We start from the raw sequence: 144179 nt of genomic DNA on the forward strand, positions 1-144179 counted from the left end.
CAGGCCGGAAAAAAGAGCTGGTCACTAAATAATTGGTTAATTCTAGGACTCGTTGAAAGATTGTTGGCGCTCTAAAGCTTAAGGTAGCCGATTAAATGAGCGCATCCAACGACGACTAGTTCTGTCTTATTATGTATGATGTTGTCCATGTACATAGCTGGTAGTTTCTCGTTATATCACCTTGTTTGCTATAATTTTCGCAAATAAACAAACACACACCCACACACACACACACACACACACACACACATACACACACAAACAAGCAAACAAACAAGCAAACTTGGATGAAAAGAACAAACTTGTAATGATGCGTCAAATATGACATGCGCCCTCAACATAAATACATAGAAAGGACGTTTGTTTTTAGTATCAAGCGCATACCTTGGGATTCCAACAGCCGTATTTTAAAAAAAATTGTGAATATCAAAAGTATTTTAATTAATATCGAACGTCAATGAAATAATGTATATATGATGATGCATGTGGTCTGAAAACAATAATGTTGTCAAAACATTTCTGATACGAGAGCACTGATGTAAGAACCTGGGTTTGATTCAAAAGCTTTTCTTTAAATTTAGATCAGCATATTTCATTGGGTTCAAGAGTTCCGCTATATTAAGCCGTTCTACTAGATTTGCCTTGAATTTACGAAGGGGGGGGGGGTATGAAGCATTGAGGCTTTAAAGACCCCACACTGTTCGTAGGTGGTTATTGATACACGCCTTAAAATGACTAATTGATGTAGTAGTAATAACATTTTCGAAAAAAAAGTATATCCAATCTAGATCTGTCTAATTTCAAACTGTGTCCTCTTGCTTTCGAAGTAGATATTTTGAAAAATATAACTGAATCAATGAGGGTATGACCATCTCTATGTACTTCCAACACATCAGCTCTGATCTGTCTGGTTTCTAAAGTTGTCAGTGTCAATGTCCGTAACCTTTCTTCATAATTCAAACTGCGGAATGATTCTGGTGAACGGACGCTGCAAGTGTGCTGTGCCGTGCAATGTGATACGGAGCAAATTTGGGTTTTTGGGCGTGCGACGGTAATTTATCACTGATAGATTTTGCTTGATGATTAAATGAAAAAATAGTAAAACAATATGATGAAATAAAGTAAAACATGCATTTCAAAATCGACATCACTTGGATTGACAACCATTGATATTTGTTTGTTTGTTTGTTTGTTTGTATTTATTTATTTATTTATTTATTTATTTATTTATTTATTTTTGTTTGTTTGTTTGTTTGTTTGTTTGTTTGTTTGTTTGTGATATTGGTTACCAGACCAAGATAGCCGACATTTTTAACGCAGAAAGGAGATAGTATCTCAATCTTGAAATCGTATACATGATTCATGATACATCTTCGAACACAATCTTAGCATATGACATTAACAAACTATTAAAACTTTAAAAGTTGTTTGTTCTGTAGCAATATACAGCACAGCAGCACACTTACATCGATAAATAGTTCTACAGGATGGCTCAAAGTTGCGAACGCATCAATTTTAATTTGTTGTATGTGAATAAATAACTTCAAGAAATAACATTTAGTCAGTATGTGACCTTGAAATTGAAAACACATAATTTGCTTTATTTCATATTGTTTTTACTTTCGTCGTCGTCGTCGTCGTCGTCGTCGTCGTCGTCGTCGTCGTCGTCGTGTTATTGTTGTTGTTGATGTTGATGATGATAAATTGTCAATCAAAAATTTATCAGTGACAAGCTACATACTCTCGCCCAAAACCCCTCCGTACGTATCACAGCACACTTGATCCAGTATATACAATAATACATATAATACAATATTTACTGTCTGGAACTGTGACTCAACAAGCTTAAGTATGGTCTGCGTGCTGAGTGTAGCAGAGTCACATATCAAGCTAGTAAACACGAATACTATTTACATACCATAACATTGGTGACTTAGCGATGTAATATGTCACGCACTGTGGTTGCTATTAAGTGATAAGTCACGTCCTCTTTGGTCAGCTGAAAGCAAATAGAAAGTAAAGTTACTCAGTGAATGACAGTTACTGTATTGTCGCCTTCTCGGCCACGTTTTCGAATCTGTCACAAGAACTTAACAATTTATTAGCAAAAAATGATACACTAGATACAAAATACGCGGCTTACTGCGTTGTCAACAATGAATGTAGAGGTACACATGACAAGATAAGTGATGAACAACGGAAAATCCTGCAAATCAATATTATATACACCCGATGTTGAAGCTGTACTACGTGTACAACTCTGTGGAACTTGCTTGCCACGCATACGTTTAAACAGAAAAACATGTCATAGTTAGTAGAAAGAAGAAAATGATTGGCAGTTAGGTTCTAACGGTGAATCTGATTGGATGCGAGGTAATTGATGAGATGAACCCAAGTGACACGGCAATGACATGTACACATTAACGAATCAAAATAAATATTTATGACACACAACTTAAAGAAACACACACACAAAATCACACACGACACAAAAAAGATATGGTGACTTTACAGAGAAGACGGTGACACTGATTGAATGGTTTTTACTAAACCTGGGACAAACATTACAACTGTGACGATAACAATATGTCGATACGATACGAGTATGTTCATGGACTCAGGGTACGGTTCATACTTAGTAATGGAAATTTCTACTTACAGAGTCAAAGAAATTCTCGGAAGCGACTCCCAAATTTTTCGCTGAAGAGACGTCAGGGGTGTACCACAATGGGCTATGTCACATGTCTCTTACGACACACGTGAAATGAGCTTGAGAGAATGGGAACACTGAGCTGGGATCTCTATACCTGCATGCAATTATTTTTTAATGTACCGACTGGATATCTTACTCTTTTTTTTTTATTCCAGTCCGTTTGTTTTTCTGACATAATGATAATTACCTGTCAATCACTTTCTCCACCTTACAATTTTATGCAAATTACAAGTGACAGGAAACTGTTTTTCACAACAATCCCACGTGCGGTAGTGACTCAAGTGATGGAAATTTCCACAAAAGTTTTGGAAAACAATAATCTGTATACCCTTTCCCATACCTTGTGAGTACAAAAAACTACCGCTTTCCTGAGGACCCTCCCCGTATATGGTAGTCTGTGGGCGTTGTCCCCCCCCCCTTCCCTGGTAATACATATGGCCTCCTTCTACCTGCGTCTGTAAATAAAGTTGTTCTCCTTTATCCAAGATTTTGACGTCACACTTACGTTGTGACTTCTTCAAATGCTCTCCAACTGTTGATGTAATGGTTGACGGCTAATAAGTTCATCAATGCACTTGCATGTACACAACCCCACGTTGTTCCATAGGTTATTTTTAGGTTTGACACGTAGTTGCCTAACGGTGTTATTAGTAATATAGGCTTGTGGAATGTTGGCACGTACGCGATGTATCTTGAAGATCCGTTGAGAGGCCACTGAAGTACGGTATACCAAAGGGGAATTCCTTGTTACCCTGGGTACCGGGTGTCTTTGTCTTTCTTCTTGGGTATGCTGAAGGACCAATTGCAAGGTTTATAACCCTTGGTCCTCAGCACTCTCTTGATATGTCCAATTTCCTTCATTTCGTCTTGTTCTTCCGTGACTAGTGTCTCTGTTCTTTACATTAGTGTTGTCACCGTGTACCACTGATCGTTTGATTTCGGGAAGGGGTGGAGTGTATGACAGCAATTTTTTTTCCCATCACTGTGACAGCAGATTTTTTTTTTTTACTTTTGTCAGTCCTGCATCAAATTATTTTTTCCATATGCAGAAGCAATGCAGTTTGTTTTTATTGTCTGTTACCAATTTTGTAGGACATCACAATTTTTTATTTTTTTGCTTTTGTCTGTTAGAACAATTTTTTGTTCACAAGCCATTATGGGATCAAATTATTTTTTTTTCTCCTTCACCTATAGAACAGGCTATAATACCACGTGCACAGAAAAAGCATTTAGCAAGCAGACACTTCTCAATTTGGGCCACTTTAACATATAGAACATATAGATACAAACACAGATCATATTTATGCACACAGCCAAAAAACAGCACATTTTTTTGTTACCGTGTTGTGTTGACATACGGATATCAAGAAGGCATGTTGTAATTGGCAGTGATCGATAGAGGGCGCTGTTTACCGTCTTATAATCTAGCAGCAGTGGAACTTCATTCTTGCAAACCAGAGCTGTTATTCTTCCGTCGACACTGCGAAATAATTGGCGGTGCACGTCTTGGACGGTGCCGTTAAAGAGGCTGTGGTTTACGACGATATGATATACGATAACTTACTTGTTTCAACAAAACAAGACGGATGCATACTGTTTGTCAATAAACACATTCACTCATCCATGACTGTTTTATCTTTTCATCCATCACTTCATCTGTACACCCATCAAGCTCTGTCCATCCATCCATCCATCTATTCATTCATCCATCCAGTCTTACACCCACCCACCATACAAGAAAGACAAGACCGACATCAAATATACGTCATTGTAATATTTTAATGAGTCTAGGATGGCTTGTTGCTACTTGACCCTGCTGTAGTCACCCCTTTAGGTACAGTACTGTTATTCATTGACCTCTGACCTTAACCCCCCCCCCCCCCAGTCTACTTCAACCTCAGAAGAAAAAAAATTCACCAAGCTATACATAAAATAGTGAAGATTTTACCATCAAAACAAACATATTCAAGGGAAATTAAACAAAATAAAATAAAAATCCCCACCTTAAAAGACAAGAAAAAACTTGTGATGTACTTTTAATTAATTTCAGAAGTCTAACGAATATTTGGTAAATCCTTACCTAGGTGTAGCCTCAAGTAAAAAAAAACAACCAAAAACCCCCCCAAAAAGTTTTTTTATGAATGTGAAAGCAAAATTTTGCTCGTATATGAACGTACAGTCTAGAGTTATATAGAGCATTCTGTCTCTTCGGCATATAGCAGCAATTACTATATATGATCACTGAAAGAAGATAATGTCAGATTCAAAACAAATATAAAAAAAAAAAAACGACAAAAAGAGAAAACACAATTATCAGTCGTTTTACGATATGTTCATATAGTTAAAAGAAAATTCACTTATTTTGCATAATGCAATGAACTGGTAAATAAATACAAATAAATGAAAATATACAATATTTTGAATCCGAGTTCGACTTTTGATTCACAATCCCTGTTTGAAAATCTAAATTTCTATATATTTGACAACTGATTTTTGGTAAGTATTATGTGGGAAGGTTGCTTCCCTAAATATTATAAACAGTTTATTTACATATTATTGTGGTTTTTTTCTCCATCTCTGATTTCATTGGACTTGTAATGTACAAGCACCTGTTGAAACTCTTTTAATATTCAAATGAGAGACTGACTCTTTCTGAATATTTTGAGAGATTTGCTATCTTTGAAGTTTTAAGTTTCCACACAGATGTGCCCATCTTTCTTGAATCCCAACCAGTAATCAAATTTTTAAAAGAATTAATTCAGTGGCAACAAATTTACTTCTATTACTTATTGTGTGTACATCATATGTCATATTTGCATTTGAAGCTGACCAATTATGTTTGATCTTATAGGTCAGTGCAAAGTGAAGCACATACAAGGTTTGATCTGATTGGTTGATCAACAAGAGAATATATATTCATCATCCAAGCCTTGTTTTTTATGTACATCAAATGTAATATGTGTATTTGCGCTTCAGACTTAAAATCATTGCAAATTCTTGTTAGTATCTCAAAGCGTTATAAAAAAATGGCATGACATCCTTCTTCCCCTAAACATGAATAAATGGAGTCCAAATAATTTATGTATTAAACATGGATATAAAAAAAAATTACTTCTTTGTATAACATTTTGAAGGTTAACATTTTAAACTTCATTTTGGCATCATGAGACATCTTGTATGATGCATCATGGGATATTCAAATTAGGTCAAGGTTCAATAGTTAATATATGCATAGATCAATTCTTTCATCGTATTGGGCCTGAACACTGTGTGAAAACTTGAAACGACCGATTCATTTTGTACGAATTCTGAAAGTCTAAAAACTATACAAGGTCTTTGATATAGTACACAGAAAAAATCTGGGGTTTTTATATTAAACCCACGGAAAAACTCACTATACATTCCATGACAACACACAAATGCATTTTTGCTATGTGTGTATTCTAGTAATAATAATAATAATAATAATAATATAATATACATGTTATTTTGTCACGAGTTAAAACATTCATCTTAGATTTGCTATGCACTCTAGTTACATAAACTTTCCTGTGAAAACGAGGACATTTTTTTGAACTGAAATCAATGGCGACTTCTTCCTATAAAACATTGAGTCATCGGGTTCAGAGTTCAAAGTTCACACACTGATTATTTGACTCTTGTTAAGCCTTAACAACTTACAGTTACAACGAAAAAACGTTGTGATGTCAATGGCACCGAAGCACAGCTGATCATGAGGGAAAATAATAAGCCTGTCAATTTGGTAACCATTCATAACAAATGCAGTATTGTTGACATACAGAAAACTGTTCATATTGGCATTACTAGGCAACATCATCACCTCAATAATACCATGAACTTTGAGGTTTAGTTCCATGACTATCTCTTCATGATTATGTAACTTTGCTATATATATATAAAGACTGTTATAACTTTCCTTGAAACTCACACATTTATTTCTATTAACTCTCCACGGTTAGTGTCTACAAGTTATTTGTTAGTTTTTGATCAAATCAAATCATAGAAACACGTTTGTGCTTAGGGTGAGGTTTTTTTTTTTTTTGTTTCTCATCTCCAATGGAATAGTCAGGCGGGTCGGGCGGGCGAAATAAAAAAAAAAAGGGGGGCAAGAAAAAAAAATGTATTTTTTCAGTTCTATTCTCTGTCCTTTCTGTCCTGTTAGTCTCTATACAGCTTCATTTCTCTTCTCTTTATTGAATTCCATGTTACAAGTCTCTTTCCTTCATTTTAGCAAGGTTGACAAGTCTGTAGAACAACTTTGTAAGAAGATGATTAAATACTTATCATCCTGATGGGTGTATATCTGTAGCCGTGAACTATTGTGTGATTTTATCAGGAGTACTAATACATTCGTCCTATTAATCAAAGTGGCATTGCCATCACTAACAATGTTTTCAAGTTATCCAATTTGAACTTTAGTATGTAACTTTTTGAAACACTTACGTGATTGTGATCAGTGTGCGAGATGAATTTTTATTTATTTAAACCATTTCTTCTATGAAACATATTTCTTCAGTGTGAACTAGTCAAAATAATCCACCAGATAACATGTAAACATTTCTAGAACTCAGAACCCCTTTGGGATTTACTGTTTAAAAGTAATTAAAAGTAATAATGTAAACATTGGAATGTCTTCAAAGGTCATACATGTCATGGGTCATGAAACGCTATGGAGTCGGTCATTTCCCTGATAATACAACTGATTTAAAGCTAAAAACTGGTCAAGAAATTAGGAATGCAGTATGACTTTTACCAATTTTAAGCATAATTTTGAAAATGATGGAAATATTCTGAGCTATTATTACATTGCAGCAAAATGTACCGCGTGACAGTATTAATTTTGAGCCCTGTCCCTCATCAAACCTCAACGGCTTCTGCCATGATGAAAGACACATGCTGCTCTGACGTAACAAAGGGGGTGGGGTGGGTGAGAGGGGGGGGGGGGTAGACGGCGGTGTTCTGCCAAGGTTTCCAACAAGTGGGGACATGGGGACACAGGCCCCTTGGTTCCAAAAAGTGGTGTCATTTGACAGGGAGTAGGGTCAATTATTATTGTCTATGAAATATTCATATAAATTATCTCAGACCACTATAGAAATACTGTGGTCTGAGATATTCCATTACGTATAGACCATTACCTAACAACATAAAACAATTCCATTCATAATAACAGTTCTCAGTAAGCTATTTTTTGAAAATTGTGTACTACACATTACACCTTAGAAAAAGAAGGCAATTAAGATTATGTAATTTTAAGTTATATATATATATATATATATATATATATATATATATATATATATATATATATATATATATATATATATATATATATATATGTATGATATATTGTTTAGAAAGATTGGACAGCCAGGTAGTCACAATTTTTAATCTGAATATCAATGAATAGCAGTGCTCAAATTTATAATTCCCTTTTTTCAGACAAGGACAAAGAACAACTTCAAAATAAGTCACAGTGAACATATGATTGAATAAAAACTTTGAGAAATCCTAAACTTGTAACCACTTGTTTCATTTTTAAAATTGTTAGTACACTGCTGTGTTTATCATTCCCTCTTCAAATTCATGACATTTTGAAGAAAAAAATCCCTGACTTTAAATAGTACCAAATGTGAACGAAAACTTACAAATAATAGTCAAACAAACTTTAAAATAATTTTTTTTTATTAATTAACCGTTACTGGCTGTGTATCATGATTTGCTCCTGCTATATCAAATGACAGCATAGTTACGTACCGTAAACTTGCAATGATACGGAAAGCTGACACTAGGTGTCCTTGAAACTCAGAACTTGAATCTTTAACTAAAACTATCAACAAAGTCAAAGTTGGGATGCTTTGTAAATATTACATTAATTTTTTTCTGGTTTGCACAACAAGTTCGTTCTTCATGTCTGACCGGGCGCACATGCATCGGCGGTCTATAGTGGCCCGGCCATGCCAGTGATTACGCATTGATTCAGTGCCCAACATTCACATGTGTCACTAGCACTGTCAACATCATGCAACACGATCCCCTAACACAGCTTTTTCGGAATCAAAATACACTTGTACTCATTTAATTTAACCCATCAACAAATGAAATTCACAACCTGTCCCATAAATTTGGTTCACGAAGGCTTCTGAGCTGTGGCATGGCAGATAGATTTCCGGTAGCAAGTTCAGTGTTTCGCACACGTCAGTGAGTAGGTCAGAGGTCACGACAGTGACAGTAGACAAAACATGTGAGGAGAGACGTCCATTTCGACGTCTCATCTACTCCCTCTAATATTTTAATTTGTAGATCAAGTTTATCAAAGTTGATCTTTTTGTGGCATTTTTTATGTTAACAATAGAACTGCGCGTTGTCACTGTATCTTATATTACTTCTTGTGGGATTCACGTCGAGTCAGAGCCTAGCCTGGTCCGGCCGTGGACTTAGATAATTTTGATGTCTGCCGTAAAATGAATGCGCCAAAGCGACGCAAGGTGGGAAAATTATTGCTTCATTTGTAATTTTAGGGGGCCAATGTCGCAAGGTCGTGGCCTCGGCAGAACTGGCCTAAGACGCCATGGGGAACCTTACAAATTTGCTGTGCTCAGGGGTCGGTCGGAAATAAAAAAACTTTTTTTTTTCTGATGTCGGAGCTGCAAATTAGGGTCGGTCGGGAGATGAGAAACAGAAAAATAAAAAGGGCCGCCCTTATATATAATGACAACATTTTTTTATGCTTGCAGTGCAGGGTAGACAATGCCAAAAACACATAGCAATGATTTGGAAATTAATCTGGTTGCTGTTGTCGTTTAAGTGACTCTATCGAGAACAATCTTGCGGGTTGCGAGTCATTGAGGTAAATCTTTGCTGGAGACCATGCCAAGTCACATGAAGCGTTCATGCAAAAAAACTGTACATGTATGTGCATTCTCTCTCACTCTCTCATCCTTTCACACACACACACACACACACATGCACACACACACAGACACATGGTGATCCCTTTTGCAGCACTGTTGACTTTGTAAAGTATGCAAAAAAAAGCACACATCCATGAGTTGAATGAATAAAAGAAATTACATTTGCAAAAGAATATGCTGTTAATTAAAAATGTGATTTCAAAATTGCTTGTAGTAACGATTCAAAAAAATGAAATGAGAAAAACAAGACAGAATGACAGCATTTATTTATGACCAACTTATTATGCATTGTATAATGTGTTGGTATATGATGGGTGTTTTGAAGTGACAAGCGTTGGCAGTTTACTCGATGTAAATAATTGTCAATAATTGTAGGTTCTAACATGCATACAGACATCCAAGTTTCATGTATTACATGTAAAGATACATATTCCTGCATGAATTTATTCACAGATCGGAACGTAACATTCGCAAGTTTTCAGCGGACCTCTGACTGGTTCGATGTACCTTTCTTCATAATGCCAGTTCTGCTGTATACATCCGAAATGGTAATGGTCCGATGTATGCAACAACAGTTTCAATTTTCACTGAACCAGGTTTTTCTGTGACATGTTAATACATGGATACAAAGTTCTTCTTAACTTGGGAGTCGTGTTTGACTGGAATGATTTGATGACAAGTGAGTGGACTATCTTTGTATTCGTCATTGTTTCTCCTCTTTTTGTCTGCACCTCCTTCTGTTTTGTAAGTTACACATATCCCTAATCCATTTCTTTTGTCGACTCTGACATCACATAGCGATAACTCATGAATTTGTCGGCGTTCTATCGCTGCAATTGTCATCATCATAATTGTCATCACCATTGTCTCCGTTATCCTTGTGGTCCGGAAGTTCCAAATGCTCGGTTCCATCTTGTGGTTCTTCCACATCAAACTGGAATTTATCCTTGGTATCTTTACTGGTGTAACTTGGTGATGGACTAATCGGGATCATGCTCTGGTACCAATCCCGGTTATCTTCCAGTGTATCCAGGATTTCCTGCGCGTCCGGGTATACTAGATCCGCCCATGTCTCCCAAAGTGGATGTACAATAAAATCGATGAATCCAACCTAGAATAAAGACAAAAACATGTAATATATTTGTTAGTATTATTGAATGTTGTTTTTTTCCATAGAACAGAACACTATTTTTAGAGACAGAATGAAATATAAATTTAGAAAAAAGTGATATCTTGACTCCCCTGTTTCAATATCATGCTTCAAACTGCACTCATCATTTGTTTTTGAAATTCATCCGTGTTTGATTGTTCTCACCTGTGACTTCTCCACTGATGCATTTTCTCTGTCCATCATTGGACTGACTATCATTCCACGTGCCCTTTCTTTATCACCTTGACGGAAGAACTCTTCAATGACTCTCTCTGTCCACAGTCTGTACAATTCCAATGGTTTGGTGGGATTACCCAAATCAGCACAGTGTACCATATTCTGAAGAACCTAGCAGTACAGAAACAAAATTTGGATTAGTAGTACAGCGCCCTCTAGTGTCATGGTTTATTTCACTTTTGTTTTTTCTTTGTGTGCCTTCATAATAACATGAAAGTGTATTTTGTTGTGGAGATGTTCAGGTTATGAATAATTAAAATCATTTACCTGTATTCTGTCCGTGTAATTATCTAGGAGTAAGAGCCCTGATCCAGCAACTTTCTTTGTCTCAACCATAGTTTTGAGGTCGGCAAGCAGACTCATATGTTTGGACATATCCGTTGCTAGCACCTGAAATGAACAGATACATGTAGCAGTCAGACAGGATTTCAGTATTTGATACAATTAGATGTTATTCCCCCAATATTTTTCTTTGTTCAGCCAAGGAAAATACGAGTGACCTAAGGGGGTTTTATCACCATGAGTCGCTAGACAAGTAGTGATAACTCTTAGGTCACACATATTTTCCGCCTGAATGAAGAATATTATTGCAGAATAACATAATTAATTATACCAGTGCTAGTAATATTATATCAAAGAAAAATCGGGGAAAGTAATGTCAATTTTGAATGTTTTGACTCATATTTCAAACACAGCAGAACCAGTGATGTAGATACACATTGTCGTGACAAAGACGTGTGCTGTCATGAAATAGAATGACTACAGTATAAATTCTACATTTTCCCGTTCAATTTGGCTCATGCATGGTATAATGAAAGGTGTCATCGATTGGATATTGCTGATTAACAAACCTATTATTGGAAATTACGAAAACCGTACACAAAACTCTCAACACAATATATAAAACAAATACCAATAGTTTCCACAGGAACAAATATCAATATTTCAAACATATTTTATATAAAGCGTGTCTCAACTATGATGATTATGATAATTCATATTCACGGAAAAATACATGATCGTAATCACTTCGAAAGGTTAGCTTCAACTATGGTTTCATTGAGGGCAGTATACACAGTACAAAACATCAATCCATGGATGCAAGTGTGTCCGACAAAGTCTACTTTTTAAAAGTCCAATGTTTCTATCACTGGTACACTTACCATGTCTATCACCATCTTTCGAAGTGTTTTCCTTTGTTTTTTAGTCAGATTCTGAAAGATGTCACAGTTTTCTTCCTGGAGGAGTTTAAACGCTACAGCGAGATGATGGTTTTCAAGCACTGATTCATCATTATACATCACTGCTAATTCACTACCTGTGACAAGACAAACAAACAGAAGACAAGTTCAACATTTACTCATAGTAATAACGTAATAAGGCCAAAATAGGAAAGAGAAGTTTCTGGTCATGGCATTCTGCTCAAAGTGGGGTGGACAAGGCAATTTTTTAATAACTCAGTCTGCTAAGACAGTCATTGATCACGCACCTTGAAGAACTTTGTTTCCTTCACTTCATTTTAGTGTTTATTATACATTCAGTAAAGTTTGGGTAAATATCAATTACTAGTTCTCCTGATATCAAATCATCTCTACCACAATGACAGCAAATGGCAGGAAAAGGTGATGAGGACAAATAGGGAATTTATTTCAACTGGTGATGTGTATTCTAAATCTTTTCTCTCTGCTCCATTTGCCGACACAGTATAAAAAGAAGACTAACGCACTCAGCACTGGTATCCAAGTCACATGTGCGCTGACCAGGAAAAATTTTTTTATTTTATTTTTTTTATTTTATTTTTTTTTTTGGGGGGGGGGGGGCTATTGTAAACTTTCATACAGCATGTTTATTGGTTTTATGTATACTTACCACTTTCTATAAGAAACTGATTGTTCAGTCCAGGATGGTGGACATCATGAATGGCTGATGCAAATAACGCTGCTAATATTTCTAAGTCTGTGAACACATTCTGTAAATTAAGAACAATAATTGTAATGAATTGCTACATCATCAGTATAGACAATCGGTGAACAAATTTATCTAAAATGCACAAAAAGTTAAAGTCAAAACGATTAATGATGTCTCTCCATTGAAACAAAAATTTGTCAGAAATTTTAGCCACTTTTTGAACTCTGAAGACACAGTATCTTGTCGTCTTCACTTCTGTACACATGTATGTTACTGTAAACCTACATATTTTCCACAACTAATTTTTTTTTGCGATTTTACAGTCTTCAGTGAGTTTTTAAACACTAATTTTCACTTAACTACCAGACTGGTACATTGTTTTCATATGCAAGAAGGCATTTTAGTCACTATTTCTTTCTGAATTTTTGTTTTCTTGTGAAATTAGCGAAAATAATTCTTTTAGCGAAAATTTCCAGGTTAAATTTGTATTGCATTTTGTATTGTGGGTGATTTGATATCATTTGGTTTAAAATATGAAGCTTATACAGAATATAATTATACCATTCCCCAAATTATGTTTCATTATGCTGGAAAAATACATCTGGATTCTGTCACTACTCTATCTTAATTGTAATGACAGGACTCTAAACATTACTTGTATTTTCCTTCACCAAACGAAGACACAACTATTTTTCAGGAATTGATTTCTCACCACTAATTTTAACCCCCTCTTATCTGGACTGATTTTGATGACATCACATACCTGAAGTGCTGTAGCTGACAGTAGATGGTGTGTAGAGTGTAAGACGTCTGCTGCATGGATATTATTGTGATATGGTACGTCTTTGACATAGTGATCTTCTAGTGTTAAAAGGTACGTCACTAGTGTATTGGCAGGGATTCTGAATGCCTTCAATATATCCCGTTCCTATCAAAAATGAAATTAAAATTGTATGTAACAAATGGAGTGATGAATTTTTATACAAATTACCAATACTAATCCACGCAAACTACATAGCAGTGTGAAAGGACCAAGACCTCTTTCCCCTACAAAACTGGCTGTAGCAGTGTCAAAGGACACGTTGTGCATTCCCCTTCCCCAAGTGGCCACCACTAGTACCAAAGGCCCCCAATCATACTCTAACTAGCTAGAACAGTTTGCAAGAACACCTACCCCAGCTCTAACTGCCATGGTTATTTCAGTACTTAACAAGACTGGGACTACCAAACTGAGAATAGAGAAGTGTGCAAGGAGCTAAAACATTCTGGTATCACAGCGACTCTGACTATCACTAATCCCATGTTTAGTTGTAACAGTTATCAACTAGTCTGATTTGTGATTTAGTTGCCGTGCAACAGATGTATCACAATGTAGTCATGGATTTTTTATTTCAAATTCAAATCTCACTTGTCATCTACATCTCTTTCATTGGTAGTGGTTTTGAATTATTGCTGAGGTTGTTATACATACTTATATATACTATGTTTGTAATGGTTTCATCCTCAAAACAAGGGGAGGGTAGGATAGGGACAATGGAGGAGATCTCTCCCCCCCCCCCCCCTCAAAAAAAAAAATCACTTTCTGAATTCTGTCTACAAAGCTTCAATCATAATATTGTTATGATATTTCATAAAATGTCTAAAAAGTATATTCTCGAAAGTCCAAAGTTTTGATTTATGAACCATTCATCAGTCTCTTTGCACCTCATAATCAAAGTGTTTTGAGTCACAGCAGTTCTCCAATTCACATATGCATGCTGCATGTCTTTCACTACAAAATCGTACCCAGTAACTAAGAAAGCTCTAGAATTTGTTCCTGAGTATGAATTTACTTTAGTAAGATTTATGACATGTGAACTGCCTGAAATCTAACTTCAACACCATGGTTGGAATTTGGGATGGACAACAGCTGACATAGTAATCATGACAGAACTGTGGTCAAAAAAAAAAGTAAAAAAAAAAAAAGTAAAAAAAAAGTAAAAAACAAAAACAAAACAAAAAAACCCCAACCCATCAGAAGGACTTGCTTATTGGTAACCACTGAACTTTGATAAGGGTAAATTCAATGATCTTGATTTGACTGTCTTCATCCAACTCACCTGAAATATTGTGTATGTAACAGCTGTAAGAGGTCTGTTTACAGTCAATTCATTTATTTTAAACATCTGTAAGCCCCATTTATTAATATTTTCCATTTCCTAAGAAAAAAATGATCAAATTACAATTAGAAAATATGATAATTCTATTTTCTTCGGTTTTGAAACTTATTTAGAAATAAATTCTCAGTGTGTTGTATGTCACTGCTTAAGTAAATACAGTGCAATTTTGGAACAAGGTTGGAACTCTTGAACAGTCAATCACTATCTGGCTTACAAAAAGATTTGCATAAATACCCATAATACTTTTGAAAATTGCACCTGTGAACTATCAATCACTATCTGATTTACATATATTTGCATAAATACCATAATATTTTTTGAAACAGCCAATCACAATCTGGCTCATGATATTTTTTCATATACTACAACTATGACAAGTCTGAGCTATTCAAGCCAGGCTATTCTGAGAAAATGAACTATCTGAGATGATATCCAAATACAAGCTCTAAACATTTTTTTTTTTGTAATTTGACAAACATCGTGGTTCATAATAATAATTTGAAATATCTCAAAGCATGAAATCTCACTTTTTCAAGTGCAGCTTCGTCTTTGACGTCGACTCCAAATCTGGGTACCAGTCCTGTAAAACTGTTGTGATGCCTGAGTTTTTGAATACCTCCTATCTTACTCATTTCACCCGCTTTCCCTAACGCTCGTACTCGCGGTGACTGTAGCAATTCTTTAGGTTCCTTCGCAGGTGATGGGACGTCCATTTCCTGTTGCTTATCTGTATAGGTAGAAAATGGGCAGTTGTAACAAAGTGTACTATAGTGTTACAGCAGTATTTGACTGAGACAGACTTTGAACATTCTGTTGAGCTTGACAATGTCAATACAAGTAACTCTCAGCTATTTATCTTGTAGCAGACTGTGTAAAGGGCTGATTGAAAATTTCACCATGGGGTTGAGGGTATTTGTATACATGTTGCGTATTACTTTTGATAAATTCAAAATATTGTTTCCCTTGACATTCAGTTTTTACGAGTGAATCTTTCAAACATATCCTGTACGGCATGCATTTTGCATTTCTGGCCCTGAGACTGAGGAGTTATCAATCGATGCATCCACTCAGGAGCTAGGAGGCCACTTTCATTTCACAAATTGAGGTTGCACAAATGACCCAGCTTCATCTTTGACTTGGACTCCAACAAATCTGGTTACAAGTTCTGTGAAACTGTTCTGTTGCCTGAGATTATGAATATCGACAATCTTTCTCATTTCATCCACTTTGACTTGATTGCTGTCATAAATTAGATGTAGTTTGTTTGTTTATACAAGGTACAACAACTTACCTAAGAATGTATTGCATATAAAATCTGATACTTGATTGCCTGATCGACTCGTCTCTGAAAAGTGACTCAACTCTCGGTTCAACATGCGCTTAAACTGAAAGAGAAACAAGGAGTGATGTCACATTCAGTTCACCAAAACAAATACATACTGTGCAGCAGTGTGCGCTCTAGAGTCTAAGCCAATTTGATATGCCACTAACACAGCATTTTCTTATGACAAACTAAAATTTGGCATTTTCCCATAAAACACAGCATTTATTATTGTTTTGAACCATAACAAGAAAATATGTCTCTCAACGACTCATAATAGGATACTACACTGCTTTGGAGATTAATAGAAACTGTAGAAATAAAACATTGTACAATATGAAATGTTTACCAGAATTTACATCATCAAAATTGACTTTACCCTTGAATTTTACGGAACCAATATACATTTTGTATGTCCGACAACTCTTATCATATACATGTTACACTGAGAGATTGCATATCATCATCATAATAGCAAAAACTTTAAGATGACAAGAACATCTATTATATATAGGTGCAACTTACTTTGCTAGATGCTAAATCGCTGACTGATCTGTGTGTTTGCATGTTTTCTAATTGTTCCAAGCACCAGTCGAGTTCTTCTAACGTTTCCAAAGCTTTTGTGTAGTTGTCGTCTGTTAATGTGGTAGATGGACTCCGAGTATACTGTTTCTCCCCTGATGCTTTTCTGAAGACGCATCAAAAATATGGTAATATATATGAGTCATTTTTGTTGAATGGTTGCCGTGGAAACTTGACTTTGTGCAGCACTTGTTTGTGACAAGCGATGCTCAATCATAACAAAACATTATCACCCGTGACGCAATTGTCACAAATCATCTCTCTCCTGCGTTTGTATTAATTAGATTGCCAAAGAAACCGAGGTTCAACTTGACCATGTCATTAACACTGGGGGTTTTAAACACTAGCATTGTTCATATAATCGGCTTATCCTACCATGATGATGCAACTTTGACATACGTCACTTGTTTTGTCATTTATGGATAGATAATTATTAGAAGAGGAGCTTGGGGGTTTAATTTGACCTTGTTATTCAAAAATGATGTCGTCAGACATAAGCTGGTATTTCCAAAGAAGGCATCATGACAGGTGATAGGATAGGTTGCTAGGAGAGGAACGGGGGTGGGGGTGGGGGGTTCAAACTTGACGCTGTGATTTAAACATTAACGTCACTTTTGATCTGTTCACTGTCACACAAACATCAAGTTTGAAATACATCATTTATTTTGTGATGTGGAAAGGTTGCATGTAGAGGAGGAACCAGTGCATGCTGATCAAACCTGACGTATTTCAAACACCCACATCACTCGATCTTGATCCGTTCATTTTCAATAAAATATCACGATGATATTTAGTTAAATTTCAAATACGTCTTTCATCTTATGGGTCTTGATTGTACATGTAAGGCTAGGTTGCTTGGAGAAGGGGGGGGGGGTGGGCGGGGGCGGTCAGGGGTCAAATACATTTTGTATCGTGGTCACCAGGTATTTGAAGCATCGTTGTCATGTCATTTTTGATATGCATTTAAATATGTCATTCACCTTTGAAATATACGAAATGGGTATGGTTTGTTTGGAGAGTAACGTGGATGTCAAACTTGACCATGTATTTTAATTATCAATGTCACACGTCACAATTACGCATAACTATGATGCAAATTTTGTCTCACAGCGCTCTCTAATTCGTCATTACCTATTTTCTTAAAGAGCAACATACCTCTCCAAGCAACCTATTCATATAAACACAAGATAAGAGATGTATTTAAATTTGCGTCATAATGATGTTTTGTTGAAAAATGAACAAAAGTAGTTGCCATAGAAACGTACTCTTGACGAGAGATTTGTAATTTCAATGTTACTCTTTCATCTTCCATTTCACAAAAAGCATGGCTATGACAAAATACATTCTGCATTACATTTTGTATAACTGTCATGGTTATGTAGTAATTTACACTCTGGGCTTGGCACTGTGACCTACATATCTGTTACAGGCTTGTCGAGGGGAAGGGAGTGTCTGTGACATTATCAGACAATAGCTGTTATACGCTACATATTGATTTTAGCTATAATGAATGCATTAATAATCAATTTGCCTCTTAATTCCTTCCAGGGACATGTATCACTTATACAGCCTGGTCATTATATTTCATATTAAAACCAGTATCAACAAGGGCCATGTTTGTCATTTTAATACTTTTCAGTTCGATGAAAAAAAAAATATTCAAATAAATACCTTTTGTATACTAAATTGATGAATTTTGCAATAAAAGTTTCAAATGTGACGCCTTGACTGTTAGACAATATAGATTTACTGATTCACTGCAGTGAAAATATTTTTTTAAGTTTCACAATTTTTATATCACTTACTTTGTTGCATTGACTCCAGTAAGGGATACATAATTATTACGAACACTTCTTAAACTTGCTAGAATCTGTGCAAATGGTGTGACAATAATGTCTTCTCCATGTCTGCAAATAAAAAGAGATTTATTAATATCTTGTACTTCTATAGCAAATACTTATATTTGTTGTGTACATGTATAGCCCTACAAACGGAAGAAAACCTAGATATTTTCGACACTCAAAAATATTACAATTTTACAGTCTGCAGCTCGTTCTAAAAAGACTACTTTTTACTAATTACTAGACTAGAATGTAAAAGAGCATTTTAGTCACGAATCATTTTTTTTGCATATTTCTATGTCCAGCAAAATAAGTGAAAATAAGTCAGAATATATTAGATCTTCTTTGAAATATTTTGAGTTTGAATTTGAACTGATTCTGTGTTCTCACGGAACAAGAAAACAGAAAGCAAAGACTCTCCTTGTAATTTCTGTATTCTCCCTGCATAAGGTATTAATAAACAGGGGTACGGCACCCTATTGTAATTTGTATGTTCATTTTCAACAAGCTAACAAGGCCATGGAGTCCTCTCATAGTTTCTGTGTTCTTCTTGAACAAGGTAACAGGAATGCTGAGCATCTTGCGCTTCCTCAATACAATATACCTAATATTTTCTCAGATTCAGCAATGTTTTTTTTATCAAAATTTTAGATTATACTCACGAATCGCTGGCTATGGAGGAATTTCTTGACATAGATTTTGGTGACAAATCAAAATCACTGTCTGATCTGTAAAGGAAGGATTCTCTTCTTTGATTGAAGTTTGCAGATAGAACCAATCCTGATGACGGACTTGCTGCATCCAACGGACTTCGACACGGTGCAGAGCCATTTTCAACATCAAAACTGCAACAAAGCAAAAACGAGAGATACTTTATAAATACTTGTTTTCTAACGATAAACTGCAATGAACAAATAAATGAGAGAGATAAATTGTAAACATTTTTCAAATAATTTACAATTTTTTAAATTTCTTCTGCAAAAAGTACAATCTGTTTATTCAATTTGGTTTAAAACTAAAGCGAAGCAGAAATGAATCGATTCAAAATCCATTGCTCAGTTTTTTCACGAAGACATACATCGGTTTATCTGAATCAATTCAGTTTGACTTGGTTTGAAATCGATTCAGGTAGGGACAAGGCTAATAAGACAGCAACAAGTCTCTCAGGGCTAGTCTGTAATCATGTAAACAATGAATGATGTAATGATTTGGCAAATATTTACGTGCTCTTATCTTTGTTTACTAAACAACTAATGTATGTCATACTTCAGTTTTTGAATATCCTGAATAAATATATGCAGGATTAAATACAACATTTTCCACTTTCATAACATAAGACATCTTGAGAAAACTTTTTACAGAGCACCTCATCTCCAGTTCAAGAAGAAGCAGTCAGTGTACCAACCATGTCATTGAACTATTTAATATCCAGGTTGTACAAATGTTACGCTCTATCAAGCTTATGATTAAAAGTGGTATTTGTTATGTTTCAGTCAATACAATATGTACTCTTCAAGTTCAGATAAAACAACACAAAACAAAAGTAAAAGAAGCATAGACAAATGTTCCAATCCCCTCTATACAAAGATGAGGTCGATCTTATCCTATCATTAAGCTTAGGGGACCACCTTGCCAAGAAAGTAATTTGTACAAAACCTGCATCATACGACCTCTCTACAAAAGTGTAATGAATAATGGCAAACCTGGCTTTAATATAGAAGAGGTCTGCTGTGTACTAGAGCAAGGCATTATGGGAAATTAACAAATGTTAGGAGCTCCACAACTCTAGGAACAATACCAACACAATGCTGTGGTCAGCTATGGGAACAAAAATAAGTTGCACAATACACTGAATTGGTGAAATTTGATTGTTGTGGCTCACCCTAAGCATCAAGAAATACAGCTGAAACCAGCCTCACCTTTGCTCCCCTTTTTAAAGTTGTACTTGAATGCAATAGGCGCCAATATTCACATCATTATATCTACCTAATCAGATTTTACTGCTTCAAATATATTAGGCAGCCACTCATCTCAACTCAAAGCAATAATTTCCTCACTCAACATGCACTGCCAGCCTTGACAGAATAGATTTGTCATTAAAAATTTAATCACTTTAGATTGGAGGAATCAGAACTTACAGAATCTAATTCTTAACCTGATACACATCCAACCTCGCAATATCGAATAAAGACATCACTGGGTATGGAAATGACTGGACTGGTTTGTGTTCACGACTAGCACACGTTATCACGGTGACGAATCCCTTTGTTGTATGCTGACAAAATCATGATAATTCATACAAAATACTAACACAGATTCTGTCATTATTGGACATTTGTCAGTTTACCTTTCAACATAGATTCTTTTATCGAACAGTTGCTATGTGTGTACTTTATCTAAGCTTGAAGGATAACATGTAAAATCTCAACAAACAAGATATGGTTCCTAAGTCTGGGAACCAGAAAACGTCTTGACAACCTAAAGTTACAAAATAGCAAAAAAATGTTGCCTACTGGTAATAATTTTACTTTGTAAGTAAAATTTACACAATCTCAGTAAAACATGATATGGTTAAAGTGAAGTGAACTAGAAAATGTTTTGACAACTTCAACTACAAAATAGCAATAATGGTTGTCTATTGGTATTAATGTTACTGTTGCAGTACATTAGTTACAAAATATGTCTGCCATTTTCAACAGAGCCTATAAAATTACAAAAAATATTATCTGTCCATATCATTTGCAGATTGTTAAAAGTGTAATGTAGTAAATTTTAAATTTCTTATCTATAAAATCCAAATTATTCTTAGTATACAAGAAGATAGCTTTTCTTTCAACAATTTCAGTCTAATTTTTCTGTGGTGTACGGTATGAAGGATATTTTGTTCAATGACTGAAAGACTGACCAACCATTTTGATAATTCTGAAATTTGTACAAAGGCATGACCTTACAAATTGCACAGAAATGATAATCATTAGAAATATCATCACTGCATGGACCTAATTTGCATATGAACTTTGACCTTTCTTTGTGATTCAAATTAACAGTCTGAGAATGATTGACAGTTATATAGATTAGTGACTAGATTCTGACTATTGTCACCACTAATACGTGCTGAAGCTTTGTGTAACCATATCACATTTCATTCTGGATAAAACGAACATATGTATCCTGTACACGGATGCCTATCAATCAAAAAACAGGAATACCAAATAAAAAAGCTGTCGTAATTACACATCTGTTAGCCATAAATGAGATGATTTTATAGTATACAAGTCAATCTTCTATATGTTGTCCAATAATTACACAATTTGAAATTTACGAATTGGGAATGTAATTTGGAGCATAATTTTCCGGCTATTATCCAATATGTTATTGTAGAGAGAATCAATAGACTATTGCACATTTTATATCTCGATTCATAAAAGCATAATAGAACAGCATGTATACCAGGCTAATGTGATTCATGAAATAATATATCGTGGGCAAACTGACCGACATAAAATGTAATCAAAATGGAATCATGAAATGCAAACAGAAAATACAATGTTGTAACAGAGACTCTAGAAATCTGGACTCAAATTACATATATGCAATTATTATTCTAGATGTTGTGTGTATTATATAATTACCAATGTGATCAATTTCAAACAGAATATGAGATACTTCTGAAACCCACATCACTAGCATCATGACACAGAGTCAGTATCCATGGTAACAGCATCCAAGATAAATCAAGGTACAAATTCCAACCCTCCACAGTTTTTTCATGATGCACATTCTTCAAGGATTTTGAACCAAATGATGAGCTTTTCTGATGTTCTACACTTAAATCTTGATTTCGTGGTCAGGTAACCAAATAAACATTACAAAACTTTTCACAAAACTCTGTGATTGGTAAAAGTTGCCTATTACAAACCCCAGTCCTTCAGCTATACAGCAGAACACATTTGACAATGATAATTTGTCAGCAGTTCTGCATCCTGGTGAAACAACAGGACTCTTTCTGGTACACTATACAAGACACCATCATATTCATAATTTTCATAAATATTATCAATTATTAGTTATCATTTTTTGATATGTCAATATGCTGTATGGTGAGTCCTTGCATCTAATATCAGTTTACAATCTCTCTACCCTTCGATTTTTACTTTCACAGGAGCTTTGTACCTATACCCTCCTTACAAGATATACATAATTCAAATGACAAATATGACAACCTCTTATTAGCTGTTCAACAGTTTTAAGAGTACCACATTAAAGTTAAAGCTGTGACCTTTGCGGCCACAACACATCATTGATATTGTTAAATTCAGAACACTCATAAACCTAGTAGTGTTGAATACATAAAGTCATGACATATTATCCCACTCAACACACTACATGTTACTGTTAGCCATGACTGCCAAAATGGCCCTATAGGGACATCTACAAAAGATATATGTTTTGACAAGTGCCCACATAATTGTCAAGTGTGCACAAAGCTTGTCTTTTGAATGGGAACCCAATAAATGAGACATTAAATGTGTCACAAGATCCAATTATAAAACACATCAGTTTGTAATTGATAGTGGTAATATAAAACAGTTGTTGTGAATTATAAAGTCACACCATATACATTATACATATATCAACATCCAACCTCTGCCTGATCTGACCTTTTATTTCACACTTCCCTCATCGATCACATTCATAATATAATTAAAGTTACTATAATATATGTTTAAACTCCGGTATCACGAGTAAACCAAATTAAAAATACTGGTAGTAGTAAAATATATATGAATGAACAAGTATATCAGAAAGGCGCAAACAAAAATAGAACTGCGATGTTTAGAAATCGGTGTACTAATAGCTACAAAGCATACTGAACTCTATAGCCCTATCAATGTTAGACTGTCGACAGTTGTTCGTTCAATTCTACCAGGGTAAATCCTGCATATAAGTTAAGCTGAAGTTTATTTATTTTCTACAGCACCTTTTCTATTCATTAACATTCAAAAGCGCTGTACATACAATAAATTTAAAAGCATGGTAAAACAATCAAACGAATAGAATTAAAAACAACAAACTGGTTACAATAATTACAAGAAAAAAGGGCTAGTGACAACTTAATTTACAGATGATATAGTAACATAAATTTAACATCTGGGATGTATGTACCATACACTGTATAGTAATTAGTAGGAAGGCAATTTTGTTTATTACCTCATTAAGCTAATATTTAAGAAATTAAAATTTGAATAATGCAGCTGATCATGTAAGGATATATAGTTGCTTCTAATTAGTTTCAATGTTATGAAAGCGACATTTAAAAGTATCATAGTCCTAGTAGTATAGGGTACAAAATTAGGATTTGAGGTAACTTAATCAAAGATATAGTTTAGATATTAGGACATAAAGAAAAGAGAGCTAATTGATGGTAAACTTGTACTGTACAGTAGTATTTAGTAATGTTATTATCGTCATCACTGTAATATGAAACTTTGACATTGTTATCACTGTTGTTGTCATTAGCAACATCATCATTATCATTATTGTCATCGTCGTTAGCATCATCCGTGCTGTCGTCATCTTGATCATCATCATCGTCATTGTGGTCGTTATCGTCATCATTATTATAATCATCGTCATCATCATCATCACCACCACCACCATCATCATTGTGTCATCATCATCATCGTTGTCATCATCATCATCATCATCATCATCATCATCATCATCATCATCATCATCATCATCATCATCATTAATGTCATTATAATATTCAACATTTCATATTATCAAATTAATATTAATTTCCCCTGTCAGTTTGAATTTTTAATCACTAGAATGACTGTAATTGGACAATCTGGATAAAGCTAACTGACCAAGCAAACTTTCTTTCTGCACCCTGCCATACCCTAGAAGTATATATACATCAAGGAAAACATTGTGTATTATCTGTAACCTGAGCCTAGTTCAAACCACAGGCCATATATGATGCATTTTTTTTTTTACATATTTAAACATGGCACAATGATGAGGACTTAATTGTCATTTCACTCTTTATAAAGTTCAGTGTTGTTCGCAAGTGATGACTATACATTGTATAGTGCCTGTCACATTTCACTAGTTCCGTGCCAGCGTTTCTACACAGTGACTCAACTTGCTAAATTTGCAAAATGTGAAAAAAAGTTTGTCAAAAGAATTTTTTTTTCAAGAATCACAACAACAAAAACCTGACCTACTTTGTAACTTGCCCTATTTTCTGAGGGCATACTATTAGAAACTATCAATTTATTTATATTTTTGCCAAATTTAAAAAAAAAAAAATATTTCTTAGTATTTGGTATGTAAATCTGTTCGAATTTTTCCAATTTCTGCATTTCGAACTCTCTTCCAATGTTACTTGCAATTTGCATATATATGAAACCATGAATGTATGACCTGTGAATGATTCCGTCCGTCCATCCATCCTCTCAATTACACAGCTTCTAAAATCTCTTAGAAAAATAAAGCGATGACATATGTTGCTGTAACACAGTATCTAGAAACCATAAGAATGGTGTCACCATTCTGGTATCTGTATCTATGCAGTCAGTGAGGAGAACTGCATGTATGTAAACAAATGATATACATAAATTATCAGATATTCTGTGTGCAGGGTGATGATGTCAAATCACTATTAATCATATAGAAGTATAAAAGTGTGTACACCTATCAGTAAACCCAGTCTTTTTAATTACATTTTATCATCATTTTTTTTTTTTTTTTTTTTAGAATATCTAAGGGTTGAGTCTTATTTTAGCAGTTGATCTTGAACTAGTCATCGATAAAACTCTGACACATTGAATGTTGCAAAAAAATGTATACCAGTATAATTACTAGCAGTTGACCTGGTATCCAAAAACAATTGAAATAAAACGTCGATTCCCAGACAGTTGTTTTTGTATTCACCGGGAGGAAATGAAATGTCCTGTACTTAGTACGAATGAAACCAGGAACAACTACCAGGAACAGATCATAAAAATAACTACTTCAACGGTATATATTTATACAGTATATACATGAACCAAAATGGTGTGTCTGTTGATAATAAATAACTTTGCGTGTTATATTTCGGAGTAGAAGTGTTATGTGTGTCAAATCTCACCCTGATCATTTCAACTTTGCTATTTACACATCACATGTGATTTCACAGGGTGCTGACACACAGCATTCCAAAATGACTGCAATGTATACACATATTGTACATAGACACAAAGCTAACAAATATGGGTAACAGCCATGTATAAACATACCGGAATGTTGGCTTCTTCACTTCTGGAATGGGAATACTATATGTTTTCCTCCGAGGAGATGTCATTCTACTAGCCACAAGAGCATGGAATAGTCCATGTAACAATGTTTTTGTATGATGATATGAGTAGGACACGTCAATGTCTGAAGCCCATCATGTCATCGGCTGTGTCAACTGAAGCCCTCTCAACCTTTGTACCAGCCCAACTAGTTTTAGAGTGTATTTAAAATACATATACATATGCATACATGTTGCCGCCTACACAATCTTGTCACATGGTGATCACATGACCCCTACCAAGCCAACACATATTGTGTGCAGTTGTCATGGCAACTGTGAAAATATATACCTCCACTTCAGATATTGATTGGCACATGACAGTGTTCTTGCCTGGGCATGTCCTTTGATGCAGTTACAATGAATTGATGACAGCTTGCTGCAGTTGTAGGGGTGTTGAAAAAACTGACTTTCTGAGGTATGAAGTAATATTTCATTTATTTTTCCAGAAAAAAAGGCACAAATAAATTTTCTGAGGTAGGTATCATTTCTCATCCATCAAATACATTTTTTTTTTTGGCATCAAAATTTCCATGGTTTTTTACTTTGCCATATGAAGCAACAATGAGTATTTGAAGTTTATCACACATCATTATCATAAATGGATTTGTCATCCTATATTCCCACTTCTCAAGTTCAACGACACTGACGCTGGACATGCAATTTGTTGCATTTCATTACACAAAAGCAATTCATCATCCTACCTATATACCTGCTGCTGAAAGCAATTACATTAACATCCAGAAATTGTTGCTTGCCTGGGGCTTGAAATTACACTGTTACAGTTAAATTGTTATTCTGTTACTCTCGCACCATACTGAATGGACTCTCCAACTACATGTACTATTACTAGATATCATTCCCCAATATTTTTTCTTCGTTCTGCCAAGGAAAATATGAGTGACCTATTATAAAGGGGCCCTTGTCACTACGAGCTGTTAGACAAATAGTGAGAACCCTTAGGTCATGAGTATTTTCTGGCTGAATGAAGCAAAATATTGGGGAATAATATAATTATACCATCGTCTGGATATAAAAAAAAAAGAAATCGGGGAAAGTGCGCTATGGCAATTTTGAATGTTTTGACTCATATTTTGAACACAGCAGAACCAATGACGTAGACACACGTTGTCGTGACATAGACGTGCATTGTCGTGATGTAGAATGACTGGAGTATATAATATATTCCATATTTTTAGTTGAACCTGGCTCGTGCATGATGTCATCAAATTGACAAATACCATTTCACCATGACAAGTATAGCAAACTTACAGTAAGGTCGAAATTAATTAATTATTGCTATAGTTTGTGAAATTTGTAAGATGCTACAGGTATAGACTAGAATAATAAAAGACTGGTCTCAGCCAAGACACACATGTAAAATTAGCCTTCAAATAAAATGCAAAAAATTATTATGATTCTGTTCTCTAAAATTCAATGTCTATCTACTACGACCTGAAGGAAAAGTATGGAGCTCAATTAGTCTGGAAATTATGTACGAGGTTTGACATTATTCTATATACATAAATATGATAAAGCTTTACTAGATCTAACTAGAACATTTTTTTTTAAATGACTTACTAATGTAATATTTTACACTCTGAAGAATATTAAACCACCTGTAGGTGAATATATTTGTGTAGCTGTACACATATTGGACAATAAATAACATAACTCTGACTTCTGTGTGGAAGATCAGCTGCACCATAAAATCAGCACCCCCTTCATGAGACATGATTTCAACCTATCGCTATACTACTTACAGATACAATCAACATGTAATTAACATGTATAATATCTAATTAGTAGTACTAATTAGTAATTACTATCTGAACAATTCTAATTAGTATCTGACCAAGTTTCATTCAATGTACTGTTGGTTGGTTGGTTGGTTGTCTCATTGAAAAAATAATACTCCCAGTTATACACTATACAGCTGAGGGCAGTTTTTTAATTGAGTAATTTACATATACAACACATCTATATCATATATACAAACTGATGTACTGGTAGATATCAAAACAAAATCTCATTAGCTTTGCATTAACACGTCAACAAAATGTTAGCCTAATATGTGATCGATGAGGGGGCACACAGTACAGGGATATTCGATTACAATTATGCAGTAGATATCGGTAGTTGTATACAAAACAACCCATGTTTTAGCTATATGAAGCCCAGAGGACTGTGAAAGGGTCTAATTATGTATATAAATTGATGTACTGATTGATATCAAAAAACAAAATCTCAGTATGAAACGTAAGCTTGGTGGCATACTAAACTATATATATATATATGTGTAAACAAGCTTTGCTATTTCTAAATACCTGCTTTAACATAATATTACACTTTACATGTTAAATATTTAAAAGTTTACAATAAAGTTAAGTGACCTCATAATACTGCCATAAACATAAAATTTGCTGTGGTCACAAATTGTTTCAAATTAATTAGGTAATTAATCTGAGGCAAATGATGGCAATTAAAAACTAGTACTTTGTATTATAAATATTGGTTGGTCTCACCTTAGAAAGCTGGACACTGGCAAATGAAGTCTTGGACAAGAATACATACAGCCACAAGTACAAAGACACATACCAGTTTCAAATTCCGTCAGTGCTTTTATGACTCGTGTGAATGTCTATATACTGATGGCGTAAAGTGAGTGTGTTCCTATATATTCTATTCGAGTGTCTGATTAATTGTTTACGACCAGCATCACAAGGCCTTCACTATTCTGACGTCTGACTTGGCGTGATTTCGTTAAACAGATTTCTGCTGCCTTATTTGGTGGCTACTGATGCAATGTACATGCCGTAACCATAGAAACTAATAAACTTTCTCTACATCACTGAAGTCGATGCCAGAATTGGAAGTGTAGGCCTATTTCTCAACCACGATAATGAATCAAATTAAAGATATGGTGAAGCTTTTGCTGGTAAACAAGAGTATCGGGTATTTTGTGATTTTGAATGCATGCTTTTTAATAGTCATTGATTTTTTAGAGGTGACCTTCTAAAATAAGTCTGTTTTCCCCTGGCTGTATCCTTTACATTGAGTGAAAACTTGAGATGGTTTTCAGCGAACTTTTATGGTTGTATATTGTGCTTATGCATATTGCATTACTACAGATTAATAGCTAAGTACCGGAGAAGACCCAGACTACAGAATATTCTCAAAACAAATTCTTCAGAAGAAGTAACTTCACCTACTGTCAATCATGTGAGTCAAAATACATCAAATAAATCCAGCACCAGATATTTGGGTAGAATCAGTGCACTACGGGGACAAATTTCCCTAAAAATCAAAGTACATCAAATTGCTTCAAAATTTGCCAAATGAAAGCTGGTTCCCAGTCCTTTTGAAATAATAAAAGAAATTTGGGGTTTCACAGTCTTGTTTTCAAGAAAATTGTCAATCTTTTATTTTTACAAAGTTAGCACTATGACAGTATTTGGTACCCTGAAAGATCCTATCATTGTTTCCTCTGTAATCATGGGTATAGTGAGTGGTTAGGCGTAAAAACAAAAAATTGTGTGGTTCCGATTACATTCAATTTTAGAATAGGTGGGGTAGGTAGATATTTGAGCAATGCACATTTGCACATGAGCAACAAAATATAAATGTACCAGTCCTGTCAATGTTAGATTAGTCAAGTGCTCTATGTTCAATAATATAATTTCCTTTGTTTTATTTTTTCCTCACACCTTACTTCTGTATTGCTCTTTTGTTGTTGTTGAGATAATTAGAGATAATAAGTTGTATTAAATTATTATTTTTGTATAATGTTTTGTTTTTAAGTTCAAAAGACAGGATTTTTACCAAAGTGTAAAAGTTAGTTGAAAACATGTTGGTAAAAATCTTCCTTCCTTCAGCTGTTCAGTGCCAGCGTGTTGTATTGGTACATGGTACAGAAAGATATAAATTTCAGTTTAACAAAATTTCTCCCATCCATTAATTACTGAAGTTATGAAACCTCCGTAAAAACTTGTCCGTGCTCAGACAGTGTTACCCTTTTTAATTCTCTCTTGATAAAAAAACTCTTTAAAAACACATTTGTGAGGAGTACTTTTGATGCCAATCTGCAGTCACTTGATATAATCATGATAATGGCAGATTAAACAGACAAGTACAAGCTCTGTTTGACCTTACATTGCCAGTTGACCTCTCCAATGTATACACCATGGCTCGCCAAAAAACATGACTGACGATAAACAAAGATTACTGAGTACACTTACTACGCCACTGATGTGAGTGACAACTCATCTTGATAACAATTAACACGAAGGAATTTTGAAGAGTAATATTACTATGACACAAAACTTTACTTTATAAAAATAGTAACCTTTTGTGGCAGCTGAAGTGTGCTGAATACGTGTATCCTCTATACGACACGTGTGTACATATATGGCAAGCTGTCGTGATCTGATACTCAAAGCATCTGTGTCATGCAACATATGCTATGTGGGTTCGCTCTACGCCTACCAGTACCACTCCATAGTGTTCATTTTACTTCTTTTATGTTCAAAGTATAATAGCTAGCAGTTTCAGACCATATTTTTTGAGGGCACAATTATGTTATTCATGACCAGTCTGATATGTTTGTGTCATTATGGCAACATATGCTATGTAGGTGGGTTGATTTTTTTCGCGATAAGCTTTTCCTACTGACCATATTTCATGTACCATTCATTTCACAGGTTTTTTTTGTGTTGGCATGCCTTCAGTTTTTATAACTACATTGTTTGAAAATGTTGTAAATTGATCATTGTATCTGATTTCGGCAACATATGTGAGGACAGTACAATATATTTACTCTGGAATGGTAAATTAGAACTGATTGCGACATTTCAATCCATCCACATTTACCACCATGCAACCATGCTGTTTGAGGTCCATGGTAGAATAGTCTATATCATAGTGTTATCCTTAATCGAATCTCAAAATCTCTCTCTCGAGATGAGGTTAGAGATATGATTCAATACCACATTGTATCCAAACTATAGTGGACGGATCAAAACTTCGCATTCTATTCCAATTTACAAGTCTCTAAGTAACTATATATCGCTTTCCTATTAATTCTTGGAATCATTCAACAAATATATTTTCCAACATATGTTAGATGAGACTCTTTCACCCACTCTATCATTTAGAATTATCGTAATCAAAAGTAATTTTTTTTTTTATCTTGGACATAATTCTTCAGTAAATCAGAGTTTTCAAACAAACCATTAAAATACGGAGTAGCCAAATTGCTGCCATATTTCATTGTATTGGTAACTTATAATACAGGTGAATTTAACAGTGTGGAAATGTACGGTTAACTGAATTTTTTTTTGTTGAAATAGATGATATTTTAATATCTAAATTAACTTTGTGATTGACTGTTACAGTGTTAGCGTGTATGTGATGGACAGTACATGTCCCGACTTAATTCTTTGCTATGAGTTTAGTAGGTAAATGCTGAGTATCCGAAATTTTTAAATGCATGGCTGGTTAAGCCACAGAGGAAGTCATGAATTGCCTGGTACAATGCATGCAATGCTTCATACAATGGACACGTTGCATAATTCATGACTTTTGTAAGGAAAAGCTGCAGACAGCTTTCCGGTCGCTGTTAACCCCTTTTAAAATCATTTCATCATTTGTTTTCTGGAAGGTCACCATAAACACTTTAAGACAGGCCATCAGCAGAGCTGTGGGCCATCACCTAAATCTGTGTTTCTCAGTTTACTTAACTCGCCCAGATTATCATAATTTCAATGTAGAGACTGTGACATGTCACCAGTGGCTTAAGTAGTAACACTTCCTGAGGCATAGTCTGTGTTTCATGTTGTTTAGGTTATCACCTCTGCACTCACTAATGTCAATGGGGTGGCCACGGTACCCTGTCATGTACATGTATTACACACTGCTGCTGACGACTACATTGTGGTTCAACAGATAAACATCATGTCACGTAGGGTGTGGAAGGGCAGAAAAACCGATTAATAACAAGTATGTTAGCAAGGCAGAAACAACTAGCCTCACTGCCGGTATTACGTGAATGTTGCTATGGTGATAACATGGTGGCTTATGCGTAGTTTTATACACATTGCGTTTTTAAGGCTCGTTAGTGTCTTCATGACCTTCGTAATGACCACACGGTTTTTGAACCACATTCATTAGACAAAACATTAAACTACACGGTGTAGACGTCACAGGATTAAGCTTTTGATCTTTAAATGACGGATTCTAAATTAAAAAGTACTGACGTTTCAGATTTTCACTACAATAATCATCTGTGAGTGCATTGGGAATAGACTCCCAACGCAAAAAAATCTATGAATCATACAAGAATGTGGCCTACTACGACTCAAATATATCTATCACTAAACATTAGACACTTACCAATGCAAATTATTTGTTGAAAAAAATGTCTTTTCCAACAATCTGTCAGGTATGATACTGTGTACAGTTCAAAACAAAGATAATAGTAAGAATAGAATAGAATAGAATAGAATCTTTATTGCATCCGTTAAGAAAACTACATTTCTTCATTGGATTTTCTGCAATAATTGGTGCTATTAAAACAAACTAGTAAATAAACTACAGTCAGCGCTATAAGTATGTCTTTGATCAGAGTTAAAAAGAGTACTAAATTTTGTTCCATTGTCTAGTTCTTTGAAATTACCTAGACCACTGATTGTACTTAGTCTGGTATACATTTGTTGTCTCTCAATGTTATAGTTGTTACATGTTGTGATGAAGTGACATTTCATCTTCTATCATATTGCAGGTGTTGCATAATCTGTTTTCTATCTCTGTTTTTGGTCTTTTATGTCTTCCAATTTCAATTTGTAGAACATGTGAGCTCATGCAGTCTAATTCAAACGAAACAGCCTCACTATTTCTTCACTATTTTTCATAATTTTAGGATAATTGGCTGTTGATATCTTATTGTATAACCTGTATTCCTTCTAGTGTATCACCCTACTATACTTTACATTCTAAACCGGATACAAAGTTAAGGAGTCGATGTTTATGAGCAATTTGACACTCAGTAAACTTTCATACATTAATAACCAGCAAGATGCCAGGATAAAAATACCATTTTGTGACTCAGTCACTTGAGCTACATGTACACACATAATTCTAATATTTTCCAAAAATAAACTTTTTGAAATACTGCTAAAATTTTATGAACGTAACAGTATTACTGTTACAGTAGTAATCATGTATACTGATATGATATGATATGATACATGATATATGATATGATATGATATAATATGATGAAATAAAATCTGATTTGATATATGATGTGATATATTATATGCTATAATATGCCATGATATGATATGATAATGATATTATGATATGATATGCTATGATGTGATTTGTTTCTGAAATTGAGATATTTAAATATCTGTAATTTAAATAAGATATGAATTTTGTTTTAAAATTACATAATTTTTTTTTTCAAATCCGTGTAACATACAGAAAGGAATATCATTACATTGGGCAAGAATTAATTTTACTTTATTTTGAAATGTGTGCGGTAAACCATACAATCATGTATGTATCTACTTTTCCAGAAGATAAAAAAGGAGAGGAGATTTCCTCTAATTTCAATACATTCTTGCAGGCCAGAGCGTCTTTTTCCATGGTCAAAACGAAAAATAACCAGGCAGTACCATGTGTTTTTAGGAAGGTGTTGTAGTAAACCTATGGTTTTATGACATTGACCTTCATTAACCCCTTCAATACTGAAAACATTCCCGCCAAAATTGTTTGGACAAAATTCTTGTTTTATGTAAGTTTTTGGCATATATCAACTTCATTTTAGACTGGAATTAAAGAAATGTTACTTCCTAATAAAGTAATATTATTGTAATTATGAAAATATTCATATAAATTGGGTCCCCATATTATTTAAAACTCGTCTCTAGTCATGAAAGGGTTAATATAACTGTCATGTATGATCAGAATTTCCAGTTTTAAAAGAAAAATGTTATTTACTAAAAGTTACACTCAGTTATTTCAACTAAAAACATTGAGAAACACAGAGAAAAGAAGTCTCCATATGTTTTACATTTTAGTTTGGTGTCTAATTTACTCATTTTTTTTCAATAAATGGAAAGTCCTACATGTAACATGGACATGATATTCCACACTAATTATGTTATAATTAAATTTTTAATCATTTCATTGAAGAAATTTTTTTTATTTTTGAAAATTGTCGTACGACAACTAATAAATGTTGTTTATCTGACTAGATGTACATGAAGCTTTGAACTTGACATTCACAAAATAGAGAGTATAGTATAGAGAGAGAGACTGGATATTCGATAGATTTCACTTACCAACATTGGGTTAGGAAGGTACCTATATCGTAGGACGGATACTGGAGATGGCCCATTCCGCAGTTCCACCACTGTTTATAACGTTCAGTGTTAAACAAAGTGAAGTTATTCTCGACTTTCGCCATTCAGAGAATTACTTATGGTCCATATAACTCAATATACTGTGTTACACACAACTTGTTTTTAGGATGAATTCATCAGCAAGACAAAAACTTATAAGACTGTGACTCAGTGATTTGACAATGTTGGCACAATGTTATGAATTGTGTACGCACGCAGCAAATACCAGTATGGTCTGTCAATCCCACATCCCGGCTGTATGAGGATTGCTAAACCCTTTATTTACGTCACTAACTATCTCACAGGTCAAAGTGCAATGGAGGGAAATCCTACCTACTCAGACTCTGACTCAGATCTTTAGTAGAATGTTCCATTAAATGGAACAGGGGTGATACAGGTATTGTTTGAGGGGATGATGATACACATATGCCAACAGTCTAAGTAATGGATATCTGAATACATACTGATTTTTTTTTCTGAAATGAAATGAAATGAAAAACAACTTCAACTCATGTCACGAATTTCAGGATAAATTTCTCCGTTTACGAGATATTTTAATGAACTTTAGAGTCAGTTTTGATCTTAACTAAGGTAATTTACTATCAGATTTCAAAAAGCTTAATTGGTAAATACTACACATGACATACTTGGTGATATTGGAACCTTCGCTGTTTATCACCTTCTATGTCATGCGTCATGTAACATGCAGTGTGATATCTGAAAAAACACATGACGACCAAACTAAACAAACCCAGTAAACAGAAGACCTGTGAAGGTTGCATAATAAATAGATAGATAGACAGACAGACGACCTTGCCTGAAAACAATACTGGGTTAATAGTATTTTTGTGACACATGGAATTGATAAGCTAACAAATTCAAAACATTGGTTTAAAAGCTGGTCAAAAGTTCTGAAACTGCCAAGCGTAATAAAAATTATCAACTAGGGGACTGACAACACATTACTCTAATTTCACAGCGAGACCGCTACCTTTGCATTCTATTCACACCTTTTAAAAATGATAACTACATGTTACAACCAAATTAGTCAATCGATTTAGAATCTACGTAATATATATAATATGACCCACTTCTAGCTTTTTAGGTTCGAGTTAACAACTACATGCTGATGTTTGGAAATCTCTTTTCATAATACTTCTAGTAATAATTGTTTTTTTTTATTATTGAGAAACATAAAAGCAATGTCATTATCACTAAATTTGAAAGACGTATACATACTGTGGTTATATATTATGGGATATACATACATGTCCTTTTTTCAAGTGCAAGTTCAACTAACCTAAAAGTTCATCAGATTATGTAATACGTAAACCAGTATTGTCCATGTATCACGTTACATATACAAAATATACCTGCAGCATTTGGTATTTCAGCTTCCATGCTTAATAGCCTAAAAAATGTAGAATTCATTGAATTCAAGGATAAACAGGTTAAAACATGAATAAAAATTAAAAGTACACAGATTATGTATTTGTTTTGACTGACTCGAAATTTCAGAAAATTATGAGTAAAATCATATGAACACTGTGTAGTATAGAAAAGAACCCACAGATTCTATCACACTCAAGCTGTGACGACAGAGATGGCATAAATATTATTAATATAAAGCCATTTCCTGTTGCCTTCACACGCCACCCACAATCATATTTTATAATTGATATCACTGTCTGTTTAAGATATTGCGACTATATACAGTGTAAGGACACTATTATAAAGTTCAGTAGCCAGTAAATAGTGGTGTTTCACTGTAACAGTAGCTTAGATATCACAGCAAAGTTTTCCTCTTTTTTTTTCTCCTCCATGCCAGTCGTATAACTATATAAGTTTAACATTTTTGTTGGTTGATCTTGACAAAGTCGTCTATAATTAAACCAAACACACAATTATGTGTACATGTACATCACCGATCACATAGTGAAAGATACTAAATTTTAAGAGTCAGGTCCCCTTTTTAAAAAAAAAGTATAACAATCTTGATAGTATTACATTTGAGACCAATAACTTTAGAGTGTTGTTGGATTCTTTCGACTTAGAAACTCTGTAGTAATAGTAAATTTTGATATACAAGTGTAAGTTCATAAGGTTGTCTGTGTATGTAATACAATGGTAAATGGGTCGGTGTATATATAGAATGGAATAGCAAGCAGAGAATCTTTATTGCATCTGGTTGGTATGGGGTGATGTTAGTGCTGGTCTACAAATTGTGGTTGGTATGGGGTGCTGTTAGTGCTAGCCTCAATGAGCCTACAAATGGCGAATTTAGTCTGGGAATAATTGAGCTTAGGGACCCATTTTTTTTTTTAAACGAGACCTCTAAATGAGGTAATGTGGTTGCATGCATGGTCACACCCCTATCTCAATGTAATGATTATAAGTGGCACCACCTGGTACTCAATTGCTTTATATAAATATATAGTTCATCACATGATCATCAATCCGTACTCAGTTCATTTTTCTCTCTCTCCGCGATCAAAGTAGAAATATCTGTTAAATATACCAGTTACCTCAGTGTACATGTATATGCGTAACCACTTTTATCAGGTTTTTCACTCTCACCTTTTCATACTTATAAAAGTTACGAAATGCAATTGTATATCTTGTTAGTAATTGTCACGAGTTTCCGGTGTCCTACATACCACGACACTAATCTGCACAGCTGTAATACAGTATTGTAAATATGAAATCTGAAACATTCAATTGACTATTAAAATATAATATAAATGTAGGGGTGGTTTGGAGAGCATATTGGTATAATGCTTGATTTTTTTATCAAAATTAGAACAAGTTTTACATCATGATATAATTTTGATATAACGCTCATAACATACCGGCTCCTCCATAGTACATGTACGTGGTAGTACGTGTGTGTTATCTCCTAACACTAGTTGGTGATTTACATCTGCATCATAGCTGAATCTGTGACACGTGCTACTGCAACAGATATCACATGAATTGAACACAATGTGTGGGCTGGTGATCATAGCTGTGGATTGAGTCGTTGCTTGGTCATAATCTTTTACTTATGAAATTATAAAAAATAAAATTTCAGTGAAATTTGATAATTTTTTTAACCTGGTACTAAATATGATCGATGTATTATAGACACATTATGATTGCACTGGTCTAAATTGACAGGATAGTAAATGTCAGCTAGGGTTTAAGTGTGAGCAGACTGCTTTGTCAAATTTTGTAATTATTAATCATCAAAAATAAAATAATTTTTTTGTATGTGAAATCTTTATCAAAATATTACACAACATGAATATGATCATCATCAAGACACATAGACTATGTGTAGGTAGATTTTTTTTTCATGTGTGAGTGAGTGTCTAGTTCAGGTAGTTATGTTTTCCATCTGGTCTCTGTGTTATTGGTTTCTTCCCATCAGATGTATAGCCATTACAGATTGGAAGAACAGTTTTATATTATCTTTTTAAGTTGAAGTCAGTTTCCGCATCCACTTTTTCTCACGAGTTCTCAATTTCATTTTATTTTTTTCTCAAATAACTAATATGTAAAAAAAAAAGGTTTAGGGTCGGCATTGAAAAACTAGGTGGGGTACATCAGGTAACTGGAACCAAACAATTTTTTTTTTTTTTTTAGGGCTAATAATAATTTTTTTGAAATTTTATCAAAATCATACATTGATAGACAGTGGACATGATCATGACATATATGCATACAATTTTACACTTTCACTGATCATCAATTCAATAGTTGGTTGGTCATATTTTTTGACATATTGAATTTAATATCAGTAATACTGTAAACCTCGATATTTTCGCTATGAGAACATTTTGTAATTTTACGCCAGTCTTCAGCTAGTTCTCAAAGATTAACTAATTTTGACTAATTACCAGACTGGTACATTGTGATCATGTAAGGTATTTTAGTCAGGATATATTTTTGTGTTTTTCTTTCTTTTGAAATAAGTGCAAATTAGTCTTTTATAGCGAAAATTTCCAGTTTTGTAGTAATAATCCATATTATATTATCAATACATTAAATATCAGATTATACTTATTAATCTATTAAGTTAAACCAACTTGCAAATGTGAGCTCAGGCTTCAAATGTGAGCTCGGACTTCAAATGTAAGCTCGGACTTCAAATGTGAGCTCGGACTTCAAATGTGAGCTCGGACTTCAAATGTGAGCTCGGGCTTCAAATGTGAGCTCGGGCTTCAAATGTGAGCTCGGGCTTCAAATGTGAGCTCGGGCTTCAAATGTGAGCTCGGGCTTCAAATGTGAGCTCGGGCTTCAAATGTGAGCTCGGGCTTCAAATGTGAGCTCGGGCTTCAAATGTGAGCTCGGGCTTCAAATGTGAGCTTGGGCTTCAAATGTGAGCTTGGGCTTCAAATGTGAGCTTGGGCTTGGTGTGTAGAGTCATCAATGTTTGTCGGCCATAAGTTTTACTTACTAAATAATTATTAATAATAGTATTTTTAGCAAAATTTTCATCAAATCTTACATCCATGTGACATGGTCAAGACTAGATCTGAATCAGATTACACAATCATCAATTAATCTATCAACGAACTAGCATATATGAGCATGGGCTTGGTGTGGAGTTGTTGGTTGGTCATATCTTTTACTTTATAATATTTTTTTTTACGAAATGTCATCATATCTTACTTCCATATTAAAGACATTATCAAGACTGTATGGAATTACATATCAATTGATCTATCAATGGACTAGAATATGAGAGCATGCCAAGGCTTGGTGTGGAGTTGTTGGTTTGTCATATCTATTAAGTTACCAAAATTTCATCAAATCTTAATCCGTATGACATGATCAAGACACAGAGAGATATCAGATTACATTTCCATTGATCTGTTAACCAACGAAATGAGAAGATCAGCCTATCAATATGATTACTTGACAATGGAATTAATCAAACACATAGGATTGAGTTGAAAGAAAAAACCCACATGGACGTCATTCATTGAATCATTACAATACTGGATGACGTCAAAACTTGGCCTTCTTTTATCTACCAGCTGTAGTGTCTTCTATAGTCTAGTACTGTCACTCACACTAAACTCATCACTTGGACTTTGTCCAGATGGAAATGATGTGAGTCATACTTGTATAATTTGTGACGATTTCAATCATCAACGAAATGTCAAGTTTTATAGGCTAAAACAATCATTTTGTGATTTTTGTTGTTATTCTGAACAGATTTGTACAGTTTTTCCAATAATGACTAACATTCACAGTGTGTACCACGGTTTTGAAATCTCTACCTGCACTGGTCAAAAATTAACGTGCATAGTAGCACATGTGTACTCATCCGGGTATTTTGACTACTAAGCACTCTTTGTTTTCAGGAATTCACATAGGGAAATTATAGCTGACAACTTGCACGTTCCTAGGTTTCTTGTTATTACTTTTCTTTCTGTAAGATTTTACAAACATCCGTGTCTGAAATTTTGAAGATTACAATATTTTGTTCTAGTTTTCAAAACATCCTTGAACATTACAAGTACATGCAAATAAACATGTCAAGATTTACAATTTTAATTAAAGAATTTGAATCCTCGCGTCTACTTAGAACCTGATACCTGTACACTGGCACAGTTCCAAGGCAGTGCTGAAATTTGAATGATGGTGTCGGCTAACACACTCACTACAAAGTATACAGTGGTAAATTAAGGCAGGTCTCGTATCTTTTAGTGATAGCAATCTGTATACCTTTGACGTCAGCAGCCATGACAGATGACTAAATTTCAATCAATTGCTGATACTCGGTGTAAGATTATACAGTAACCTGGCACATTCACATTTCAACTTCGTGGTACGTACTTCTCAAGTTAATGATCTTTTGACACAAAGTTTTGAGTTGAGGGGTGGGGTCTTACTATCAGTAATGATACATGTATGGTATACATAATAGTCTGGATACCATAATATAATGTGGGCTCTACTTTGAAAGAGATCTGAAAGATTCGATGAGGAATATAGCACTCGTCTAGTCGATCTAATAATACCCGGAAAGGGCTACTCAAAAGTTTCCCAACCCAACATCACGAACATTGCATTTATGGCTTTCAAGAACATTCAAGAACTACATCAAATTGCCCAAACCGGAAGACACATGTCAGATCTTTCCAAATGTATAGGTGGCAATTAGGAGTTCTATATCCTAAAATGTGAAACACAGTATATGTAATTTTATCGTCTCCAAACTTCAGGGAAATATGGACTGAAAACAATTACCAGATTAGTGGAAGTTGAATGTGCTAAATGAATTTGCAACCACAAATGTTGCATAGACAACTGTATACAATTTAGTACCGTCCGTTATTTGGCAAATTTGTAAAAGTATTTTCCTAACATCTGAACCATCTTAAAATTTTCAGCGACCTATCATTATTCTACCATTTAAAAGTGAGAAAAATGTTTTCAAAAAACCTGTAAACTGGTGAGATTTATCTGATTCAGTGCTCTGTCAGACCAAGATAAGTTGAAATAACTTTTTACTGATAATTTTGTGAAAAAAACAGCGAAATTTATAGACAAGGTCTTCCTTAGGAGGAAAACCAGGTTATACAGACCTAGCTAGTTATGTATAATTTATTTATTTAACCTTTGACTTGTTATATGTTTTGCATTTATTTTTTTAATACTCTGTATTTTTCTTTAAGGTCACGTTTAAAGTGACTTGAAAGTCGATTGGGTAGCGGGAGGTTTCATATTCACTTTCTTGTGAGATCGTACTACAGAGATGTAATTCAATACCTCATGTCAGTATAATAAACAAATTACTTACTTACTATCTGACTAGGAGATCGATGTCCCGGAGTACAAATCAGACGGAGTTATGGGACAAGTATTATACAGTGATACATACTAGATATATGATTTATACAATTTGCATAAATGACATATGTATATTAACTTATATTACCCTTCACAGAAATTCGGTATATTAAATATGAATTTATCATACTTTGCGCATATTAAGAACAGAAAGCATTGTAGAAACCATACAATAAAAGTTATACACTTCATAATTTGTGACCCATGCATGCACCGTGTATACCTGTATCAATATGGCCAGCTGCATATCTGATATCCTCTGCGTTTACATTTCATATGACCTTTGCCAGTCAGTGACCTTTGAATACTGACCTACTTTAAGACCCAACTCTAGAGGGCGCTATACAACCACACTGTCAACTGAAGTCAAAGCACTTCGTTTTTCCAGAACATATGGTGATATTTGATATGTCAGATTGAATACATGTATTTCTGTACACACCCATCAAAATGTTCATCACACTAAATTTAATTTTCTTTTTCAAAATTGCACACAAAAATATATGAACTTAAAATTAACCTTATATTTTAACGTTGTTTAATAATGCACACTACATCAAAAAACCGTAAATGACCATTTAATATTATCTTACTTTGAGCCAAACCAGACACAGACTGGCAAAATTTATAAATTTCCTCTTTAAATTGCTGATGACCAAAAACATTGCTAAATAAGGAAGCTTGGATCAATGCCAGAACAACAAAAAACTGAAATTTTGGGCAAAATTGTTCATAATGAACAGGAAATTGTTTGTAAGTGTTTAGGGAGTAATTGATTAACTAAGGGGGAAAAAAGCCTGTAAAATTACTTGCAAATTGTTGGCCAGTAAATTGTGTACTCATTATTAAATTATTAGACAGGCATGATTATATTGTGTTTTGCCCAAATCAGTATCACCATCTCTTGTTTCAGATATGTAACAAATGATGATGCGTATATTGTACACGGCAAAATGTTTGAAAGAGTATACCTTCATCAAAACTTTAATTTTGGCAAGATACTTTACATTTGTCTTGTAATAATCTAATCAAATAAATTTTTCCTTTGACGGATAATTTTAAATACATTCCCTATAATAATAATAATAATCTTTAATAATAATCTTTATCTATACTGGATAGTTCTTTAAGTATATAAACACTTGTCTCCCAAGAAGTCCAGTGAGGGCCATCCCTCATGGGTTCAGTGTTAATGCAGGAGGAAACCAGAGTACCCGGGGAAAACCTGCGTTGTTTGGTTGAGTCAAACTGAACGACACTCTTCTTACTTACAGCGTGGTAAATTTAATCGAACCCTGAATGGGGTTTGAACCCCGACCGCAGTGGTAAGGGGCAAGTGGTTTAACCACTCAGCCACCGATATTCATGTCATCAAATTATTACAGCCTTCAATCAGATGTCTGTGGCATTAATTCAGATTTCCCATCTTCTTCAAGGTGCAGTGCAGTTCACTGTTTCAACACTTTCTGATTTGTACGTTTCCATGTTCCTCATTTTATAGCTTCCTCCACATGCCATATTTCTAAACATTTTAACCTAAGGCTAACAATTACAGTTGAATGATATGTAACAATTAAAAGTATACTTCAGAATTTAAAAAAGAAAGTTAAAACTTTTGTATTAAAGTGTACTAACAACCACATAAACCAAACGCTTTGAACACCTTCCAACATTGAGTTAATTATCACCAACTTAGGTAGTCTTGTAAGCAGCTTCCAGTAATACCTATATCTCTATCATTGGTGGAGCCATATCAAACGGCAGCATATTATTTTTCATAGTTTCCTTGTAAATATTTTGTATGTCTTCCAAGAAAGTCTGTTGAAAAATTTATGAAACTGCTATTTTCTTATGTAAATCACTGATATCTGAACCAATGGAAATGGGTATTCAAAAACACATCCGTGTCAATTTTACACTTCAATACAAACAACATAGATATTTTTTACAAATCCATGCACACTGGTGAGATTTGTCCAACTCCTTCAAGAAGCTCAAGTCGAAGAGTACAAATCAGATATAACTTTTTTTCTTCCTTCCCTGTCTACTTTTCTCTCTTTTTCTGTATTTCATAAGCCATTGCAGACTGCAAACAGGAAATTGAGAATACAGCGCCCTCGCTCAAATTGAGATATTATCATTGTGTGTTAATTATGGTGAACTGTGCAGATTACAATCTGATCCTCGGATATGCATAAAAGTCTATACATTGGCAGTAATACTTACAGACTTCAAATGTATGTAGAGATAACGATTTCCTTTTTACATCTTGATATCCGATGGCATATACTTAATTTTACAAATGTTATACCTACATTGCAGAATTTTTGAATCACAAGATTTATCGGCCTTCATGTCCTATATATCTCCATTTTAACACATGGACAACATACGTTAAAAGATTCATGACACCCAGCTGCAATGATCTACCAATTCTTCTATTTACAATTACTCTTGTCTCTTTAAACTGGGGATCAGTGCTCAAACCAATATATTTTCCCGCCATGTGTAAATCTCACCAGAAAACAGCGGTAATGCGTCTCCCAAGGCTGCTCTTTGGCGACAGAGATGATTATACAACTACAAAATAATAACTTGTGAAAATGCTAGACAAATACACCAAGCAAGGTTGTCACTTCTACTGCTGCAAGTCTAACAGTCAAAAAAAAAATCTCCCATCTTTATCAAAATGCCATATGGATGACAAGTGGGTATTTAATTTAGATTTTTTTTCATAAAACAACTCTATGTTTTCCTACTTGTAAAAGGATGTGAAAAAAAACATACAAAGTCCTTGTTTGCAACTCAATAAACCCTGAACTTGTCTTTCTTGAACTCCGATTAAAAGCGAATAGCCTGTCTACTTGCTGTATCCATGACTCTGCTATATGCTCATTCTCCATCCATATATTCTATGATTAGAGAATAAGTGTACCGGAATCACAGGTTCAGTGAATAGACACCCAGTTTTATCATTTTGACCCACAACAAAAAATTAGTCTTTGCTATAAAACACACTGATATTATATCTATAAACGTCACATATCATTACTATGAGATGTGACATTTCTCAGTTTATTACTTTCACACAGGTTTGACAGAGAAGCCAATCAAAATTTTGTAACTGATGTATTTAATTTGTACTATGACAGTCAAGAGGCTGCATGGCTTCAAATTCAATTTGAGACATTGAATTCATCTGTCGAAGCGTTACACATAAAATTTCAATTTAGCAAGTGAAATTTGTAGCGGGTTATGGTTCTTTTTATGTATGTACTAAACATATCAATAAACACCATCATTTGGAGACCAATTTAGAACGTTTTTCACATGGTATGGATATTGATAGTGCAATCCTGCTGGTACTCAGTACCATGTATTTCATGTATGTGCATGTCCTCCACATGGTAAGCCAATACTTTGTCCCTTACCTCCTATCCATACATATTAATGACTTCATTTGCATATTATTAATCATGCTGGTACTTCTTGTCTAGCCAACACTGAGCATGAATGTTGAGCCACATGGCACTCCATAATATCCCCCTTTCCCTTCCCCGGTGGATTTCATGAGTAACTTTTAGTAACTTTACCCCCCCCCCCACCCACCACACACACACTCACACACACACACACACACACACACACACACACACACACACACACACACACACACACACCCGACAACCCACCAATGTGACCCTGTTGGAGTGTGATGAATGTAAGCTTAGCGTAATATTGTTAAAAAAAAGATCATGGGAATATCATCAATTCACCACCACAAAGGGAGACATATTGTATGTATAACAGGGGTAGTACAAAATACAACTTGGCACTAACATGCCTCGGCCTATTTCCATTACTTTTTACATGCTTGTGGTACTACAATAGGCATCTTCCATATTCATATTTTAAAACCTCTCGGAATTACAATAGCCACTTTTCTTATTAAGTTATTTTTCATAATTATAATATCTTAAAATCATATTTTCATATTTATGTTAATTAGAAAACAAAATTAGAATAATAAACGATACATTTAAATACCAAAATCCTAATACTCTTCATAACAGCAGTCAACTTTATTACATGAATATATCTTGAGGGTTGAGGTATAAACAACAACAACAACAACAACAACAACAACAACAACAACAACATAACTATTCAAATACAGTATAAACACTTCCAAACCACTACTTTTCAAAAATTTGTTAATAGCAAGGCACTTTTGCACATTATGCTTCTAAAAATAAGTGTGTTTAAATCAATAATTTGACATTCAAATTCACTGTTTTGATTCCTCAATTAAATATAGCACGACATTTCTATCAGGTAGAAAGTCATGAAATGCCAGAATATGTATAACTCCATTGCCGACATCAATACAAAACGGTGTATGAAAACCGGCATACAAAATATCTACTTATGAAGTCTGTCTGTGTCATATCGCATCCTTTGATGTGATGTGATGTGAATTCATGAACATTTACTGTCAAATCTAGCCTTGAGTCAAAGTTGTATATAGAACTATCATTCTGAAGGATATGATGGGAAAGTATATGGGTTACACAGTGTTTCTGTTACGTTTTTTTTTCAGTGCGTTACTTGGTTTGATGATAGATATTTCGTATTTTTGTTGCGTACGGTGGATGCATTGCTTCCTCTAAACTGCATAAATTATCATTTTGTTGCATATATTACGCACATTTTTGCGTAACCGCAAACATTGTTACAGACTGTGAAACTGTATAGTACAGTGACATAAACATATTATTTGAAGACCTATAGTAATAAAACAAACTGGAAATATTTTTTTTCCTTTTTTTCTGTAAAGGTTTGTTCTTTTCATAAATGTTGCTCTTCATTTAAATCATTGCGTTATTCTGGTACACGCATAATGATGTGAAATTTTCTAAAAAAATTTAGTATATATAGGACATGATGAGCATATCTAATTGTACTTGTTCATTCATGTATGATTTGCCTGGTGTTGCAATTTACAGTCTTTCGTAAAAAAAAACTATTGAAATAATATGGATTGTTTATTCATAATATTTACACACAGGTGTAACTTCAAACCAGTCCGCTGTGTATGCAGTACCATTATGCCATCAACTATAAGCACACAAGCAATTCGGCTAATTAAAAGACGAACTGTTTTCGACAAACATTTGGTATATTTTTTTAACAGTTAAAATTAACAAAAAATAGTAGGTCAGGTACTAGGTACTGGAGTTGTGATGAAACCAGACTGAGCTCAACCCTCTTTCATAGACAATATTCTTTGAACAAAAAGCACAACACAAAAATATCACTTGAATGTATATCTCCCTACAGTATATGTATAAACGCCATAAAAGTTCAACAATGAAATTCCATCCTCATGTAACATAATATCCACTTCCATATTAAAATAAGAATTAGTGTTTTAATCATTATTATAGTAGTTGATGTTCTGAAATTACTTTATATGGAGTAAATTCTGAAGAATTAATGCCGTATTTTAATTTACTTTAAATGTCAGATAAGAAAAAAACTAATATGATCATATTTTGCTAGGCTTAAAGCAATGTCAAATATCAGTTGCCATCGATATGAAATTTCATTTAGGAGATTTGAAAATATAATTGAATCTGTTCCTTGAAGGCTAACGTTGAGAAATGAGCATTTGAACGAAAACTGTCTAAGATGAAAGTTTAATGTAAATTACATCCAGATCAAAATTATATGGATTTTCTTTTTTCTGCCTGCAAGGATTAATTAAGTTGGTTTTTGATTATGCAATTTTTAAAAATAAGAACATGATTTTTAAATTTCATGTAGGAGTATAAAATTTTAGTTTTTTCTTCGAGTTTTACTCATTCATTTATCATTTGTTTCTTCTCATAATCTATTTTTTGTTGTTGCCATTTTGATTTTTTGAATTTTGCTTGCTCTCAAGACTACTGAGAATCTTTAGAATACAACGACGTATAATTTTCCTGGCATCCCTACAAAGAACCTGATTGGTGGAATACATAATTAGATATATTTAAATTGCACTCAGGTCACATGATGAATCCATAATTAGGTGTCATCATAAGAGTTTTACATGACCCTATTACATAGGTGAGATTTTAATTCAAGTTTATTTTTTTTTGCATTTTTTTTTGACACGTTGTGTGTGGTAGGGTGGGGCTTAATAGTATATTAGTGGTTCTAAAGACTGTCTCAGTGTCTGTATATGCTTGGAATGAGTGAAAATTAAAAACAAATCAAAATGCAGTTAGGATAGCTACTGGTATATAGGATACAAGGATAAAAGTCCTATTTACATTTTCCAAAAATCATGTTTCCAACAGTGTAGGATATGACCAGAATTTCCATTTTTAACATAGACAACAAACTGTCACCATACACACGTTACAATATTAGGATTCATTAAAGCAAACACAGTCAAACCAGGTAATCTTTTTCTCTCCAATTTACTGCCTGTTTTCTTTACATGTGCTCATAAAATGCAATTTGTATCACTCTATACACTTTGACAATATTGAGCAATGACCATGTATCAGACACAATTATCATTGGTCAAATCATCCAATTTCAGTCGAGCAATAAAAAAACGAATGTTGAACACTGAGAAACATAAAAGGAAACAGTATTACATCTTTATTACCTTTCTACTTTGTTGTACAATGTTGTCGTTTCATACGTTCTATTTTCTGGGTTTCAACATATCAAATTTTTCATGAATAGATGAAAATTTAATATTCTTTTTTTTTCCTGATTGACTGGTTCGATTTAAGGCAGATGACATAGAAATGAAAATGTATGATTTATTCAAAAAAATTCTTAGTTTGAGTTGGAGGCTCGCTTTTATTTTATTGTTAAATAAAATCATGTACTTTTGCAATAAAATATCAACCATGTGAATAGAACAGTTCTCAAATTTCCAATTATACATTTCAAATGCAAAAGTACAATTTACCCGTTCTACTGTTTTTTATTCATTTTTCATTTCATTTCTTTTTGACAAGATTGTTGTGATGAATTATCAACTAGAAGTAAACTTAAAACGATCCTGTTCAGAGATATAATTTTAGCATTTTCCTGGAATATTTGTAGTGAACTGTACATTCACGTTCTGTACTAGGGCGAAGCGTATCATGAAGTTGGCTGGATCTACACTATTACATAATAGTGTCATTTCCTTCAAGTCCAAAGTCTGCCTCAAGATCAAATACAACAAGTGATGTTACTAAGACTGATTACGGCCAGGCTGGGTGCCTACTAAATGGCTTTACTGTGGGTAGCAACATTGAAAAACATTACTGACAGTGAAACAAGCCAAGATATATAAAATAATGAATTTGAATCATTAGTATGCCGTCCCATACTTTTGTACAAAAAACATGTATGAGTATGTAATAAAATAAGTAGTTGACTTGCTCCCTGGATCTACACACACATGGTGTCATTTCCTTCAAGTCCAAAGTCTGCTTCAAGATCAAATACAAGTGAGATACAAAGACTGATTAGGCCTGACTGGGTGCCTACTATTAAAAGGGCTTCACTATGTGTCATTAATTATAGAAATTATCATTAATTATGCAAGCCACGACTACCAAAATCTAATCAGCGCTAAGTTACAGCCTGACAATGCCACATAGAAAATTGCAAAACATTTGCTTCAGTACTTTTTGAGATATCAGTGGAACAAAATTTCTGCACAGACAGACAGACAGACAGACATCACCACGACATTATCTCCCATAGGGGAGCTTAAAACTAGGAAGACATGAATATATAATCAAATCTGAAAATAATAAGGATGTAACATTTACAACCAGGTGTTATTTATATTAATATGCAAATATGGATGTATGTAGGTTGACCAATCCTGGCAGGTATTGTGTTTCTTGATATTGAGCATGATTCTGTGGTAGATGGTAATAGGAGGGGTGGAATTTTATAACTAGCATAGGTGGCCATACCTTATGTCTCAAAATATTAGTGGGAAACCCCAGCACACTACCTGGGGCACTCAAATACACCTTACCTAGTGGTATAAAATACAGGATACAGTGTGAGCAGACAAGAGATGGAATCATGAACACCCTGGAAACACACCTTACATTCTTGACTTCATAGAAATTCAGACCTGCGCAAATGTTACATTCAGCGTTTAATTGTATAAAAAGGTTGCGACAGTTCAAGGCATCTACAACAAAACATGACCAATGACATTTTCAGAATGCCACACACCCCAAGTATGTCAAACATTATGAATAATTCATACTCTTCCTTTTCTACTTTCTCTGACTTCACCTCTTAAAGTTAATAGAATTCTCAAATTGAGGTGATGATCTCTTAGTACATTATGCCTTTCTTTCAGCAGTTCAAGAAATATATAATTGCAAGTTGTGCTTATAAGTTTTTCATCCTAGTGAAAATACTTTCATAAAAATCGGATTATACATTTCTAGTATAATGTCAAAGTAAATGCATCTATTTGATATTACATTGTCTCCTGGCATTGTTAGAACAGTTGATTTCAAAGCAGGGGTTTCCTGAACATTTTTGATACATATAATAAGTTACGTCATCAGATTGCTTTTTCTTAATACAGGTTTGAGTTTACAGTGAATTGCAAGTGATGTTCAGTGGACAGAACACCAGTGAATAATTGTTCAATATGCAGCAAACACTATTATGCCACAACAAAAACATATACACTTCAGTTTGAGCCCCTTTAACAATGACACTCTGTCTGTTTGCAGACTTTTATGACCGAACTGTCTGTGAGTGTGTCATGTGTAGCACATGCGTAATCCTTAAGAAATTAAAAATCAAGTGTTTTGCTTAAGGAACCAGATTCCCAATCCATAAAATGGAAGTTCGTGAGTGCAATAATTGTGAGTACATAATTTTAGATGACAACAATATTTTCCCTTTCAATGTTATACATTTGATTCAATAAACAAACAACAAACTAACACTTTATACAAGTCTTTCTTCATGATAGTTGTTTTTCTATTCTATCTTGTACCGATTTTTAGCAAATTTTCATTTTGACAGCATCGCTCTCTAGTAATATTTGAGAAAAGATTTCTGGGGTGGGGAGCTGGCTGCATGATGATAAGGGTTAATTAACAAAGGACAAACTGAAGGTAAAATAATACAATTGACTTTTAACCCTATTTGAAGCTTTGAGTGTTTGATGGGGCCTCATGAATACTGTCTACAGCCCTGAATCTGTTGTAATACCAAAGTTACTTGATTTAGAAACGTTTATAACTGTAACCATGCAATTTCCAGAAAGCAGTAAATATATTATTGGACACTTAAAACAACAAATCAGTGTTAAATTTAAAGCCATATCTGTGCAGTAACAATTCTATGAATCATGGTCTGAATTCTGAACGTATGTGTGTGTGTGTGTGTGTGGGAGGAGCATGTCATCTTATAGAAAGGGCAAAGGTAGCGAAAAACTCTAGAGAAAACGAATCGGATTGTTAACGGCCAACGCTAGGTATGTCAGTCATGACCTTCTTAGTAGGTGGTGATGTAATATTTAGTCAACAACCAGTCATAAAGCCGCTGAAAAATGACACATTCTAGATTATCATGATGGTACCTCATCCTCATACAACCATGAGTGGGAGTGTGGGACGAACAAAAAAAAAGTATTTCAATGAGAAAGAAACATCCCAATTATAGTTTATTAATATAATATGACCACCTGTGAAAATAGAGCATTAAGTAGTTAATACTTCAATGAAAATTAGTACATATGCAGCTCTACATGTGGTGATATGTGACATGTGTGTATAGTAGCTCTATTGTTAAAATGTAACAGATGACCCTAGAAAGTGTATTTTTAGAGACATTTCAATAAGACTGAAATGAATGTACTTTTCATTGTATTTTTATAATTTCTGTGAATGCCACAGTGACTATATTCTACATACGGTCATATATTTTATTTCTTTCTGAGGGTGAAAGTGATACCCCCTGATAACTCATAAATGTATGTCATATCATCACTGAGTAACTTCCCACAAATCATGATACAGTATAGTATATTATCTATTTATGTCCAATATTACTCAAGCTTGAAGTATAGGTTGGTGAACCTACAGATATTAATATTTCAACATGAGAAACATTTTGTGATTTTGCAATCTTCAGCTTAATTAGTTCTACAAGACTAACTTTAACTAATTACTGGTACAATTGTGTCCATGCATGTACAAGAAGGCATATAGTCATGCACTATTTATTTTTTTTCCATCAAAATTAGCGTAAATAACTAGCAAAAATTTCCAGGCTTTAATACAGTTTCCTCTTCAACAGATAATGGATGTATGTATACAGACGGGTTTCTCATACACTTGGTTGCTAATATGTGATGAAGCTTATCATTTGATATTTGATTGGCTTTGTTACAGTTGTTTTGATGGTAGAAAGTTTTCAATAGTCTATATTTAGATCACTGTACACAGATTCATAGGGTCACCACTAATGGAAAACATGCACACATTACCCATCTTGGAAGTCATAAAAATCAATTTCAGAAGAATAGATCCCCAGTGGTAACTACAGTATGACCTAAGATCTCTTTAATTTACTATTATATAAACCAAACTTTAGTACAGTCAACAGAGGATACCTACATTAACAATAAATTGAACACATACAGTGTGATGACATGGATATTGTCATTGATACCAAGTCTGACCTCGTTTCAGCTTAGTATTCCCAATGACCTTTTTCAGGTCACGATTTTGTCTTCTATGAGAGACTTGGGTCATATGAATAAATTCTAGGGGAGTTTGAAACTAGTGGAAACAATTTGAGCTGCATTATAAAAACACATTCTGGCACCATAATTTTGTTTGGGCAACCTCAGAAAAGTGATGATTCAGGAACTCAGAAAAGTGATGATTCAGGAACTCATTTGGTACATACGTTGTACGTAAGAATGTCAGTTCAATAACACCTTAAATTATAGCAAGAAATACATTGAAATGCTCACAGAAAAACTTAAACTTGAAAGATTTTTGCAGTCTCATCATGAGTGTCACAATGGACATTTTCTGTATTTATATGACATCTGAAAGGAATCGATCAACATAGTGACAGACATAACAACTATCAAACGATTCAACGCACTACAATTTTTGATGAATACTTGTCCATAATTATAGCTAGCGGTAATTGCAGACATGCAGAGTGAGTTTGGCATGTTTTGAAAAGAAGATAAGACTCTTTGCTATCAATTGAGATTTTCTACTATATACATGCTTTGTGTAGGTAATACTAGCCGTAAGGTTTCAAACACTCCATGGTTATTGGCAGGTCTAAGTAGCAACACAACATGATTACAAGTTTAGGCAAACAAGACATTATTCCAAGCAAGTTATATTCAACAGAGATCATCCTCAAGCTGAATACAGAGTTGTAACTTGACAGAAACAGCAATTTTGCACAAGACAAATCTAAGTAACAAAAGAAATGATTTGAATAAAAAATTGTCAGTTCTTGTTCCAATTTTGAAATTAATGCCTACACTGTATTTCAGTCTATCTTGTGCTGAAGGCTTGAAGTAATTAAAATGAAGCAAATTCAGTAGAATATTTTCATTACTTTTTCTTTTGGTGGGGTGGGGGGGCGGATGTTTCCACGCCACCTACGACATCGCACCAAATACTATTTATATCATCTCAAACAAATAATCAAACTAAATTCAAATATAGTTACTTCAAAATTACAATTTGAATATTATTCACTACTAAGTAAATAAATTATAACAGTTACATTTAGGAGACAACATGGATTTTTAGTGAAAATATGATTCTTTCCGTCACTTGTATTTTTTCTGGGATGAAATAATGAATCTATCAAGTCATACAGACAACTAGAGTCACTGTAAACACAAAGAAACATATTTTGCCTACCATCATGATAAAGTGGAGTCATGATGGGTGGATGGTTAGCATGGCCGGCTTGGAGTCTTTATATTGATGGTTGTAGAGTCATGTTGGTTGAATGGTTAGAGGGGCTGGTTGGAATCTGCAGGCTGCAGGTTGTGGTGTCATGATGGGTTATGATGGTTGAATGGTTAGAGGGGCTGGTTGGAATCTGCAGGCTGCAGGTTGTGGAGTCATGATGGGTGATGTTGGTTGAATGGTTAGAGGGGCTGGTTGGAATTTGCAGGCTGCAGGTTGTGGAGTCATGATGGGTGAATGGTTAGAGTGGCCGGCTTATTGGAATCTGCAGGTTGCAGGTTCGAGCCTGCTGCCATCACTGCCATTTGTTTCTGAGTGGCTAAAATCCTTGGGCAAGATTTAAACCACGACTGTGCCCTAGTCAACCCAACTGTATAATTGGGGACCTGGTAGGATAGAGGTTGCAATGTGAATTATTTAATCCTATGCGCTTATAAAGACTGCAATGGACTGTATGCTCCCCAGGGAGTTGAGGCAGTATAAAGGGCTGTTGTGTCGCTATGGATCCGAACCAGGGGTAATAATTGTAAAGCGCTTTGAGCACAGAGTGGGAGAGCGCCATATAAAAAACGACATTATCATTACTGTATTGCCTCAACGAGACATGTACATGTACTACTAGAGGCTAAGAGGCTCAGTTAAACCTAAAAATATTTGGAAATAATCTGTCAAATTATGAATATTCATAGACATTGGCACAAATTAATGTTCTTTGCCTGCCATCATGCTGAAGGTACCATATTGTATACATTTTATCTCAACACAGTTGTATGGAATGTTTAATATTTATAAACAACTGGGGAGGGTGGAGGTGGGGGTTGGATTATGAAAGGTACAATAAATAGAAAGAACAAACATAACCCACAATTATAAATATTATATACTATATTAATAATATAATATAAAACACAAATAAAATATCATATTAATAAAAAATATCACAAATGTTATAAATATTATATTAATATAACTTGCAAAATTAAACACAAAAAACACTTGGGAATAAGCTAGGCGACAGTACTGGAATATACACATGAACTTTGCCTGTCATCATACTGTATAATTTGCAGTATTAAGCAGATTATATAGCACGGCTATTGGGCAAGGTTAAATACGATATAACCTGTATCTCATACAATTGAAATCTGTTTTTCATCCAGGGATCCCCGCTACTTCATTATTGTAAATCAAGGTTTAGCCAACGGCAAGGGCAGGATGTCTACATGATAATCTAAATTCTCTCTATACACTTAAGAGTGTATGAATTAGCAGACTGAGTGCTATTTAGCAGTAGAAACTGTTCCAAGGATATAGGAGTGTACATCAATTATCTACACTGTATAATAATATATGGCAGTGTTGTACCTCACATTAGAAAACTGTTCTCTGTGATTTTGCAGTAAACAGTAGAATTTATCTGTATTATTCTCTGCTTTACCAGGTTCCCAAAAATGATGGTCGATTAAGGGAGATTATGGTCATTTTATCTGTTCTCTGACTCTATTATAACTCTCTATTAGCCAGGTTCCTCAATTCTCGCACATTCTTTGAAATATCAGGAGACTCCTTTTTAACAATCAAGGAAACAATTTAGAAGATTTAATTGTTTTTGTGTTGTTGAAAATACATTCAGTCAAATTACAGAACAGTCCAGGAAAATTACAGATTTAAGATGGAATTTTGGTTCAGACATCATCAGTCTGATCTGGTTAATTTAGATCAACATACATGAACTGGGAAAGATATTCATGGCAGACAGACAAATTAGTAGTGGGCTGATGAACAGACATGAAATCAGTTTATAATCTTACTTTCCTTTCCTTTCCTGCCTAGCAAATCATTGAGAAAACATTGAAAATCCACCCTTCTTTTTTCAAGTCCTTCAATTTGAAAACTTCAATTTATATGCAAATTAGACAATGAAATGAACATTTCTTGTAATATTCACTATTAGAATAAAAATACTAGTCCCAATACACATATAGGACAAGGTTGAAGGAGGCACTGCGATGCAATGGATCCCCCCCCCCCAAAAAAAAAAAAAAATGAATAAATAAATAAAATATATATAAGAAGTGTAGCCAAGATAAAATCAACCCCAGCCTTTGTTCTCCTTTTAAAAACAGTTAATACAATGCTACAGAAATCAGTACAAAGAATATCATTTTGTAGATGAGACAAATATTATGATAAATTATAGCAAAAATGACTAGATCTGGAATGAGACAATGTCCAGTATAAAACTTAAAAACAAATCGTATACCCATCATATTAAATATCAAACAAAGCTCCGAGAATGCAAAGTAAATTCCTGGTCCAATGGCAAACTATATATTAATTATATGATATTTTAATAATTATGATTAACATGATGTGATGTACGTGATGTGATGAATTGTGTACAAATTTATTCATGTCATACGATAAGAATAGATCTAATGGAATTTCTTGATACTTGAATGATTGCACAATTGCGTAGATTACATGTTTAAAAAATTCATGACGCCAACATATTGCTTTAGTGTGGTCTATCTACTCTTGCACCATTACGATGACATTCCCTAATGAATCATGTATGAATTAATGACCATCAATTATTTGAGTGACAGTTACGCTACGTTATCAGTCATCAACTTCTTACATTCCAACACGGCTGATGTTGTATAGCTGGAGAAATTTTACTAGTAATCGTCATATTCATGTATTGTAGATTTCACTGGCTATATTGTCTGTGATAACCATCAAGGCCTCACATTTATGCCAACACTGTGATATTATACACTGTAGAAATTTCACAATAATCTTGTACTGCATATTTGTTCATTGGCTTTCATTTGCCTGACTCTTATCAAACCATCAATGTCTTGCATTCCAGTACAGTGACATTGTACACTGTAGAAATGTCATGTATGGTTAATCTGCATATTCATGTACGGTACATTTCATTGGCTATCAATTGTCTGTGATATCAACCATCAACGTCTCCCATTTATTCCAACACGGTGATGTTGTACGCTGTAGAAATGTCACGATAGTCATGTCCTGTAGATTCGTTCATTGGCTATTAATTGCCACGCATCAATGCCTCACATTCCAACACAGCGACATTGTACGCTGTAGAAATTTCATGATTAATCTGCATATAATTGTACTGTGAATTCGTTCATTACCTGTGTTATCAACCATCGATCAATGTCTCGCACTCCAACATGACAACACTGTAAATTTGTACACTGTAGAAATTTCATGGTTTAATAATCTGCATATTCATGTACTTCAGATTTACTTGTCTGCATAATATCACAAGCATCAATGTGTCACATTTATTCAAATGCTTTGACGTTCCCTACAGAAATTTCATGGTTAACCCTTTCATTCCTAGAGACGACATTGGCATAAATAGAAACTTGATTGTAAGAACATTTTCTAAAATTTAAGAATATTACTTCATTGGGAAGTAATATTTCTTGAATTCTGGTCTAAAATAAAGTTGATCTTTTTCCAAAAATTATAGAGAAACAAGAATTTTTGTTAAAAAATTTTGGCGGGAAAGTTTCTAGTCCTGAAAGGGTTGATATACATAGTAGATTTATTCATTTTATTTTGTAGTTCAGGTATTGAAATTTTGACATTTCTGATGTGATTGACAAGGATGATTATCTTCAAACATGGATACTGCTACAATTTGTCTTTGTGTACCTCATGTACTAAATATAATCTGTATGACAGTTTATATTTGATGAGTATTTCATAACTATGTAATTTTGAGTCAGATGAAATATACTAGATTAAGTTTAATAATATGTGATTTTTTTTTATTGTTTTCTAATCATTCAAGATTTTGTTCTTGAAATAGTGATTTTTATATATTACATCATTATGTGTATTTGTACTGCTATAACTGCCAAAGATATGATGACTTACAATTTACTTAGGACATATTTTTGTCCAAACACTTTACCAATTTGTCAAGAAACACAATATCACGGTTGCAACTTTAATGGATTGTTGAAAGTTTGACATTTTTCATACAACATACGATATATTATTTCATACTGTATTCATGGTGATTCGTTCTGTTCATCCATACCAAAGCAGACAATTGGAAATTCTTTGAACAAAAATTTCAGATTTAATAAAATGCACAAAACTACTCAATTCTACAAAACGTGAACATCATTGATTTTTTTTTTGTATCCAATAATATTTGTTTCTCACGGCCTTTGTCTGTCTCTGTCTGTCTGTCTGTCTGTCTGTCTGTCTCTCTCATTGTGTTGATATTGCTCATTTTATAGTCAGTGAAAAGTTGTTTTTTCTAATAACAACAATAATAATGGTAATTCATAAACCCTATGTTAGTACATACATTCTCAAACTATGGAATACACAGCTATTCATTACATAATACTTAGAAATTCAAGTCTTGAACATGATCATGACTGAGTCAATTAACGTATTGCAAAAATGGTTATCAGTGTCACATACTTTCAGAAAACGTAATTTTTCTGATATATTGTATTCAATATTAATATACCATATTTGTTAGTTTTACAGATTTCCCTTTTTTATCATCTGTAGTTTCTGTCACCTTCAAGTAATTCAATTACGAGATAATTTGCATGAAAAAAAAAAATAGGTGACTTATTATAAATTCATGAACATTTTCATGGAATGACACAAATGGAATAAAATGAGTTGAGTTATTTCTATGATTTGGGTCCAAAATGGTGTCATGATGGGCCAAAAATTACAGTCAAACAAGAATTTTTGTTGAAATAATTTAGGCAGGCATGTATATAATTTGTTCAGTACATTCAAAATGGCTAACTGTAAACAACTACTGCAGTCAAAGATCAAGGATATCGCTGCTTGACCTAACAGGTGAGCTGCTTTTAATGACTTGAGCTATATATCTTTTATGTACATTTAATTCAGAGTCCTTCACAGAATATTTTTCTGCTGATGCAACAAAAAATAGTACTCTACAGTGGTTTTTATCATAAGAGGCAAAGATCAATTAAGACCTATGGTTTTATAGTTATGATGATTTGTGTACATTCCTAACTTTACTCTGTGGGTTACCTTGACATCCTTCATACTCTCAGGTGTAAACTTATGCTAGAACTAAAACATTTTTGGAAACCTGCAGTTGAGGTGTAACAATTTAACAAGTATACATTTTTACGCTCAGGAAGTGTCACGTCATCTTGTTTTCAACCTCTGATATTTATCGGATATATTTTTCAAAATCCAGAAAACAGCTATAACACTAACCTCAAAGGTGGTGAAAAACTCTACAATTTGATTGGTTTCATGCATTATCAATTCAGATAAGGGAACAATTTGTACTTGTCAGTAATATATTGCGTACATCGATTCATAAAGTACCCTAATCGCAAATCAGTGCAAAATTTGCATAAAAGTTCACTTATGTAGAGAGAGAGAGAGAGAGAGAGAGAGAGAGAGAGAGAGAGAGAGAGAGAGAGAGAGAGAGAGAGAGAGAGAGAGAGAGAGAGAGAGAGAGAGAGAGAGAGAGAGAGAGAGAGAGAAACCAAGTTAATCAGTTTTATAATAAAATCATAAGTAATTGAAGATGGACAGGCTGCCATGGAAACAGGTAAATTAGATGAGATATTGATATGTATATATATAATACTTGGTTTGTGTGAAGTACACACAGGGTTGTCAATTGACACATTTTCCCATCTGCTATCCTGTGATCTAGGACATGTTTCTTAGAATTGGATGCTTGCAGTGAAACATCGATCTAACTTGATCGTCTAAATATATGTCACCATCATATACAAACGACTATATTTCAAAGGTGTTCTTTAACTACCTCCAAAAAATGTTTTTTCTTTTATGTTTACTGGGAATTATGAGTATATTGTTCCAAAAGTGTCTCACCATTTCCAAAAAGAAGACTGTACTTTTTTTTTCCAAAATTGTGTGGTGAGGTTACATTACTGTTGGAATAATTTACTTTTTGTTGAGTGCAGGGAGGTGTGCATTCCAAAGGTGTCCCATAACATACCCACCTACTGAAAACAAGTATTCTAGTTTGACTCGCAGTCTAATGCGACATGCTGGATCACTTACTGTGTTCGAATAAATTGATGTTCGTTCGTTTTCCAAATGTGTCCCTATTGCCTCCATAAACACACAGAAAGCAAGACTACATTTTTTACTCAAAAGTTTGCAGTGTAAGTTCACGTACTGTTTGAAATAAATTTCCTGCTTTTTGTTACATGGTATTTCTACGAAATGCATTATTCATAATTCCTACTGCCTCCATGCATGAAACACATACACTGTAGGGAGAATCACGAATCTTTATTTCACAATCATGCAGAACAATTCACTTACTGTTCTACCTAAATTTTCTGCTTTTTGTTACACAGTGAAATATTTTTAGGAAATTTCTACCTTTAAACGAATACATTTAACATTTTTTGTAAGAAATTTTTATTTCACTCAATTATTACCTGCATGTGGACCAAAAGTGCTTATATAATAAATTAGTAACAAATGTATTATTCACATATTTAATAGTACCATACATGTATAAAAAATTGTATAAATATTGAAATTATTTGTAAAATGATATTCCAGAATTAAGTCATTATAATCTGAATATTTTTCATGAACAAATACATGATGTTCAATTTCAAAACTTGTTGGTATATAGAATATCAATTGAATAAATTTCTCACTATTTTGTTCCTTTTTAAAAGTCAGCATTGCATCCAAAATTTTTTATTGATATGTTTAGTAAACATATCTAAAAGCGATAATAATTCCTCACATGATGCTGTCATACCTGTTTAAAAGTCAGGGTGCATCTGACAATTTTTCTGGATGGATTTGATCCCAATTCGTTGATTTGCTAATGCTATTAAACAAATCGACGTACATGCATAGGGGAATTCCTGAATTCCCTTCATACACGTAGTGTGGATTGGGAAGATGTATAACCTAGAATTCTAATAGCTGATGAACCAACCAACCGCAAAACAGACATAATCTCATTCTAGAAATGGAATTTTTAAATTTTTAAAAAGAAATATCCTGTAAATACAATCATTACCATAGCAATGCACTGAACATGCATTCAAATTCATTGAAAAAGTAAAGTATGCCTGAATGTTATTTTATACTGGAATGCATTGCTGTACGTCATAACTTAGCATGTTGTAAAAAGCTTTTGACGCATTGCTGCATGTCACAACGCTTTTTTTTAACACGAACATATAAATCTTTAATTACAGCAATTCAATCCTAAATAACTTCACGAAGTCAAAAAACTGCTAATAAATCTAAGTTCAATGTACGCTTTTGCACAACTATTTTTCCCCAAAATTCTAAAGACGTCTGTCTCATTGGTAGGGGTTTAAGGAACCTGGTAACATAAAACTGAGATCTGTACATAATGTCAAATTTACAATTGTTTGGTAAAAAATTGAACACTATTATTTTGGGGGAAACTTGAAAAATGTAGAGGGAACTAGATGCTAGATTTTACCTACTTACAATATTTTTAAGAGGTGACTAAGCCGGATTGAAAAAAATGACAGCTGTTACACAAACAAGCTAAGACCATATATTAGCCTTACAAATCATCTCCATTCACTTGTTTCTTCTGTACAGACACAACGCACTAAATATATATACATGTATGGTGTGTTCTCTCATGTCCTAAAACCTCCACACAAAATGCAGTCTGGAAATAAAATATTTTTAGTTTTTTTGTCACTTTGTTCCAGAAAACTCCAACCAATTCTCAATTAAAGTCAAGACAAAAAATCAGTGTTCACCATACAAGCTTTTGAAATAGAGGTCAAACTGTAATCAAAATTCAGACACTTTAGAATCCAATATGGCCACCGGATACTGTATTTAATTCAACTTTATGGAGAAAGAAAAGATGGCCGATTTCCGTGAAAACAAGACACGAACCCAAACATTTCTTTACTATTTGAAAAGGACCACAAGCAATTAAGCTTTCACAAGGCAAATTTTGGAGATATTTTAAAAATTTTGATTTTCAGTAAAATTTGTCCTGGAGGCATAATCCTACCTTTAAGTTAATGAATAAATAATTAAGATCACAAATTTTGAAAAGGTATTTTTAAAGTATGTAAAAACAAATTTAATACATTATATGGCTGTTTTGTTATTAGGTAGGTTACTTATCATGTAAAGTATACAGTTGCTAGGCAACATGAAAACATTACTCCTCATTCATTCATTCATACCTTATGGTGGAAAGGTAAATCATTAAACTCGAAACACATCATTTTTTTGTCAACAATACTCAATTTCAGATAGTTGACTGTCTATTTCAACAGCTCAATATCAAACCACCAACGCAATTGTCCGCCGACTGAAATCAACCAAATGACCTTTTTACATACAATTTGATTAGCATAGAGGTAAGGTAACGAAGCTAATCACTTCTAGTAGCGTACATTGTGAAAAAGTATTCACTCCTGCATACATACATACATGCATACACACTAGGAATACAAATCACATGTCATGTATATTCAATAACATACTACTACAGATTGTATTCATACTTTCCTGTACAATTTTAGCAAAGAGACATTTTTTTTTTGCATTTGACCTTCATTTTCGTTTGGCCGATAAAGAATTTCTGACATCAGCTTGCTTATTATAGCCACATCACTTTTGTTTATACGTAAATCACTTACATTTATTTGAAATCTGTCTGCAATTGATTACCTGTGGTTTGGAATTTATCATGAGAAGTGATCAATTTTCATGTTGATTTTTTTGGCACAAACAGAATTTCAGCTGAATGACACCTAAAATAAGTTAAACTCAAGTATACAGTCCAACTTATAATTAAACAAGGCTAAGCATATATTTTATTGTTTGCATAGTAACGATGACATTAAACAAATTAGGGTATATCATTGTCAATAGACACATCTATAATTGAGATTATTACAACTATTATGTAATCTAAACATTATGGAGTGAATTTTAACATATATGGTCAAATATGTACAACTTTTTTTTTATAACTATCAGATAAATCAATTAGTCTGAACAGTCCCCAATGGTTGGTGTCTGCTATGAAACCACTCACTACCAATATGAGTATATATTACATACATGGAAACAAGATTGGAGCTTCCAGGCTAATAATAATATATAATAGCAGACACAGATCCAGCGAGACAAACAAACAACTATATATGATGCCTCCATCACCAATGCAGTGCTACATTTTTAGCAAAATATTTCTATAAGTTAACAATTACAAAATTCTACTCGCAAGCATTTTATAAGCAAGCTGTAAAATAAGAGAACTTATACTACGACTAGACCGACTTGGCCAATCAGAGGCCTTGATTCAGTTGGTTATATGGAGCCAAAATCCACTTTTTCTTAGGGGTGTGACCTATATTACGTTCAGCACTCAATTTGCATACAAAACACACAATTTTGAAAAAAAAATCCATTTGAGCCAATCACGCCATGGTATAAGTAAGATAGACAACTCATTCGGTAGGGTTATGTGCCAAAAACTCGGGGGCTATGCCCCCTCGTTTATTGGCTTGTAACCCTCCTGAACTCGTTGACTATCTATTACAGATTAGGGGAACTTGAGCACGGTATAAAATCAAAACATCTTGTATAATTAATGAAGTATAATCACTAGGGAAATCCTAACTGCCGTAGCAATGTTGGTATAAACTCCTACATAACACCTACGACTATACGGCTTATAGTGTCCACAGAGAACTACATCTACAAAATCTGATATTATTCCATATAAATATATGTAATCTTGTAGTGTTGGGTCACCATTAAAAACTAGGTTGCTGTACATACATGTACAGTCGCATAACTTGCACTTGTCGGTTGTTTGTTATTTGATAAGTACTGTTAGGTGCTGTCAATTTACAATCCAGAGTAAACAACAACTCTACAAAAACAAGTCATAGATGGTAGTAGTGGTGGAATATTTCAACTAATTATTAAACTGACAAAGGACTCTATTCAAACCAAATACTTATGACTTGAAATATATTATCATTTCAAATCATTGTCGCCTTTATAATCCTCATCTAGAAAAACCACATCTTTATTGATAAAGTGATAAAACAAATTTTACAACCAATTGTCTGATCTCCATCTTTGTCTGATTTGTGAGAAGTCATAAATGTTAAGTGCAGGTGTTTAATGTTTCTTTTTATTAACAATTCATTTTTCTTAATGTTGAATGTGATTTTTTTTTTTATTGATTTTCTTTACGTGCATGCTCAATGTTTTCATGTTGTTCAAAAGTTTTATGTCGACTTTGATTGTGTTACAGTGTTCAAAGTTTATGTTGAAATCATTTTTTTCCCCTGAATTTCTCAAAAGTTCAACTTTTCACTTCTTTTCATTGCACATGTGTTAAATCTCCTATATATCCTCCTAGCATTATATTTTGCTTGCATGAATAATTAAATACATAAGATTTACTTAATAAACAATAAATCTACACCCAAGGCAAGAAGTCCTTATCTTCTAGAGTTGTATAGATTTGATGCTACCCATGGTGTCAATTGATCAGACTCTTGAGAGCTTGATGCCAAGAATAGCACCTAGACTAATAGTTGAATGACCCCCCATGTATCCACACTGTATAAGTACTTAGTACAGATTTCTGAAAACTTGCAAGTCTACTTGGTTTTCCATTTTTGTATCAAATTCCCTAAACATTTCATATTTGTTAGTGAGAATAGTCAAATTTTGGACAATTTGTTTACACACCCTAAATGCAAAGTAAGAAGGGATTGTCATTAGTTGAATGTCACACACACACACCATGTATCAATGTACACTGTATAGGAGCTAGCTAAGCTACGCACTGCTGACATTTCAACAGCCTACATTGTGTGGTTTGTATTGTTAGGAAATGATTTACTGCCTAAGACTGGTTTGGTTTATTTGGGTAACATAAACCAATACAGTACCAGTAAAGTGAGAAAGAAAACAAACCTAGCAAAGGATATCCCCCATTAACAAAGAAGGAAGTATTATTTTATAGTTTTGTTATGACTGGGACTGTAATGGGTGTCATTACTTTTACTTATACAGTTATATTGTATTCTGCAACCTAACCAAATTGACTTTATATGGTTTTGCTTGCCCTTTCATTTCCTTGCCAAACTTTGCATACATTTATGTGTTTTAAATAGTGTAATGCTAATTTGGATTGTTTTTTTTGTTGTTTTTTTTTTTTTTTTTGGGGGGGGGGGGGGGGGGGTGTCATAATTTAACATCACTTTCACAGCCTTTAATAGAATAGGCATATGTTTCTCTCAAAAAACTGAAAAAACTGCCTTCCTTGCTCACAGAACAGTGATGCTTTTGAATACAATAATTTTTAAAAAAGAAGAAAACTAGAGGGTCTCAACAAAATGCAATAGTATATGTTTGAAACACTTCCCTTTAGGCTCCTTAGCTGTTATAAACACTCTGGCTTTCACAGCCTGTTCAGTGATTTAAATACTTTCAGGTCACCAAAAGTATGTCAACTCAGCTCAGGTTATTGAATAGAAAGTCGTGATCAAAAGTGTCATCCTACGCCATTAGTTAGTCTAAGAACACTACAGCCCACTCATTTTTAATACAGCTTTAAATCATATCCCCCCCCCCCCCTGATCGCGATCTTAGCTGAGATTTGATGCCACAGATAGATCTACAAATGTACGCCATTATAGTTTGTACATTAGTATGTTTGATGGAACTGGATATGACATGGTCTCAGTCTTACTTAAAAAGCAACTGTACATTATAGCTTATCGTGAAGGCCATTCCAGGAAATAAAGGTATTTGCATAAACTTTGGATTCTGGAGAGTCATTTCATGATTTCTGATTACATACATTTTGCCCGATTGCCAAAGAACGCCAAATTGAAACTCTATTTCACCTTTGTTGTTCTCACACTGGTCCATCATTGCCGCACTGGACTTAGCAGACATACATATGTATTAGATGTACACAGTCAGTGAATATTCATGATTATTAAGTGCTTATTACCTTTAAACAATTACTTATGAATATTCAGCGTGCATCTAATAAATATGCATGTTTGCTCTGGGTCGATCACACAATGTCACACAAGCTCAACAAACAAACATCATTCATTTAGGTCAAAGACCCCCTAAACAAACGTTCACTAGTGCACATCAAACGTTTATACATGATGTAAACTGTGATGAAAACCACTGTGGTCACATCACTACGATTGATAAAATGTAAAAACATGATTGTAAACATAATACTACCAGAAACCCAGTACCACATCTCACATTAGAAGTAAATTTTTATCAACTTATCAACATCTCAATAGACTACAAAAGCTGTTATCACTGAAGGAGTGAAAATTTTCTGTCCAAATTTGGTTAGAAGTGCGAAAATGAAGTTATCAACTTATCAACATCTCAATAGACTACAAAAGCTGTTATCACTGAAGGAGTGAAAATTTTCCCTCCAAATTTGGTTAGAAGTGCGAAAATGAAATTCAGCAATCACACTGATGCCAAACCCCCTCCCTCTCCTATAAAACGACAGAAGTTTGTTTATTGAGCTTTTGTGGCATTGTGCGTTTGTCCTTTATGTCCCAGGGGCAGTGGTGGAGTAATGTGAGAACAAGAAAGGTGAAATAGAGTTCCAATTTGGTGTTTCTTGGCAATTGCACAAAATTTATGTGATGTGAAGTCATAAAATGACTCCCCTGAGAACCAAAGTTTATGAAAATACATCTTTTTTCCTGGAGTGGTATTCCCCTCTAAACAACAAAATTCCATAGCATCTCCACCACCACTGTATTACCTTGTGTACAGTGTGTCTGCTAGTAATATCAACAATTCTAAATGTGTCTATGTGTGTATTTGCTCAGATTGATCAAGTCTCAGGAAATTATTCCCATAAGTAATCAATAAACACTTTATGCTGAATTGGTTCACAATCTGATAGGATCTCCTGTGAATTTATATCACCAGAAGCATGAAAATACTTCACAAAGTGCATTCATCTCATGCTGTACTTCCTGAATATCACTGTTGTTACAATTAATTTAGATTATATGTAGGAGCTTAATATATCTTATAAATCAAAGAGAGCAGATGATGTATATTGCTAAGCAACAGCGTTTGTTTGGTTTTACTTTACTCAAGAAATTTAGGGTACATTTTTTATACCACAAAATAATAATAATTATTATAATAATTTGTTGTTAAATTTATTAATATTACATTTTATAATATTTTAGAATACAGGGATGAAGATGTCAACTGGAAGCAGTTTTCGAATATTTTTGAAATTTTTTCTTACTCATCTGTCTTGTTTTTATATAAAATCATGAAAAGAAGAATGCTGTGGTATCGCGAGTAAAATCATTTATTTTTAACAGAAGTTTCACTTTGTTTCTTCTTTTCTTTCAAATAACACAAAGAAAAGTGATAATAATTCCTATGGATTGAAGAATATTATGCTGGTCTATTTGACTCACAAGACACAGATTTTGAGTAAACTTTTATGTACAGTTTTTTCTTGCTAGCCTACTGTTAATCTAGAGAAAAGCCGTTGAGTTTGAATCTGATTTTCCTGAGATCTTCAGATTCTGACCCGACAGCTATTCCTTGCATGAACATATAGCCAACCAACTGTTAGTCTTGTTCCTTATGTATAATTACAACATGTTACAATTACTATGATCATCTCCACTCATGTATAGGGAAAGTCGTTATTCAAAACAGAAATCTGTGCTATCCCCAACTGCATTCACATAAAACATGACAACGACAGTTATCGCATTCCCATGTGATTTTAGTTTCAGACTGGGGAGATGGCTGAGTTCGATTAATGAGCAATTGTCTAAAGAAATTAACCAATTGCAACTGCCTGTCAAGTGATGGATTACTACTGACATGAGTCGTTTATCCTTCACCTAGTGGGGTAGCACAGATTTCTGTGCTAGAATAACGACTTTCCCAATATATGAGTGGAGATGATCATAGTAATCATAATACATTGTATAAGAACTAGACTAGCGGACTGTTCATATGTGATAAATTCTCACCAAAATATTCGCAAGTTTGTATAGATACCAAAATCTGGCCAAACATTTTTGTAAAACAAATCTTGATAGACTTATACTTATAGTAAGAACTGACCCCAAGCTAAGATTAAGAGTAAATATTTACATTTCAAACTTACACTTGGTGGGTGAATTTCTTAAATATTCAACCTTACTCTGCACAAATGTACATTTCTCAGAGTATATGTACACAAGTGACCATGTCCAGCCAGAAAAGCATCTGACATCATGCTAAGACGTAAAAGTAAATATTTATATTTCAAACTTACACTTGTTATTGAATTTCATTATCTAATATTAGACCTACTCAGTAGAAAAGTCTATTTCGTAAAACCAAAAATTTCTAGATGAAAACAGACTTCCACATCTACACAGGAACACATATCCAGTGGACTTCAAGCTAAGATGTAGAATAAATATTTAGACTACAATAGACACAGGGCATTCTCTGTTGCAAATAGTCCATCAATCTAAAATGACTTCTGTATTAATTCCCCCACTCCTCTCTATATATTCCATATTGTTGCATAATATTTGTATCTGTAACATTTTTTTATGTAATTTATTTATTTATTTATTTATTTATTTTTTTTGCAATTGCATGAAAACCCATTTTGTGGATTCAACAATTGCCATTTATAAATAAATAGATAAATAAAACAGATAAACTACAAATATTAACTCTTACACTTGGTGGGTGAATTTCATTTTCTAAATACATCATACTGGACATACTAGTCTAAATGCTACATGTGATATCAATTCATCTCTTCACCCTGTAATTTAGAGAAATCTTAAGATCATTTATGGATATGGACCAACTCACAGTCAAACTAAAAATGTTGATGTGTATAATATATATATAATCAGCATACAATTCCAACACCACTTTGATCTTAGTAATGTGGACAGATCATATGAACACCAACTTGGCAAGAATTTTTATGACAGTGCATGCTACAATAAAATCAGTATTTTCATCACAATCCTAGCCTAGTCCTTATATGGTTATTGTTATGATTTACACATCCGTGCACTCACAGAGACCAATGGCATCCAGACTATGACAATTAAACCCTACAGGTCGCTTCTACAACATTTTGATCCACATGATGGTTTAACATTTAGACTTAGTAACACAACAATTTGAGGTATGGCTATTTGAATATGTGTCTGCAAAATCCCCAGTTCATAAGTACCTGCAGGTCATTAAAAACTAAACAGGCCTTTCAGGGTCATTTTTATTGGGTGTGCAGTTTTAAAGCAAATATATTACACCTAAAACATGTGGACTTCTAATCCCCTACTTTAACTGAACACTGCAGGTGTGTTTGCACAGAAGTGGTGTTGCCATATATATATCACCGATACAGCTAGGTGTTATCAGCCATGTCTGACATTATAATGTCATGGTATCGGCTCACCCAAGTTAATGTTGTAATATCTATACAGTACATTGTGTTCTATATCATACATCAGGTCTGCCTTTTCCCACCTATAAATATGCATCACATATCAGGTCTGTCTAATTACAAAGAAAATCATAAACTGACAAAAATCTCATTAACATAATAATTGCTACATTCTATCGTCTCACTAGACAAAAATCTTACCAACAGCGTTTCGCCAGTCGTCTGGCGTGACAGATAACTTTACCAATATTGTTACACTTTCTTTGCGCGAGCTACCAATATCTTAGGAGATCATTGCCAAATGTATATGTCCCTGCCTGGTAAACCTAAGGTTTGGCGCATTCTTTGATATTTTTGACACAGCCAATTGACTAACATGTATCAATAGTAATTCAGTTCAAGTCGTGCCAGACGAAATATTAATTAGGTTTTTATCAAGACAGTCAAAGAAGATTCACAACATGACAGAGATAGTTTTGTCTGGCCAGACAAAAAAAACCTGTAGAAATGTTAGTAACAAATTTGTTGAGCCAGGCGACGTTTTGTTTCAGGCATTATGATTTTCATTGTGTCACCTACTGGGTATGCTATATATCATACATCATATCTGTTTTATCACCTATAGGCTATTGCAGGTATGCCATTGTATCACAAATCAGGTCTATCTTATCCCACATTGTGACATTATGCCATATATCACATTGACATGCATATGACATATGAGGTCTGTCTTATCACCTATTGGGTGTGCTATATCACATATCAGGTCTGTCTTATCACACATTGGGTGTGCTATATCACATATCAGGTCTGTCTTATCACACATTGGGTATGCCAATGCCATAAACAACACATCAGATCTATCTTATCACCTGGATTATATATCACACAGGTCTGTCTTATCACCTATATGGTGCGCTATATCACACATCAGGTATGTCTTAACCTATGTGGTGTGTAATATCACATAATCAAGTCTATACAGCTGTCTTATCACCCATGCACCATATATATATCACACATCAGGTCTGTCTTATTACCTATGTAGCCTATTATATTGCCTAACATGTCTGTCTTATCACACTCTGTGATGAGCCATATCACATATCAGGTGTGTCTTTATCACTGCTTTACTATGCCATATCACCTCTCAGGTGGGAATAATCACCCATTAGCACTACACTGTGAGTAGAATGTAACAGGAGTATTGCATGTGAGATAATGACATTTACTTTCTACCGGAGTCAGCTAGTCTGCTACTCCAAATGTCAGCTGCTAAAATCACACATTATCAGGAGTATTACAAATATTGTTACAGTTTCATTTGTTGTGCTTTCAAAGAATGAAGCTAATTTTAATGAAAACAGGTGTTATATCTCAAAACAAATTACATTCTATTTATCTGTCATTAATAACATCACCTCTATTGACAATACACTCAACAATATCGATCTTTATGAATTTTCAATTTACCGCACATTGCTCTGTGAATTCGAGTGAAAGCTGTAGTCACGCAGACGGCTATTAGGAAGAACTAACCTTGCGGTTGAAATTGAAATGACTCAACATTCACATCCCCATTTTTCTGTACGTCTCTAGTATTCTGAGCTGCATCAGTTACAGTGATTTTATTGCCATTTTGTTTCGAATTTAAAAAATTTTGTTTCGTAAGATGCAGATGAAACTCATTATGTTCTGACCACTTTGCTTATTTATATTCACAACATTTTGAGTCTGCTAGAATTTTTCCTTTTTTGCAAGCTTACCATGAAATTTTCAGTTTTTCTTTCTTGTAGTGCGCAGTGTGACTCTACAAGAAAGACAATTTCTTGTAGAATTAACTCCTGTTAGAAATGAAATTCTTGCCAGGATTTTAGTTTTCTCACTCAATTTTGATATTATCCAAGAAACTGTTATTTCTCGTAACTTTATTTTTATCGTATTGGATCCTTAAATCAATGGTACTTGAATTAATGGCTAATGGGTTAAAATTGGTGACTGCAGTTACAGACAATGGCAAACAAAAATGAATTTCATGAAATAAAACTGTGGTCTGATTATTAATGGTTGAATTTTCTTCTTGCGGGCTTTTAGTAATTTCACTGTATTAATAATACAAAATGTAAATGATCCATTTGCTTTACATATGCAGTTAACTAACAATGTCAGAAGTTACAATCTGAAGTCAAAACATCAACTAATAAATAAACCTTTAGCATTGGAATTTTACTGGGGGCTATATTTTCTCCCCTTTTTTTGGCATTTTTTTTAATCCCCAAGTTAATGGATCTAAATAACTTATTCACAAATTGTTACTGGATCATTGGAGATGATGGGAGCTCCAAAGTACGAACGATATTATCTCAAATCCATTAAAAGAAATCAAGGACTTTTATATAATCATAGTCCCTGAAAACTATAAAATAACGCCTGACAGTTTGACAGCTCAGCTGTTGTAGTGTGATGAATGTACGTGTACAAGTATTGACATGTCACATGATATAAGATGATATGGTGTCCCTTGCTTCACCTTTGCAGTCTTTCTAAAAACATCTGATTATGCTTGTATTGTACAAGTCAGAAGATGGCAACCATGTGTAAATAACACTATTAAAGTCACAAAACAGTAACACAATGTTTTAGAAATATGATGCTAAATTCTCAACATATGTTTATGCAGTGGTGTACATGTTTGCCATCTTCTGACTAATGTGCAACAACACATACACTGCAGTCTGCCGTCTAATGATAGCCAAATTTTGTTTTTGGTGAGTCAAAATGAGAAAAACTGGAATTTCTTGTGAGTCGACCCACATATAGTAAGAGCTAAGGGAAACCCCAAATTTTGGTGCATCACTAGAAATTGTGTGCATCTCTGCGGTGCGTCAAATTGGCTTAGAGGGCACCAAGTCACAAAACCGTAATGCTGCGATTTAGAAATGTGCTGACAATTGACACTTTCTCAACATGTGATTATATATATGTGGGTGTAATAATGTCATGTGTTGTAAAAAAAAAGGGCAAATACTGTGTATAACACTACAAGTCACAAAACAGTATTGTCAAGATAATGAAACACCTGCCTTCTCAACATCTTATTGTGTGTATCAGTCTAATATTGTAGAGTGTCTTAAACACTACGTTCAGAAACAGTATTGCTATAATTTAGGATCAAGGTGAAAAGTTAAGAAGAAATGATATCTGAATATTATCAATCAATCTATTTTGCGTAACATCATGCTTTAGCGAGCATGGTAAAGCATACAAAAATAAGTAAATAAAATACAATCATTTAGCCAACTGCTATATTTTTTACATTAACAAAGAAAGTTTCCAAGAGAAAGTTTATCATCTGCAGACAAAATATGTAAAAATTTACTTTTGTTATCTAAGGAATGAAAATTGTAATTACTTAATGAAAAAGAAGAAAAAAGTTTCTTTCTCTCATTTATGTAATGAGAACAAATAATTAAATGATGAAATTCATCTTCTACCATATTTTGACAAAATTTACAGAATCTTTCATCCGCAGGAATCTTATCATTATACATAATTTGATAAGTTTCATTCATACATGTCCTGTGCTTTAATTTACTGCTTTCGGTTTTAGAATTAACATCCAACAGAAACTTAATTGAAGAAATTAATTCACATTAGATGTATCTGCATCAAATTGTGTTTTGCTTAAAATTCATGGGCTTGCGCAGAAAGGAGTCTAATATTTATCAACGCACCAAGTATTGCTAAACTATTAAGTCACAGCGAAACTACTCAGGAAATGATATCGGAATACAACATTCAATAATTTCCATTCATCGCAAATATTCAGTGTTTTTGCGAAAGTTTTAGAACAGTTTCATAACATAAATGCGTAGCAATTTGCATAGTTGTGACAATTGCATCTAGCATTTTTTTTGCTTTTAAAATCAAAACCCTTGGTTACAAACGCTACAGATCAGTTAAAATGAAAATTTCCCCCATAAACATACCAGTCTGATGTTATAAAGAAACCATGGAAACTGCCAGTGAGGTAATTAACATGCATCTATGCATTGAGTGTCACTGCATGTGATAAAATTACAAGAATTTATGTACAAATTCATTCTAATTTCTCACATGATCTTTTTTTTTAAAATGAAATGTGTGAATTCTGAATATACATACATGAATGCACTACTGATGCAGGTTAAAGGTCAAGTGAAACAGCAGGGCTTTTAACAGAAACCTTCACTGAGTAAAGTTCCTATATATATATATATACTAAAATAATGTCTATGCCTGGAGACGAAAGGGCTTGAAGTATATACACTTAGTAGACATTTTAGAGTTAGAATTTACAAGAAGATGATTTAAGGGTTAACATGCATGATCAGCATTGCGGTTACCACAATGATACAGTTTTGTACATCAAAGAAAGAACGCAGGATTTTGCTCTCCCTAATCTGTGGTTAATACATACTTGATAATTTTTGTAGATCACTGGTGAATTCATCGCTATGGTGATGAAACTGTACTGATTAGGATCGGCATGGCAATACTGCAGGATTTCAGCAGTTATCATTGAAACACATACAATTGCAGCTTACATTGAGTAGTACATGTAAAAATGAAGGTATTATTATTGGACAACTGATGATGCACAATAAGCCACGGTTTACAAAAAAAAAATTTGTTTCATGCAATGGTTCAAATAACATGCATGTAATCCCTACTGAGACAAAAACAGTGGTTTGATTGTCTGTTACATCATCAAACTAATGTCAGCTGCACTGAATGGATGCAATGAAGCATTAAAGCAATCACAGCGGACTAACTAACTTGAGTCTTTACGGTGAAAGGGAGTTGTACGGTTTTAACACAACCATTCCTGGCCTACGGAGAATCTAGTACGTACTATCAGCAGCATTGCCACTTTCATGCTTATTAAGTATTCATCTAAGCGCAACATAATACTAACATGTCATATTTTCTAAGAAGTACATTAAAAAGACAATCAACATTTTTAGAACTAAAATTGTGACTGAAAACAGTAAAACTAAAATTGTAACCTCTAAAGACTTTCATGTAAACATATCTCACATGCATACGGAATCCTCGTAGTGAGCGATCACCACAGAGAATGCAAGGGACCCTTACCGACGTTTTAGTCTCGTTAAATCAAGTCGTAAATCCATTTTTGGCAGCTTTTTAGAATCCATGACTGATATAACTGGTTCTTGACACGTTCAACTACAAACAGTGTAAGTTTCCAGAAGTATGGAGTTGTTAGATCCGGCTGGTTTGCACAGCAAACAGTGGGCTGACATACCCGCTGCCGTCAGCTCACCAACACCATACACATCTGTTATGTTAATGACTATAGGCTTTCATATTATGATTGGATTGGGAATAATGGTGTGCCCTCTACACTAAACCATGAGGTGTCACCTCGTTTTGCATAACAGGGATCTGGTAATTAAGACAGTTAAATACTATGTATACAAATCACTAAATCTATAGAAAACTTTCTTTTGGCAATCTAAACATCAATTACATCACAACACAACAGTTTGTCCCTATCAGTTGACCGAACTTTGACCTCTGTGATTCAATTCCAGCTATTGTAACCTTTTCTAGGTTACGTTTCTACACACCGGGTCCACACACATTTCTGATTTTACAAAACTACAATCAGTATGAATTTCTATAGATTATTTATCCTCCTAATATCTTTATATAAATCATGAAATCAAACTCAAAAGAAAGATCATTTGTACTTCAAATTCTTTCAGTATAAAAAAAATGAAAAATAAAAAATTTGACACTATAATAAAATCAATACCAAATCAAATATGTAATTTGACATAAAAGAATCAATAAAAACTAATTCTACATAAAATGTATTACTTTTATTTTGCTAAGGTTTAACCGTTGGGAGATCCTAATAACAGAAAGAGAGAGAGGGCAAAATATGGCAGTGTCTCCACATAGAGTCTATAGTAATTTTGTTTGGGAACCCTGGGGTAAAATTCAGGTAAAATGACATGGTAACCCTGGTAGTTTTTACCTAGACTTATTAGCAAACACACTCTTACATCAGTGCATTATTTAGCACTTGACACTTATAATATTCGCAACCTGGAATATAATTTTCACTGAAAAGGGAAACTGGTTGTTTTGCTTGGACCTTATTTTCACTCTGGCTGATTTTAATAACGAAGTATGAATGGTGACTAAAAGTAAAAAAGTATTTCCGGGGGATTTTTTTAACATGAAAAAAACATCAACCAAAAATGTGAAAATATTCCAAGTGAAAATTTAGCATTCTATAGTAATCAATTTTTTTCACGTCATACATAAAATGAATAAATTATTTACCATGTTTGTGTGTATCATGATGAAAGAAATCATTTTGATAATTTTTTTTTGAAAACAATCCAGATTTTTAAACATTTTTTTTATATTTCTTCTGCCACTGAGAAAGTAGACACCACGGGAATTTTTAGGCAAGTACTGTGATAAAACATATAATTTTTGTTTAAATTACTCTAACTTTTTGACTAACTTTTTATTTCTTGTCAGAAATTAGACACAAAGAGAGTATTATGATGAAATTTATAATTATTATAATTTTGTTAAAATAATTCAATTTTTTTTGAATAATTTAGTCATATCTTCTTGTTAGAAAAGTAGACACCATAAGATAGGTAATAATAATATTATGATGAAATTCATAATTTTGTTTAAAACAATTCAGATTTTTCTATTTGAATATTTTAACAAATTATTCGGTCGCTGAGGTAGGTTCAAAAATCTATCAATTTGTTGATACATATTTTATGGAATAGGTAATGTGAAAAAAGTTAATTAATTTTGATTGTATACCTTTCATGGAATAGGTAATGTTGTGAAAAAATTTCAAAAAATTTATAATTTCGTTTGTATATCTTTTATAGAATAGGTAATGTCGTGAAAAAAGTTCAAAAATGTTTAATTTTGTTTGTAAAACTATATCTTTTATTTCTTATGTCAAAGAACTACACACCATGGAAGAAGCAATATTGTGAAAACGATCATTAAAATCAACTACTGATGCAAATTACACCTATGCTACTTTTAGCTGGTAATGGCATGTTGATGATTGATCTGCTAACAATACACATCACATGGATCAGTAAACTTTACCTCCCTGGCATTGGGGAGCTGTCAATTTAATGATCTGTTGCCATGGAAACAGAGCAAAGGTCGCTTCTTTTCATGGACTTCAAAAATGCCCCTTTTTTAAATACTTGAAATATTTTCAAATATTGTAAAAATCATAAAACCTATTGTATCATAGCCAAGTGGACTTTTGCGTAATTGTTGATTTGATGTATGAGGGCCTCAATTGAAAGAAGCCGATCCTGCAACGCTCTGCGTTGTTTACGCTTACTGAGTTTTACCCAGAATACAGATATTTTATAATAATAATAATTAAAAGTAAAAAATTAGGCTATGATGACAAAATTTACCTACCAATAATGTAATCAAAACTTTATTATATACGACAACAGTTATACTACATGCTTTCAAAATGCTGTGACACTTGTCAACATGTTGTCAACACTTTAGGGGGAAATTTTTTCTCTAATTTCAATTTCACTGTTTACACTGAAATGACAAACAGCCAAACAGAACATTTCAATCTACGAACAATTTTGTCTTAATTGTTTTTTCTAGATATAAAAAATTGTGAACTTTATCCTGCAAATAAAATGGGCAAAAAAAAAAGTCATTATTTTTTTCAAAGCAGACGACTGTCGTACATAATCCTGCAGTACTGTACTTCAATTCAGTTCATGATGACACAATTGTATTCTAGATTACCATCAACTGTACTTGAATTCTGTTACACTAATGAATAAAGTTAACCTTTGACATGGTTGTCATGGCAGCAGTCCTTCAGTGCTCAGGAGTAATCCTGAAAAAAAATGAGTTCCTTGCTCCTTTTCAAAGCACATTTGTTGAATTTGGTATATAATACGATTTATGTATCTCAAACTTTACATAGACAATATTTATGTTTTAAGGTTATATAGGTAAAATTCACATGCATACTTAATATCATGTATTTTATTCAAAATCCGGTTTAATAATGAAGGGTGGGTAGGACTTTAGGGGTACTTTTCTGAGATTCTTACCAAAATTAATTAGGGGACCTGAATATATAGTTATGCAAATCTATGCAAATTATAACAGATTAATTAATTCCCTCTATTTACAAAATGAAGGTTTCTTAGCTTCCAATATGGTCTGGAAAACTATGTATGCTTTTACAAGATTCCCCTCCTCTGTTACCATGGTTCCCCATCTAAATTGTACAAAGTAAGGAAATCTATGCAACTTTTACCAGATTTCCCTCCTCTGTTACCAGGGTTACCCAACAAAATTTTGGAACAGGGTTCCTTGTCAAAGTACAGTAGAGTATGGAAAACTAGACAATACATTTTACCAGATTCCCCCCCCCCCCCCCCCCCCCCATCCAGTAATTACTAAGGTTCCAAAACACTGGTAGATAATAAAACCGATGGTTCTTTCAACAAGAAAGTACATAAGCTGTGAAATATTGTCTGTTTGCTTGTAGTACCTGCAAATATATTATTTTTGCAAACCTTGACTCTTGTCTCCATATTGTACATATACACACAAAAAAGTTATTACAATCACCGGGCCATAACTTCAATATTGAAAAGACATTAAATATTGTCTAAGCTACCTTTCTGTTGAATATTACATTACATAGACTGATATGACAGTGGTAATCGAGGTTTCGGCTTACTAGGTTAAACACAAATAAAAACTATAATTGTATGTGAAAAGTTGATGTTAGCCTAGAATCCTGAGTCGTGTGGGTATTTGTGTTCTCACCATTCCCCTACGACACCTGGCCTTTTTTCTACCAGCTCTTTACTCTACATATAGCTAAGGCCAGAAAAACGGAACAAAATCTTGTTGAGTTTGAAAATTGTCCCACTGTAAGATGACGCCAATAAGCGTCAGCACGAACCAACTCAGAAGGTTGCACCCTACGATGTAAATTAACAAAGTGATAGATTTCATGACACGCATAGATGTATCTAAGCGGGTAAAATTTGACATTTGCTGCAGGATATATGATTTTAGGTTTGAATACGACCGTTACAACTAAAAAGCCTAGTCTCGGTTACCCAAACTTTTATTTGGGGTGGTGTCATAGGCAGAGGCCCCTGGGTAACAGGGACTACAAAATGCCAGGCATTAGGGGAACAGCAAGACCAAAAATCCCCACACACCTGCAGATTCTAGGCTATGTTGATGTAAGTTATTCAATGGCTGTTGGTTTAATTGCACTCACAATAGAGTGCCTTGTGACAGCTACCTTTTCTCAAGTGACCACATACTATTTTCAATACTGGGTGACGTGTATTTTCACATCAGAGGCATTGCTATGTAAATCGACCACATCAAACAAGGTCAGGTCTAAACTGCCATCTTGCACCTGACCTAGCCCTAAGGCCGACTTAAACTATTCATGTTTGTTTTTTTAAGTGGGGTTATGACAACAGTCACCTCTGAGTTGACAATATTTGACCAACGTGAACCCCTTATTAGTTTAAGGTGTGTCTACCTAGCAAAGACGAAACCTTGACTGCCGCTGTGGTAACTTGCATAACGCTTATAATGAATCGTTACTTCAAAATATACATTTGACATTTCATAATCATTATTTTCTATAAATTTATGATATCCTCATTTCCTGTGACACTATCATATCAGTATAATCTCCCGAACTCATTTATTAATGCCATTAATATATTAATTGTAACTAAAAATACAGAAATCATAATCCTAACCCTGAAACTTGAAACTCAAGCAATGTTATAGATTTACAAATTAAATTAAATGCATAATAGAAGTCAGTATAAAGACTCCAAATATTGAAAGTTTCCATTTAAAGTTTCGTTATGAAATTCACTGCTCTAATTTTTGGAGGTCAGTATACAACCACGCAATATATGGAATCTATTATTCCATATCAGGAATTTATTATTCCATATAAGGACTTTTTATAGTTATTGGTGTGGTGCTTCCATAAAAGTGATGCTGCAAATATAGTAAGTGGCCTGTTTATATCATGATCTGGGAATTTTACTTTTACATCATGATCTGTGATTTTTACTTCGATGTTTCACTATAGTATAACAACAGCCGATTAATTTAGCCACGCCCCCCTAATGACAGTTATCAGCATGCCTGTTTGTAGATATTGAAATAACTGTCATTCACTATTATGTAAATTAGGTTGCTCTTGTGCTCATCTCAACAATGGCAAATTTAAATACTGACTTCATTTGAATATTCAAAATGGCTGATGTAGTTATCACTCCCCATTGTGACCAATCAGCCTTCAGTGCCTTTTTTTTTTGTTCAAACCAATCAGTTTGAGCATATAATTTTCAAACCACTAATTGGTTGCCTGTGATAGCAATACAGGTGGTTACAGAGAGACTGAAGCAAAATCGCAGGTAGTGATGTAAACAGACTATATGACTTGAGGCTGTCTTTAGGATCCAATCTTCTAATATGTCACCATTCAATTAATTGATCTGTCAAATCTAGAGTTGACACTGGAACCAACTGACATGAATCAGATTGAACTGTAACTTTATATACAGTGCGTGTCAGGCTCATCCCCAGGAACTAACTATTTTACTCCTCAGTCAACATCAACTCATTCCCTAAGTTGACAGTCAAATGAAGCAAAACAAACTAATCTGTTATTCAGTTATCACATTTATTTTCTTTCCATTTGTATTGTAAACTACGAATGTTTAGCCACAATCTGAAGTTATCTTGTGATCAACACTATTATAATATGTCTTGTAAACAACACTGTAGAACAAATGAAGAAGTAAAGTTGAACTAAAGTTGAGTACCTGTGGTGTTTATATTACTAAAACATCACATGCCATTGTTGCCAATATCAACATTATTGTTTTTATAACTGTCTGGAGACTAGGATGTCCAGTCAACACATAATTAAACATAATTACTGATTGGTTGAGTAAATATGTCAATAGCTTGGTCTGTATTACTAACAAAGAAAAAACACTGGGTTATGCATTCTAAAGGTCAAATTACACATGGAGTGGGGAATGTAAGATCTATCTGAGAAAAATGGAAGATACATACCAATTTCTTTTAAGATGTAGATCACTTTAGTGGGGTTAGAAATTCTTTTCATATTAATTTAAACCAAGCACTTAATGAGTTTCAAGAATGCAATATCATCACCACATTTCACTCTGAAAATTCAAATTTCAGATTTTAGGTTCTTTTGAGTAACTTTTTGTAGGAAATAAACAACGGCACGGGGAAAAGGTTTCTAAGTTAGCTGACAAAGAAATGTATTCAAAGATTAATGGGAGAAAAGAAAGACATGTTTACAGGTGATTTAGCTGGTTTCTTGTGATTGTGTTTTTAGCGCTGTAGTTTCTGTAAGTCTGTGTTGTGTTTCTTGCTGATTCGAAGGCCAATACACATTATTATATATCATCATTACTGGGGGTATTTGCTACTCAAGTGTGGGCACAGAGTGTTGAAACAGTTGAAAGGCATTCCCTGTAGATTGCGCTATTAGCTGTAATGACGTCAATATCTGAAATTCCAAGGCTTCGATAGTGTAAATGACATGTCACGGAGCAATTCTGAAAACGAGACCATTTTTCTCTTTTTTTAAAATCATAGTTCATGATGACATAGAAATCTTTACAATCTTGTGATTCTAAAAAAAAGCAAGAGCAATTATTTTTCCCAAATAGATAACATCCATTGAAATCTCTGAAAGTGTTACAATTCTGTGATTCTAAAAAGCAGGACAATTAATATCTTTCAATTTGTTTTTCCTAATGTGACAACATAGTTGAAATCTTGACTGATAATTGTTACAAATGTGTGACTTGAAAGCAGGGACATTTTTTTTTTTTCCGCACTGAAACATTACCATGGTTGAATTGACTTCTATAATTAGTGTTTTATTAGAAAGCGAGGGCAATGTCTTTTCTGGTTGTGGTACTGAGACCACAGGGTGCTCAGGCTCATTTAGTTCTGTTTACAAATATAAACAAAACAAAATAAACATACAAGTAAACAAACAAACAAAAACAAACAAACAAATAAATAAACAAGTAAACAAACAAACACAAAATAAACTGACAAATGAGTAGATACATACATGAGTAAACGACAACAAACCAACTAACACAAAAACACTGCCCCATGGTCATTTTTATCTCACTGCAATTATGACAATGTTGGAATCTCTCAAACATTTCTCATTAAAATTGTCACATGTTACAATCGTACTAGTCTCGAATTCTAAACTGGTACAGTATTACGTTTTAAAAATTTCATTACTAATACCAGTCTAGCTCAGTTCCCAACGAAAGGTGTCAAGTGTGTTTGAACCCCCATGGTTAGTGAAGAACGAATGTCGTAAGTCAAGTAATCCATCACAAATTGACAGCCTGTCATCACCAAACGTCTTCAACCTTTCTCATGTTTGTAGAACAACTCCCCCCCCCCCCCCCCCCCCCCCAGTCTGTTTAAACTAAAATCATGTGAGGACGCCAGGACATCATGATGTTTATATGAACACTGCAGGAGGTAGCACAAAACTCTGTGCGATTGTTGGGAACTGAGCTAGACTGGTTTTAGTAATGAACGTAACAATACTGTACCAGTTGATAATTCTAGACTTCAATCGTGCATGCGTTTCCATACAATTGCACTTTTTCAAATGAAACCCTGTGACTTTTCCCGTCTCCTAAGAAACCGCTTCGCCGACAAGACATGTGAAGTAAAATGAATGAATTCGGTGATTGCCTGACAAATAATTGAAATTGTTTCCACTGACTGAATTTAATCAGCAAATTGGTAGCAGTATTATTGAGTGGCTTATAAATTTAGATTTAGCCATTTAATCTGAGGCCACATCAATTAAACTTTCCTAAACTGGCTGTAGAATTCTGGCTTTAAGTATGTTTTGTGTTAAGGTCTTCAAAACTGCCAATATAAATTCAACTAAACTGTGAATATATCTGGTTTTTATAACACTATGTAATTATTTCAATGAATGCGTGGGCAGTATATACAATGTGAGTAGCTATCCAAGGACTTGTAACATTTTCATTACGTTTTGTGAATGTTGATAAAAAATACATCTGCCTTTGTTGTAAACAGTTTTTACACTCTGTTAGTTATCTCACTTACTTGTGTACTAATCATTGATGGTACGATGTACACTGGCTTGATGTCCATGTGTAAACAGTACAAATAAATGGTCCAGAAAATTTACTTGTCTAAACAAAATGTTATTTAGGAATGTTGGCCAGGTTTTAATCACTAATAGCCTGCGATTCTGCTTCACAAATCCACTTGTAATACGATCAACGTGAAACCATTACTGTAACTGTAGTTTGAAAATAAGTACTAAACTGATTAGTTGACTGTAGTATATTGGAATGAAGTCATTATGTAAATGAACACTCCTTACTCAGATGAACACTAGAGATAACATTGACATCATTTACATATATGCTAATCTTATGTAAATATCTACAAACAGACATGCTGATGATGGCCACTGGGGGCGTGGCTTTAAACTTAGTGGTTTGATGCTTATATTAGTTACTATTATGAACAGTTAGTGAGAAGTGAAGCATTATAGAGAAGCTTGACCATTATAAGCAATCGTACATGATTCTGTCAACAACATACGTTGAAAAGAACGGAAAAAAGTTAAGAAAAAAATTGCTTACTTGTAAAATACGATTCGAAATTGTCAAGAAATCATACGAATTACCTTATAAATATAAAAATATGATATTATATTATAAATATATAATTCAATGACATCAAATAATGTCAGTTTGACGTCATCTTTAAATGCGCCTTGTATGATTCCTCAGACTAAAAAGTCTTGCCTGCAGCTTGAATTAGTGCGAGGCCACAAAACTATACTTCGAGCATTATGACGTAAAACTGAGATAACTTAAAGTCGATTTTGTGGGACTATATATATATATTTAGTATCTGATGCATTATTGCGTCAATAAAATATATTATTGATAGCTTTCAAATGTTCTGTATAAATACATACTATCAAATTATTATGATATAAAATGAATTTAATAAACTTTCTCAATAAAATTTGCACTATCTCAAACGACTTGATGTAAAACTTAAAAGTAATTCACTTTGATAAAAGTCACACAGCTGTTTAATTGCTTTGACATTACCGTGGGCAGAAACTATTCAAATAAATTTGCACCTAATAAATTATTCTGATATGAAATATAACTCACGTCTATAAATGTACTATAAAACAGTAAAGTAAACCTAATGTAAGTTGTCTATAAATTTATTATGAAATAGTATAGTACAATTTTTATGAATCTCAAAAACATTGGTTGTAAAGTGAATTTTAATATTTGATATTTGAAGATTTGGAACTGTAATCTGTCTTTTGAATATTAGAAGATCTCTCCTATAATCCTGTCTTAGTTACGAAATCTATAAGATATTGACGTCTCACAAACTATGCTACAGAAACCGACACAAACAGCTTGGACGTCTACAAGACAGTCGGCTCACAAACTATGCTACAGAAACTGACAAGAACAGCTTGGAAATCTACAAGACACTGTCGTCTCACAAAACTAGGCTACAGAAACTGACGAGAACAGCATGGAAATCTAGAACACTGACATCTCACAAACTATGCTACAGAAATCTACAAGCACAGGACATCTACATGATACTGTCATCTCACAAACTACACCAAAGAAACCGACGAGAACAGCATGGAAATCTACAAGTACATGTGTTGTCTCTCAAACTATGCTACAGTAATCTACAAGAACTTTTGTCTCATACATTTGTAAGAAACCTACAAGAATGGTTAATTTCCTGAAACCCTCTGACGTGACCGACACCCACAAGATTTGTCTGTCACCTGACAACAAAAAAACCCCACTTTTTATCGTCCAAGGTGTTACTACAAACGTGTAGAATTTAGATAAGATTTTTAATTACTGGAAGTTTAGTTCGTCTATGTGTGAACACACCTATTACATTCACCACATTTCCTTACATTTGTGTTTCAAAGCCATCAAGTAAAGTAATATAGCTGTATTTCTCCTGTTTAATTCAACACCATGCAGCTACAAAAGTCAATTAATCAACACACCAGGCCCTAAAATCTAGTCATGTAATACTCATAAAGCAGGACTACTTTTTATTACATTGACAATTTTTATGGAAACGGTCACCTCTATAGTGTGTTCCTTTTCTAGTATTGGATTTGCGCCAAGCTGTGAACTATCTGGGTAGTTTGCTGGCATGCAAACAGCAGACAATTGACCTCGTAACATTTCGAGTAATAGGGCACTTTTCTAAAACTACCAACTTAATAGAGCTGTATCAATGCAAATTATACAGAGCAACACATAATCTAACTGCATGGAGAAAAACAGCCCTGATATGTACAGCGCTCAACATGCAAACCTTACTATTTCCTAACTAGAAATCTTTGACAAATTTTTAAGCCTTCGGACTAAATTTTGTGTTACCTTAAATATGGTATATTAATTTCAAAGGAGTTAAATCAACATTTTCACTACTGCATATTTTTGTGTCTTTTTTGTACCTGAAATAAGGGAAAATTTGTGTCCATATAGGTAATAATTTTCAGGTTTTATTTTGCAACCGATGGAATGATACTGACCGAGGACTTGTTGTATTGGCTGTTATAGTATTTTCTATAATCCAGATTTTGGCATTCCTAAATTTATGGTACCAAAGTATCATGGTCTGACACTTTCTTCACTACAGTGGAGTTTTATTTGTTCTAATATGTTGTTTCAAATTCCACGGAATTTCAGATTTTCCTTTTGGTATAAGAAATTATCAAGTGCTGACAAATTAACTGGTGCTTTGTTGCAATATGTTTCATAATATTATGGAATTTCAGAATCTGACTGTCTTTGTGGTATTCATCTGATTGTAAAAAATACACTGTCATAGGTTGTACAATTCCAATTATTGCACTATAGCCTAGATAGTGTTCGCATTATACGGTCCTATAGACTTGTCATTTTACAGTCTACTGAGTATGTCTGACAGTATTACAGTCCCTGGCACTGTAGCGTTCCACGGGTTAGTAAAATATGTGAGGGCGACCAACAAATGTATTTTGCAGTCTTAGGTGGTAGTTTGTGGTCAACAATCATGTAAACGAGAAGGTCAGCTATGATGTCTTAAACTGGAGTATGTTGGTCGCGTGTCACATATTCTACCACAGTAGTCTATACTAGTAGTAGTAAGTTCCTATATACTTATAATCATCTCCACAGTGGAGAGGATAGTGATCTTAGAGAACGTCGACTGGTATAGGAATCAAGACTACTACTACATGTACCTTGGAGTGAGTGGAATGTACACTTGCAATGAATGTCTAAATTACTTGAAATATACTCGACATTGAAATTCTACAAGTACATGGGGGTGTAGGGGGGAGTGGGTGTAGGGGTGGTGGGGGATGGAATTATATTTCAATTCTACAGAAAATTTACCAATTCATCAATCTCCATGTACATGTCATGTATGTATAGTGACGAGTTATGAAAACCTGTCTTGAAAGATTTCCTTCAATAATAAAGTGATATATTGCCCTAAAATCACATTCAATGGAAGATACCACGACGGCATTCTGGCCTTACAGCATATTGTGTAACACAATATCAATTTTGATTGGCTTTCAGCAATTCTGATACTTAAATGATACATTTGATTGTATTTTTGACTTATGAAATAGAATTTGATTGGCTTGCAGCAATATATTGATTTCATATAGATTGATTTGATTGGCTTGCAGCTATGTATTTTGATTCTTATGAAATGATAGATTTGATTGGCTTGCAGTTATGTACTTTAATTCTTATGAAATGATAGATTTGATTGGCTTGCAGTTATGTACTTTGATTCTTATGAAATGATAGATTTGATTGGCTTGCAGTTATGTACTTTGATTCTTATGAAATGATAGATTTGATTGGCTTGCAGCAAAATGTTATATTTGGTCTATAACAAAACTGATATCCCATGATTTTTTTACTTGAGTGGTTCACCAAGTCATATATTAGTTAATGAATTATTCACACATTCAATTGATTTGCAACCACTGACCATAAAATTAATACATTTGAGTATTTACTAAAACAATTAATCAGTTTACAAGAAACAAAATTTAAATATTTTAGTTTACTAAGGTTTTATAAGACGTATATAAACTATGTTTATATACATGTAGTAGCTCAATAGTTCAAGGCAGGGTAAAAAAAACCCACCTAAAATAAACCTTCAAATTCTAAAGTTACTGTTAAAGCTTATTTTAACAGAATGGCAAGTATTTTGGCTGAAACTGTGTTGTACTTAGATATGTATATTGTGACTGTGGGTTGATTTTCAACAAACAGATAGACATCAAAATTAACTCAAAATATTAAACATTTTTTGAGTATTTTTTCAAAAATACAACCCAATGAAATGAGTATTTATCAGTTCTTTATTCTATTTTCTTTTAGTTAGGCCTCAGACTACCCCACACCCCTTCTAACTAAATTGGTCAAAATTGAGCATGTTTCAAACAGCACAGTCAATTATAGATCAGTATGTAGTGCTATGAATACAAAGCCAGTATCGACAGCCATTTTGTTGACACTTTAGTTTAGTGGCAAATATTTACTATACTTTCCTTGACTGTGGTGAAAATTCTTCCAGTTCACAATTTTAGAAAAATTTGTATTTAGGGGTACACACAGATCCATTAAAAGTAAAAATCGATTTTGTAGGATGAGAACTAAAATAGCTTAAAAAAACAACCCCACCCCCACCCCCACCCCCAAAAGTAAAAGAATTCATTTTTTATCCTACATTGAACTATTGATCTCACCCCTCAATATGTTGATATCTGTAGAACATACAAAGCCTCAACTTTCTTTGTTCTTTCAGAAACCAAAACGAAGAGTACAGGTGTCGTCAGATTTTACTCAATAAATGAAATACAAAAGCACATTTTTTTAAAACACATTAATTTTCACCACCATGATATCATTTCGTTCACCATACATAAAATTTTAAAGTCTGCTGCAATCTCAAAGATTTGTTGTTTTGGAGGCACTTTCAATATCGTATCTATCCACAGCAGTAAAATTTATTATAAATTTTGAATTTATTATACATTTTTTACATCCTTCCCATGTTGGCAATCTTCTTCTAGTTTGAAAGGAACAGAGACGTAAATATGGTTGAAGCAGAGACAACATGATCACAGGTACAGCAAAGTTCTATTTGATGGTGACACAGAATCTCAGTCTCAACTCAAGGTGGCGCTCTAACATACCACAGAAGAAATGCTGGCATGCACTGTACAACTCAAGGTCATTGACCATTCCTTGAAGTACATGTATATAAAAGAGTGCAAATTTGTCTAGTGATGATAACCAAAACCCAGGAGAAATGACTAGTCAGAATCTCAGTCTCAACTCAAGGTGGCACTCTAACACTAACACTGTAACAGTCCACAGATGAAATGCTGGCAAACACACTGGACTAACTCAATCAAGGACATTAACCATTTCTTGAACTACAGTGTAAGTGCAAATTTCTAGTGATAATGACCAGAAGAAATCACAATCTCAACTCAAGGTGGCGCTCTAACAGTCCACAGAAGAAATGCTGGCATGCATGTTGTACAATGCCAAGGTCATTGACCATTCTGTGAACTACAGTAGAGTGTAAGTAGGATCACAAATTGGGATGGTTTAAAGTTATCATTAAAATTATAATGCATATCATATCAAGAATATACAAAATATACGAACTGTGTGAAAAGGAAGAAGCATGGGCTCATTCTGTGTTTTCTTCTTGTAAATATAAAAAATCTTCAAAAATGTAAACTTACCTATTGATGGTGATAAATAGATGTAGACAGGAAAATCGATAAACATGGAAAAGAAGAAAGAAAGAAGACAAATTTACAATGTGATCAGGAACTGGGGTATTCATGTAAAAATAATAATTCATGTAACAATATGTCTGCCAACTATCACATGTTGGTCTAACATGCATATTTCAAAATAATCAATGTTTCAACTTTTTGAATATTATTTATGTATTCTTTTGTTTTCTTACAAAATTGTCAAAATGTAAATGATCTGTCAATCACTAATTCAAAAGTCAATACTCGTATATATAGTAATTCTTCAATGGGTTATATAGACACAGGATATGCAAATCAGTGCAGTGTCAGGATGTCATAGGTCAAAGTTCACTGAATAAGTTTGAAGATTACAAGGGACGTTTACAGTATACAACAAAACAACCCTGCATACTGCATGGCCCCTTATTTTAAATGTTTATAGTTACAAGTGGACGGTAAAACTTATATTACCAAAAATTACCTTGCAAAGTTAGTATTGAATACTATATGTAATACTAAAATGTAGAAATCATCGCAAGAGATCCTTTTATAAATTTTCTAATTTGATGTGTAAATTTTAGACTTAGGAACACAATTGTATGTAGACTGTAAGATACATTGCACTTGGGCAAACCACGTAACATTGCAATGGGCTACTACGCCTTTTTGTTAGTGACTGCCCTCTATGGCCAAGTTAGTTTTTGAAAAACTCTTTCTTCTTTATCAGTCATTGACTTATCAGTCACAGATTGTTAATACACTGTAAGATTCATTTTGAACATTTCTTATCACTTCAAAATTTAGAACTTGCATGTAAATGAGTGAACAGAGGTGAATCTTTCATTCTAAAGTTGATATATGTCATTTTTTTAATGTTTGGTCATGTGTGAACTGACAGAAGAGGAAAGCCAAAAATCCTATCAGCATGAGACATCAAAGTCTGTCTGAATTTGAGTATCTTAAGGTTAGTACAATAATGATCAATTGGCATACTTTATATTCTGGGGAAGTTTACTAGTTCATCAAATATTTATAATATGGTTTTTTATAAAGCCCATATGCATCAGTAGACGTGTCAGTGCTTTATAAGGAAGTCATGACATTTTCAACTTAAAGAGCTGAACTTGTAAATTTGTAAGGAGACACTCTAATGAGTGATGGGAATCTTTAAAGATGCATCTCCCATAATGCAATGGTTCATGTCAGCACATTTTCCTGGTCAAAGGTCATTTTGATACCTCTACACACAGACTACCAGTTATCAAGTTATTGTTGGAACAGAGGAGGTGGAAATTGAAAATAATCACAAAGATGAAAACAATTTTTAATGGGTAAGGCCAAAAAAACCCTGAATTGTTTCTGGTTAGCACACGCATCACTTAAATACCCTCGCGTTGTTTTTTTTTGCCAAGTTTGTCCAGCCCATGTAGTCTGCTGATCCGGGGGGAAATACAAAATACTACCCTCCCTACTTCAAAATACTACCCTCCCTGACTAGAAGCAATTCTTTTTTTTTTTGCCCATCAAGGAGGCTACCTTTCTTTGTGCTTATAGAGGACCCAGAAAAGTCATTGTTCAAGGCACGAAAATCGCTTGTTCAAGGTGTCAAAACCAGTTCTTCAAGGCATGAAAACTGGTTGTTCAAGGTGTGAAAAACTGGTTGTTCAAGGCGTGAAAACTGGTTGTTCAAGGTGTGAAAACTGATTGTTCAAGGCATGAAAACTGGTTGTTCAAGGCATGAAAACTGGTTGTTCAAGGCGTGAAAACCGCTTGTTCAAGGCATGAAAACTGGTTGTTCAAGGCATGAAAACTGGTTGTTCAAGGCATGAAAACTGGTTGTTCAAGGCATGAAAACTGGTTGTTCAAGGCATGAAAACTGGTTGTTCAAGGCATGGAAACTGGTTGTTCAAGGCGTGAAAACCGCTTGTTCAAGGCATGAAAAATGGTTGTTCAAGGCATGAAAACTGGTTGTTCAACTTGGCGTGAAAAACGATTGTTCAAAGCATGAAAACTGGTTGTTCAAGGCATGAAAACTGGTTGTTCAAGGCATGAAAACCAGTTGTTCAAGGCATGAAAACCGATTGTTCAAGGCATGAAAACCGATTGTTCAAGGCATGAAAACTGGTTGTTCAAAGCACATCTATACATGTAGGAAAAGTTGGTCCAAAACAAACGAATGATGCCAGGTAAACCACACAGTAACGTGATGACCCGGGATTGAAACACAACCCTTTAAAAATAAATTCAGTGAGATGAGATGTAAACTATTCACTATAGTTCTTACTTAATTCACAAGAGAACACATCTATAAGAAGTGATATTCTACCTTTATCTGCTATCTGATCTTATACTACATGTTTTCTGCACTTAGAATGGCAAGTATCACTCTGACAAACCAAAAGAGGCCTGCAGGTTTTACAACGATTATACACACAAATTGTACAAATTGAAAAAGTTAAGAAATCAGTATGAAAATAAATCATGTGCAATAATCGCAAGTAAACAAATTATTTATTATGCATGGTATGGTTTCAATGATACATGCATGATGTGATTATGGTGTTTACAGAATGATCACTTTTTTGAGTTTCAAAGTATTACACATTTTAATTTATTTGATTTTATTTGATTTGATTTTTCAATTTGGCCTAATAAAAAAAATTGTGTGGTTCCAATTACACTCAATTTTAGAATAGGTGGGGTAGGTAGATTTTTTTATTTTATTTTACTATACATTTTTTTTTTCTGTGTGAGTGTCTAGTTCAGGTTTTCCATTGTTTTCCAAATATGTCTCTGTGTTGTTTATTTCTTCCTATCAGATGTACAGCCATTACAGATTGGAAGAACAGTTTTATTTTGTCTTTTTAAGTTGATGGCAGTTTCCGCATCCACTATTTCTCGTGAGACTTTGCAATTTTTGCGATTTTATTATTTTTTTCTCAAATACATTAAATAAAGTTTAGGGTCGGCAGTGAAAAGCTAGGTGGAGTCGGGTAACTGGAACCAATTATTTTTTTAGGCCTTATTGAGTTTCAAATCTGGAGGTGACCTCTAAATGACAGATGTATACACTGGTAGTGAGGTAGTGGTTTCTTGTGTTACGCAGTAACACTAAATTTGCATGTACTGTGTTACATCTGATATTACATTGTGGCTCCCATTACTAATGTTGTGATATGTCACCTCACACACCACATATTTATATATGTCATTGTACACACAATTACATGTAGTTTGCAGGGATATCAAATTCAAAATTGCCTTAATATGTTAAATATAAATACCCATCTATGAATTTTGTAAGATTGTCAAATTTGATTTATCTACCATTTACAGAGCATTCTATTAATATTCGTACATTGATCGCCTTGCTTACCTGTAAACACATGATTTGATCAAAGGATTTATTAATACTTGAATCTTCATAAATGTTTTACAAATTTTGTCAAATATTTCCAAAATGTTATCATTTTACGACAACATTTTGATACTGCTGAATACATGAATTATATTTGCATAATTTCTGCCCAAAATCATGTTCCAAAATACTAAAAATTCTGTGGTTTTGAATTTTTTTTTTTCACTTTACAAAATTTGATTATTTCAGGACAAAAATTATGGATAATCTAATTGTATTGTCGAAAATGTTTCAAAATATCTCAAATTCAAAAATATAAATTTTAATGTTTTTGACAAAATTTTGATATTAGTGCATAGATAATCTGTATTTGTATAATTTCTATCCAAAATAATATTTAAAAATATCAAAACTTTACAAAAAGACGACAATTTTGTTCAAAATGATTTTGGTGGGAAATATGTTCTGTACAGACAAGGTTAATGTGCTTACATTGATGTGTATCTATATCCATTGACTATCTTGAAGAAAAATCAATTAGGGATGAAATTGCTTCCAGCTATGTTCGACAGGCAAAGGAAATTTGTACAAGTGATATTTTTAAAAACAATCACACTTGAGTCAAACGTCCAAATTTCTGCATAACAAACAATCAATTAAATACTAATAAATTACGAAAGCAGAAAATTTTAATGATGTGATATTTTCATACGCAATTGTATGAGTGTGTGTAAATCTTTCCCCAAGCGTTACAGTGACATCTTGATGCTTTGTCATTTACCTTCAATGGTGCATTTATACGTTTGACTTCAAGCAATTACGCATGGTTGTATTTGCTTTCATCTTCATTGACAAGCTCATAAATAATTTCATCTTTTTTGGTCATTACTTCTAATATTATTTAGTTTCTGAATTATTTACACAAGAGTATTTCAGTTGCAGTTTACCTTACTTACAGAAAAAAATGGCCGCCCACTGAGTTCACTACAAATTCATAACAAAAATAAGAAGCTTAACATCTCCGACTAGAATCCATTCAAAATCCTGAATTGATCTTTTACGTACATTATATCTTCATAGGGAATTGTAGAATTCCTTAGTTTTGCCTCATTTTGACAGCCACACTTAGAAAATCCCACTGCTCAGCTGTAGCCATTTGAAAAATAAAATGACTTTTTCACGTATTCAAATCGTTCTGACTGTTCCTTGTTATTGTTAATCACGTCTATCAAATTAGATTATATCAAGTCTGACCTTGGAGTACTCTGTGTGTGTACATCTGAAACAGTAAATAGGTTGACTTTCCTGAAATCCAGACTTTTTTTTCTTCTTCTTAGAAATTGTTCCCATCTCAAATTTTACATCAATCGACTAATAATTTGCATTCTTGTCATAAATTTTCCAAAAAAAACTACAAAAAAATTTTAATTCAATTTCACTCACCCTTGCTCCGAATCTGACAGAAAATAAAAATCCAGGCCCATACAATAATTTCCCATCTTTAGGAGCCATGTTCAATAGGCAGCATAAAATATTCCATTTCAGACTTTTTTTTCAAAGGCAATTCCGACTCATCCAAAATTCGTCATAGTTGGATGGCGTAGTCCATCAGTTATCCTTATCAGGTTGAAGTACAAACTACAGTGAAATCGAGTACTATAAGTGTCCACACACTGATTTGGAAATGATTTTAACAAGCCGGCGGGAATGGCGACAAGACACGATACATATATAAATATATATATATATATACAATACACATGTATATGTGGCGGTATCTGAGTATATGGATTGCTCTTATTATGAGAGATTACTGACTGGTAACGATGTCATTGCCTTTCAGCTGGTTGGCTGTCTGCTCTGCTTCTCATCAAAATATGCCAAATCTCTACATGTTTCACAACACAACATTTTACCATCTTACCTATAATACACAATCACTTACAAACCTTCTGCTTTATTTCTGTGTTTGTGAACACAACATTTCCATATTTATCAACACAATTTTTCTCAATGCAATATTTCGAAGTTTTTCAACAGAATATTTCAGGTTCTCAACAATTGTTTTTCCAATTTTCTGATCCAAATAATTTCCATGTTTGTCAATACAATATTTTGCCACCACATCTATAAAACACTTCTTTTCTTTATTTGAATAGATGAAAAGTAAACAATTTTACTCCATTCAACAATTCCCGATTATAACTTTTCTCTAAACTAACGCTATAATATACATATTTCAAATCGAATCATTACATATAATTATATATTCGTTTTTATGTCTAAAATTCCAATTTTCTATAATTTACTCAAAATTTAATTTTAAAAAAATAGTTTACTCATCATAGTCTGCATAAAATTATTGCATTTTCTTTTCTCATTTCTAAAAAAAATGAAACCCACAAAAAAAATCAAAATTCAACAACTCTACATTGATGATTTACTCCACAGTTTTCCAAATCTAGGCACCAAACTTTGTAGACATGTACAGGATACTGAGAATTAATGTCAAGGTCAAACATTCAATTGACCAATTTGATTCATGTTTTCATCCAGGTTTTTTTTTATTTATTCAGACATGTCTGCGTATGGCCTAAATTCACTTTCTGCATCATTTAATTCTCACTTTCTGCATCCTTGTTTTTTTTTCTAAATGATATGTTTATATTCACATACTTGTGGTAAAATCCACCATGACTAATATTAACTATTTATCTAAGATACTACAACAACATATAAAATGTTCACAAAATGTGACTGACTGTATTTGATGAATCAGTTTGTTTTCATTCAGTATAAAACATCTTGCACTAATTTCTACATCCTTATTTTTCGAAAATCAAATATTTATTTTCACTGATGGTAAATCAACCATAGAAGATACAAATTAATACATGTACAAGTTTACAAAATCTGGACGACTGTATTTGATTCAATTTGTTTTCACTCAGATAACATGTCCAACGTTTGCCCTAAATTCTCTTTCTGTACTATTTATATCTCTTTTTCGGCTGCATCCTTATTTTTTTTTAAAAACAGAAATATTCTGTTGTCACACTCCTTGTAAAATCAAAAATACATGTACAAGTTTACAAAGTCCGACCGACCGTATTTGAGTCAATTAGCTTTCAGTCGATCACTAAACATGCCAGCGTTTGCCCTAAATTCACTTCCTACACCATTTATTGCTTTTTTGGACTGAACATGGAATATTTATTTTCACACTCCTTTGTAAAATCAACCATATACGATACACAATACATGTACAAGTTTACAAAGTCCGGCGACTGTATTTCAGTCAATTAGCTTTCAGTCACTAAACATGTCAGCATTTGCCCTAAATTCATTTCCTACACCATCTATTACTTTCTGCATCCTTCTTTTTTCAAGATCAAATATTTATTGAAGATAAACTCATCCATGTATGAGATGAGATGTAAAATACAACTTTACAAAATCCAACTGGCAATATTGGAATCATGTTTTTCTTTCATAATCTTGATTTAGATTCCAGTGTTATCATTTTGCCCAATAAATCACTCTGTCCAACATCTATTACTCTCTGCATCCTTGGTTTTTATTTTAAAAAAATCAAATATTCATTTATCATAAACTCATCCATGCATGAGATATAAAATGCAAGATAAGTGCATTTCTGATATTTAGATGTAATCTCGTGATGTGATTCTTTGCTCAGTCACGCGAAAACCGTGTCACGTACATACAAAAAGTATGCAGTATTGTCGAACGTCAGGAGGAACAAGCAATTCCATTGCACTGCTCATAAATATTGTAAAAACTGATGTTTAATTTTGACATTCAAATACATTTATGGTGATAATGCACAAATGACTATACAGTAATTTCTTGCACGTTCAGAATTTTTAAATTGAGCAAAATGATTCATGTTTGATGTATCACCTTAACCAAGAAGCTACCAATGAGCTAGACTATACGCTACGTTATGTTGTTCAGCCTTTATCAAGCTTCTAAACTGATAGCATGTCACAAACATCATATATCTTACACATTACCTATGCATTTTCTATAATAATCTGTTCTTTGATCTTCTGCAGCAGATTACTCTACTTTCCCAAAATTATGCAATCTATGAAATGCATACAATGAATCACAAAAAAGATCAATCTCTACAGACATCCCATAATACTTATATACTAACTTTATTCCGATTATATTTAATTTAGGCAGAGAAATACTTAGAAGGTGGACTGCAAAGTTGGGTCAATCTGCTCAAAATTGATGTTTTTTTCTGTGTTTAATAACAAACTATAATGAATCACAGAATAGCCTGCATGGAATCTCTGTAAACATTTTACATTTGAATTGTTGAAAACAATATTTATAGGTGGTGGATCAACTGCAAAGTTGAGGCAAGCTACCTGAAAATGATATATCTTGGGTTTACATTACTGTATCAGTTTCAGAATCGAGATGACACAACTGCGTCCCTTAGACATGCATGCTTAGATAGGTAATCTAACTACCACATATAGCAATTAGAGTTGGACTAATTTCAGTCGTGAAGAAAAACATACTTTGCAAAAATATGTGGACGTATATATTTAAGCCTACTGCCTGCAGGGATAAAATATTACAATCACAGATATCATAGATAATGATAAAAACACAGATTTTCCTGGCCAATTGAAAGTAAAATCATGTAGTAAGTACTTTGGGAATTCTGGAAGAAAATCCCAACTGACTTGGGAAATCTTGATGGAGGGAATTATTCTATTCCAATGTATGACTGATCCACATCTTTAAATAACAGAATTAGAAAATCAAATTGTTCATAAAATACCGACAAAGCAGAGGTGGGGGGGGGGGGGGGGGGGGTCATTGCATGAATTTCAAAACTATCAAGAATTTATTACCTAATAATAATAAAAAAAGTCAGGGGGTCATTGTGAAAACTCTAAAAATGACAACTTACCACAAAATAAAATCAAAGAGGTCAGAGGTCATTATGTAAATTTTTTAAGTTGAGAAAAATTTTTCATGACTGAGATACGTCGCGTTATTTAGCTATGACTGTTCTTATCTTATAAACAAAAATTTCTCCCCATAAAGGTGAGGGGTTATATGTAAATTATAAAATCAATAACTTACCAAAAACTTTTTAAAGGTCAGAGTTCACAGAGGTCAAGGGTCATTGTAAAGTTGACAAATTTTTGTATATGTCATATGTGCTCCTCACAACATTTGTTGCAGACTACAATTTTCCCTCCATTCATAAAGATCAGAGTTGATACAAAAAAAGTTATCGTTATTCAATAATCATGTTATTTTCATAATTTGTCAGTGATTTACAAATTTAAATTGAAAATCTGCCACTTTTGAAACATATACCTGGTCAATTTTGACCAGGAATCACGACATTCCTGAATGCAGTGATTTGAGCTCCTGTCAAAATTGGAAAGATGTGATACAGATGATGGGTTAAACTTACGTTATTTACACATACATGTATAAATGTCCTTCTCAATAAGCAAGATTTTTTTTCTTTTTTTATCAAATTCCTTTTTCTCAGCTCACATTTGGAAGTGCAAATTGTCTATAAATTGAAAGAATTGGTTAAGAAAAAGAATAACAGGGAAGATTTTTATTTAGGTGCCATGTTCAACACAACTTGAGCAGCCTGCACATATCAAAGTGAATTTAAAAAATGCTGTGTTGTGGTAATAAGATGTACTTCAGTAAATCTAGAATTTTCATGACTGATTGTGCCCCCCAAAATTGTTTTTCACTTGATGAGAAAATTAAATAACTCTTCAATTTCATACTATTACGGGTCATTTTCATTTACAGTAGTACCGAAAGTGGTTTGATTACCTTCAAGACTTCAACATCTGTTGATTTTTTTTTTCAATAAATACTGCCCTCAAGTGGCAACATTTATAACAGTAGCAGTGATGAAGACTGCCCCCTTGTGGCCATCATTTGGAAGAAGTTGAAATAATAACTAAATGTTACAATTTCAGCTTAAATTTTTTAATGCAGTGTTTTCAATCTACATAAATTTTTAGGTTTGCTGTCTGTTTCATTTCCCTAAACAAAAAAAAGAATAGTTTCTCACACTTTGTGAGATGTTTTTTGTTGAAAATACTAATAACATTTTCTGGCAAGTCACAGCTTATCCTTTTTACAAGGGTTACCATCCAAAGTTATACCAATAGTAAAATTCACAGAAACTTATGAGAAAGTTTACCAAGATATGCAGAAACATGCAGTGCACTTCCAAAACTTTTATGAAAGGGTTTTTGTGTCTTTTTTCTCGAAGGCAAATTGGAAAACAACATATATTTACAATAAATCTACAATACACATTTCCCTGGTACCCCCCCCCCCCCCCCCCCCCGAGTTTTACATTTATTGACGAAGTTACGGCCAGTCTGCAAGTCTTTTACTTTTGACCTTCACAAAGGTTTGTTTGACTCACATTATTACCACGAATAGAATTTCAGTACCTAGATCCATCATGTGAATAACAATTTGATTTCTTAGCTGAAAATAACTTCCGCTGCATGCCTTTATGCATGAATTACTAAGTGCGTGAGAGGTCAGTCTAACCCAGAAACCAGGCAAATGGGGATTTTGACTGTTGATTTCCCGATATGATGGGGGAATTAACAAATTTAAAAACCCAACTCGCATCGATTTCAAGCTAGATCAATCTGTAGGATGTGACATTCATACCAATGTCCAATCAGCTACCGTGCATCGATCAGGTTTAGAAGCCTGATAGAGCTGAACAACACTATCTAATGTGAGGTGAAATGTGAGCCATTACAGGTACACATACAAGCTAGGACAAAATTAAACTTATTAGACTCGCTCTACTAGTATAGTCTATTGCTATATCCTTCATCCAATCTTAAGAGCTCTCAGATGATTGGATACTGCATTGGCATCCAGACTATACCAGTAGTACCGGTATGTATACAGCACACTAGTCACAGCTAGTCTGTCTATCAGGCTTTTGGAATTGACCAACATTAAAGTTAATTGATACTATCATTAAACCACCTCCTAATTGATTGACTGATGATGTGGCCTTGCTCTAATTCACTTACACCTTAGGGACGTTATCACCATACAAATTTAATGACAGATTCCAAGGAGAGGTCAAAGGTCATTCACTAAGATCAACCAAGGACACTCACGTCACATCAATTATTTATTGAATTTATACACTTTTTCCAACAGCTCTTTTAAAGTGGCCATATCGATTAGAATTTGGTACTTATTTCAAAATTTTTAAAACAACTTTTACTATGTTTTCTGCTTGAAAATAGAATGTGAAATAACACACAAAATCCTTGTTTGAAACTCAATATAACATGCACAAAGTGTTAAAAAGTGTAACATTTTGCCCATTTTGTAAATGTCTTCCAATGTACTGAGTTACAAACAAGGACTTGTTTCACATCATGTTTTCAAGTAGAAAAACATAGTAAGTTTTTTTTTTTATAAATTAAAATAAAAAAAAACCAAATTCTAATCCATATGGCCACTTTAATGAAAACACACAACCTATAACTTGTTGGCTATAATCCACACCAACAAGTCACAGGTACCAATACCTACATTTTACATGACTAAATGACTTTCCCTAAAAACAGATGAAAGTTTCCACTCAAAGAAAATTTTCGGAAGGAAAAATCACAGATTTTGGATGACACATGATCTCGTTTCAATCATCATACACTACAGTCTAGATTCACTTCAACATTTTTTTGTGTGTGAAAAGAAACTTTTTATAGCATTTGAACCCCTTGAACACTCATTCTCAACTTTTCTTAAGGCCCCCCCCCCCCCCCCCCCCCCCAAAAAAAGAGACAATTGTTTCTGGTCAGGACAGTTTGTCTAAAATGATGACACAATTTTTTAAATTTAAATTTTTTTTTTTAATTCTCAACAAACCTGTCACTCAGTGTACTATTTATGGCAGTTACTGTTCTTTTTATTTAGTACTTTAGAGCATGTGTGTATATGGGCAGATGTCATTTGCTTGTTCATGATTTGGCTCTGCAGTTGTCTTCAGTGATGTAGGGAGGGTTATTTTTGTGTCGTCTCCCCCCCCCCCCCCCCCCATTTGCAGACTGCATGAGCTGGACAAACAATTTCACTCAAAAAACAACAACACAGGAGGGGTTAAATGATACGCGTGCCAACCAGAAACACTTTTCTTTTTCTAATATAGTAACAAAACAAGAAAACGTGATCATTGTAGTTGGGACATGTCTTGAAATCCACATAGTCTCATACATTAAAGCCTTCAAGCACTAAATAAATGAGAAGTACAGGAGACGTACCCTGCAGCATTGAGGATTTGTGACTTTTTTGAGAAGACTAAAACTATAGCTTGTGGCTTATCTAACCTGGACTGTATGTATGGATTAGGTGTTCTATGGCTTGTGGCACCACCACCCCCGAGAGTATTATCACATCAAACACGTTTTTCATACCACTGTGACTGCTGTATAGGAGGAATAGTCTTTGCAACTTTGATGTAATATGAGTAAAGGTCAGAGGTCAAATTGCTCTTCAGACTAACATAACACAGGAATAAAGTATTTGACAGGGGCACACATGGAGTGTCATATATTGAATCTCATCAATGTCTTCTGAGAATGTTGTATCTTAAAGTTGATTTTGTACAGTTATTCAATTAATGATTGTTCTGTTAACAGAGAGAGATTTGGCTATGTGGCTCGATATATTCACTCAATAGAATTCTGGCAACGAACGACATTGTCAATCATGCCCGAGTCGTGTCTTCCCAAGGGGAATCTCTCTGTACAGTACATATAAATGCATTTGGAGAGTAATATTAATTCCTTTGTATGAACCATCTTAAAGTTTCATTTTTAAATCAAATTTGATCATTATAGAAAATTACTACATACTGAAGAGTTGAATCAACAATGGCATGACTTTTAAAGTAGTTTTTTTTAAAAACTAATAACAAGCCTTCATAGAAGACATAGCCCCCCCCCACATGGTTTGTTGTATGACAAAATTGTTCTGCAAATTTATGTTTATCTTTAAAAATGAAGGTTAAGTTCAAAGCTTTGGTACTCAGCTTGAAAGCTCTGAGGCATCCATAAACATAGGAGCAGACACTTTAATAGTACAAAACTTCATAAGTTATTGACCGACCAATTTTGTCCTTGAAATGTGGAGGTCAAGGTCAAAATATAGTAAGGCATTTAATTTAAATAATGTAGTGTAGACATGGAGTCTGTGTGTATTAAACTTCTTGAGTTATTGAAGAAAGACAAATTTTCATTATTTTGACTTGAATTTTTTGTGTGTTCAGGTCAAAGGTCAGGTCTCATTAGAACACTTACCATTAATGATGTTGGGTAAACACTTGAATGGTGACTGTATATGTATCAAACTTTAGGAGATAAAGGGACTTTTTTATCACAAATATGGCTACAGGTCAAGGTTGTGAAATGAAGTGACATATTAACTGTGTTTCACATTAATACATGTCATGACTGAAATAAGTTTGACTAAAAAAACTACAAAGGCAAACCAAATTGGGCTATCTGATCTTGAAGACTTTCAATGTCAAAGGTCAAGCCCATTGTAATAGTCCCCCTTTTGACAGACTTACAAAAATCATTTAGTATTATTTCATTAAATTTTTTGAAAAATCACAACTTGGGTATAACTTTGTGTGAAACTACCTATGGTATTGTACGACATTATTCCATAGGGTTGTTTGTGTTCATGGCATGTAGCGATTATATAACTGTTGTCTAAAAACAGAGTTTAGTACAGTTTAGTATATCGGTAGTATATTTTATTTGACATGACATAATGGAAACAAATATATTATCTAGAGTCAAAAACAACTAAACATACAAAAACAACAACTATTAGATATAAAATATATAAATATTGTATATAATAACACTAAACATAATATTCTACACTTCAACTGATGGATGAGGGGGGGGGGGGAAGAAGTAGTTGTGGGGATTTTACACATACTGGCATGGGGTACTTAGTATATTGACAAAATGGTCCTATTCTATCAGCTGCAAATCATGATCACTTGATGTATGAAGTCTGAGTTGCTATGACACTGTTTTTAAATCACACTATGCTAAAGGTCAAACCAAGCTGACAGAAGGTCAGTCACCACAGGTTTATTACCATCACGTTTATGTAAACAGTTAGCATCAACCTTACTATCAGGTAGTAAAAAACACCTTTTATAGTCTATCAGTACAAGAGTTAATAAGCCTTCACACTACCTATTAATCTTTCACCTTGTATTTAGTACTGTCTACATTTTGTACGTGACTTGTGTCAACTGTAATTATTATGCATGACACTTGGCCTATACTTCAATCCTTCTCAAAATTCGGTAAAAATTATCCTGGGTTGATAAAACATATATTTCGAAATGCACAGGTAAGAATTTGCTTGTAACCAATCCCTTCACCAGCTCTAGGAAATATTCTGCTTCTCTGACCAAGTAACTTTACTGGATGGGGGGGAGGGGGGATGGCGACAATTAATGTTATTAAACTTTCTGTTATTATCTATTCAAATAGCAACCATCACATCACATTTTGATGACATGTACAACAGTAACTGATGACTGATGAGGTCCTCTTTGGTTATTGTCATCTAAAAACCTAACCACAGCACATTTTGATGACACTGCAAAATAAATATGTCACCATTTTGTATCGGCTTGAATTTGGTATACAAATGTATGCATATTAAAATAGCCACTCAGAGCATAGACAACACCTTTTGATGACATTTACAACAAGAAATGATGATGTCATCATTTTGTGTCCTCACAAACAACTAACAGTCTGAAGCATTAAATGAAATATTGGTCCAGGAGTTCTTTATTGCACGGGGCCATTGTCATTAAGCCTTGCACATTCATTTGATAGAGGGACTGCCGGGTATTAATGCTTTTTTTTCAAACCTGAAATTCCTACACCTACGGAGTCTTTATCTCAGTTATCCAGACTCTCGTCACTGGGGTTACAACCTCAAAGCGAGAGTATATGCACATTATGTTGTCGCCTAGCTATTATAAAGCAACATGGCTGCTGTCAAGATCTGTAACATTCGCTGATTGGACAAAAGTGATTCCAAATTTGCATTTGCATCAACTCTGTATACGTATATTTAACATAAATCGTGGTATAAAGTTTTTGAAAATCATCTTTGTTTAGGTAACCAAACAGCAAGAGTTGCAAGTGTATGATATTACTACAGAGGTCATATGTTGTATTAGTTAGTCTCTCCGCACATGTACGGCCATCTTGTGACAATCACTGCATGAGTTCTAATGCTCCAGACACTCTGCTTGGGGCAGAGAATCTGGGTAACAAAGTCTGAGCTGAAAATAATGTCATAAATAAAGATAAATTGCTGGATCACACCTCCATATTAATCCCACAGAGAGAAACGATCTTGGTAATCAATGCATCATTCTCAATACAGAATGTGACACACAGATGTTCCATTAGTCACTTTTATTGTTAAGACAAACCCGGCACACAAGTGTTATCACCACTTGGGCTATTATCCTATGTACGTCACATATATCCTTACATCTGTGAAATGGACAATCCATTATACAATATATTGTAATTTATATGTTCTGCAATTGCCAACACAGTTGGTGTGAAATTGAATACAGTGATGGATTAGGGCACCTGTAATTAATTCTATGTTTTCTCACCATAACAGATTAAAAATGATAGGTTGGCAGTTAGTCGAATAAAAATTAAATTTAAAAAAAAAGAGTAAGTTTATGTGTGCATATGTGTGTAACTTTCATTTCATCATTATATAATTGTAATTGTCATTTCTAAGTCATTTAGACAATTAATTAAAGTCAGAAGAAAATTTTTGAATTGTTTTTTTTTTTAATTAAATTTCTCAAATTTCAGCATTTTTCGCTTGTAGGGTCTTCCATTGTACCATCAATGATGTTGTGATTTTTTCTAATCCTGGTGTCAATATGTTATGATTATGATTATTATTATTATTATTATTATTATTATTATTATTATTATTATTATTATCATTATATCAGATGGAAGAAATACTGGGTCAGCCAGATCACGAGAAACATAGAACTTGGAAGTATGGCTGCCTTTAACGAAAGACCTTTTTGTATGACAATAGTATTAGATGATTTTGTACTTTGTTATTCACACTTTGCATTACTTCCAAGGAGGAATGGTTTCTTGATGGGTGTTAATGTCATCAAAGTTTGACCTATTGATATAGATTAAATGGAGACACAATTATTCAAGTTACTGCACAGCTCAAAATAGTTACATGGGTCACTAGTGAACCATCACAAACCTTACACCCACAGTGCCAAACACTGGCCAACTCACTACCAACACCAAGATTGAGAATTTGATAAGATTATATACTTATATTGCATTGTACCATCTATAATATTTCGACATAGACGGTTGGAAACCATGCAATTGTACAGTGGTTTAATAGGGAGGTGACCATTTCTGTGACGTGATATGTACCTACTATATATTTGATTACGCAATCAAATGCTTTTCAAGCAGACTACAAAATGTCACGGTATTATGACCTTGCCACATAGTGGTAATATTGTTGATTTATGAAATATTTTATTTGAAGTTTACTGTTTAGATGGTATATAAAGTTCAAGAAAAAGATTTAAAAAAATGAAATTTAATGAAAAAGTTTCACAAAATTCTTTTGAAATATAAATACACGTAGGCCTATATAATTCTTCGAAATACCGAAAATACATTCTGTCAATGTACAACTTTTTGACAGCGAGAAGTAAATTTGCAGAAAATCCCCCCCCCCCCCCCCCTCATTTTATATTCAATATGGCTACTGTACTATACACTTTTGGAAGATGTGTAGAAAAAGACTGTTCTATATAACAATGCAGTGAATTTTTTTTTTTTTAAACATTTATTGATGATTGAATTCAAAGGGTGCATATTTCCCTAAGCCAAATTGCTTCACAAATTTTCACAAAGATTTCTGAGTATTTTTGATTATTTTAATGAAAATAAATTGAATCCTGGGGGCAATTTTTATTTTCATTAACGTGGTAAAGGATTGGATGGTGAACCCAATCTGTTAATGTCTGAATAATGGATCAGTTCTATTAAAATTCATCAATCTCACATGAGCACACAGAAAATTGCATCATTTTGACACAAAAAAGTCTAATATGCATAAATTAACATCAGTGGTGAAATAAGTATTCTGGTATCTGTACCATATGCAAGGCAAGTTGTATGCATTCAAACACAAAATATGGAATTTATATCAGACTGTCTATTATTTATCAGCTGCTTGCAAAAAGTATGAGTCCACATTCAAAATTGCCATTATTTTCCCAATGCCTTTTCATAAACTTTAGGCTCACAACAGAGGTATAATAATTTTTCTTCATTAGGGTGGAAAATATTTGTGACAAATTAAAATATTAGGTTTTACCTTTGATCAACTTGTATTGACAATGCTGCTTTATGACTCTTTCGTGAACTGAACAAAGGAAAATATTGGTGAACAGTTCCTCAGCACATGCATGGTCATGTATACATTGTGGATTAATAGGACAAAACAGAAGAAACATACAAAAAATGAAAAGTGGTTTCTTGGTTACAATTATCTTTGTAATAATTACTATTCTGATCAGGAGGGGTTTAGATGATTACGCTCTCTCTGAGAATAGTCAGCGAATTCTACGAGCTGTGAATGAAATGTTTTTGAGATTACATTTGATTACATCAGAATGTTTATAATTCAGTATGCTTCTACCTTACCTGTACATGCATGTCTCCTTCACTAGTTAATTCACACAGTTTTGCATCTAAATTGCCATGAATCTGTGCAACTATAGTTGGCATGGTAACTGTGTTTGATGCACTCAAACCCGTTACAAATGCTTGGCATGAACAGAAGAACACTTTCTTCAGCCTGTTGTGTGCAGTGTTTTTGTTAAGGTTGGGGAACAGAAAGGGTGAATATGATAAAACTGGAATAGTTTCTGATATATTGTACCATAATTTTAGTGGGGAACCCTGGTAAAATTACAGGGGAACTCATTGACAAGTAGATTTTACTGCTTACTGCTCTTAACAAAAACAGTGTGTGTATGTGTGTGTGTGACTGTGTGTGCATGCATGCGTGTGTATGGTATTTAGAACAATATGTACATTATTACTAGTGTGATAACAAACAGCTCATGATGAATCTGACGAGATGTCAGCGAAAATTTCAGATTCGCTTTCAAAGATATTTTTAACTGCACATAGATTTTTCATTTCAAAATATAAAAACCCAGATTCCATGAACATTCATTATTGTATGGTTGCCTACTGAGCTATAGATTGCTGAAGATAACGGCTCCCATTAATTTTAAAACCATTTCTCATTTTGCATCAATTTCCCATCATGATACAAGCTTTACCTTCTTAAATCATTCAAATGTAACTAATATTCGTATGCAGTGACATAGAAAACACATCTGAGATTTTACATTTGAAAAATCACTACTAAAAGAGTCTCAGCTGCATGATTGCAAAGGCAGACTTTCTAAATATAGAAATGGCACACAATACACACAGAGTGCCATTGTAAAGTAAATGTCCACAATTTCCACGAAGTGCCATTGCCAGCAGACTATCACAAAATTTTTATCTACTTTGCTCAACACGTTCTTGTCGTGAGTGTGTGCATCCTCCTTTTGCTCACTGCATGTCTTTCAGTAAGAATTTGCTCTCAGAGTTTATGAAGACCCATTCAGAAGTGATTGCAACTCAGGTCATTTTTGAAATGTTTCACTGCTGCCAGCATGCACACTCTCGAGAGATGATTTCCTCTTTGCGTTTTTACGCTAGGATTAACTTCAAAAACAATGTTCCTGCCTTAAAGTAAAATATGTTCTGTATAGCATATGGGGATACAATTTTTTGCATTCAGTCTTTCATCAGGACTTCTACTGCGATAATGGTCAGAGAGTGAAAACTCGGTCTTCTTCGGAAACAACATCGCACTTTGCTAGATTGTGTACCTTCAGCAAATTCTAGCTTGAACGATAAATTCCAATAGTTGCTAGCGTGTGATCTCATCAATGCCTACCACCTTCTGCTGCTTAAACATCACACTCTGTGTTTTCTAGTATTCCTCAGGTTATGCCCACCCAACGTAATTTATGACCAAATACCGTGTAATTGAATGAAGGTCCCTTTTCATATTTTGTCACTAATTTTACAGGTGAATGAGGCTCTTGTGCCTCACTATTATTCAACACAAGGCAACCCATTTATTACATTCTCTGTTTCTACATGTAATAAGTGTACTTTGTCACAGTTTAAACCATACATAACCTGTTAGTGCCACTCCTGTCCAGAAGGTTTCAATCACATGGTGACTTTCATACAGCTGACATCACACTAATTTGCAGTCATAGCTATATTTTGATTAACGCAAAAAAAAATCCATCACTGTATTATGATTTTCAGAATCATTTGTGTCAGTTACTCATATTGAAATTTGGTCTCAAAGGGAAACCAACTGAACAGTGTCCCCCTTTTGACTTTGAGTGAATGTCATTCTGAAAAGTGTAACTGTGGGTTTGGTTTCAAGCTTCATTGTGCACATTGTATATATTTCTGTCATACAGGTACTTTGAGAGCAGGAAATATGTCCTTGTAAATGAAATATTGCATATCCAGATTAATATTGACATATCTAACACACTTTGAGTGGTTCCTGTGTTACTTTACAATACAAATATAGAATGATTTTATTTAATATTCAAGACATTATCTCATTCTGATAATCTTGTATTTCAAACAATTTCTTCAAAACATTTAACATGACCTTTTCAGTAATTAATTCTTAGTGTTCTTAAATTGTAACCGTTCATTTTTTCCCCTCATGTTTTTGGGTTCTGATTTTAGTGATTTTTACTGTACTCCCTTTTTTTACTTAATGTTTTTACATTTGTGTTGTACAGCACTTTGAGATGTCTTTTTACATAGAAGATGTTTTTCAAAAAATTATCATTATTTTTATTATTATACAATTTCTTCAAGTAAACTTCAACTTATTAAGATATCTTTGGGGGAAAAAATCCAGATGTAAATCTTGGCAAAAACAAATGCAGAGATAATAATACTGACAACATTAGTTTTTATGTAGGACTTTACTAGTATGTAGGACTTTACTAGACTGTTCAAAGCGTTAATATGCAATTATTATCTCCACGTGGACCTACAGTGAGAAATTGGTCCTTTATATCTCAACTCCCAATGGAAGCGTACCATTCATTGCAACTTAAAAGCACACAGGATCAGATCCTTCATACATCAGCCCCTATCCTATCAGGTTCTCATTTTTACAACTGGGTTGAGGGCAGCTGGCATAACCATGATTCAAATCAAGCCCTGGACCTTCACAATTCAGAAACCAATGGCTAGCAATATTTATTTAATAACAAGATTTGTCAAATTGTCTACATTGTACTTTGTTTTCAAGACTAGCTTGAATTAGAAAGTCACCATCTAGATTGCAAGGCAATACTCATAGTCAATATAATTATATTCAATATACTTCATTCTGTTGTAGTCATGTCTCAGTTTTCTCTCCTTTCTTTCAGGAAGATAAAATGTAAGGGATATCAAAGACAATGCATGCTTTAAAGTTCTGCTTCGCCAATCTATATCCCACATGTACAAATTGCACAATGTATTCTGAAAATTAAATTTTTAAACTTCTAATTTGACTGACAAACTTTGTACCATCCTTCAATTTCAATCAATGCCATACCATTTTCAGCCTGGGACCATAGTCCTTTTTAATTAAGTCAGTACTTTAAAAGACTATCATGCCCATTTCCCCTGTTGAGACAAAATTCTGTAGCAAAGACATTTTAAAGGTAAATTTAATTCAGAGTCATTTACCCAAGCTTAGAGGCATATATTATAAATATACATATGTACATATTTATACACATTATTTACATTAATCAAATATGTATGCTAAAAAAAAAGGGGGGGGGGGGTGAAAACTGTTGCACAAGCTTATATTTACTAGTCTGGGAATGTATACCTTATTGATATTCAATATTGACCCAAACTATTTTTCTCATACTTATGGGCAGTAAAAAAAGAGACCATATGGGCAGGGAATTTTATGTCTTTGTAACAGACTTCATTGTCGTTATTGCATCATTGTATTAATGTCTATGTACATGTATGATAGCTAGGGGAAATTTATTATGTGTTCCCAATAGAGATTGTATTTCTGCACACAGCAGTGACGACATTTCCGCTAACTATGGAAGTTGAAATGAAAGGTAAGCTAAACCTAATTGTGGTAATAAATCAATAAGACTGGTTTGACTATTGGTTTGATTAATGGCTATGGGCTGATGTAACATCCCTTGGTTGGGATATGATTATAGTTTCAGCCTGGTGAACTCAGATCCCTAGCATAATCAGCAAAAGCTCCTGTATCAACGAAATCGGATTATTTACATACACATTAAGTTCAAATTTCTGGTCCAAATCTATGCAAAGCGATGGAAATTATTAACTTTTAAAGTTTTTTAATTCATAATTGCACAGTTCTTGATTTCCACACATTTGGCATAACAAGTGATTGAACACATTCTTTGTATAATTATGGTGGTTATATTTTATAATTACTTGTTTTCTCTGACGTGGTATATGTAATGTTGTAGTATACTATTTCATGATATTAAGTATACACATGCTACATGCACGTCATAACACATGCAACTTCAGAACAACGACCTTCTAATACATGAATAAGCTTATCAAATTTTCAAGGTAATGTCATACTGTATCCGAAATGTTAGATTCCATATTCCATATTATCCAACCTACAGCTACGGAAGGATAAGCATTACTTTATGGAAAAACAGTCTTCTTTCCGTCTCTTTCTCTATAATCTCCTCAGCTTATACATAATTCTGTTTCAACTGGTCATCATTATATGCAACATACATTTTTTAGTATTTTGCATCTTGGCTATACTGATCTAAATTGTAAGGATCCCTCGATGGCCAAACATATAAATGTGTTTGTTTCTAATCTTGTACTTTGGAGGGTTTAAATTGAAAGCATGGTACAATTTCTTTTCTTTCTTCTGAACTGTCCAAGTTTGTTTCTTGTACTTTGGAGGGTTGAAAGCATGGTATGGTTTCTTTTCTTTCTTCTGAACTGCCCAAGCTTGGTTCTTGTACTTTGGAGGGTTGAAAGCATGATAGGTTTTCTTTTCTTTCTTCTGAACTGTCCAAGTTTGTTTCTTGCACTTTGGAGGGTTCAAATCATGGTATGATTTCTTTTCTTTCTTCTGAACCAAGTTTGTTTCTTGCACTTTGGTGTACATGTATTTGATAAAATCTCTTATCAATCCCAAGAAAACTACCAAAAATCAATACAGATCATGCATGCACTACCAGTCTGTGCAGTTTTAGCACAACCATAAATTCTCAATATTTTTCTACAGAACCAGGTATGAATGTCAATGGCCGCATGCATACAAAATGTTTTTTAAATGCAAACTTACATTCAAACAAAGTTGGTAAGCATGTCATTTCATGTACATATTCAGAGTGAAAAAAGTCAACAATGCAATAAATACCACATTATTTGAAAAGACACATACAAATTATTGCATCATATATGTCTTGGGAAACGACATTGTCAAACCATGATAGCCAAGTACTTGGGTTAATATTCCAAGTGCAGATAGACTTGTTAAACATATTAGAATGTTGTGCATGGCAACAAGATTGTTTAAGACTTGATGGAAGAGAAATACACGCCTATTAATATTAAGTGGTAAATCCCGCTGCATATCACTGTTCAATTATCAAGTAATATCACACAAGACATGATCAGCATTGATAATCTTTTTCTGCTACATTTTATGAATTCCAGTTGAAGAAAGACAAGTCAGGGTTATTTAACCAGCTATATACTTGAAGGACACATAAATTGTTATAATGCCAAGTGTTGCCCAGTCAGCACTGAAGCAATTTTTTCTCTCATGTTCCCAAATTACAAAAACAATATGGCTGCCAAAGTTTTTCCCCACCAAATTCAAGTGTCCATGTTGATGTACAGTTTGGACAGGATCAAACATTTTATCAAGAAGCTAGTTTTAAATTAATATTTGACTTGCAAATACTGACGTATTACACAGAACTTTAACTGTTTAAAAAATACAGTCCGCTTTTTGTATCAGGGATTTCAAGTGATGGATTCCTGATAATATATCTTCAACAAATTATTATCTTTATGGTGTAGCAACATCCTCTGTAAATTATCAGTAGTTAAAGCGTACATTACCAGTACCATCATTAGACAAATGAAAGAATAGCCACGACACGAATGACAAATTTAAAATTAAAATAACATGGATGCTGTCCAGACGGATGGTCCTTCAACAACTACGCAAAAAAATTTCTAAGTGGAAGTTTTCCTTCTGACGTTTCAACCTCCAAACACAAAATTCCCTTTTCACTCAACTGGACCAAGAAAGAGAGTGTAGATTTCATTGGTTAATTTATGGCAAAAGATAAAGTTTTGCTTGCACGACTACAGGAAGATATTTGGTATCTGTTTCCCATTACCTTACACATCACTAGAGCCTGGAGCTATTGCTAGACAGGAAACACAACACCACCATAATTTAAATATAGGATTGTCGGAAATTGGAAAACACTGCATATTTGCTGGTGGAGATGTTCTTGATTGGGAATGGGATATAAACCTGATACCCCTATGCCTATTGATAGCTGCAATGGATACATGCCTAAATATGTTTATATCCAGTTGTTTTATTGGAGAGATGATCTGTGGTTAATATCCAGATGATTGCTTTCAAACTTTAATGCATTTTTAAATGCAACTCTGTTTGCATGCCTGTATGGTCCATTAAAATAAAACAGGGCCAGATGAGTTTCACCACTCCGTTTTTTGAATTGAAGTTGAACAGATTTGTGCAAAAAAGTGAGGTGTCATTCTGGTGAACAAGGCAGAACGTGATCGTGAGTGATTTCTTCACAGAAACACCTAACAGCACATCTCCAAAGTATAAGTATATACTGTAGGCTTTACGCATATCAAGTACTGAAGTAGTCAGAATAAAAACTCATTACTTTGTGAGGAGATGCTGAGATTGCTAGTCCATATACATGCACAAAAGTACCAATTCAAATTGAATTTGGTTATTTTAGACTTCTGCTTGAACGAACAATGACTTAATTTGTAAAAAGAAAGCAACTGAACAATTTTTTTTTCACGGACACACCTAACAAACAATTAAAACAATTGAAGAGAAAGTCAGGGTTTTATATCATTTACAACTGTGTGGTCAAAGTTATACAAAATTCTGGGAATGAATATTAATTGTGACTTGCCAAAGATACTTGAAATAACCACCATAGCGAATAAATTCACATACTTAGCAGTCAGGAACTACCTCTACATGTATACGGTATGATACGACATGTCAAACCTGCCCTTTTAGCCAGTAAATAAATATCTGAACTCATAAAACAAAGCTATGTTTTAGATTTCTCGACTTTATTACCCGTGCTTAAAAGACAGAGCTTTGCTAAGGTTTAGGGTTGGGAACCCCAAATAGAAAGTCAAGTAAAAATGGGACACTAGAATCCCATATATAATTTGAAACATGTACATGTAAATGTACCATCATTTTGATCGGGAAGCTGGTGAAAGTGACTGGAGACTTCAGGTACATTTTACCGACTTAACTGAAAGATGAAAAATATGGGCAGTGATAACTCAAATAATTCTGATGATAATTCTATACACAGCTTTTTACTGCTATTTTTAGCCACTAATTTACTGTCTGGGATGGTACATCACACTAGAGTAGAGAATGATTGCAGGAGTCAAATTACAATGTATAACAACAGACACATCTCCAAGGTATATATATTGCACATCTCCAAGGTACATGTATATGTATATATAGTGGGCTTTATGCATACCAAGTACTGAAATAGCCAGAATAAAAACTCATTGCTTTATGAATAGATGCTGATATTGCAGTCCACATACATCTAAATGTATCAATTCAAATTGTGACATTTCAAGAAAAGTAATTTGTATCAAAATGTTAATCTAGGTGTACTACAAATAGCTGTGGGTTATAACATGTGCTTATGCTCACTGCAAGAAGAACAAGAACCCCTAGTTAAACTTTTGTAGAGCAGATCCTGTTCAAATGACAATTTTCTTTGAATGAGAAAGCAAAATGTGACCAATACAAAAATATAATTTTCTTGTGTGTCTGTTTTCTTTTAGTTTATATTGAAATTCTAACACATTTTAAAATATATTGACTCTTCCATCAAGTTTCATGATAGAAGTCCTTTCGTCACCTACATAGATTTTGAAAAACTCCAAAATCTAACTTTCACGTCCAGTTGCAAAATGTTTAACTTCATAGTTTCAATTTCTAGCTAAAATACAAATTATGCTACTGATGAAGAACATTTTGTAGGTGCAATCAAAGGAATTGATCAGAAAATGTTTGCCGTTGTGATTGGCAGATTATTTTTCCAACATATAACTTCATACTTCATAAATTGCAACCTCTTTATTTAGATTCAGATCGGGTGGGGACATGACTTGATCTCATCAGAAATGAGTGCCAGTCGTACTACAAATATTATTAAAAAGGTCAGGGACGCGACTACTGACATCACCAGAGACACAAGTCTGAATCCAGTAATAATTTTTTGCAGAAATTACTTCAACACGTAACATTATTATAAAAGTGCAACATTTCACTTGTGTTACATATTTTACACTTTAAAAAAGTACACTCTATGACTTGTCAATTCTAAGTCATTACTCACGTACAATGTCTATATTTGAATCGTCTGCCATAACTGGGATACCCAAGAATTTAAAATGTGTGCAAAGTGCATTCATGTTTCAAATGAATTGACTACGCTGTTCAACCTGAAACAGCATCTATGAAAGTATCATTAAGCGTAACAGCTTAAACCCTGACCAACACTGTGAATTCAGGACACTCAAACTAAGTACACAGCTAATATGTACACAAGACTTAAAGAAATGCTTTTCATCTGTGGAAAGAAAAACTAGCGAAGGGGGAGTCAACGCCAAGACAGCAATGAAGCTAGACCTATGTGTCGAATCTTAGTGCCGTGTATAGGAATATTTTCACCTTTCTCCATCTTCCTGGAATGAGGAATGTCAAACAGAACAGAACAACATACTTTTGTATGCATTACTTAATTAACACCTGCTGGACTTAATCATGAAACGTGCACATGCACTATGACAGCATTGTACAGATTATACTATGCCTGTACCAAAACTTTTTTTTTTTTCAAATAATGCTTTAAAGGAGTACTTAATAACTTTAAATAAATTACTAGTGACATTTTAACCAACATGAGCAAATTACTGCAGCTGAACAACTCAAACTGAATGGGTGAATTCACAATTGTCAGCAATTATACATATATAACTTAGAGACGTTAAAATGCAACATCATCTTATTTGATTATCTTGCAGATTTTCTGTCAAGTCAAAGCTACAAATTTGATTATATTGTAAAATGAAACCCTGAGGTCATTCTGTTGGCTTTATCAGTTTTTAGTACTAATCTAATATAATATACCAATGCAGGCTGTTGTTGATAACAAATTGACCATCTATAGAAATCACCATTTTCCTTCAATCACATTATTTATTCATTGAGTTCATCCAAGCCATCAAATACAATGTGGCTGCCATCTATTATACATGTGCATGTAAAGTTGGAAACTTAAAGCCCCAGTTCTTTTTTTGGATTCAAATTTAGGTGTGAAAAGCAGTTGTCCGCAAAGCTAATATAGGAAAAGTTGGTCCAGGACATATGTTATGTTACAAGAACCTGGGATTGCAAATTGAAAACTTGGAGCAGAGCATTTCTTGTGTTGTTACTGTATGATTATTAAGATCTGGATGCAGTGTAAACTTGTCTTTATAGGAGAATTAATTCTGTGCCATTCTCAGTTTTAGCTTTATTTGACATTGTGAAGTGCTCCTGAACAATAGCTTTTTGGATTTGGCACTATACAAATATTTTATTGAACTTTTATCTGAGTCTTCCTTTTTTAAGGAAATCTCAATTTTTCTTACAAATGTCTGTCATTGACAACTCTTTTTCAAACATAGTCGTGTTTTTTTCTTGTCTAGTGAGTAGAACTGAATAAACTCTTGATTTTGACTTTTGGAACTTCTGGGGCATCACACGAATCGATATAAACCAATCTGTTTTACAGCACCTTCCAAGATGCTTGTCTGTTTGTTGTGTCACAGTAAGAAAGCTATGGATTGGTTTGCGATAATGATGTACAAATGACGCAAGGCCAGATGTTGCTCAATGTTGATAAATTGATTTTATCCCTATGCATCTTACCTGTAATGAACCAAGTGTCATCATTTCATGACTTTCTAGTAGATGCAGAACCTACTTGATGATTTGTCTAGTATGTAAACCATTGTACATGTACATCATCACAAAAGTTACAGAATCATCACCATGGTGATGATGTCTCATTGAGCTTGATAAAAATATACATGTAGCAATAAAGAATTACTTTGGACACTTCACAACAAATATGATAATCTACAATGTAAATAAATTTGAATATTTGGATTTTAAAAGTTATGCGATCTTGATTTGATTTTGATATTCTGGAAGACAAACAAGAATGTTATCATTTGACCAATTTACTAATTTTGCCAAAGAGTTTGGTCATGTTCTCTACACAAAAATAAATAGACATTGTCAAAAATAATATTTGTTATTACTGTAATTCTCTGCATGTTGGGAAGATATTGGAAAGGCCATCATTCATCCAATATATTCACCCAACACAAGGCAGTGTTTTGTTGAAGGCAGTAATGAGGTAGCACTTGAGAAATTTCCCTAGCCCTAGTCATTTTACTGGATGGGCTTGCACCCACCACCAAAACTACCTGTATGGTTCAAAATATGAAAATAGTTTTACAAGATTTAATACCTCGCATTATACATGAAGTCAAAAGACATGGCTGTATGTTGAGCCAGATATCCATGTTGGAGGGCTACAAATCAGTATGTCAAACCAGAAAGCCAAGTGTCTTAATTGGTTACCTTCATGTTATGGGGTCCCTGGCCCTACACAAAACACCAATTAGTATGATATGTTTGTTCTTTGATGAACTTGGAGTAGGTACACTCCAGATGATCGAGTACATGTATACAAAGGCGTTGGTGTACGCTAATGAGTGACAGCAGCTACTCCATCTAGTAATGATATCGATGATACTTCAGTTTGAAAAACTAGGACATTGTCAAAATTTCATTTATCTTGGACTCGTACTCAAAGAACACTACTTGAAAAACTTCCATAATCTGTGTCTCTACCTGAGCAAAATGAATGCAATATGTAGCCACCAAGAATTTGAATTCTTGTTTATCTGAAAGAGAATTTTACTACCTTGGCACATCATAAAAATAACGATCATTTGATTTCTTGGTCGACACCATGACTTCCGCTCCACATACTGCTCATCACGCTATACACATGCATTACTCTAGCTAGATATGTGCGAGAGCAAGTCAACCTTCACGTTCTATTTTGACCTTTCAAAGTAAAATGCTATTGCAGGTACAAAGAATTTGCTAACATAACTTGGTATACATGTATGTCATTATAAATTTGAAAACTAGAATTCCATATAAAAAAGTCTAATTTTGAAATTCGGAAGATCCTTTAATATTCTCATAGTGTATGATACAACTAAGTTATGACCGACATCGGTGATGTTTCTACTTAACAACATTTTTTGACGGGGAGGAGTATTTTGATGAATATCAGGGCTAAAAGAAAAAATAATTGCTTGGTTCAGGTTACCCGACCCCACCTAGTTTTTCACACCAATCCTAAACTTTTTTTATGTTATCGATAAAAAAAATAATAAAATCGCGAAATTGTTAAGTCTCGCAAGAAATAGTGGATGCAGAAACTGACATCAACTTAAAAAGACAATATGAAACTGCTCTTCCAAAATGGCTGTACATCTGATGAGAAGAAACCAATAACACAGAGACCATATGGAAAACAATGGAAAACAGAACTACCAGAACTAGACACTCAAATATGAAAAAAAATATAATATATTATATATATATATACATATATATAAAATAAAATAAATCTATCTACCCCATCTATTCTAAAATTGAGCGTAATTGGAACCACACAATTTTTTTTAATAGGCTTTATAATATTCCCCAGTTACAAAGTTGTAGGAGTCTTTGGGGTTTTTTGCAAATCAAAAGAAATATCAACAGAGTACACACAACTACGAACCTGTCAATTATTATTTTATTTCAGAATCTTGATTGCAGAAATTTTGGAACAAAAATAATTGGTTTTGGAATTGAGTTGGTCGGATTTAATAATAGATCATTTTATTGTCATTTGAAATGTCAACTTGGATATATATGCATTAAATGTATGTAAGATATACCCAGCTTGTGATAAAAATGTTTTATTTTGCTTCCAAGGTTTTAACTCTCTTTACTCACTGACAATCACAGCCATCTTGTCCATCCATCTCATGTCCTTCATAGTCACCACCGGAACTGATATACCCCGTATGGTTAATTGTTACAAGCTACATTTTGTACATATGCAAAGCTTAGTGTAATTATACCCTAGTGAAATGGTCCATTCTATAAACATACGTTCCATAACTGACTAGAGCAAATACAAATCATATATCAGCTTCAAATTCATTTTTATATTATGTTCATATCAAAATCAAATATGTTTTGCATACATGTGTATACATGCACACATATACATACATTTGTATAATCATACGTTGGATAACTGACTAAAGCGAATACAAAACATGTATCCACTTCGACTTCACTTTTATAGTACATGATAATCCATGGAATCTCCAAAAGGTTGTTAAGTCTATCAGAGTATATATGATCATATCAAAATTATACGCACATATAAAGTATACATACATTTGTTTAATCATGCATGTGTGAAGATTTTTTGTCCAAAAATTTAACATACACACAAAAAAAATTATGTTCGCATTGGATTACAGTTAAAATTTGGGCAAGACAAACTGTACAGAGTTTAATAGTGCTAGTGCTCGCCACAGTCACAAAATGCGAATACAATTCCTAATTTGCGAAAAAAATAATAATGTTGTCACAACAGTGGCAATTGAATAACTTGAAGTTATTCGCGATCGTATCATTCCACAATCACTTCAACTGGAACTTTTGTATGATGCGTTCCCTAGGAGACACGTTCTCCCCAAAATTAGTGTCAAAATCCCAGTACAGTGCATCTTTTCCAAATTTGCATACACACTACATGCATGTCAGATGTACACAAAATACATTACAATGTTTACATGAGCACCATAGATTTCATTCTTCTGCACATCGTATACACATACACACAATTTGTACTTCTAAAATGTTACAACATTTATACGCAACAATATTCTATACAGGGATTTCATGTTATCTTTCTGGGCTTTCGATTTTCCATGGTAAATCACTCTCTGGCAATATGCGCTCCGGCCCTTCTGGGAGTCGGGCCATACAGTACACTATGGCACAGCATTGCAGTACACAAACAGCAGTTCCAACTCCATGATATGAACGACAGCATTAACTTTCAACTTGACAGAGACACAGTTGTAATGGCGTTTGTTAAAATTTTATGTAGCCAAAGAGAACTGTTAACTTGGTATACACCAAGAGATTGGTTTATTCTTGAATGATGCTTAACATTTATGTGTAAACCATGTTCACCCAACCCCTTGAGAGCATGTAATGCATTCAATCTAGTAGCCATGCTCAAAAAGAAAGTTGGAGTTTTATTGAGAATGAAATGGTGACGTGGCGGTATGAATTTATCCGAGTGAAGTTTTCAGCATAGACCGTCTGCCAATGTGGTCTATTTGATCATCGCTTCGCCCGTGAATGGAAGGTGCTTTGTGTAATGGCCGTCATATTCTTGTATTGATGCAAACCCTGTCTAACCATGCTGTTAATAAGTAACTAATCACATGGATACATAATGATCATAGCACTTAGTTTCTAAACTACCCAAGACATACTGTACTCTCCATGTCAGGAAATGGCATTGGGGCACATGAAACTGTTTATACTTTTTCCCCCTATATGTTGGGTCATATTCAAATTTACAGGTCACACTGCACTAAGAGATTTAGCTCATAATTACAAGTAAGAACTGTGACTCCATGTCGTGTTCCACAACTTCAAAGCAACGACAACCGAACATTTGCTAACAGTAAGCTCCATTTGTCCCCTGTTTATGATGTGTCCCCAGTGATGCATGTGTCCAAAAAACTACTACTAATGACAAATAAATATTAGCTGTAAGTTGAAATATTCATGTATACTGAAATAAAACTACTTGTTACAAACTGTGTATTCATGCCAATCTTGTTTCTATTCACATAGCAAATGTAGACTATGTGGATAATAAGATGCCTCTGTGGCTAAAAATAAATTGTGTATTTTTTGCCACAAATGAAGATTGTGGCTATAGGTTTAAAAATCCTAGCGCTAACTCTGAAACAAATTGTCTGACAGAGCTATATTTTTGTATTTTATATTAATTGCTTCTTGATTTTAGCAAAAGGCTTTGTCCATGCTTTCATAACAAAATGTGTTCTAGAGATTTTGAAAATCAATCATATCCTTCCACAATTCTTGCAACAATCTAAGCTGTACATTTCATACAACATTTATGTTGCTATGTTTGCAAAGTACAAACAAGCGTCAATGTGAGAAATAGCAATCGACTTCAAAATCCTTGTGCCAGTGAAAGGACAGCTTACAACCGCTGTACAATAATGGCTTTTAAATCTGCACTTTGGTGATGGTAATATTCTGAGATAAGCTCAGACAAGCCAGCTAGGCCAGACTAAATCTATGACACTGTACAATTCTCTCTAATATGGCATATTGCATGCACTCTAAATTGAACTCATAAAAGTTGCCAGAATATAACAGTATATGACAGAATATGACAGTAGAATGAGAAAAGTGATAGTTTTTTTTTTTCATCTTCATTTTGAGTGGGAAATTCTGCATGCTTTCAATGTTAAAGGTTTCCAAAGATACATAAATCAATCAACATGCATTTTATTTGCAATTCATTTTTGAAACAAGGAACTATTTGATTAACATTTACATGTTGCTATGGTTACATTAGTAGAAATATCTGTTGACCATAAAAATATGATTTTAAAAATATTAATTTTAATATCTGATTCAATATATGGATGAGAAGATGTGTACAACTATGTCTTTTTAGATCTAAATGACATTTCTCAGTAGATATTTCTCAATAACTTCACTTCAATCTGTCTTTACTCCCAAGAAGCTAAAATCGACATTCCGAAATGGTTTCAGAGATACTTCGATTAAAGACAGTAAAAAATTTGAATCTAGATTTAATACAAAAGAGATACGACATGCAAATATGATTCAAACTATGAGCCTACTGATCAATATCACTTTTTGGGTATGTGATGATAAAGTTCCAAATGAAAATTCTAGAAATATACACGCTGAATTGTCTATAGATTTTGATATGGAATGTTATCAATTTGTATTTTGAATAGGAAAGGGATGAAGATAAGAGAAGTTCCATTAAAATTGCCTTTCCACTATCTTATGGTTCTCTATTTATATCTACAGACAAATTATTTAGATGTTGATCATTTGCATACAAAATTGCATTTTTCACTATCTTGTTCTTAATCTAATGGACACATACATTTCTAATATGGAAACACTGATGAAGCCATGGTGGATGAGCTACTAAGTATTTCTTGAAGCAAAATAAAGCTAAATTTATAAAATAGACTGAATGCTTTGTACTTTCATCATTTTATGGACATATTATTTACATACAGAACATCAGCTAGCCTACAAAATTGCAGTTTTCACATCTTATTATTCATTGTTTTGCATCACTGCCACGAACACATTATTTAAACGTAAATCAACAAACTTGTATTTTTCACTTCTAGTGGCACTCTACATTACATCTAGGGTAGACACATTGTTTAGATGTAGAACATTAGCCTACAAAATCACTTAGTTAAAAGGTGTTGGGTCAGGCATCTGTTGAAAATGAAACTCTCTCGCTTTTTTTTTTTCTTTTTCCCACTGTGATTTGCAGTCAGCTAGGCAATTAAATGACTGCATTCCCTATGGCTAAATGTACTACACTTGATAAATCTATCAGGCCAGACCAGTGATACGATGAATGTAGACTAGAAAATACAAGTTATAACCCCTGATATTTGAATAAAACAGCTTCTTATCATCTTGCTGCAAACATACACGGTCATATTGCTTGCCTTAAGCTACAAGAAAATAAATTGACAGCGTTTATTGATCGTAGCAACTAGCACAGTCCATGAAATTGCTTTTGCTCTAAGCTTGCACATGAGCGCATTTCAGTTTCAGGAAAGTACTCCCCAGTTTTCGCAGGGTTGGTCATTTATTCCTAGATTTTTTAATGGAATGTATAAACCAATCACACTGCAAATGGAACTCAGTTGGGGGTGCCATAAAGTAATAATGAAATGATATGATTAAAGTAAGAAATGCGCATTGCACAGAACACGTCCCCAAGGGCATTTCACACCTTTGCGACATAAATATGACACTTTGGCATTATACTACAGTAAATTTATTAAATACAGTTCCATGGTTGTTTGTGATGAAACAAGTAAACTAGAAGACCAGCTGAAGATAAGACTTAGAAGAGAAGAGAATATCATTAGATATGAGTACGAGATCCATGCCTGAGGTGGTGTATTTATCATGGTTGAGATTCATACATTCAATGAGCTGAAATGTATACATCTGACAAATGAAAAAGGCTTAAATCCATTCAGTGCTTGCTGAGTGAAATGTGTAAAATTGACAAATGAAATGAGCTAGACTGTTGATTCATTGCATGCTGGGTGAAATGCTTGAAATTGACTTATGAAATGAGCTGGTCCATTCGCTGCATGACGAGTGAAATGTGTAAAATCAACATATGTAATAAACTAGACCTGGCATTCACTACATGCCATTGTCAGTGTACCTTATTGACCATAACTGCAAGTTTGTTATTGAAGTTTGAAATGTTGAGAGCATAAATTGCATTTTTTGTGAATATCTCATCCTGCTCGCCTGAGGATGACCATAGTAAATATTCCATTTTTTAACAATGCATAAATTCATTCACTTTGGGTATCAGCTAGGTGTCTGAAGGATATTTCAACAAGTGAGTTTTGGCAGATTAAAAGTTAAAAATTTTATGTTTTGATGCATTTCTCGTCTACATTCAGGAAGAAAAATGAAACACTATATGTGTGTGTGCATAAATTGTGTTGTGTCCAACAAATGAATGGTCTTACTTCAGATTTAGAAGTGGGCCGCTGGTATGCTTCCAGGTGACATCATAAGCATCTCCTTACAGTTCTCGTACATAGTCTTTAATTATATCACCTAGGCACATCATAACAATAACAAATATCATATTTCTTGGTCGCAAAATGACTTTCACTCTATGTACTACACACAAGTGTAAGAATACGTCGTCATTCTTGTTTTAATTCTCCACCATGATGTAAAATGCTATTGCAGGTACCGAGATTTGGAAAACAGCACAAACGCATCACAAAGGGACATTTTCTGATCGATACAGCATCCAGGTAACTATATGTAAATGGAATGTTACTTCTCTGTTTGTACGTAAAATGAAAGGTTTAAAATATTGAAGTTGAATGCAAAAAAAAAAGCATCGCTTACAAATTATAGGTGTTGTAACGTGCTAGTTTAAACAGACATCCATCACTTACAATATATCGTGAAGTGTCACTCTTGGGTCATTTGCATATTCATGAGGTCATTTGATGTCAACACTTCATATTGTAGACATTTACTTGGTGTGAATCAATCATACCAAGACGCACAATATATTATAGATCTGACTTTTAATGATGATGTTTCTCAGATATAGAGTAATCTTTGTTTTTTGTCAAAGTGTGACTCATATATTAAATCTCACGAGCCATATGGAATCAGGACTCAAAATTAGCAGTAGTCCAGGGTACATTTAGACTTCTAAAAGTTATATCTAAACTAAAAACTAATTTACACACACTGAAAATCAATCAAAATTGTAGCTGGAACAGTTCACTCAGCTAAATCTAATTACAAAGCCTTTTTGTTGAAGTCAAGCCAAGTGGTAATTCTTATTATTACATCCCATGACATTATAATCAAAAGGTTTAGCAATATTTTATCTTATTACTATTTCTGTAACATAATTTCAAAACTATGGTGTGTAGCAAATTACTTGTATGTATTTTGCATAATGCAATTTCACAGCTGCAATTTCTTGACCTGTGGAGTCAACTCAAAAGTTACATCATTGTGATATAATTCAGGTGATTTCACAAAAATCTCCCATGGGGCTGGCATATCAAGTAGAAGTGACATAACACACAAGTGATAAAGCCTTGTTGTGACCTTGTCAAGAGGGCAATACACATTTCTCTCCATTGTATAGCATCTTCTTAAAACTGGAATCTGGGGACTTCACTGGAAGACATTTCAGTACAAAGTAATTTATTTGAAAACGATACTCACGAGTCTGTTTAATCACACATTGGCAAGATTGATTTCTTGTCAGTTCTTTGTTGGAGTTGTCCCATACACGTGTCTATTTTTTTATCAGCACTAGCTGTGTATTCTCAACTTATCTTTATGTGGAGAACTGCGTTATGCTGATTGCGTTTTCATGTTCACAAAACTTACGGCTCTTGTTTAACACTTTAACGTTATCAAATGTTATCACATGTACCACAATTTTGGATGTTTTCCCACTTTCAGTTCAATTTCTTTAGAAAACATCCATTTGAAATGTTCCAGATATGCTGAGCCTTCATTTACTTCAGATGTGTACAAAAGGATTTTTTTTCAAAACGCTGAAAATGACAATTTACGTTTTTCAAAATTCCCCACTTGTTCACATTCAGTATAATACTGTACGTAAATTACTGCTTATAGGAGACAGCTGGAATTGTGATTACATATATATTTACTGATAACTTTGATGACATATACAAATGTACTCTGGCCTCTTATCATCATTTCAACCCTTTTCAAATATTCTGTTAAATATTTCAAACACGTTATGCTGAGGTGTGATTTCAATCATTATCATCATAAAATCAGCAGGCCTCTTTTGGTGTTAATGGAAGAACATGTTCTACTTTGGATGTTTTTTCCCTTTTTATTAGTGAGAGCAGATAATTACTCTAGCTTGCATATAGCAATTTCAAAATAAGTGTGGACTTAGTGGCTATTTGAAATAAAATTCTAGTTTACAACTAAGCGAAGTCTGAGGCCATTTGAAATAAATATTTTGTTCCTTCACTGATTGAAGAATATAACAATTCTGAGTAAAAACAGCAAAATTTACTATTCCTATCTGCAAAGGAGTGGGGGTTTATTACGGTGACCTCAAATTTTCAATGGTTGCCAACCTTCCCCCTCCCAAACAACAACAACAACAACAACAACAACAACAACAATATTTAAACAACAACAAGGCTACATGTATGCACGTACACTTAAAAAACAGACTATACATTTTGTACATGCAAAATACATATTAACAAAGAAAACCTCAATGACTTCTTTTGTGTTTACAGCCTCCAGCTTTACATTGATGTGTATTTTATCACTCTGTTAAAGAGAAATTTAAGGCTTTAAATTATGATCTTAAAGTTTAAGCCATTGATTCATTTTAGAGGTTTGTCACGTCAAGAAATCCTGCATGCTATGTATTAGCTCAAAGACTTGGCAATCCGGCTTGACAGTCGAAGTAGATGTCATCCAAAGAATTGTTGCAGCAAGCCAATATGTCGACCCAGATAGTCACGTTTCTTGGCTTATATGTTACGTACCAGACGCAACTTAAGGTACTCGCCAGTATACGAGAGTGTGTATTATAATGATAATAAAATTTTCTTTATTACAAACAGATGACGAGACTAAAACTCAGAACAGACAAGTTAGATTGATAAAATACAGATGATAAGTTTATAGCCTGAGACTAATGACAGGTCTCATTTTCTCAAGCTATGGATTTAAAGATTGTCTAGATCACTGCAAAAAAAAATCTGGAGATAAAGAAACGTTACTGTGTGTCCATTATTTTTGTTAAAGGCATCAGAGTAAGAAATTCAAAGGTATAATCTACCCAAATTCCCAGTGTATTTTACTTGCCAGGTTTAATTCCAGTACAAATTACAGGACTGGTACACTATGCAAGTTTTACCACCTGTGTTATCACTGAGAGGTTATAATTCCACACCAACATTATGGTACAAAGTATGGAAATTTATGCACGTTTTTCCTATTCTGCACTCTATTCTGCACTCTAGTAGTAGTACCGTGTTTCCCAATCCCTAAAGTAAAAACAGTGATGTCTCTATTCTAAGGACTCAAGGGGACTTGTCAAGTATGGATTTCATGACATTAGTGACCTCATAAAAACAATTTGAAAAGTGCTTAGTAGCTCCCTAGAAAATAGATGACATTCATGCACATTGCCTTTCATATATGAGAAAACTGAAACTTTCAGCAAGAAACAGCAATCAATACTATCTTGACAGGACACTAGAACCAATGTGCAAAGTATAATATCCAATCTGATTCCTTGGCATGCTACAGTACACTTGTAGGGCTTCAGTCATCTTGGGTCACCACCATACATACCTCCTGTATATTCCAGATTGTAACGTAATAGATATTGAAGCCTATCTAGTAACCACAAAAGTAATCACACAGAAACTGTATGATTAACAAGACACTGTTTTGCGAAATAGTCTGACCCAGGCATCAATACGATGCACTCACACTTGCGTGGCTTCCTAATCATCGCTATCATACTGCAGGCACAGTAAAAATAGAATAGTTCATTAATAGCCATAATGAATTTTTTGAAACTAAATATGTAACTTTTGTTGATAATGGACAGGTGTTTATCAAAGATGAATAGAAAGTCTGTAGCACGGAGAGAGATTTAATATGATGGAATACTTGTAGGGTTTCTGTTAGCTGATCCTCAACATTGACACAATATGCTCCTTCTGATTTACGAACACCAAAGATTGTTTACAGACAGCAAGAATAGTCATGGCGGGTTACACATGTACGCAGTCTTTGATAAATGGGATAACTTTCATTCCTACAGTCAGTGCTGCTTTTACACACTAAATTTTTACATTCAAGTGATTTTTAATGTCAGTAATAATGTCGATACAACTTTTGTTCATGTATTTTATTGTTAGAAACTTCGAAGAAAATCCGCACGAAAAATTATTTTGGCTATTAAACTACAGTATTTACATTATATACTGCGGAAGTGGTAGTTCTATAAGCTAGAGAAGTGCACGGTCAGGAATGAATGACTGAAAGAAAAATTCGTTGCCGACGTGTCACTGCGACTCTGCAGATTTACAGTGGATGCGTACCACGTATAAATCGAACGATTACTCAATTTCTATTGGAGGGATTTAAGGTTCCTTTTGTCATCTGACGGCTCATATATGTTTACTGATCTGATGTCTCAAAGTTCCAGACTAACATCATTCAGTGTAATGTTATAGCCATGATCCTGTGAGTGAATTTTTAACCTACATACTGCAGACATATTATCAATCCACAAATATATATCAAATGTCAGCACATATTTTGGTTTGAGAGTAGCATTGAAACAATTTGCCCTTTTCTATGTCCTGCACAGTATAACAACAGCGACAGCTATTAAGCAAACTCTTTCATCTCGATCTGCCAGCAATTAAATCATATTTTCTCTGCATGCAAATATTCTCTCTTTTGCCATGTTCACTGTATCAGTTGTCGATGGCAACCAGATGAGGTTCGTCTGGTTTACTGTTTTCGTAACAGCTGTACACAGCAAATATGTTAAATCCTCAGATGCAAATTCAATAAAACCAAATTTTTAAAATGGACACGATTTGCCGAGTTCTATTCTAAAACTGTACATGCCCATATATCTATCTATCTGAGCAGGATTTCAAAATTGTACTCACATCACCGAAATTATGACGAGAGAGAAATGTGCATACGTTCAGCATGCATTCTCATAAATATCATCACACTGTCTGACAAAAAATATATTGTACAATGTAGTTTCCAAAATCATGCATTTTTCATGAAATATTATATTACACAGAATTTATATAAAACTTAAAGTCATATACATAATTTGGTTCACTTTCTTCAATCATAACATATTTATACCATTGTGGAAGGACCTGGAATCAACCCTTTGATATTTTTCTCTTTCCAGTCTATTGATTTACACTATTTGTCACACATAATCTTCTCGTGACATTTCAGATCTAAGTCAGATTCTTTTGAGAGACAAAATATTGACTGTTTGTGGACTGAATTTTTCTTTTGAGCTCTGGTATAATTCTATTGATAAATATATACAGAACATGTCATTTAATGCTCATTAGTAGGTGTACTAGTTTCTAAGTAACCTCTAGTTGTTCTGTCGTAATATTCCCATGTTATTTGACGACTGTAATATTTGTCACTGCCAAAATAACTATGACCTTTTTTTTTATTAAAGGTCATTACAGGAGAATAACACTCCACAGAAATAAAGGCACTTTCATCAACTTTGGGTTCTTGGCAATCATGAGAAATTTATGTGATGTGAAATCATGAAATGACTCTCCAGTATCCAAGTCTGCAATAATGCCTTTATTACATTAATATGTTAGGTCACCCATAAATTAAGTCCAGGTGAATCTATACCCGTGTCTTCCATGATGCAGGTGTTTACCAGGGTTCCTCACTGAAACTATGTTTTCTTTACATCTGATGTAATATATGCCACTTTTCTCAGTTCAACCAGTTTTTATCCCTTTCTGTTACCCGTGGTTCCTAGACCTTTACGTCACTTTGGACAGCTTAGTGCAAAGACTAAATGTCTTAGAGTACTCTGGTTTCAAATCCTTTGGTAAACAAACATATCATATTCCATACAAGTGAACCAGTATTAAAGGTTACAGCACAGCCTTGCTTGTTAATTATTTCGATTTCTCATTTGCTGTGAGATTCATGGAATGCATGTATTCCATGTACTCAAATTTATATTTACATACAGTATCAGTGAACCTAGATATTTTTGCCTTAAGAAAATTTTGCCAATTTATTAACAGTCTTCTACTAGATCCCAAAGAATACTTTTTGAGTAAGCCTTGTGTATTGATCTATAGTATATAATACATTTATGTACAAGAAGACACTTTTAGTCACCATATCTTTTTAAATCTTTGATTTCAATGCAGAACATTAAGTGAAACTTTTTAAGTTTACAGAATGACGTTTGAGTATTACTCTTGTTCACAAACCATTTTTAAAGGCCCAAGATTCAGTCCCAAGCTCTACCATAAGCTTATCAGTGGAGCCACAAGGATAAGACATATATCATGCCTCTTTTCATTCAAGACCAACTTTTAAGTTTTTCTGGACAACTGTTTCTCTCACCCAAATTTGAATATATTTGAATAATCCTAATCACACACCAGGGTCTTGTACCTGTGTTTATTTAGGTTATAAAACTTCTCAAAATATCTCCCACTGAAGTTAAAACAGACAGGTGTTTCATATACCAGTGGAATTCATCTTCTTCCTATGTTGATTTGACATAGTGAAGTCATGTGTAATTTACACAAGACACCAGGATGGTTTTCATACTAATTGCCCAGATGTTCAAAGTGTGTGCCTCATTTACGGTGGTTTATGTTTCATCTATCATATCATACAAACACAATGTCTGTAGTCTGGGTGATCTACTAGGGTATGTATTGATGTCATGCAATTGCATTGAAAGCTTATCAACACTTAGTCTGTGGTTGAATCTACATCATAATATTTTCAAATAAAAGTTAGAAATCAAAAATATCATTTTCATTTTTATGTGTTTTCATATCTTTATACAGGTATTATTTAACTGACAAGACATTTTTTTTACCATAACTGACATGGACACATCGAAGGCTAAACATGTTCAAGTTAGAAGTGTTGCCCGTTTTGCATGATACTATTTTTTAATCTTTCGCTCATTTAATCAGACTCCGATTTCGAAAGAAAAATGGATCGTTCTGAAAATGGTCCACTTTGGGCAGTGTTTTTAAAATATTGTGTTTTCATATCTGTGTGTGGTGTGTCCGGAGTTGCAAATGTAACAAAATAGTTACATTTCCTGAAAAATGTGATCATGTAAACAACACATATTAGTTTTAATCTTTCAATCAAAATAAATACATTTTACTAAATACAGTTCCTACTTGTATGTTGTAAAATTCATGTAATTCAATATTTATCCATTTTCCTAACTCAATGCTAAATTCCTGTATTTCTTGTACCAGTCGGTCCATTATTCTGATAAAACAAAAATTCACTATTTCATAATCTCTGTCATAACATACCATTTAATTTTTTTCTATAGAAAAACGTCTATAATATACTTAGAGAGCAATTAAAAGGCACCCTGTAGGTATTACTTGCAGTATATATCTGTTATGACCAGAGGTATATCTATATGTTAAATGAGCTGGAGTTCCTCTGGCACTTGTCAGCGGGTTCGCTTCTACATTACAGTTGAATAAGAAATCTATCTTAATTTTCCCAGATTTCCTCATGTTACCATGGTTACTTACAAATAATCATGTACGGGTTACATATCTTTCAAATGAATCCTTATTTGCATCTTTCCAAAGGAAAAGCAGACATTTTTATGTCTAGTAAAAAAGCAGAGCCTATTTCGGATTTCTTTACAAGCACACGTTATGTTTTCAATGATTCCACAATCAAAAAACTTGAACATTTAGTTTTTACGGTTTAGCTGGTGAAATTTTAATAGTAAACATACTAGTAATATATCATACAATGTAATGCTGCATGTTGGTAAACCCCTTACCCCTCCCCCAACTCCAACCCCTCCCCCCCCCCCCCAACAAATGTTACTGCTTAATATAAAACTAAACTTCTCATCCCCACAAAATAAACAGACTAAAGGTTGACCTTTGACCTACTTTGCCTGAAGATAAATGACATCATCATAATCCAGCTTACTTTTTATTGTTTTAATAAATACTGGATGTTTTAAGAGATAATACGATTTACACAAATAACTTTTTACATCAGATAAAAAGTTTATCATACAGATTTTTACAGCTATGGCTACATCACATAGAATTCTGATCATGTCATATGATAAAAAGACTACACTGCATGTACAGATGCCAAAAGCGATAACAGAAGTAGGACTGCACTCATATAAACTGAACTCCTTAAGACCAAAAGTAGTACTTTTAATAAAAACACTTTAATGATGGATATATTAAAGTGACCCAAACACCCACACAGTTGCAAATCTTGCCTATCCTAAGGAGACACATTCTTTATTTTCATCCACCTAAGCATACATATCAATGACACCAAAACCGAGTTCCATCTGAATTAATACAGTTTGGTATATTTCTAGCCTAGAGTCCAAGATTTTTGGTTCTCACCTTTCCATATAGCCAGCTAGCATTTCACTATAAACGGTCTTTTACCTTATTAAGCTTTGGTCAGAAATCAAACGCAATGAGTTTTTAGTTTTTAGTTATTCCTGCTGTGAGATGATGTCATGAGTGTCCCCATTTCATGAGAACCAACTTGGAAGGTCGGATAGATTTCATGATGGGCATACAATGTAGACGTATCTATAAAGTTGAATTTGAATCTTACTGCCAGAAATCATGATCTTACTTTAGGTTTAGTGCATGACCTTCAGTGATGCGCCGCTAGGCGCTGGGTCAGGAATGGCAAAAGTCAAAACTTTCCACAGTGACATAGACTGGACGTTACGGCTAGTAAGTTTCTGACTGGGGTATTTATTGCCAAGTACAAAACACACGTATCATAAAAATCAGTAAATTTGGTTTGCGAACAACATAGATCACAAATATGAGTTAGAAGCACAAATTTTCATCAACTGAAATGAGCCTATAATCCTAAAAAAATGTTTATATTTATGATATACAGAGAGTAAGCCTAATGATGTATAACTATCCAACCAGACTTAACTACTGTCAAATATACAAAAAATTATATGAAATTGAATCATAAATACTGATTATTTGAGATCCAATCAAACATCAGTCATAATGTTAAAATCCAAAGGTAGAAACAAGGTATTGAATAATACCTGGGAGATATATTATGGTTCAATAATTATATCATATTTAATAATCAACTTTTCTTGTAATTGGTATTTTGTTTAGTAATCCTTTCAAAGTTTTATTTAGTCCTTTGAATATTATTTTATTAACTCAAGCATAAATACTATATTTTTTGAATGAATAAATATGAAATGAATTTAAAGACGAATATTTTAGGAATGGTTGAGTGAGTGAGTGAGTGTGTGTGTGTGTGTGAGCGAGTGTGTGTGTGTGAGTGTGTGTGTGTGTGTGTGTGTGTCTGTGTGAGCAAAGAGTGAGCAAAGTGAATGAATGGCCACAATAAATGGGTATATACTGTAATTTAAGAACATGAGTCAATGAAAGAAATAAAAATATAACTAAATGAATATTAAGAAAAAGGTTAAATGAAAAAATGAATGAATGAATGAATAATGAATGATAGTTAAATGAATGAAAAATGAGTGAGTGGATGAATAAATGAATGAATGAATGAATGGATGGATGTCTGGACGGACGAATGAATGAATGAATGAATGAATGAAAGAAAGAATGAATGGATGGATGGATGAATGAATGAATGAAAGAATGAATGGATGGATGTCTGGATGGATGGATGAATGAATGAATGAAAGAATGAATGAATGAAAGAATGAATGAATGGATGGATGTCTGGACGGACGGACGGACGGACGGATGAATGAAAGAATGAATGAATGAATGAATGGATGGATGGATGGATGGACAGACGGATGAATGGATGGATGTCTGGACGGACGGACGGATGAATGAATGAATGAATGAATGAATGAATGAATGAAAGAATGAATGGATGGATGGCTGGACAGACGGATGAATGAATGAATGAATGAATGAATGAATGAAAGAATGAATGAATGAATGAATGAATGAATGAATGAATGAACAAAAGAAAAAGATATATTTCATTTACTAAAGGGAGAAAAAATAAAATAACCAGTTACAAAAATAAGGATATCAGCATATGAAAGAAATATTTAATACCTATAATTGTCTTTGGTATTTTGTTAATAGTCTACAGCACAACAGCTAGTCATCACCCATTTTTTTCTCTCACTAAAATTGCCATTTTTGAGGAACACAGCCAAAATAGATTCCATCCTTCACAATCCAGTGAACACAATTTGTAGACTCAGAAGCGAAGTGATTATTACAGGGTTGCCAGTTTAGCACACAGATATAACATTCCAATTATATGCACATGATTTAACAGTACTATATTACTTCTGATTGAACAATCTGATGGCAAATCTAGACAAACCAATCTCATTTACAAAGAGAAAAAAAAGAAAGAATGCAATTTGAAGATATAATAGTAAAAATTTGCATTTAATGGGGCTTTATCGTCGTTTTGATGATTTTCAGATATATTGCAGTAATTGGTAATCACGGTTATGAGTATACTATAAAGCTATTCATGTATTATGTAAAAGTGTTCAGATTTCACACTTCAGTTCAATTTATCTGTACAAAATGTAATTTGAGATCAGTCAAAAAATCCACAATGTGGAATGAAAATAATCATTTTTTTCAGACGAAATTGACATTTCTTTTTCCCCTCTTACTTAAAAATTCAGACAGAAAGCAGCAATATTTTAACAGAAACAATTTTGTTTTTGTATGACATTAATTTATTAATAACTAGTTCGTGTAGTTTTACATTTTGCATCTTTCCTTTTTTTTGGTATACATACCATGAATTGAAAGCAGGTTTTTTTAAAATTAATTTTGTTAGCTATAATATATGACTATTCACACTTCCAATTTTTTTTTATCTTTCCTTTAAATTCATGAACACAAAAGGTATAATTTTAGGCAATTTTTGGCCGACAACAAAATTTTGTTTTCTAATACAACTAAGGAACTAAACCATTATATATATATATAATATATATATATACATATATATATATACATATATATATATATATATATATATATATATATATATATATATATATATATATATATATATATATATATATATATATATATATATATATATATATATATATATATATAATGATACTTCCAAATAGACCCATATAATTTAACCTTTTTAAATTTATTTCATGAGAATAGGACCACCATCCATCATTCAACAAAAACGAGGATAAATAATACAGTGTAACTTTTTGAACATAATGACAAATAAAATAGATATTATAAAGATAATAGCATCTTCTCTCTGAGTATAAGGCTTTGAATACAAAATAGACAAATGAAAAAATGTGTAAGTTGATATCTGGTCGAAAGTAAGGTTATTGTTTTTTCTCCTGTTGGGTAGTGTATAAAATATAGTGTATCATTATAGTGTTACATAGAAATGTCATTTTGTAATTGTCTGTCTGTCTCTCTATCCATCTGTCTGTCTGTCTGTCTGTCTGTCTGTCTGTCTGTCTGTTTGTCTGTCTGCACACTCATGTCTACATACTTGCACTGACTTGGATTTTGTATTCACTGCAGCTATATACATTCACAGTTCTAAAATCCCACAACGTTGGCCATTATAAACTACATATAAAATAAAACCAAACTTTACTACCTCCGTCATTAAAAACGTGTGAATTTAATTCCAGATTTAATTTCAATTTGTGATCGAAAAGAGGGAAAGAGCTAGGTTGCGCATAAGAATTTTTTCAGTTTTCATTTGTCATTACAGCGACATTTGTTGTACATTATAAATGAACAGAAAACAGAATTCCGAAGATTGAAGGATTTTTATTAAAATCTAAGGACTGATTTTGTCATTGGTAAAGATAGCCTGCAGTTACATGTACTTTAATGACAGTTACTGGGTTCACAAACTGGCCATGTATACCTACAATCAATACCAATATCTATCCTGTGTGTTAACGTCAGAAAGCCTTCAAAGTCAGCCTTGAAAACATAATGACAGCACTGAAACTTTGTCTCGTTCATTGCACATCAAACTGACAAACTAACTAAACCTTTACATTCCTGTATTTAAAAGTCTTTACATCACAACACACACACATCTCCGTTAAGGAAATAGATCAGACTCCGAGCCTGCTATTCAGCTTGGAAAATCCCCACGAGAACTGTATGCAATTAGAATTCTGTTAAAGAATGACGCAGTTGAATTAATAAAAAGGGAGCTGTCAGCGTTGTCCAAGAAGTAAAGTAATAGTATTTTTTATTGCATATGGTAAAGTGATTGCAGCTTGTACGGGATATTAATCCCGCAAGCGATTCAAATACATAAAACATTTCTTGCATTGTCATAATGGTAGAGAGGAAATTTAATATCAAACCAGACATCAAAAGTGATATTAACAACACTGACAAGATTCATATCCTTAACTCTCATCAATACCGAGAAACAACGCACATCAATATGTTACCATGGTGACAAAATGAGTAGACCATTAAAGAAGTATGATTTGCATATCCTGGTTATGTGTTGAACCTTGTGTCAGTGTTTTATGACTAAAGCTGTAAATACGCAGTGACAACATTTAGTGATTTTTAAGCTTTCTTTTCAAAGTATTTAAAAGGTTTTATTCATTCAGGTAGTATGTTGTTAAATTTTAGCACTTCTTGAGAGGCTGAAGAGTGCAGAGAATTACTTGGACAAGGGTGTCATGTACAAGGTTGACATGCAGTAGCTCGCAAAATACGCATGAAATAAAGAAATAAACTCACTTAGCTAGTAATGCAGTATATCTATAGTGGGGGAGGGGGAGGGGAGGGGGGAATAAAATAATCAAAAGCATACCAGACGTTGGCCAAGGTGAATCTTCTTGGTGATCTGGGTGGTCCAAAACCAATCCGTCGTGGTCTCACATTCATGGTTAGTTAGTATGTATCCAACACGTTGCCTGTACACTAAATCAAACGAGAACAGATTGAAGAGACTTCGGGTCGGACAAAATCTAACTCCAGATGTGAAAATATTGTAAATGGTTGAAGTACCACAGTGCAATCAGTTACTGGTTCTCAGTAGCTCATATCATTGAAATCTCCAGTCTGGATTGTCAATAAACCTTACATCTCCCTGTGAGTTCTAGATACTGAGAAATTCCACAGATACTTCAATGTTGTTCAGACACTCTGTTTCAATCTTTCTTTGCTCACCGTAAAAGGCTGTATACACCTATTAGTGAAATGAAAGAGTCCGTTCTGCAGATATATGGAATGCCTTTTAATCCCAGCAAATTATAGTTCCAGCTATAGCAGACTGCAAGGTTTTGTCAACAAGCCTGGAAATGTAGTAGTACCATTACAAAGCAATCACTAAGTATCAGAAACCAATTCCTGTAGGAGCAGTTTCAGTGTGTCCGGTATACTTAGTAATGGTTTTCTCTCTCTCTCTCTCTCTCTTTCTCACTGGAGCTTCTCTTAGTCCAAGTCTGTGATTACTCCCTACAACTCTGACTCAATGTCCTCATCATCTGTTCTCTGATCTGATTGGCTATCGGCTCACATTACTATCCAACATACATCTTGGTATGAATAACAGTGGCTGTCTGCAGAACGTCACCACACCTGTCAATGAGGGGAAATCTGCTACTGCTGAAAAGTGGAACCACACAGGTTACCATAGCAACGCATTCTTCCTCATACATAGAGGGAGTGTACTATATAATTCCATCAAGTCAATTTCCATTAACACATACAAAAGTTAATTTATATGACATTGTAGCTTATGCCTATGATGTCAGACTCTGCCTTGAATTTGCACAAAGCTTTGATATTCGTAACTTACAATGTAATACATCAGGGTTGCTCATAAATGTGTTCGGCTAGGCTGTCAAGCATTTATGATCAGTGTTTTCATTCACAATTGCACCAATAAAACTTTTAGCACTACAATCATTGACAATAAAGCAAACGATGTGCTTTTCTCGGAGGAGTATTACATGCAATAAAGTTAGGCTCATCACTACTTGTGTACAGGTCACCTTTGTAACGATGAATGAATCTATGACGTACAACACTTCCACTACAGACTATAAAACTTTCAGTTTTCTTAAAACAACATATTACATGCACACGATGCTACACATGAAATGATGTCATTGCCACCAGGTTGTGTTTGCAATGATAAATAACACAAAAAAAAGAACATGTTTCTTTTATCTATAGCGCATTTAATACACGGCCCACTTGAGTTGTTTTGTACACTCAATTTTTTAGTAGCTCACACGGATGATTAGACTTTAGCTTGTAAACAAATACATCAAAACAAGGGCATACAGTTTGAATAGCCTAGCTAGTAGAATTGCTGTCATTTTTTCTGAATGGTTTATACTCGGATGACATGCCACTGCAAGACAAGACTTGTTATGTCATTGTACCTGTATACCTTGGCTTGACATGTTGTTCACAGGAAATTTATAGCAAAGGCAATAATTGCTCTGTTGAGCAAATATTTGTCAAGCCATGTAGGCTGTCATTGCCATTAAGATGTGTTTACATATAATGTAGGGTAAACAATATTTCCTCATAATACAATATTTTACAGGGTACAGTGACTTTATACTAAAGTTTAAAAATATGATAATTCTGAGTCTCTCTAAAGTTTCATCTGGGTCTAAACACCCTCTCCTCTGGGACAAAGTCAGACTTAACTCAAACATCTGTTTAATATAATATCATTTATTTTTCTAGCCTGTTTACTGAACTGTCGATATACATTGTTTAATAGCTGGTTGTACCTCCTAGCCCTCGTTTTCAGCTACCGTAATGGTGTATCTCCAAAGCGTAGAAAAGAGGCTAGCATTTTTCAGACCAGTCTAAGAGCATGAGCCAGACCCAGACCCGAGTTAAATTGTCCAATGACAAAACTCCCGTTAAGGTTAAATAGATGCCAATGAAATAGACAGTTTGTTTTTAACAAACAAATCATCTTGTCACTTGTAATGTTCAGTTTGTGTTTGTTGTAATGATAACACCCATTTACTACTTGTTACAGTGTAAACTGATATTAAGATATACTGACATTTAATCTTTGGAGTTACTAATAGTTGTGTTGACAAAGTGTACATGTACATGTATGTATACTATTTATTTGTCTTTGACATACATATACCTAACACAACCCTACAGAGTACACACTGGTCCATTTATTTACCCTTTTTTTTGGATACTCCATATTTTGACATGATTCCCATGTATTAAGTGTATATAACCTATATTCTATATTAGCAGAAATAACAACCCTTCAGAGTGTATCTATATCATCCAAATAAAGAATAGAATAGAATAGAATAGAATAGAATAGAATAGAATAGAATAGAATAGAATAGAATAGAATAGAATAGAATAGAATAGAATAGAATAGAATAGAATAGAATAGAACAGAACAGAATAGAATAGAATAGAATAGAATAGAAATAGAATAGAATAGAATAGAGAAGTGGAAAAGAGAACAATAGCATAGAATATAAAATTGCCTTGAACAGAATAGAATAGAATAGAATAGAACAGAATAGAATAGAATAGAATAGAATAGAATAGAATAGAATAGAATAGAATAGAATAGAATAGAATAGAATAGAATAGAACAGAACAGAGTGAAAGAAAATAGACAAGGTAAGGCTAGGCTAGACTAGACTAGCATGACAATTATAGAGTGGAAGAGAATAGACAAGGCAAAGCTAGGCTAGACTAGACTAGACTAGACTAGACTAGAATGACAATTATAGCATGGAAGAGAATAGACAAGGCAAAGCTAGGCTAGACTAGACTAGACTAGAATGACAATTATAGAGTGGAAGAGAATAGACAAGACTATAGGTTACAGAACAAAACAAAATACATGTAGAATAGACATACTTTTACTTTCAATACACATAATTATACATACATGTAACATTAATTTTGTTTGAGGTCAGAGGCAACAAGCTTAATAGAAAACCATGCCTACAAAAGAAATTTGGACAATATGATGATAAACTATCTCCTCTAGTGACCCATCCAACCCTACTCTTTAACCAATGGCATGACAGGCGGCAAATTAGTCAGGATTCTCTATAATCCAATACAACATTGATAATTTAAAATTAGTATAGGGTAATTGTACAATTTGCTAACAGCAATATTATCGACTTGAGAATTAGTTAAGAATTACTTTTTTTTTTATTTTCAATATGGCTGGAGAAAGTTGCACATCGATGTGCATGGAGGTACTCATGATGGAAAAGTTTACATCCGTAGTAGAGTGTGGAACTGTACATGCCTTGGATCTGACTGGAGAATAATTGTGATAAATGAATCAGTGATGTAGAAACGAAGGCCTAGAGCATATTAAACTACCTGACTAACTCAGGAATGTGTCGTCTCTAATTTTACTGGCTGTATAAACTTTCACCACTCGATTCTCAGCATTTTCTTTATACTAAATTATAACCTATAAAATTTTACAATTATTGTTCATCTCTCTGGCAATACAACAAACTTAGTTTTGCAGAACAGTTTTCATCAAAATACCATGACGATGATGGGATTTTGGTATTTGTGATATTGTTTGTGAGTCATAAATATGTGTACACATCCATTAGAGCAGATCGTAAAAACTGTCACATTTCATCACTATATGTAGTAAATGACCATAAAATTGTCTTGAATCTTCAACTAGTTCTGCACCTCAGAGGAATTTGTCTAGACGAGGTTTCATTCAAAAATTTCATCAGTATACATACATACATTTATACAATCTGACTCTGTTTGGGACAGTGTTTATACATATTGTTTGATTTACGTACAGCCTGTTGGCAAACATCAGAAATTTGGCCATTTGTCTTATGGCGTTTGGAATTACTAAAGTCAACTCACAACTCAGAAGTCACTTTGTTTATAAAGACAGGCTAATATACATGTATACAACTGCATAGATTCATTGTGTAACCCTCAATATATTTTACTTCATTGTGCAACCACAACTGTATTATTTCTCCTGACTCCCATGATGAAATGGGCCATAACAAAGATATCCTATAAAGGCACAAGATCAACTTGATGTTTCTCTGAAATTGCAAGTAATTGTAGGTGATGTAAAATCATGATATAGAGAGATATAGAGATACAGAGAGACACTGAGAGAAACTTAAAGAGAGACACTTATTATTAATAAGAGAAAGAGAAATAGAGAGAGACTGTGTAAGAGAGAAAGAAAGAAAGAGAGAGAGAGAGAGAGAGAAAGAAAGAAAGAAAGAGAGAGAGAGAGAGAGAGAGAGAGAGAGAGAGAGAGAGAGAGAGAGAGAGAGAGAGAGAGAGACTTGCTCAAGTCTTTTTTCATTCTTTATTTGAAATAATTTTTCGAAACAAATTTCCACAAGACTTAGTGCGTTCTTTTGTGTGAAATACTGATCTGAATAAGTGATTGCAAAAAAGTAGGTGGGAACACATCTATGGTAGTGTTGCATATAACTGGGATTATTTTTTAAAAGCCGAGGATACTTCTTTTACAACTAAATTGAATCACCAACTCAAAACATTTGAAAAGTATGAGATTAAAAAAAATAAATCTCCTAAGAGAGAACCTACAGAGTTTAAGTATCCATTCAAATTTAGATTACTTTTTTTGCTCTGTCAATAGATGAATTGAACTTTAACCAGTAAGTCAATTCCTCCTTGACTTTGCAGATGATATGAATATCAACACTTTTCTTCACGTTTAATATGATGGTGATTCTGTAGTTGCATACATTATTTTTCAATAACAACATGTATTAAGGTAGATTGGGTATGAATTTCAATAATAATTAGAGTTCTTAAAATCTCCCAAAACTTTCCCATACGGACGCTTGCTTCTGGTCTTTTTGAAATAATAAAAGAAATTTTTGGGTCCACCATCTTGTTTTCAAGATAATTGACAATCTGTTATTATTCAGATGGACTTTAACATATGTGCAGTGTTGGGCAGCCATATTGGATTCTAAAATGGCTTAATTTCGAGACCTTTATTTCATGGATAGATTTTAAAGAACTTTGATTTACACTGAAATTCTTCTCTGAGGCGTCTTTTACGTCATAATATATAAAATTATTACTTCAACTTTGCACCAATCAAATATAGCAATCTCATTCATATTTACTATGATTTATGAATATAATTTTACCATTTGTTTGTTGAAGATGGTATTATAGTAAGTAATATCTACCAAAAATTCATTGGGGAGAATGGCTGTTTATTGCAATCTAGTTCTGTTTTATCCACAATGCTTGAATCCCAAATCTCTGTAAAAGCCATACAATATGACATCTAAGGCAAAGCTCTACTTTATCATGACGTTTTTATACTCGACTCAGTTGTCAATGCGCCTGAATATTTCATGTTGGTGTAATATGCCAAATACTGACAGCGAGCATTTTCAATGAATAGATTTGCCAACAATTCTGTTTATTCCCCAAAACACCCTTCAGGCATACTTAAATTTGAAGATTGATTTTAAAACCATTAATTCATTTTATAAAAAAGTATGAAATTATTTTGAGTGAAGACTGTTGCAAAAAATAATTAAACACAATAAATATCAGGGTGGCTTATTTTCACCACACTAGAAATGTTTCCAGCTCTGTTCATGTTTAGGGAGTTACCAAAATGTGACATCGCTCTGCAGTCGACAATACACGCTTGAGGTCACCAAAAAGGCTACTGGAAAACATTCATTATAATCAGTATTGCTCTTGAAGACCACCACCCCAAATCGCCTATTATACATTTGGAAAAAATAATCACAGTGCATTTCCGATAACATGACATGAGAGAATATAACAAATTTTCAAATTATGATTGTCTATACGACAAGTTGGGTAAATAATTTTCTCTTAAATTATGGTACAGAGAACAAACTGAAATGAAAAGAAACTCATTCAGGGTTGTACTTGGCATAAAAATTTTGAAAACATTGAAAATATGTGTGTGAATCTTAACAATTATTTTCTCTTAGCTTTCATGTGATGAGAATTCTGATATAATCATATATACAGATATACTGCAGCCAGCAATACAGTCACTGCACTAAATCTTCCAACACTCCGTGACTATAAATACTAGCCTAACAAAACAAATTGTGTAGTTTCGATGACACTCAATTTCAGAATAGATGGGGTACATGTAGGTAGATTTTTTAGTTTAATTTTTTATATAATTATATATTTTTTAATATGTGAGTGTCTAGTTCAGGTAGTTATGTTTTCCATTGTTTTCCATATGGTATCTGTGTTATTGGTTTCTTCTCATCAGATGTACAGCCATTACAGATTGGAAGAACAGTTTTGTATTGTCTTTTTAAGTTAATATCAGATTTCATATCCACTATTTCTTGCGAGACTTCACAATTTTCGAGATTTTATAAGTTTATTCTTGAACACATAAAAAACGTTATAGGGTCGGGAATGAAAAACTAGGTGAGGTTGGGTAATCGGAACAAACAATTTTTTTTAGGCCTTAGTTGCATGGCATTATCCTAGCATACTTTTACATGTAACAAGAGACTACAGGGACTTCAAGACAATGTGTATTACAACAATACATACATCCTATGATATATATTTAATACCTAGAGGCACGTACAACATCAAATTTACGGGACATATCATTTGCATAGGTTTTGTGAAGACTTCGCAAAAAACGTAATTTGAGAGGTAGATGGCTATCAGCACTTATACTGAGATTCATTAGAAAAACGACACTGGTATGTATCCATGGTGATTGAACCTAATCTGGTGGATCTGCTTTGACTGTGATACAAACAAGGTTATTACATCTATTCAATGACATTCCAAATCAACCAGCGGTAAAGGTATGTCACAGCCAATTTAGAGTAATTGCTCAGGAAATGTATTTTGGTCACCCAGAAGTGTAGTTTATATAAATACCACAATGACTCCATATTTTATATGCAGCTATACTAAATCAGAAATTTTATTCAAATACATTTACAAACTTTTTTCTCTCAAAACTAATTTTTTTTTCAAAACTATTTCACTCCAATGGTAACCTGAGTTCTTGTTTAATAATGTAGAAATTTAGTTCAAACAATGAATATGAACTGATTCACATTTTTCAAAATCATAATTTTTTTTTTCAAATTTAACCTACAGCCTTGTGAATGCAAACTGTTTTTTGCTTGAAACTAATTCTCTCAAATTTTAAATTGGGTTTTTCCACAAAGTATGTACACAATGAAAATGAATTGGTTCACACTTTTTCAAGATTAGAAATATTTTTCAAAGATAACCAACAGACCCATATGAATGCAAACTTTTCCTCTTTCTCAAAACTACATTAATTTTATTTCAGTAAATGGTAAATTTCAGTTCTTATTATGTAGAAAATTAGTTTACACACACAACGACAATAAAAATATAACGATTCACACATTTTTCAAAATTTAATTTTTTTCAAATAAATCCAGCAATCTACATGCAAACTTTTTCTTGTTCTCACACCATTTCTCTCTCAAACTGTAAATCTGGTTCTAGTAGTTTACACAATGAAAATAAAATAATTCACATATTTTTTCTGGAAATTATATTTTTTCCATTGACATCGATCATGAGAAATACAATCTTTGTGAGCATACACGATGAAGATAATGATGAAGATATAATGATGCAGTTCGTATTTGCCAAAAGGTTGAAATTTGCATGTACTATAAGAAAATGTACACATATCTCTCATATTTCTCAACTTCTCAGTTACAGTGGCTTACAGTAGCCATCTAAATTAAAATAAAATATGCAGTTCCTCAGGAAAAAATTATTTATTTATTTAACTTCAACAAAAGTCATTAGTCCACACAGGTGATGAACACCTATAAACGTGGACCCAAAAACAAATATACATAGAAATAAAAAGACAACCGGCAAATCTGCAGTTATAATAAAAATTTGATTCACACATTTTTCAAGATTATGAATATTTTTCAAAGATAACCAACCAAACCATATAGTATACATCAAGTCAGACAAAAAATTCTGGCAAAAAATTAATTTGTTTGAAATTAGTCTACGAGATATGCATGATTGAAATAGTTAAAAAGAGGCATGTCCAGTTTAGTTATATGAAATGCAAATTTATACCTTCAGGAATAACAATTTTGACGGTAAATCATCAAAATCGATACTAAATCTTCCTAAATTAACATGTTTTATGAAAATATAACCATTATAAGATTAGGAGCATCTGTGCCACCTTTTGATAAATGTGGCATGGTTTCAGGATCAGGCTTAATATAGCCCTTCTTGTCAAAGTACCTGACTACAACACGTTATTTATGATAAAAGTCATTATGAATTCAGAAATTTTAATGCATACTAATGGACTCAGTCTGGTATATTCTGCATCTAAGCCGCATCCCGGGAAACTAGAATCTATTAGTTGTGGTCTGGCTATTTGGAAACCTGAAGTTGTTTTCATTTTTCCTCATTTGCATATTAATTTCATTATATTTATAATGGATGTCAAGGGGGTCTTTCCAAGAACATTATTTATTCACTCAATTAGCTTAGTTAGAGATATTACAAACGTACAAAATTGGAGCTACATACACAAGTACAAATTATCAAATGACATGACCTGATGGGATTTTTATATTGGACACACACATATCACAAGACAGAGAGACAAAGAGAGAGAGAGAGAGAGAGAGAGAGAGAGAGAGAGAGAGAGAGAGAGAGAGAGAGAGAGAGAGAGAGAGAGAGAGAGAGAGAGAGAGAGAGAGAGAGAGAGAGAGAGAGAGAGAGAGAGAGAGGGGGGGGGGAGGGAGAGAGAGACAAAGAGACAGAGAGAGAGAGAGACAGAGAGAGAGAGAGAGAGAGAGAGAGAGGGGAGGGAGAGAGGGAGAAAGGGAGAGAGAGAGAGGGAGAGAGACAGAGAAAGAGAGAGAGAGAGAGGGGGGGAGAGTGTGAGTGAGTGAGTGAGTGAGTGAGTGAGTGAGTGAGTGAGTGAGTGTGAGAGAGACAGAGACAGACAGACAGACAGACATACACACAGACAGACAGACAGACAGACAGACAGACAGACACACACACACACACACACACACACACACACACACACACACACTGATCACAAGACAGACACAGACAGAAAGACAGAGACAGCTGGAATTCTCATGATTGTTCCACAAGTGATGACAGCATGTATAGAAGTTCAATAGACATATATCATAATCCACAGAAAGATAGACAGACACAAACCAACAAACAAACATGACCCATGGTCATGCTTTCACTGGCAATATCAACACAAATTACATGTTATACACTTTACATCATGTTCAGTACGGGAAGATTTCAAACAAAATGTGAAGACTTCAAC

The 144179-nt window shown here is 33.7% G+C and overlaps 1 protein-coding gene across 4 annotated transcripts; it reads right to left on the reverse strand.

Annotated features, from left to right (window-relative positions):
- Positions 1–9693: 9693 nt before the first annotated feature.
- On the reverse strand, positions 9694–74293 carry LOC144436742 (3',5'-cyclic-AMP phosphodiesterase 4D-like). Of its 4 annotated transcripts, none has more exons than XM_078125599.1 (13): positions 74107–74293; positions 19509–19691; positions 18811–18912; positions 16949–17111; positions 16394–16487; positions 15630–15829; positions 15043–15141; positions 13707–13871; positions 12905–13004; positions 12199–12353; positions 11303–11425; positions 10964–11146; positions 9694–10759 (listed from the first exon to the last, which is right to left on the reverse strand). In XM_078125599.1, exons 1-13 carry the CDS (start codon positions 74166–74168, stop codon positions 10454–10456), a joined length of 1935 nt encoding a protein of 644 aa, XP_077981725.1. In that variant the 5' UTR covers positions 74169–74293; the 3' UTR covers positions 9694–10453. The 4 variants fall into 4 exon arrangements, with proteins under 4 accessions (XP_077981725.1, XP_077981722.1, XP_077981723.1 ...); XM_078125596.1 differs by lacking the exon at positions 74107–74293 and adding an exon at positions 34534–34872; XM_078125597.1 differs by lacking the exon at positions 74107–74293 and adding an exon at positions 28714–28811.
- Positions 74294–144179: the final 69886 nt, after the last annotated feature.

This window comes from Glandiceps talaboti, chromosome 6, assembly GCF_964340395.1.
Source record: "Glandiceps talaboti chromosome 6, keGlaTala1.1, whole genome shotgun sequence".
Taxonomy (NCBI): domain Eukaryota; kingdom Metazoa; phylum Hemichordata; class Enteropneusta; family Spengelidae; genus Glandiceps; species Glandiceps talaboti.

What these genes read in the sequence shown, in the direction of transcription:
- LOC144436742 (XM_078125596.1), bottom strand. Translation starts at nt 34,658, where the DNA reads ATGGCGAAAGTCGAGAATAACTTCACTTTGTTTAACACTGAACGTTAT. An exon ending in TATATGCAATACATTCTTAG is followed by an intron (nt 15,830 to 16,393) that starts GTAAGTTGTTGT and finishes CTACCTATACAG; the next exon opens with ATAAGCAACAGGAAATGGAC. An exon ending in CATCAGTGGAGAAGTCACAG is followed by an intron (nt 10,760 to 10,963) that starts GTGAGAACAATC and finishes TCTTTATTCTAG; the next exon opens with GTTGGATTCATCGATTTTAT.